At 38.1% G+C, this 123021-nt stretch overlaps 6 protein-coding genes across 7 annotated transcripts; 4 read left to right on the forward strand and 2 right to left on the reverse strand.

Moving 5' to 3' along the window:
* Positions 1–22101: 22101 nt before the first annotated feature.
* On the reverse strand, positions 22102–24653 carry LOC134303857 (uncharacterized). The gene is made up of 7 exons (XM_062989308.1): positions 24569–24653; positions 24137–24261; positions 23856–23992; positions 23673–23766; positions 22989–23104; positions 22522–22597; positions 22102–22425 (listed from the first exon to the last, which is right to left on the reverse strand). The coding sequence occupies exons 1-7, from the start codon at positions 24651–24653 to the stop codon at positions 22102–22104; spliced, it is 957 nt and encodes a 318-aa protein (XP_062845378.1).
* A 1982-nt stretch (positions 24654–26635) lies between these two features.
* gucy1b2 (guanylate cyclase 1, soluble, beta 2) lies at positions 26636–53098 on the forward strand. The gene is made up of 15 exons (XM_062989309.1): positions 26636–26799; positions 29564–29651; positions 38442–38515; positions 38602–38696; positions 41585–41745; positions 42560–42659; positions 42800–43006; positions 43727–43830; positions 43944–44160; positions 44292–44612; positions 48796–48944; positions 49030–49176; positions 49259–49413; positions 52306–52503; positions 52855–53098. The coding sequence occupies exons 1-15, from the start codon at positions 26636–26638 to the stop codon at positions 53096–53098; spliced, it is 2424 nt and encodes an 807-aa protein (XP_062845379.1).
* Positions 53099–58190: 5092 nt separating this feature from the next.
* plekha3 (pleckstrin homology domain containing, family A (phosphoinositide binding specific) member 3) lies at positions 58191–67300 on the reverse strand. Of its 2 annotated transcripts, none has more exons than XM_062989663.1 (8): positions 67130–67300; positions 66177–66293; positions 65901–66056; positions 64104–64228; positions 62265–62447; positions 62136–62179; positions 61937–62010; positions 58191–58830 (listed from the first exon to the last, which is right to left on the reverse strand). In XM_062989663.1, the coding sequence occupies exons 1-8, from the start codon at positions 67167–67169 to the stop codon at positions 58706–58708; spliced, it is 864 nt and encodes a 287-aa protein (XP_062845733.1). In that variant the 5' UTR covers positions 67170–67300; the 3' UTR covers positions 58191–58705. The 2 variants fall into 2 exon arrangements, with proteins under 2 accessions (XP_062845733.1, XP_062845732.1); XM_062989662.1 differs by having other exon boundaries at positions 61937–62046.
* Positions 67301–67675: 375 nt separating this feature from the next.
* Positions 67676–87956, forward strand: rpgrb (retinitis pigmentosa GTPase regulator b). The gene is made up of 14 exons (XM_062989781.1): positions 67676–67728; positions 69154–69279; positions 69366–69458; positions 72744–72806; positions 73661–73819; positions 75339–75488; positions 78355–78513; positions 78602–78757; positions 79338–79462; positions 79959–80150; positions 81132–81312; positions 81399–81502; positions 81927–81986; positions 84668–87956. Exons 1-14 carry the CDS (start codon positions 67698–67700, stop codon positions 87380–87382), a joined length of 4314 nt encoding a protein of 1437 aa, XP_062845851.1. The 5' UTR covers positions 67676–67697; the 3' UTR covers positions 87383–87956.
* A 3720-nt stretch (positions 87957–91676) lies between these two features.
* On the forward strand, positions 91677–95690 carry LOC134304196 (mitotic apparatus protein p62-like). The gene is made up of 4 exons (XM_062989782.1): positions 91677–91890; positions 93582–93630; positions 93764–93870; positions 94952–95690. The coding sequence occupies exons 1-4, from the start codon at positions 91699–91701 to the stop codon at positions 95141–95143; spliced, it is 540 nt and encodes a 179-aa protein (XP_062845852.1). The 5' UTR covers positions 91677–91698; the 3' UTR covers positions 95144–95690.
* A 10207-nt stretch (positions 95691–105897) lies between these two features.
* Positions 105898–117024, forward strand: dynlt3 (dynein light chain Tctex-type 3). Its single transcript, XM_062989827.1, has 5 exons — positions 105898–106007; positions 107642–107683; positions 112343–112466; positions 113774–113851; positions 115945–117024. Exons 1-5 carry the CDS (start codon positions 105978–105980, stop codon positions 116019–116021), a joined length of 351 nt encoding a protein of 116 aa, XP_062845897.1. The 5' UTR covers positions 105898–105977; the 3' UTR covers positions 116022–117024.
* The last annotated feature ends 5997 nt before the right edge of the window (positions 117025–123021 follow it).

Consider the following 123021-nt stretch of genomic DNA (forward strand, 5'->3'; position numbering starts at 1 on the left):
GCCATTAGCGAAATAACTTTTTATATACATATGTTTTAAACGTTAATCTTTCGCGCGTAGTTGATATAGAGTGTTATTTTGTCTATCGTAAAAAAGCGCTTGTGTTTACGCTTGTGTTTACTAACGTAAATCCGTGCTTGTGAAAACTTCTGCTACCGGCAGAAGCACATAAACATCTTTTTCATCCAGAATTAAAACCGCTTTCTGTCCGCACGAAGCATGTTTGTGTTTGGATGTTTTTGTATTTTAGCGCTTAAAAACCTTTGTTTTGTGGAGAGTTAAAACTGTTTTCTGCTCGTAGCAAGCGCGTTCTATTTATTTGTTTTGTACACCAGCGCATAAACACCGTTTTCCTTTGGAATTACAGCTGTTTTGTCCGAACGAAGCGCGTTTGTGTTGTTTAGTTGTTGGTTTTTATATTCCAGCTCATCATCGCCTGTTTCGTCCGGAATTAAAGCCGTTTTTCTGTGACTACCAGCAGAAGCGCCGGTGAAACCAACATAAACATCAACTTCAACTCATCTTCTAAAGCTAAGTACTTTTCTCTATTATTATAATGGCCCCAGCAGGAGCTTTATATCCCTGTTCCGAGTGCAACATGTTCAGTTATTCCTTCTCCGTGTTTAGTGATAACTTTATATGTGATAAGTGTAGATTAGTTGTTAGTCTGACGGAGAAGATCTCAGTGTTAGAGTGGCGCATTCGGGCATTAGAACAGACTACTAGTAGTGAGTGCTTAGATTTAGCTGTAGCAGTCCCGAATGCCAGCAGTTCAGGTACAGAACCCCAGACTCCAGCATTAGAGCCCTCACAGCGGGGCGACTGGGTGACGTCTCGGCGACATAGTCGTAGGGCAAAGCACCGACCATCTCAGTTGCACGTGTCCAACAGGTTTTCCCCACTCAGTGACCCACCCGCTGAGAAGCCTGTTAATGTAAGTGCTCTGGTTATAGGAGATTCTCAGCTCCGACACGTGCGTATTGCAACCCCCATAGAGACATCAGCAACCATAGTCACTTGTATTCCGGGGGCCAGGGCGCCTGACATCAGAGCAAATCTGAAAGTGCTGGCTAATGCTAATCGTAGATTTTCGAAGATTGTTATCCACGTCGGCACTAATGATGTTCGTTTACGGCAGTCTGAGGTTACTAAGAATAATGTTAAAGAGGTGTGTGAGTTAGCTAGGTCGATGTCCGAGGCAGTAGTGTGCTCTGGCCCCTTACCGATTCGACCCAGTGGCGAAACCTACAGCAGGTTGTTGTCGCTGAACCGCTGGATGTCTAAATGGTGCTCAGAAAACTGCATTGATTTTGTAGATAACTGGTCCACCTTTGAGGGAAGGCCTGGTCTTTTAAAGCGGGATGGTGTCCACCCCACGTGGGAGGGTGCTGCTCGCATTTCTTGCAGCATAGGTGACAGACTTTACCACCGCGTTAGTGTAGCGGCAGATCGAGGTAAATGACTACCCAGAGCCAAGACCAGGCAGCAGACAAACAGGCCTAACCGACTGTCTGCGAGTCGCCATCGGACGTCACCCGGAGTCCTTAGGTCACAAACCATTGAGACTGTGTCTGTTTACCGTGGCAGGTGTAAGCCAAAACAATATCAAAATGTATGTCATAATAACTTAATTAAAATTAATCTAAATGAGCATCATGAAAACCATAGTAGGACTAAACTAAAGTTAGGACTTTTAAATATCAGGTCACTTGCATGCAAAACAGTAATTGTAAATGAAATAATTACAGATAATTGTCTTAGTGCACTTTGTTTAACCGAGACCTGGGCTAGACCTGATGAGTATCTAGGTTTAAATGAAGCATCTCCTCCGGGTTACAGTTACTTACTGTAAAATCATCTCCCACAACAAACTCGTTTGAGGTTCTTATCTCTGACATAACCAATAAATGTTCATCTGATAAAACTAGTATGTTTAAGCTGGTTACTGTTTATCGACCCCCGGTCCTTACTCAGAATTTCTTAACGAATTTGCCGATTTTCTTTCTAAATTAGTCTTATCAACTAAAAAAGCTTTAATTGTTGGTGACTTTAATATTCATTATGAGGATAAGTGTAACCACTCAAAATTGCATTTGATTCTATTTTAGAATCCTTAGGCGTCACCCAAAATGTAACAGGACCCACTCACCGCTGTAAACATAGATTTAATACTTACTTATGGTATAAACATAGACACCCTGGAAATTGTACCACAGAATGACTTAATTTCTGATCACTCCCTACTAATTTATGAAGTGTCCCTGTCCAATAATATACAGCAACCACATCGTTTTAAATGTAAGCGCACTATTACATCTGCAACTGCAGCAGCGTTTATAAACTGCCTACCAGAATTACCAAATATATTAGCATCAGAACCTAAAGAACTAGATCAGGCAACTTAAAACCTAGAGATCGTACTGCGCACAACCTTAGATAACGTAGCCCCACTCAAAACTAAATTGATTAGGGAGAAAAAAACTTGCTCCTTGGTACAATGACCACACATGCGCACTTAAACAAGCAGCACGGAAATTAGAACGCAAGTGGCGTCACACTACACTGGAGGTGTACAAGATTGCTTGGAAAGATGCTCTAACTGAGTAAACATGCACTTATAAAAGCTAAATCTTTATATTATTCGTCCCTAATAGAGAAAAATAAAAACAATTCAAATTAACTAAAAACGTCAATGAAACTGAATCTAATATACCACCTGACTGTACCAGTGAGGATTTTTTTAAATTCTTTAACAATAAGATAGAAAAAATACGACTTCAGAGTCAAAGTGTGTCACTTGCCAATGTTAAGTATGGACTCACTGTGAGCAGCAGTGGTGATAATAGTAACGAGTTAATCCAACTAAATTTCTTTAATCCAATCTCCCAAAATAAACTAACTAATAAACTTGATTAAATCATCGAAGTCATCATCGTGTATACTCGATCCTGTTCCAACTCGTTTACTTAAAGATTTACTCCCAGCTATTGTAGAGCCCCTGCTTACATTAATCAATGCATCCCTTAGCCTTGGGTATGTACCTAAATTGTTTAAAAGTGCCGTTATTAAACCCCTGATTAAAAAACCTAATCTTGATCCACATGTTTTATCTAATTATAGGCCAATTTCAAACCTTCCTTTTGTCTCTAAGATATTAGAAAAAGTCGTTTCCAAACAATTATGTTCTTATTTGAATGAAAATTGTATTCATGAAAAATTTCAATCAGGATTTAGACCCAACCATAGTACCAAAACCGCATTAATTAGAGTAGTTAACGAGTTGTTAATGTCTTCTGGTAATGGATGTGTCTCTTTTCTTGTTCTATTAGATCTTAGTGCAGCATTTGATACGGTCGATCATAACATTTTACTGGATAGGCTAGAAAATACAGTAGGTGTTAAAGGACTCGCACTCTCTTGATTTCAATCATATCTGACTGACCGCTCGCAATTTGTTTATGTAAATAATAAATGCTCGGAAACTACAAAAGTAAAGTGTGGTGTTCCACAGGGGTCGGTACTGGGACCGCTATTATTTACACTCTATATGCTTCCACTAGGTGAAATTATTCATAAACATGGCATAAAATTTCACTGCTATGCAGATGACACACAGCTGTATATATCAGCCAAACCAAATGATACTGACACAATCAGTAAGATAGAAAATTGTGTAAACGACATAAAAAACTGGATGTCAGGTAATTTTCTTTTACTTAATTCAGATAAAACTGAGGTTTTACTTGTTGGCTCTAAAGCTGCAAGAGACAAGTCTAACCTGGTGCTAAACCTAAACACTTTCTCTGTTCCCAGCTCAGATGTAAAAAACTTAGGTGTCACAATAGATTCAGATCTTTCCTTTGATACACACGTTAATAATATTACTAGAGTTGCTTTCTATCATTTGCGTAATATTTCTAAAATAAGAAATATACTATCTGTTAATGACGCCGAAAAACTGATCCATGCGTTTATAACTTCTCAGTTAGATTATTGTAATGCTCTTCTAACTGGATGCTCTGGTAGATCCATAAACAAACTCCAGTTAGTTCAAAATGCAGCAGCTGGAGTGTTAACTAGAACTAAAAAATTTGATCATATTACTCCTATCATCTATCATCTCTACACTGGCTGCCAGTTAAATTCCGCATTGATTACAAAATACTTTTACTAACCTATAAAGCGATACATGGTCTGGCTCCACAGTATCTGAGTGAGCTTATTAATTACTACAACCCAGCACGTCCACTTCGTTCACAAGATGCAGGGTTACTTATAGTTCCTAAAATTAAAAAGACCACAGCTGGTGGAAGAGCATTTTCTTACAAAGCTCCACAACTTTGGAATAATCTTCCTGCCTCTGGTATAGACAAAGGCGCAGAGCTTGGGGGTTCTTGGTCATAGAAACTTGTGGTGATCAGGGATGTTGGGTTGCTGTCGTTCTGCCTCTCTTGTCCGATCACTCCGGTTTGGGTAGGAGAGGTGGGCGCTGATGTCCTGTGAAAGCCTTCATGACCTTGTTACCTGCTTGCTCTCCCTTTTAGTTATGCTGTAATATTTAGGGCTGCCGGAGTCTAAAACTCTCTGTAAAACTGTTTCACTCAACTAGCATTGTACATTATTAACTACATTCTTTGTTGTTTTACTCTAAAGGCATTCTGATGGAAACCTGTTTACCTGCCGAGGTTAAGGATTAAAAGTCGAGACTGCCGTGACAACGATGCTGCTCCTGCCAGATGTGACGGATCTGGAGTAATTGCACCAAGAATGACAAGAAATCACTACAGACTTTATTGAAGACTAGAGCGAATAACAACTCTATTATTATTTATCTATTTATTACCAGTTATAACTTTTAGATCATTTAATTCTGTGTTTGTATGCTTTGTGTAAATCGTGTATTTATTTAAAGTATCCTCCAGGCCACCCAAGAAGGATGGGCCCTACTGAGTCTGGTTCCTCTCAAGGTTTCTTCCTGTAATTTTCAGAGAGTTTTTACTTGCCACAGTCGCCCTCGGCTTGCTCAATAGGGGTTTTTGTATCTGTTGGTCCTGGATTTTGTAAAGTTGCTTTGAGACAATGTCTATTGTAAAAAGCGCTATATAAATAAAGTTGACTTAAAAAAAGTTGACTATTTTAGGTTTTTATATTTTCTCCTTTCCTTTTCTTTAAAAACATGGTTGTGGATGTTGTTTAATGTTTTTCAAGCATAAGACAAACTCATTACAGCGTTTCAAGTGCATGATTTGAGCATTTTAGGCATTACAATACACATGAAACTTGTGTTGAGATATTAGATGTTTAGATGTTAGATAATCTGAATGACGAATTTCAGGCGAATAAAATATGTACTTTTTGTTTTTATATAACAAACTTGGTTTGTAAGGTTGTTTTTGAGTTTTCTGCAATTTAAAAAGCTCAATAAAGAATTTAGAGTATATGATGTGTATTTTAGTTTTTGTTATCTTCATTACTTTTCCTTAAAAACATGGTTGTGGATATTGTTTAATGCTTGTACAGGAAAAGAGAAGCTCAATACAGTGTTTTAAGTGCATGATTTGAGCTTTTTAAACCACTACAATACACATTAAACTTGTGTTGAAATGTTAGATGTTCAGATGTTAGATAATCTGAATGACGAATTTAAGCCGAATTAAATATTTACTTTTTGTTTTTATATACGAAACTGGGTTTGTAGGGATTTTTTTGTCTCCTTTTCTTTTCCTTTAAAACATGGTTGTGGATATTGTTTAATGCTTTTCAAGCATGAGAGCAGCTAAATACAGCCTTTCAAGTGCATGATTTGAGAATTTCAAGCACTACAATAAACAATGTTTAGATGTTAGATAATCTGAATGACGAATTTTATCCGAATGAAATTAGTCATTTTTGTTTTTATATAAGAAACTTGGTTTGCAACGTTGTTTTTGCTTTTTCTGCAATTATAAATCTCAATAAGCTCGTTTTTAGGCTTTTATATTGTCTTCTTTACTTTTCTTTAAAAACATGGTTGTGTATGTTGTTTAATGCTTGTCCAGCATAAGAGAAGCTCAATACAGCGTTTCAAGTGCATGATTTGAGCATGTCAAGCACTACAATACACAGGAAACAGGATGTTGGATAATCTGAATGACAAATTTCGTTCGAATGAAATATGTATTTTTTGTTTTTATATAACAAACTTGGTTTGCAACATTGTTTTTGCTTTTTCTGCAATTAAAAATGCTCAATACAGAATTTAGAGTGCATGATAAGTGTATTTTAAGTTTTTATGTTATCTTCATTACTTTTCTTTACAAACATGATTGTGGATGTTTTTTTTAAATGTTTTTCCAGCAGAAGAGAAGCTCAATACTGCTTTTTAATTGCATGATTTATGTATTTTAAGCACTAGGAATTGTCGAGAAAGATGTCTAAACAAATGGAACCCGTTTAATGTGCTTTTGCAAATTCATAAAACTTTAAATGAGAAACTTTTTTTTACATGTTGTTTATTGCTTTTTTAGAGATAGTGAGGCTCAGGAATATAACATAATAATTGTACCTTATATGTGTCTTCATTTGTAATATAAAAATATAAAATATAAAAATTTAATATAAATTTAATGTAATTAAAAATTTATATATTTTATATTACATTAAATAATATATAATTTATATATTACATTAAATAAATTTAATGTAATATAAAAATATATAAAAATATGTGTCTTTATTTCTTTAAAAACATGGTTGTGAACGTTTTTAAATGCTTTTTCAGCATTGAAGAAGCTCAATCAAGTACATGATAAGTTTATTTTAGGTTTTTATATTGTCTCCTTTCCTATTCTTTAAAAATATGGTTGTGGATGTTGTTTAATGTTTGTCCAAGAAAAGAAAAGCTCATTACAGCGTTTCAAGTGCATGATTTAAGCTTTTTAAGCACTACAATATGTTACGAGTATGCAGAGAGAGAGGACCCAAGATGCAGAGAATTACAAACAAAGTCTTTATTTGACAAAAGGTAAACAGAAACGAACAGAGAACTAAAGGCAATGAACCAAAAACAATCCGGGAATCCCGAACGAAGCCGAAGGCGTCTTGGCTAACTGAAAAATAAACAGAGAAAACAAAAACACAAAAAACTGAAAACGCGAGTCGCGAACCCTGGTCGCACACCCTGGTCGCACACCCGCGAGCGCCGCACCGACGCAGCTCGCTACAGCGAAGCTTAGAGGGGGAGAGGACTCGGGCGCCTATAAGGAGGCGCCGAGCGCAAACGGGCTCGGGAAATAAAACACTGAGGCTTAGCGGAAAGCGCGAGAACAAGAGGCGGGCTAACGGAAAACAGCGAAGCCCGGTATCGAACCCCGGTCGCGCCAGGGAGAGCGCTGCTCGCTAGACGGGAGCCAATAGCGCTACTGAAAACCCAGGGAGCCGATAGTGCTCAAAACGCTGCTGGGCGAGTGCTGCAGCGCTAGCACTTAGCCGGCCGCTAACCGGCTGAAAACGAGAAAGCGCTGGTTAAATGAACAGCAGCGCGAGGGCTGCACGAAAGTCGCACCAGATTTAAAATGCTAGGTCTAATTACCTCGGCCTTACGACCTACCCATCCTGCCACCGTACGGCGCCAGGAGAACCACCTAGGCTAAGAAAAGGCTGGTGCGAGGCAGCCATAAACCAGGTAAGAGAACAAACGGTGCGACGCCGGTAAGTGGGCAACGCCCACTTATATAGTGAGCGTGCAGGTGCCGGTCGTTCGCACTAATCAGCGGGCTTCTCTATTAGAAGCCACGCTGCTCTTTGTTCTGTAAGATCTGCGACGCTGAGGACAGGTGGTAAGTCCATCAGACGCCGCAGACCCCCTAACAGGACCCCCCCCTCTAGGGACAGCACCCGAGGTCCCAAGATCCGCAGACCGGTTCCTACGGAACTCGCGGATCAGTTCGGGGTCCAGGATCTGTCGAGCCGGTACCCACGAACGTTCCTCGGGGCCGTAACCCTCCCAATCCACCAGGTATTGGGTGCTACCCTGCACTCTCCTGCTATCCAGGAGGCGGCGGACCGTAAATGCAGGGGCACCCTGGATGATACGAGGGGCGGGAGGTTGCGGGGGGGGTAAAGCTCGCGAACGGGCGCAGTTGGGAGACATGAAAGGTTGGGTGGGCCTTCATCCTGGGAGGCAACTCCAACCTATATGTTACCGAGTTGATCCGTCTGACTACCTTAAACGGGCCAATGTACCTCGGTGCCAACTTGTGTGTGGTACCTTTGACGGGGAGATCCCTCGTCGATAAGAGGACACGTTGGCCTGGCCGGAACGTCAGAGCCGGCTGTCGCCTGCGGTCGGCATTGCGCTTCATGGAGCGCTGAGAGGCCAAAAGGGCCTGTCTTGCCTTCCGCCAGGCGGCGCGGCAGCGACGGACGTGTTGCTGCACAGACGGCACCGCGACCTCTTGTTCCTGATCAGGAAATAGTGGAGGGGGATAGCCGTACTGTGCCTCAAATGGTGACATACCCAATGCGGCATGGTGCAGGGTATTGTGGGCGAATTCAGCCCACAATAATTTATCCGCCCAAGTGGCTGGATTCCCTGCTGTTAGGCACCGAAGCATCTTGCCTAGGTCTTGGATAACCCGCTCCGATTGCCCGTTGGACTCGGGGTGATACCCCGAGGATAAGCTGGCTGTCGCACCCAGGAGTTGGCAAAAGGCTCGCCAACACTGGCTGATGAACTGCGGACCCCGATCCGAGACAATGTCGGACGGGACCCCATGTGCTCTCACCACATGTTGCAGAACAGCCTGTGCTGTGCCCATGGCCGACGGGAGCTTGGGCAATGGAACGAAGAGGCAAGATTTGGTGAACCGGTCTACGATTACCAGTACCACCGTAAATCCCCTTGACTTGGGCAACCCTGTGACAAAGTCCAGTGCCAGGTGGGACCACGGTCTCGAAGGGACTGGCAATGGATGGAGGAGCCCGCGAGGACGCTCTCTTGTGCTCTTGTTAGTAGCACAGACTGCGCAGGTTCGGACTAGGTCCTTGACCTGCCCCTCCATCCCCGGCCACCAGAATTTTCGGCGCAATAGAATCAGGGTCTTAGAGACTCCTGGATGTGCCGCAAACGAGGACGCGTGAGCCCACTCAAACACCTGACGACGAACTGTCGATGGTACGAACAGTCGGTCAGGCGGACCCACACCTGGGTCGGGCTCAGCTGCTTGGGCATCCCGAACAGTCTTAAATATGCCCCAAGTTACAGGGGCTGCTATTTGGCTCGGGGGAATAATGGGAGCAGGCTCCGCTTCGGGTCTGGTCAGGTCCCACTGCCTGGACAAAGCATCCGGCTTAGTGTTCTTCGACCCTGGTCTGTAGGACAGGGTGAAGTGGAACCGACTGAAAAAAAGAGACCAGCGGGCCTGACGAGAGTTCATCCGCTTCGCTTGCTGGATAAACGACAGATTTTTGTGGTCTGTCCAAACAAGGAAGGGATGTTTAACCCCCTCGAGCCAGTGTCGCCATTCGTCAAGTGCCAACTTGATGGCTAAAAGCTCCTTATCTCCTACCGGGTAATTACGCTCGGCAGGAGTCAAACGGTGGGAGAAGAAGGCGCAGGGGTGGAGCTTCTTCTCTGGGCCCACTCTCTGGGACAATACTGCCCCTACTCCGACGTCCGAGGCGTCCACTTCAACTACGAAGGGTTCCTCGGGGTCAGGTAACTGCAAGACCGGAGCAGTCGTTAAGAGAGATTTAAGCCTGTTAAAGGCTTGTTGGCTTGTTGCCGTCAGGGCCGTCAAAGGAGCGGCGACAGTGCTAAAGTTCCGAATGAACCGCCTAAAAAAGTTTGCAAAGCCCAGAAATCTTTGCACTTGGCGTACGGAACTGGGAGTTGGCCAATCCTCCACTGCTTTAGTTTTAGCCGGGTCCATCTGCAGGGCGCCCTGAGAAATTATAAACCCCAAAAAGGAGATTGATGGGGCGTGAAACACGGATTTCTCCAGCTTGACGAACAAATGGTGATCGAGCAGAAGCTGGAGAACCCGACGGACGTGCCTGACATGTTCTTCGATGGATCGGCTAAAGATCAGGATATCGTCTAGGTAGACATAGACGTATCGGTCAAGGGCCTCCCGTAAGGCCTCATTGATAAAGCGTTGGAAGACCGCGGGGGCATTCATTAGCCCAAATGGCATCACCCGATATTCATAGTGTCCCGTGGGCGTAATGAACGCAGTCTTCCACTCATCCCCTCGCCGGATACGGATCAAGTTATACGCGCTGCGTAGATCCAGCTTCGTAAAAATGGAAGCCCGCTGAAGAGCTTCAAAAGCTGTGGCCATGAGCGGCAGCGGATAACGATCCTTAACCGTTATAGCGTTAAGACCTCGATAATCGATACAGGGGCGCAGGGTCCCATCCTTCTTTCCCACAAAGAAGAATCCCGCCCCAGCTGGGGAGGTCGAGGGTCGGATGAACCCCTGATCGAGCGCCCCCCTGACATACTCCTCCATGGCGATCCTCTCCGGTCCAGACAGGGAGAAGAGGCGCCCCCTAGGAGGAGAAGTGCCAGGAAGTAGATTGATGGCGCAATCAAAAGGTCTGTGTGGGGGTAAGTCCTGCGCCCGGGACTTACTAAATACCTCCTGTAGGTCATGGTACACAGGGGGCACCCGGGTCAAATCAGGGGCCGCCTCTAAGGACGCTGTTGGGGCCGATGACAAGCTTGCTGGCAACAGGCAAGCATCTTGGCACCGCGTACCCCATGCAAAGATTGACCCGGTTTGCCAGTCGATCTGGGGGTTGTGCTTCTTAAGCCATGAGTGCCCCAGTACCACTAAGAGCTGGGGAACATGGGTCACTAAAAAGGTGACCCGTTCCTCATGACCCCCCAAACGCATCGTGAGAGGACACGTTTGATGCGTGATTGGACTCCCGGCCACCGCCCGGTCGTCCACGGTGTGAACCGCAATGGGGAAGCCGAAGCTCAATCCCCCACCTGTGTACCAGGTTGTGGTCACAGACTTTGAGATCGGTGGACCCGGACTCCCAACGTAGCGATGCGCTGAGAAATAGGCCTTGCCCAGGGATGGCGGAGTGGCACGCCCTCGACTCCCTGCCACGAGAGCGGCCTACTCGTTTAACCGAGGGCGAGCTCTCGTGGAGGGGTCGGATGGATGTTGGGCGCCCCCCCGGGTTGACCCAAGTTGCATGGGCTCCGGGCCCTGATCTCCCGAAACGGCCCGGGGCGGACCTTGAGGCCGGAAAAAGGGTTGGTGGGACCCTCGCTCTCGGACGCGTTGTCGGAGTCGGTTGTCAATTGAGGTTGTTAGGAGGTAGAAGGCTTTGAGAGAGGTGGGAAAATCTCGAGTAGCCAGCTCGTCTTTAATTCTTTCTCCTAGCCCGCGGTGGAAAATGGCGACTAATGCTCCCTCGTCCCATCCGCACTCAGCCGCCAGAGTGCGGAACTCGATGACATATTCGGCGACTGAGCGTCCCCCCTGGGACAGTTCGAGCAGTCGCGGACCCGCCTCTCTACCCCCGGTGGGGTGAAAGAAGGTATCCTTCAGGGCCTCCCTGAAGGCAGCCTCAGAAGCGCACTCGGGGGCGTTCTGCTCCCAGAGAGCTGTCGTCCATTCTAAAGCCTTACCGGTTAGCAAAGATATTATGAATGCCACCTTGGAGGGGAAGCGGGACGGCTGAAGCTCGAACGTGAGGGAGCACTGTAGGAGGAAGCCTCGACATTTCTTCGCCTCCCCTGAAAAACGCTCGGGGGGCGGAATGGAGGTTTCCACTCCTACAGGGGGAGCTGGAGGAGGCAAAGAAACGGAGGGGGGGGGGGGGGCTGGGGGGCGCCGGGGTGGCCACCAGGTTCGACAGCAGTTGGGTGAGTTCGGCAACCCGCTGCGTTAGTTCAGTGAGGGCCATCTCGTGCCGCCCCAAAGCGACCCCCTGATGTCGGAGGACATCGGCCATGGGTGGCGTCTCTGCTGGGTCCATGGTGGTCGCACCGTACTGTTACGAGTATGCAGAGAGAGAGGACCCAAGATGCAGAGAATTACAAACAAAGTCTTTATTTGACAAAAGGTAAACAGAAACGAACAGAGAACTAAAGGCAATGAACCAAAAACAATCCGGGAATCCCGAACGAAGCCGAAGGCGTCTTGGCTAACTGAAAAATAAACAGAGAAAACAAAAACACAAAAAACTGAAAACGCGAGTCGCGAACCCTGGTCGCACACCCGCGAGCTACGCACCGACGCAGCTCGCTACAGCGAAGCTTAGAGGGGGAGAGGACTCGGGCGCCTATAAGGAGGCGCCGAGCGCAAACGGGCTCGGGAAATAAAACACCGAGGCTTAGCGGAAAGCGCGAGAACAAGAGGCGGGCTAACGGAAAGCCCGGACGGCCCTGTTACCAGCGGAGCGCTGGGAAGAGGCCGGTAACCGGAGTAATAAAAAATAGCGAAGCCCGGTATCGAACCCGGGTCGCTCCAGGGAGAGCGCGGCTCGCTAGACGGGAGCCAATAGCGCTACTGAAAACCCGGGGAGCCGATAGTGCTCAAAACGCTGCTGGGCGAGTGCTGCAGCGCTAGCACTTAGCCGGCCGCTAACCGGCTGAAAACGAGAAAGCGCTGGTTAAATGAACAGCAGCACGAGGGCTGCACGAAAGTCGCACCAGATTTAAAATGCTAGGTCTAATTACCTCGGCCTTACGACCTACCCATCCTGCCACCGTACGGCGCCAGGAGAACCACCTAGGCTAAGAAAAGGAAAAGGCTGGTGCGAGGCAGCCATAAACAAGGTAAGAGAACAAACGGTGCGACGCCGGTAAGTGGGCAACGCCCACTTATATAGTGAGCGTGCAGGTGCCGGTCGTTCGCACTAATCAGCGGGCTTCTCTATTAGAAGCCACGCTGCTCTTTGTTCTGTAAGATCTGCGACGCTGAGGACAGGTGGTAAGTCCATCAGACGCCGCAGACCCCCTAACACAATACACATGAAACTTGTGTTGAAATGTTAGATGTTAGATAATCTGAATGACGAATTTTAGCCGAATTAAATATGAACTTTTTGTTTTTATATAAGAAACTGGATTTGTAGGGATGTTTTTGCATTTTCGGCAATTAAAAAAGCTCAACGATTGGTTGTGGATGTTGTTTAATGCTTTTCAAGCATGAGAGAAGCTCAATACAGCGTTTCAAGTGCATGATTTGAGCATTTCAAGCACTACTGTACAATAAACGATGTTTAGATGTTGGATAATCTGAATGACGAATTTTGGCAAATTAAAATAAGTAATTTTTGTTTTTATATAATAAACTTGGTTTGTAAGGTTGTTTTTGCATTTTCTGAAATATAAAAAGCTCAATAAAGAATTTAGAGTATATGATAAGTGTATTAAGGGTTTTTGTTATCTTCATTACTTTTCCTTAAAAACATGGTTGTGGATGTTGTTTAATGCTTGTCCAGGAAAGGAGAAGCTCAATACAGCGTTTCAAGTGCATGATTTGAGCTTTTTAAGCACTACAATACACATGAAACTTGTGTTGAAATGTTAGATGTTTAGATGTTAGATAATCTGAATGACGAATTTCAGCCGAATTAAATATGAACTTTTTGTGTTTATATAACAAACTGGGTTTGTAGGGATGTTTTTGCATTTTCGGCAATTAAAAAAGCTAATCGATTCATTTAGAGTACATGATAAGTGTATTTTAGATTTTTATATTGTCTCCTTTCCTTTTCTTTAAAAACATGGTTGTGGATGTTGTTTAATGTTTTTCAAGCATGAGAGAAGCTCAATACAGCGTTTCAAGTGCATGATTTGAGCATTTCAAGCACTACTGTACAATAAACGATGTTTAGATGTTAGATAATCTGAATGACAAATTTCAGCTGAATGAAATAAGTAATTTTTGTTTTTATATAATAAACTTGGTTTGTAAGGTTGTTTTTGCATTTTCTGCAATTTAAAAAGCTCAATGAAAAATTTAGAGTATATGATAAGTGTATTTTAGTTTTTGTTATCTTCATTACTTTTCTTTAAAAACATGGTTGTGGATGTTGTTTAATGCTTGTCCAGCATAAGAGAAGCTCAATACAGCGTTTCAAGTGCATTATTTGAGCTTTTTAAGCACTACAATACACATGAAGCTTGTGTTGAGATATTAAATGTTTAGATGTTAGATAATCTGAATGACGAATTCCAGCTGAATGAAATATGTACTTTTTGTTTTTATATAACAAACTGGGTTTGCAACGTTGTTTTTGCTTTTTCTGCGATTTTAACAGCTCAAATAGCTCGTTTTTAGGCTTTTATATTCTCTTCATTTCTTTGAAATTTTAGATGTTTAGATGTTAGATAATCTGAATGACGAATTTCAGCCGAATAAAATATGTACTTTTTGTTTTTATATAAGAAACTGGGTTTGTAGGGATGTTTTTGCATTTCTGGCAATTAAAAAAGCTCAACAATGCATTTAGAGTACATGATGAGTGTATTTTAGCTTTTTATATTGTCTCATTTCCTTTTCTTTAAAAACATGGTTGTGGATGTTGTTTAACGCTTGTCCAGCATTAGCGAAGCTCAATACAGCGTTTCAAGTGCATGATTTGAGCATTTTAAGCACTACAATACACATGAAACTTGTGTTGAGAAATTAGATGTTTAGTTGTTAGATAATCTGAATGACGAATTTCAGGCGAATAAAATATGTACTTTTTTTCTCCATTTTCTGCCATTTAAAAAGCTCAATAATTTTGAGTGCATGATGTGTATTTTAAGTTTTTATGTTATCTTTTTTAGTTTTCTTTAAAAACATGATTGTGGATTTTTTTTAACAAAAGAGAAGCCCAATACTGCGATTCAATTGCATGATTTATGTATTTTAAGCACTAGGAATTCTTGAGAAAGATGTCTAAACAAATGGAACGCGTTTAATGTGCTTTTGCAAATTCTTAAAACTTTAAATGAGAAACTTTTTTTTACACGTTGTTCATTGCTTTTTAAGAGATAGTGAACAATCAAGCTTTTCAGGCACATGAAAAATGTATTTTAGACCTTTGTATGTTTGCATTACTTTTATTTAAACAAAACATAGTTAATTAAAACTATTGAAGCTCAAAAAAGAAATTTTTGCACATAAGAAGTGTTCTTTGTGTTTTTTGCATCCTCAGTTACAAAACACAGGAAACTTGTGTATTCATTACTTTTCTTTAAAAACATGGTTGTTGATGTTGTTTAATGCTAGTCCTGCATAACAGAAGCACAATACAGCATTTCAAGTGCATGATTTGAGCATTTTAAGCATTACAATACACATGAAACTTGTGTTGAGATATTAGATGTTTAGATGTTAGATAATCTGAATGACGAATTTCAGGCAAATCAAATATGTACTTCTTGTTTTTATATAACAAACTTGGTTTGTAATGTTGTTTTTGCATTTTCTGCAATTTAAAAAGCTCAAAAAAGAATTAAGAGTATATGATAAGTGTATTTTAGTTTTTGTTATCTTCATTACTTTTCCTTAAAAACATGGTTGTGGATGTTGTTTAATGCTTGTCCAGGAAAAGAGCATCTCAATACAACGTTTCAAGTGCATGATTTGAGCTTTTTAAGCACTACAATACACATTAAACTTGTGTTGAAATGTTAGATGTTTAGATGTTAGATAATCTGAATGACGAATTTAAGCCGAATGAAATATTTACTTTTTGTTTTTATATACGAAACTGGGTTTGTAGGGATTTTTTTGCATTTTTGGCAATTAAAAAAGCTCAACCATGCATTTAGAGAACATGATAAGTGTATTTTAGGTTTTTATATTGTCTCCTTTTCTTTTCTTTTAAAACATGGTTGTGGATATTGTTTAATGCTTTTCAAGCATAAGAGCAGCTAAATACAGCCTTTCAAGTGCATAATTTGAGAATGTTAGGCACTACAATAAACAATGTTTAGATGTTAGATAATCTGAATGACGAATTTTATCCGAATGAAATAAGTCATTTTTGTTTGGTTTGCAACGTTGTTTTTGCTTTTTCTGCAATTATAAATCTCAATAAGCTCGTTTTTAGGCTTTTATATTGTCTTCTTTACTTTTCTTTAAAAACATGGTTGTGTATGTTGTTTATACTTGTCCAGCATAAGAGAAGCTCAATACAGCATTTCAAGTGCATGATTTGAGCATGTCAAGCACTACAATACACAGGAAACAGGATGTTGGATAATCTGAATGACAAATTTCGTCCGAATGAAATATGTATTTTTTGTTTTTATATAACAAACTTGGTTTGCAACGTTGTTTTTGTTTTTTCTGCAATTAAAAATGCTCAATACAGAATTTAGAGTGCATGATAAGTGGTTTTTAAGTTTTTATGTTATCTTCATTACTTTTCTTTACAAACATGATTGTGGATGTTTTTTTTAATGTTTTTCCAGCAGAAGAGAAGCTCAATACCGCTTTTTAATTACATGATTTATGTATTTTAAGCACTAGGAATTGTCGAGAAAGATGTCTAAACAAATGGAACCCGTTTAATGTGCAAATTCTTAAAACTTTAAATGAGAAACTTTTTTTTACACGTTGTTTATTGCTTTTTTAGAGATAGTGAGGCTCAGGAATATAACATAATAATTGTACTTCATATGTGTCTTCATTTGTACTTTATACAGTAGGTGTTAAAGGACTCGCACTCTCTTGGTTTCAATCATATCTGACTGACCGCTCGCAATTTGTTTATGTAAATAATAAATGCTCGGAAACTACAAAAGTAAAGTGTGGTGTTCCACAGGGGTCGGTACTTGGACCGCTATTATTTACACTCTATATGCTTCCACTAGGTGAAATTATTCATAAACATGGCATAAAATTTCACTGCTATGCAGATGACACACAGCTGTATATATCAGCCAAACCAAATGATACTGACACAATCAGTAAGATAGAAGATTGTGTAAACGACATAAAAGACTGGATGTCGTGTAATTTTCTTTTACTTAATTCAGATAAAACTGAGGTTTTACTTGTTGGCTCTAAAGCTGCAAGAGACAAGTTGTCTAACCTGGTGCTAAACCTAAACACTTTCTCTGTTACTCCCAGCCCAGATGTAAAAAACTTAGGTGTCACAATAGATTCAGATCTTTCCTTTGATACACACATTAATAATATTACTAGAGTTGCTTTCTATCATTTGCGTAATATCTCTAAAATAAGAAATATACTATCTGTTAATGACGCTGAAAAACTGCATGTGTTTATAACTTCTTGGTTAGATTATTGAAATGCTCTTCTAACTGGATGCTCTGGTAGATCCATAAACAAACTCCAGTTAGTTCAAAATGCAGCAGCTCGAGTGCTAACTAGAACTAAAAAATTTGATCATATCAGTCCTGTTCTATCATCTCTACACTGGCTGCCAGTTAAATTCCGCATTGATTACAAAATACTTTTACTAACCTATAAAGCGCTACATGGTCTGGCTCCACAGTATCTGAGTGAGCTTATTAATCACTACAACCCAGCTTCGTTCACAAGATGCAGGGTTACTTACAGTTCCTAAAATTAAAAAGACCACAGCTGGTGGAAGAACATTTTCTTACAAAGCTCCACAACTCTGGAATAATCTTCCTGCCTCTATTCGGGATTCGGACACAGTCTCAATGTTTAAGTCTATTTTTATTTTCTCAGGCTTTTGATTAGTATAGACAAAGGCACAGAGCTTGGGGGTTCTTGGTCATAGAAACTTGTGGTGATCAGGGATGTTGTGTTGCTGTCGTTCTGCCTCTCTTGTCCGATCACTCCGGTTTGGGTAGGAGAGGTGGGCGCTGATGTCCTGTGAAAGCCTTCATGACCTTGTTACCTGCTTGCTCTCCCTTTTAGTTATGCTGTAATAACTAGGGCTGCCGGAGTCTAAAACTCTCTGTAAAACTGTTTTACTCAACTAGCATTGTACATTATTAACTACATTCTTTGTTGTTTTACTCCAAAGGCGTTCTGATGGAAACCTGTTTACCCGCCGAGGTTAAGGATTAAAGTCGAGACTGCCGTGACAACTATGCTGCTCCTGCCGGATGTGACTGGTCTGGAGTAATTGCACCAAGAATGACAAGAAATCACTACAGACTTTATTGAAGACTAGAGCGAATAACAACTCTATTATTATTTATTTATTTATCTATTTATTACCAGTTATAACTTTTAGATCATTTAATTCTGTGTTCGTATGCTCTGTGTAAATCGTGTATCCTCCTGGCCACCCAAGAAGGATGGGCCCTGCTGAGTCTGGTTCCTCTCAAGGTTTCTACCTGTAATTTTCAGGGAGTTTTTCCTTGCCACAGTCGCCCTCGGCTTGCTCAACCGGGGTTTTTTGTATCTGTTGGTCCTGGATTTTGTAAAGTTGCTTTGAGACAATGTCTATTGTAAAAAGCGCTATATAAATAAAGTTGACTTGACTTGACTTGACTACTTTATATGTGTCTTTATTTCTTTAAAAACATGGTTGTGAACGTTTTTAAATGCTTTTTCAGCATTGGAGAAGCTCAATCAAGCGTTTCAGGCACATGAAAAATTTATTTTAGACATTTGTATGTTTGCATTACTTTTATTTAAACAAAACTTAGTTAATTGAAACTATTGAAGCTCAAAAAAGAATTTTTAGCACATAAGAAGTGTTCTTTGTGTTTTTTGCATCCTCTGATTACAATACACAGGAAACATGTGTGGGCGCGAGCGGCGGCACTACTCCACAATTATTAGCCCCAAATTTCCGACAACACAACCTATAAGTAAGAAATATATACACCAAAGAACTGTTAAAGACCAATAGCATTTTTTTTTTTTTTTTTTTTTTTGTCTGTTCAAATAAATGAACGTCAGAGGACGTCTTCATATTGTCTTCATTAATTTTCTTTAAAAACATGGTTGTTGATGTTGTTTAATGCTTGTCCAGCATAAGAGAAGCTCAATACAGCGTTTCAAGTGCATGATTTGAGCATTTAAAGCACTACAATACACATGAAACTTGTGTTGAGATTTTAGATGTTTAGATGTTAGATAATCTGAATGACGAATTTCAGCCGAATGAAAACTCCCAGTGAGTTAAAATCAACTCAATTTGAGTGTACATGTGAGACCATCGATTTGACTCTGTGGCAGAGTTAAAATAACTCTTTTCTCTGAGTTAATTTTTTTAACTACTTTCAGGAGTTAAAACTGAACTCTTGTGGGAGTTAAAACTAAATCCCATGTAGAGTACAATACAACTTTTACTCTGAGTAAATACAATTGTGAACTCTTTGATAGTGTTAACAGTTGAAACTTAAATGTGTTAAATTTAACACTCACAGAGTTAATATTTTAAAACACCAAAATGTCAGGGCTATAAATGACTACAAAAACACCATATTAATTACAACAAGTTTTATTTGAACAAAATCCATGTATTAAACAATACATGCTGCATGGATACATACAAGTAACATGTTAAACCAAACATTTACATTTAAAACATACTGCCAAAATGGTAGAAAAAAGTACACTTTAAAAAGTGTGTAAACAAGGGAATGTGGATTTCAAAATGTTGTTTCTATCACATTCATGTTTACTGTAAGCACCATACATGAACAAAGTCCTGCATAACGGAGAAGTTTGGGATTTGAACAAAATTGTTGAGACTATGTTTGCTCAGCAAAGCAAACATAGTCTCAACAACCATAAGATCCCAAACTTCTCTGTTATGCAGGTCTTTGTTCATGTATGCTGCTTACAGTACATAAAAATTAAAACAAGGGTCCATATACACTGATCAGCCAGAACATTAAAACCACCTCCTTGTATACACTTACTGTCCATTTTATCAGCTCCACTTACCATATAGAAGCACTTTGTAGTTCTACAATTACTGCCTGTAGTCCAACTTTACCAACATGCAAAATAATATAGATTATTTTGCTGAACACTGGCATGTTTTCATTAGTGCCTGTGCAAACAAAGAGGGCAACACGTTATTCAACTCCACACTGTACCCAGTTTGTGACGTGGACAGTGGCTTGTGAATCAATGTGAAGATGTGCAGATATATCTTCAGCATATGTTAATGTTTCAAGCAAACACAGTTTGACTGGACCAGATTCAACTGCTTTAGAAGTCAAGCATTCCCAGTGATAAGCTACTGCAAACTGGTGTTTCTTTGCAAGTGATACTGTCAAATTCTTAAAGTTCTTTACACAGTCTTTGAAAAATTTGTGTTTCGCTTCAAATCTCATAGTCCAGATATGAATGAGTGGTCCAATTTTTCGAATGCACCTTGGATAGTGCACCATAAAATTATGCTTTGGAATCAAGCAGTTTGATGGGTACAGTTCTTTGAAGAGCTGGTGATGTTCAACGATAAGGTGCTTTAAATACACAGTCATCCCTTCTGTGATAGAGTATGAGAACACAATATTTATAATGTTCAGCAACAAGAGAAACAAGCACCAGTGCAAATCATCCTCTGGTACCAGGTCACCAAATATCAAAGGTATGTTTGTAATCAAACACAGGGTTTGTGATGCATTTAACCCAATTCCATGTCCTCCACAGTCAAGGTTAATATTTGTTGGCTTGTTTCTCTCAGATAGCCATAATTAAAAGCATACACCCTATTTAATAAGCTTTCTTTAGAAATAAAATGCTTCATTAAGTATACAAATAGCAATCTGACCTCATATTGACCAACCTCTTCCAAAATATCAAGCATGATGTCAACTGCATAATTAAGTATGCTATTTCGTTTAATGCCAAATGAGGAAGTTAATGTCGGATCATCTACCAAACTAGTATAATGTTGATCATTAAGAGCTGGTGATCTTAATGTCAAACGTTGGTCATCTTCTGAGAAAACTGACTGAGCTGAAGATTTATCAATTAAGCAAAATCTACAGAAATAATTTGCATTAAATGACTCCAGGAACCCAAGAATGCTATGCATACCCAAGTTATCACCAGTAATTTGTGCGAGAGTGCCACGTACAGAAACATCAGCAAATGGAACAGTAACTCCAGTGGTCTCTAATATTTTTAAGTCCTTTACTAAGGGTTGGAGTATTTCATCAATTCCATATTTCTTTGCATCTTGTGCATGAAACAGTGATACCAGGTGAATGTTCATTAGGGCAGAATTTACAATGGGGGGAAGATGAAATAAATGCAGCCAATTTTATGTATACCTTTTTTTGAACCTAGAAGATTCGCACACTCAAATTCATCATAGTACATTTGGATTTGAAGGGCAAACTTATTCGATGAAAATAAAGGATGACTTTTAAAGTAGCTTCCATCACAGAAGTCCTCATATCTATCACTCTGAGTACAACTTTGTATCATCTCACAAATACTTTTTTTTTTTTTTAATGAACTGGAGTGTTTTCAGTATGGGAATGTATATGAACTTATCATTGATTGGAACTTCAGTTTTGCCATTTCGTCTGGTATCATACTGTACTCCTAGGCGCAACTCAACTGGCTGTACTATATCCCATTTTTCACTAAAATATTTTTTCCATTTGCTATCAGAATTCAATTGGCTAAAAGGATTGTCCATACTTTTAAAGAACTCTTCTATGGCTGATCTGGAGGTATTGTCAACTGGGAGCAAATTCATTACTTGGTTCTGAATATTTGACTGCAAATCTCCAACAAATTCCTGTAAATTCTCAATAGTAGAAAGAACTACAGTATTTGGTACACCGCTTCCCAGAAGTTCTATTATAGAGGCACACATGTCTTTGCTGTGAGTTGAAAATGAAGGGGCAGCTTCAACATTTAGGCACTGAGATGAAGTAACGGGTGGTTCATAGTTTAAGCAATGAGAATAGTTGTGCTGTTGGGTGCCAATATTTGAAGGGGTCTCATGAGGCGCACAAGTGCTGTCAATAGGAGCATGTACATTAATTAGATGTCTTCTAAACCCTGAATAACTTGAAAACTGCAAGCAACAACCTATTTGACCACATTTCAGTCTTAAATTTTTCCCAGGATACATTCCATGAATTAGTTTGAGGTGCCTGAACAAATGTAATGCTGTATCAAAGGATGAAGCACAAAGAAAACATCTCAACATTGTTGCTGCAAAAGCTAATTACTGCTTGTTCAATAGCTTTGCTCTCAACTCTTTGACTTTTGGTGTTTCTTCTGTTGTGCCAATATCAATATTGTACAAAGTAGTCTGCAAAAATGTGTATAGGCTGGATAGAGCATCGTCATATTTCACACTGAAAACAAAGTGGGACTTGAACAGCTCAACAAATGCACCCAAGGATGTACTTGACTGACATGGAAGAAGCTTTCTGTCCAACACTATGTAGAAGCTGAAAACCTGTGCTTTTGAAGTCCCTGTGGCCAGAAAATACGGCTGGGGGTTTCCTTCAATGGTCATGAGGTGATCTTCCAAACTCTGGCAGGACTAAAACACAAAAAAAACACTTCTATATAAACTATTAGTTTTAAAAATGTTGCATAAACACAATATTTGAAACTGGATCACACGGTCTTAACAAACCTTGTGAAATTTCACCAGATGATCTGTTGCAGAAGATGCAGCAAGACAAAGAGAGAGGCCATGTCGCTGTCCCAATCTGCAGAGTGTAATTAGCAAAATTTACTTAAGAATGTCTATACATAACGTCCTAAAACTCGCTGTTTAAAATGGGCTGGTCAATACAAACTTCGTCTAAAATATTTCCAAAACAGTGCAGCCATAAAATCAAATCTTGAGTTAGAATATTTCAGGAAGTAAAAACATCACAGCATTAGTGTATGGGCTCACATTAAGATCACAAAGTTTTGCAATGACACAAAATGATTGTCACTGAAGTTTACTGGGGAAACGGCAGAAGTCGGCAGGCTATTGAGATTTTTAGACAACTCATTACTACCCTAATGAAGTATAACTTGTAATACCAGGCTCATCAGCAGTGTTCTGATTCGTCATTCAGGGCAGATTTCAGTAATTTTCTTGAGAGTGACGTCTCCCTGAGGGTCCTGGCCTCTTGGATGACCTTGTCTTTAAAACTGGTGTTCCATTTTTCCAGGAACCGGGAAGCAGTCTCTGCTCCAAACATCAACAAGAAGTCTTGCAAAATCTAAAAAAAAGGACTACCATTACAATCACAAAGTGAATTAATTAATTATTTTTATAAATGTTTACCAAGTTCACATTTATAATTGACCAGTCCCTTAATGTCCAAAAAACGTGGAAACATTTGAATTAAGTCTGATGATTGCTGTGGGTCATGGAGCATCTTTTGACGATAATGGAATGTTTCTCTCATCTTTTGGAAAACTAGGTCATGGTCTGTGGTGTGGTGAAGTAAAGACATGGCCTCCATACATGCATCTCCTGTTTGCTGATCTATGGAACCAAATGTTCTTGATGATGTGGGGCCTCCCTTTAGCTCCACTCTGTTATGGGATGTAGATACAGCTTTGGATTGACGTTGCACAGTCTTCACATGCCACTCAAGAAAGCCTTTGTTGCTCTGAATGTCATAGAAATGTTCCTAAAAATAAGAGTGCACTTGTTTGGAATAAAGACAACATCAAGTTTTTTGATTGACCTAATGAATGTATGCTGCTTATACATAAATAATCAACAAGCCAAAATGTAGCTGAAAATCTTTAATTCACATCATGACTATAATGTAAACTCACATATCCCTTTTTTGAATATGGATCCTTCAAGGATGGGAAGAGTGACACAATCCCAAGGGCATGAAACTCTTTTGTTGCTTTACTTACAGCTCTCCTGTAAAGAAGAAAAATAAATGTTTTCTGATAACATTTTTGCCTTGTTTACAAATGAGAGACTCATGTCATGAACATCAAGCCTCTTACCCTTCCTTTTCATGCATGTGGGCTACAATGATGTTCACCATTAATCGCCTGGTGGAATCTTTCAAACTCCCAGTCTCTTCATACTCCTTGATCACAGTCATTCCTGCTGGCTTGGAAGTGAGAATTTGCTCTACTGTCTAAATACAATTATTAAAAATACAACAAAAAAAAATTAACCATTTAATTCAATTTCTTAACCCCAATTCATTTGTTTTTAACAACAAAGTGTAAAACTATGTAAATAATAAAATTACATTTCTTGCGCTAGTGCTGTCCAATACCGGTTGAATTATTTGGCATCCAGCATCACTTGTGTCGCTTTGACTGCTTGAGGTTGAGATAGACAATGTATCTGTAAGACTTGGGGAGGAGGGTCCTTCACTGCCTTGGTGCAGAAAAGTAAACTCTGAAAATCAGAAATAACAAACATATTTAAACATTTTAAATGCTGATTGTATTTTAGAAAACTTCTCTAGTAAAACATTAAATATATTTTATACAATCAGTGGTTCATGACAAAATATTTTTTGACCAGGCGGCCATTTTGTATTTCATTATGCCTATCACAAGGTGTGAGTGTCACATATTCAGTTAGCGCAGAGCAGTCAGTTATGTTCTTGAGTAATTCTGCTGGTGAGGTGTTTAAATACAGAAGAGTTAAATGACTAACTTTATGATTGTTGATTTTGAACTGAAATTCACAGTCAGCCTACCATCATCAGTGTAGATGACAAAACAAACTTCTTGGACTTTTGCAAGTTCTGGAAATACGTCCTCATCCACCTCATACGTCCTCATCTGTGACTTTTAATGTGGTATTTTCTGGTATAATAAACTTTAGCTATTTTACTAGCTCTTGTGTTTAGCTCTCATTACTAGCTTTGTTACTAGCTCTTGTGTTTAGCTCTTGTTATTAGCTATGTTAGTAGCTCTTGTGTTTAGCTCTCGTTATTAGCTATGTTATATAGCTCTTGTGTTTAGCTCTCGTTACTAGCTATGTTTCTATTTCTTGTGATTAGCATTTGTTACTAATAAATTCTTACTTTGTTTGCATCTCTGCGTGTGTGTCCGCCCCCTCTGTCTCGTCCGTTAGCCCTGCTCGTTACAGGTGATCACTTAAATGTTTGGTGAAATCAAATTGTTTGCCGTAATCAAAGCTAAAGGTGGTCAAACGAAATTTTCGAGTGTGTATAAAAAGTTATAACTAGCTATATATATATATATATATTAGGGCTGTCAAACGATTAAAATTTTTAATCGCGATTAATCTCAGAATTTCATATAGTAATTAATCGCATTAAAAAAAATCTGTGTAAATGTTATAGAAAACAAGGATTTTTAAGTGAAATGTTACAATTAAAATGGTGAACACATTTTATGCTAAATGTACTTATGTTAAAAACTGCTGGGACAAGAGAAAACTGTAAGGGAGTTTTATTCACTCACATACTAGGCAGTAAATGTCAGATTGTAGGTTAGAATTTCTCCATCAGCAAACATTGTAGATCAGCGGTGCTTTAGGTGGGATAAGGCATAGTTATTGTATCAGACTTGTCTGTGGTTGTATCGTGACGATGGTTTGATGGACGTTTCTACACGAAGTGAGTGTGTTTTGACCCTTTGGGGCTTCCATAGTTCATGAACTAACGTGCTCGACTCAGCTTTCCGGTATTCGGTACAGAAGAAGAAGTTAATTAAGTGTAATAAAGTGTTCTGCTCCCGACAACTTGTGAATATAGCGTGTATTTATTTCTTTATTATGCAAGTGCATCACTACCACGATCGGTTACATTATGTTAACAAACCGCAAATGAAAAACGGTGGCAAGTCCGACATTAAAACGTTTGTTCTACCAGTCAAGTGTCAACATGAACTAGAATTTGCGTTAATGGCACTAATTTTTTTAATCGAGTTAAATTGAGGTCGCGTTAATATTAGGGCTGTCGAAGTTAACGCGATAATAACGCATTAACGCGATTTCAATTTAACGCGATTAAAAATAATAGTGCCGTTAACGCAAGTTCTAGTTCATGTTGATACTTGACTGGTAGAACAAACGTTTTAATGTCGGACTTGCCACCGTTTTTCATTTGCGGTTTGTTAACATAATGTAACCGAGCGTTGTAGTGATGCACTTATAAAGAAATAAATACACGCTATATTCACAAGTTGTCGGGAGCAGAACACGTGAACGGATGCAAACAGTTGGCAGGAAAATTTCGCTCTTAGCTCATTTTCATTATGAATTTATTTAACATTAATTACGCCCGAATGTAAGCGTAAAACAAGATGGACCCTGCAACAAAAAAAAAAAAAAAAAAAAGATTAGAAAGAAAGAAAGAAAAAACGTGAATATCGCGGTGATGCGGTTGCTTGGCATGCCCTGCGGTTGGCTGGTCTATACCGCGATATCTCAAAATTGCGGTTAGCGCGACAGCCCTAGCTAGAACTAAACATACACGAACTAAGCTAAATGTTAAACTAGATGTTAATGCTAATCACTAATCTAAACTAAACACACACAGGCTAAACAACAAGGCTAAACAGGAACTAACAAGACTAGAGCAGGACTAAATGGGATTAAACAGAACTAAACAGAGCTAAACAAAAGTAAACAGGACTAAAGCTAAAAGAAAGGCTAAACAGGACAAAACAGGACTAAAAGACAAAGGCAAAAGACAAGGCAAAACCAGATCAAAATACAAGCAGAGTTCAAAAGCAAAAGTCATATAAAAAACCAAACCGACAGAGTTACAGGCAAATAGTCTGGACACAGCGAGATGTTTTTTGTTAGTGAATTCCCTGAATTTGGCTCCATGAGGTTTCCTCAGACTATCCCGCTCAGTAGGCCAGCTCCTTATGATGGAAGTAACCATAGTGTCGAAGGCTTCCTTCTTCAAAACCAGCTCTACCTGCAGAACCTTCTAGATCTGAAACACAAAAGGTACTGTTCATGATGTCTAGACTGAGGGGTGCTGCTCGTGAAGTGAATGGGTTAGGCTCTGAAGAAGGTTGCCTTCGACGCCTGAGTCGCTTCCATCATATGGAGCTGGCCTACTAAGCGGGAAGGTATAATTTACTTTGATAGAAGTAAAAGTCACCTTTTAGAATACCACTTGAGTAAAAGTCTAAAAGTATCTGATGTTTAATGTTTAATGTACTTAAGTATCAAAAGTAATTTTCTGATATTAAATGTACTTAAGTATTAAAAGTAAAAGTACAAGTAAATGCTGTTAGTATAAACGGAAGCGGTCAGAATTTCAAAAAAATATGAAAATCTTTTAAGCCTGTAAACCACCTTAACAAATAACCTATTTTCTTCCTTCCATCTTAACATGATTTGTGCCAATTCATGATTATAATCAGCTGTTCACCTGTTTGAAATCACTTTTTTTTTTTTTTTTTTTTTTTTTTTTTTTTTACTTTATTACTAGCCCTAAATTGCTCTGTTCCATTTTTTTAGAATGTGTTGTAGGCTTAAAATGCATGTATGTCTATGTTAAGAACTAAAATGAAGATAACCAGACAAAACATGAAATATATTGGATTCAAATAAGATTAAATAAGAGTCAATGTAAATGTAAGAAACCCTGCATCTATTTTATTTGCATTGTATATACTGTCCCAATTTTTTGATTTGGATAGCACATTTAAGTCATAGATATATCCAAATAACAAAACAAAATAAGAGTTTAACAAAACGTGTGGCACTTTGAACCCTTTAATGGTCTGTTCAACCATTAGTTTAAATCGAAATATATGGGTAAAAATAAACTGTATTTAAATAATATTTTTGGGGCCTTATCTACTCCCTGATTGGCATGTGTAAAACTCAAAAATACTGGTATTCTTATTTCAAGAAAACACAATTTCTAACTTATGTCAACCTGAAACCAGCAGCTAAAAAAATCATTCAAAGTTGGAAAAGCTATGAAAAGCAAAGAAATAATCTTTTTAAAATTATTTTCTTGTTGAGACCATTAAAGGGTTAAAGACGTGTATTTTCCTCCGCACCATGAATGTTTCCTCTGCCGGTGTAATACAGAAGTTAGTTAAAGAAATATTTGTCGGCAGGTGAGTTTTTGAAAATGATGGACACATCCTCATGAGTTTTGCACTGAATTAATTCCAAACAAATGTAGTGAAACGTTATATCTGTGGTTCGAATGCAATCGAAAATGGTAGCTGGATATGTGAACAATGTTAATGCTAATAATAAGAAATAAAAAACAATGATGGTGCAGCTTACTTTGTTCATCATTCTTAACTTACATCAGTGTGTTGGACAGGGAGGTTCTGAAATGGCCATATTTCCATGTCTTGGGATGACTCACTTCCATGAATCACTTCACTGATCGCGAACTTTTGTTTGAACATTCTGATGAGCAAAGATGGCCAGAGGATCTCCAGTTTGTCAGCAAATGCTTGAGAAAGTTATTGAAATGTTTAAAAGCAATGTACCTCAAAGAAAGATTGGAAGGGTTTGTATGTTTCTCCCTCTACAGTGCATAATATCATTAAACAATTCAAAGAATCGGGAGGTATTTCAGTGCGTAAAGGCCAAGGGTGCAAGCTTAGGCTGAGTTTTGAGATGTTCTTATTCCATTGATTTGGATTTTCAGATCTAGAGAAGTAAAAAAAAAAGCATTTTTAGTGCTTGAGAAGTATGCTTTGTGTTTTTGAATGTGTAATAGTACTTTATGTTTTTGTTTGTTCTCATTACTTTATTTGCAAAACTTGGATGTGGACATTGGTAAATGCTTTTTCAGCAGTAGAGAATTACAAAAAAAGCTTTTTATTGCACAAGAAGTTCGTTGTAAGTTATGGTTCTATTCCTTTGACTCAGAAACTTGGTTTTTGACATTGTGAAATGCATTTTTAGCACAAGATGAAGTTAATAATGTATTTTAGAAGTGCACAAGAAGTGCATTTTGTGTTTTTGTATGTTTACATTACTTACAAAATCTGATTTTGGATGTTGATGAATGCAGTTTGAAAAAGAGAGTAACACAGAACGAGAAGAAGCAGAAGAGAAAGAAATAAAATCCTAACAAAAACAATGGGGTTCCAGCTCTTTGTACCCTAATGTATGGTGGCTTGATAGTGGGTGCCACACAGCAACATGGTTCCTGGGATGTGGGTATTTTGATTTCCTTTCACTTCCCAAACACATGCAAAAGGTAGACTGGTTAGTATAAATTGCCCCTTGGTATAAAAAGGTGAGTAACTGTGTGTGATGCTTTGGCTTGTATTTGTGTCCTGTTTCCTGGCTCACTGTGAAAAACAAGAGGTTGGTAAAAAAGAAAGAATAGATTTAATAGCTAATAAAAAGCATTGATAATTGGTAATTAAGTACTAAAATTGCACATTAAAATGGGCAATAAAAACTTATAAGTGGTTACATTGTCAAAAAACATAGATAGATAACATAGAACATAAAAAGATATTCTAAAGATTGGAACTTGGTATGAAACTTGGCTCACTGTCATATTTACATATTACTGTTTAATAAACTATATATTTTACTTATTTTATTTTTTTTAATCTATTTATTGTTGGGTTGCATTTTTGTAATAACAACAGCCAAAACATGTTCCTCTAGTGATGATTTTGATTTAGGTGTTAGAGTTGTATTTACATATGTGTAAAATACAACTCTGTCTCAGTATTCTCTGTAGACCCTGTTAACTGTGTATGTGTGTGTGTAGAGAACAAGCAGGAGGAGTCCATCTGCAGTCTCAACAATCTTGTTCAGGTGAGAGTAGCTGCTACACACCAAGCGGAACTGCAGGAATGGTATGTAAACACACTTTATGAGAGAGTTCTGTTTAAAAGAGCTGAATAATGTGCATGCATGACTTTTCTTTTCTATGAACAAATCAACAAATTATATATGTATGTATGTATGTATATATATTAGGGCTGTCAAACGATAAAATTTTTTAATCGCGATTAATCTCAGAATTTCATATAGTTAATCGCGATTAATCGCATTAAATAAAATCTGTGTAAATGTTATAGAAAACAAGGTTTTTTAAGTGAAATGTTACCATTAAAATGGTGAACACATTTTATGCTAAATGTACTTATGTTAAAAACTGCTGGGACAAGAGAAAACTGTAAGGGAGTTTTATTCACTCACATACTAGGCAGTAATACTATCCAGCAGAGACCCTACACTATCCAGCAGAGAATTTCTCCATCAGCAAACATTGTAGATCAGCGGTGCTTTAGGTGGGATAAGGTGTAGTTATTGTAACAGACTGTGACAATGGTTTGATGGACGTTTCTACACGAAGTGAGTGTGTTTTGACCCTTTGGGGCTTCCATAGTTCATGAACTAGCGTGCTTGACTCCGGTATTCAGTGCCGTAACAGATTAAGTTAATAAAGTGTTTTGCTCCCGACAACTTGTGAATATACTGTGTATTTATTTCTTTATTATGCAAGTGCATCCCTACGACGCTCAGTTATATTATTTTAACAAACCGCAAATGAACAACGGTGGCAAGTCTGACATTAAAACGTTGGTTCTACCGGTCAAGTCTCAACATGAACTAGAATTTGCGTTAACGGCACTATTTTTTTTAATCGCGTTAAATTGAGATCGCGTTAATGCGTTATTATCGCGTTAACTTCGACAGCCCTAATATATATACAGTGTATCACAAAAGTGAGTACACCCCTCAAATTTCTGCAAATGTTTCATTATATCTTTTCATGGGACAACACTATAGACATGAAACTTGGATATAATTTAGAGTAGTCAGTGTACAGCTTGTATAGCAGTGTAGATTTACTGTCTTCTGAAAATAACTCAACACACAGCCATTAATGTCTAAATAGCTGGCAACATAAGTGAGTACACCCCACAGTGAACATGTCCAAATTGTGCCCAAATGTGTCGTTGTCCCTCCCTGGTGTCATGTGTCAAGGTCCCAGGTGTAAATGGGGAGCAGGGCTGTTAAATTTGGTGTTTTGGGTACAATTCTCTCATACTGGCCACTGGATATTCAACATGGCACCTCATGGCAAAGAACTCTCTGAGGATGTGAGAAATAGAATTGTTGCTCTCCACAAAGATGGCCTGGGCTATAAGAAGATTGCTAACACCCTGAAACTGAGCTACAGCATGGTGGCCAAGGTCATACAGCGGTTTTGCAGGACAGGTTCCACTCGGAACAGGCTTCGCCAGGGTCGACCAAAGAAGTTGAGTCCACATGTTCGGCGTCATATCCAGAGGTTGGCTTTAAAAAATAGACACATGAGTGCTGCCAGCATTGCTGCAGAGGTTGAAGACGTGGGAGGTCAGCCTGTCAGTGCTCAGACCATACGCCACACACTGCATCAACTCGGTCTGCATGGTCGTCATCCCAGAAGGAAGCTGACGCACAAGAAAGCCCGCAAACAGTTTGCTGAAGACAAGCAGTCCAAGAACATGGATTACTGGAATGCCCTGTGGTCTGACGAGAACAAGATAAACTTGTTTGGCTCAGATGGTGTCCAGCATGTGTGGCGGCGCCCTGGTGAGAAGTACCAAGACAACTGTATCTTGCCTACAGTCAAGCATGGTGGTGGTAGCATCATGGTCTTGGGCTGCATGAGTGTTGCTGGCACTGGGGAGCTGCAGTTCATTGAGGGAAACATGAATTCCAACATGTACTGTGACATTCTGAAACAGAGCATGATCCCCTCCCTTCGAAAACTGGGCCTCATGGCAGTTTTCCAACAGGATAACGACCCCAAACACAACCTCCAAGATGACAACTGCCTTGCTGAGGAAGCTGAAGGTAAAGGTGATGGACTAAACCCAATTGAGCACCTGTGGCGCATGGAGGAGTGGAGGAGGTGGAGGAGTTCAAGGTGTCTAACATCCACCAGCTCCGTGATGTCATCATGGAGGAGTGGAAGAGGATTCCAGTAGCAACCTGTGCAGCTCTGGTGAATTCCATGCCCAGGAGGGTTAAGGCAGTGCTGGATAATAATGGTGGTCACACAAAATATTGACACTTTGGGCACAATTTGGACATGTTCACTGTGGGGTGTACTCACTTATGTTGCCAGCCATTTAGACATTAATGGCTGTGTGTTGAGTTATTTTCAGAAGACAGTAAATCTACACTGCTATACAAGTTGTACACTGACTACTCTAAGTTATATCCAAGTTTTAGTTCTATAGTGTTGTCCCATTAAAAGATATAATAAAATATTTGCAGAAATGTGAGGGGTGTACTCACTTTTGTGATACACTGTATATATATATATAAACACCTGTCATTTTAGTGTGGGAGGTTTCATGGCTAAATTGGACCAATCTGGTGGCCAATCTTCATTAATTGCACATTGCACCAGTAAGAGCAGAGTGTGAAGGTTCAATTAGCAGGGTAAGAGCACAGTTTTGCTCAAAATATTGCAATGCACACAACATTATGGGTGACATACCAGAGTTCAAAAGAGGACAAATTGTTGGTGCACGTCTTGCTGGCGCATCTGTGACCAAGACAGCAAGTCTTTGTGATGTATCAAGAGCCACGGTATCCAGGGTAATGTCAGCATGCCACCAAGAAGGACAAACCACATCCAACAGGATTAACTGTGGACGCAAGAGGAAGCTGTCTGAAAGGGATGTTCGGGTGCTAACCCGGATTGTATCCAAAAAACATAAAACCACGGCTGCCCAAATCACGGCAGAATTAAATGTGCACCTCAACTCTCCTGTTTCCACCAGAACTGTCCGTCGGGAGCTCCACAGGGTCAATATACACGGCCGGGCTGCTATAGCCAAACCTTTGGTCACTCGTGCCAATGCCAAACGTCGGTTTCAATGGTGCAAGGAGCGCAAATCTTGGGCTGTGGACAATGTGAAACATGTATTGTTCTCTGATGAGTCCACCTTTACTGTTTTCCCCACATCCGGGAGAGTTACAGTGTGGAGAAGCCCCAAAGAAGCGTACCACCCAGACTGTTGCATGCCCAGAGTGAAGCATGGCATTCCCTTGGCCCAATACTTGTGCTAGATGGGCGCGTCACTGCCAAGGACTACCGAACCATTCTGGAGGACCATGTGCATCCAATGGTTCAAACATTGTATCCTGAAGGCGGTGCCGTGTATCAGGATGACAATGCACCAATACACACAGCAAGACTGGTGAAAGATTGGTTTGATGAACATGAAAGTGAAGTTGAACATCTCCCATGGCCTGCACAGTCACCAGATCAAAATATTATTGAGCCACTTTGGGGTGTTTTGGAGAAGCGAGTCAGGAAACGTTTTCCTCCACCAGCATCACGTAGTGACCTGGCCACTATCCTGCAAGAAGAATGGCTTAAAATCCCTCTGACCACTGTGCAGGACTTGTATATGTCATTTCCAAGACGAATTGACGCTGTATTGGCCGCAAAAGGAGGCCCTACACCATACTAATAAATTATTGTGGTCTAAAACCAGGTGTTTCAGTTTCATTGCCAACCCCTGTATATATATATATATATATATACAGTGTATCACAAAAGTGAGTACACCCCTCAACAACAGAATTGATTATTGCAATAGCATCCTTTATGGTACATCTAACAAAATCCTAAAAAAACTTCAGTATATCCAGAATTCAGCTGCTCGCCTCCTTACTCATACTCGCTCCCGTGATCATATTACACCTGTTCTACAAAAACTTCATTGGCTTCCCGTTGCTCAACGCATTCAATTCAAAATTCTTCTATTCACTCACAAAGCTCTCCATAATCAGGCCCCATCCTACCTCACCGACCTGCTCCATCAGCACATTCCCTCCCGTAGCCTTCGCTCTTCTGAGGCTAACCTACTGTCCATACCCTCTAGGACCAAGCACCGGACCTGGGGTGACAGGGCCTTTTCCATAGCTGCTCCATCTTTATGGAATGCTCTCCCCAAACACCTACGAGATTGTCCTGACCTGTCCAAATTCAAGTCACTTCTCAAAACTCATCTATTCAGAGTGGCATTTAACTTGTAACAACACAAAATAAATGCTTTTATTTTTGCTATTCTTTTTAATAGTTTTTATACTTAGATCACGACAGAAATGTGAAGTCCTAGATCCTAAAACTTGTAAAGTTTTCAGTTTCCTGATTGCATGTAAATCTGTCCTGTTTCTGTCTAATTTTAAGAAATTGTTCTATATTTGTTGTTCTCTCTCATAATTTAGCTAATTTTTAATGAACTGTCTTATGCTGCTCTCTTTGTTTTTATCTTAATTATTCTTGATGTTGATGTACTATTTTGATTTTGTACTATGATTTGTATGGTGTATGTACGTATTTGTTTTGATTATTTGTCTTATGTAAAGCGTCTTTGAGTATCTTGAAAAGCGCTATATAAATAAAATGTATTATTATTATTATTTCTGCAGATATTTAAGTATATCTTTTCATGGGACAACACTGACAAAATGACACTTTGACACAATGAAAAGTAGTCTGTGTGCAGCTTATATAACAGTGTAAATTTATTCTTCCCTCAAAATAACTCAATATACAGCCATTAATGTCTAAACCACCGGCAACAAAAGTCAGTACACCCCTAAGAGACTACACCCCTAAATGTCCAAATTGAGCACTGCTTGTCATTTTCCCTCCAAAATGTCATGTGATTTGTTAGTGTTACTAGGTCTCAGGTGTGCATAGGGAGCAGGTGTGTTCAATTTAGTAGTACAGCTCTCACACTCTCTCATACTGGTCACTGAAAGTTCCAACATGGCACCTCATGGCAAAGAACTCTCTGAGGATCTTAAAAGACGAATTGTTGCGCTACATGAAGATGGCCAAGGCTACAAGAAGATTGCCAACACCCTGAAACTGAGCTGCAGCACAGTGGCCAAGATCATCCAGCGTTTTAAAAGAGCAGGGTCCACTCAGAACAGACCTCGCGTTGGTCGTCCAAAGAAGCTGAGTGCACGTGCTCAGCGTCACATCCAACTGCTGTCTTTGAAAGATAGGCACAGGAGTGCTGTCAGCATTGCTGCAGAGATTGAAAAGGTGGGGGGTCAGCCTGTCAGTGCTCAGACCATACGCCGCACACTACATCAAATTGGTCTGCATGGCTGTCACCCCAGAAAGAAGCCTCTTCTGAAGTCTCTACACAAGAAAGCCCGCAAACAGTTTGCTGAAGACATGTCAACAAAGGACATGGATTACTGGAACCATGTCCTATGGTCTGATGAGACCAAGATTAATTTGTTTGGTTCAGATGGTCTCAAGCATGTGTGGCGGCAATCAGGTGAGGAGTACAAAGATAAGTGTGTCATGCCTACAGTCAAGCATGGTGGTGGGAATGCCATGGTCTGGGGCTGCATGAGTGCAGCAGGTGTTGGGGAGTTACATTTCATTGAGGGACACATGAACTCCAATAAGTACTGTGAAATACTGAAGCAGAGCATGATCCCCTCCCTCCGGAAAATGGGTCGCAAGGCAGTGTTCCAGCATGATAATGACCCCAAACACACCTCTAAGACGACCACTGCTTTATTGAAGAGGCTGAGGGTAAAGGTGATGGACTGGCCAAGCATGTCTCCAGACCTAAACCCAATAGAACATCTTTGGGGCATCCTCAAGCGGAAGGTGGAGGAGCGCAAAGTCTCGAATATCCGCCAGCTCCGTGATGTCGTCATGGAGGAGTGGAAAAGCATTCCAGTGGCAACCTGTGAAGCTCTGGTAAACTCCATGCACAGGAGAGTTAAGGCAGTTCTGGGAAATAATGGTGGCCACACTAAATATTGACACTTCAGGAACTTTCACTAAGGGGTGTACTCACTTTTGTTGCCGGTGGTTTAGACATTAATGGCTGTATATTGAGTTATTTTGAGGGAAGAATAAATTTACACTGTTATATAAGCTGCACACAGACTACTTTTCATTGTGTCAAAGTGTCATTTTGTCAGTGTTGTCCCATGAAAAGATATACTTAAAAATCTGCAGAAATGTGAGGGGTGTACTCACTTTTGTGATACATTGTATATATATATATATATATATATATATATACTGTATATATATATATATATATATATATATACATGTACGTATATTAATTCACTGTTGTATTAAAATGAGTTATTTGGATCCATTTATATCCGCACGTCGGGAGGAGTAGTAATCTATCTATCTATCTATCTATCTATCTATCTATCTATCTATCTATCTATCTATCTATCTATCTATCTATCTATCTATCTATCTATCTATCTATCTATACACACACAATTTATACAAATATACAAATATATACTGTACAAGCAGGCACGTGCACAGATATTTTTGGGGGCAGGTGCTCAAGCCAAAAAAAGGGCACAGCCAAAATTATTAATAAAATAAAAAAAAATTAAAAAAACAGTAGAATATTTAACTTATATATTTATTTTGTTAACACAATCAATACACATCTAATCAAATAACACAAATTATCAAATTGCATAAATAAATGAAAAACAGGCAAAAACAAGGCCATATTGTGCACGCTTTTTAATAACCAAACAACTGATACTGATACATCTCCCTCATTTGCTTTACTGGTGGATGGCCTAATCCAGGATAAAGGAAAGCTGCTACCCTGAGCTGCTTGCTGTAGTTCTTTTTCTTTCTGCTTTTGTAACATTTCTTTTCTTGGCATTATGCTGCAACATTTGTAAATGAGATAAATCAATGTTGTGCATAATAATCAAGAGTGACTTACTGAATCTCCATAAAGGGGAGAACACAGTATACATCATTTTACTGTTTTCTGACAGAGCTGACGCATTACACTAATGGTATACCATTACTAGTATCAATTTACCTCACCAGACTGTCATGTAGCTCAACTTAAGACCTACCTTTGATTTCAAATCAGAAACCCACTTTGGGTAGTTAATGTTAACAATGGACCTATTATTATGCCAATAAAATCAAATAGACAGCTAAATAACATTTTCCTATTTATTCATCATTTTTTGTATGCTGTTCTATATAATAGAGCATTACATTTAGCCTTCTACATAGTTTGTAATGTTAAAAGCAAAATTATTCCTCATTTGTAAACCTCAACTGTTGAAGTATAAATGCTTGCATGAAAATAACTCCTTGACTAAAGGTGACTTTTCCTACACTGCTTTTTGGCCAGGATGCTGTAATTATAAAATACTGTGTGTTTTTATCTATTTTGAACACTTTACTGTGAGAGCTACTTGACATTCTCCTGCAAAATGTTTGTGCTCATGCTTTTTTTTCTTCAGGCTTTCACATAAAAATAAGTCAGATTTCAAATGAAACAAAACTAGTGAACTTATCTAATTTGTAAAACAGTAAAACTGTCTTTAAATTTTCTGTCTGTCTGTCTGCTGCAGTTTGTCCCCCTCCCCCTTCATTAAACATGACAAACGTCAGTAAACAGCTGGACAAGGCTTTGAAATCACGTATGTCATGATTGCTGAGTGCTAAATGTGTAGGCTATGTGTTATGCATGGATGCTCTTTTTATGAAACACTGTCATTACCTGTCTGTCTGATGCTGCGAGTCAGAGGAGAAGTGTGTAGCAGTGGTTTGGCCTGGCGCTCAGCACTGCACGAGTGCTAACTGCAGGAGGAGGAGGGAGGGGCAAGGCTCCTCAAATAAATGCCCCTCAGATATCAAAACACTTTTGGGGGGAATTGATGACAGAGAGGGTAATTTTTATTTTTAAATATTAATGAATGTAAAAAATAATTGGGCTCCAGCAAAAAGGGCACTTTTCTCATCCATGGCAAAAGGGCAGGTGCTTGAGCACCACTAGGGGTCTATCTGTGCACGTGCCTGTATACAAGTAACAAAGAATTGATTAAGTACTCACACTGTGGAGATTTTTTACAAATTTCATTCTCAGATTTTACATTTACATTTACATTTTCAGCATTTAGCAGACGCTTTTATCCAAAGCGACTTACACACAATGAGCGGAACACAATGAGCAATTGAGGGTGAAGGGCCTTGCTCAGGGACCCAACAGTGGCAACTTGGTGGTGGCGGGGCTTGAACCGGCAATCTTCTGTTTACTAGTCCAGTACCTTAACCACTGAGCTATCACTGTCATTTTACATTTAAAATCTTTTTTTTTCTTTTCACGTGGTCTATAAAACAGTGCAATATAGCAAATCAAAGATAAAAAATTAAAGACACACACACACACACACACATGCACTCACTGAGTGCACAAAGTGAGATCTATAACTGGTTTGATGAGTATGGTAAGGAAGAACTCCAGTGGTCTTTACCGAGCCCTTTGGGATCAACTGGACAGTAATTGCTTATAATCTTATGAATTACTGGACAGTGACTTATAATCCAATACCTGGGCCTGACCTTACACAAACTCTTTTCACTTAATGGACACAAATTACAACAAAGACACACTTTATGCTTCTGGATACAGTGTTGCTGGACCAGGACGGGGCCTTTCCTAACCAGCTGCCACAAATTTTGAATTATTATTATTATTCTTATTTCATATAATTGATTTGTATACACTTTTAATGACTGTGATAAATATACATCCTAGGGTTAGAATGTGTGCATACATTACTTGTGTTTTCTTTCTGAACAGTACGGCTTTATTAATACGTGCTTGAGGACTCTAGTGGTTGAGAAGTTTGGAGAAGAGACATGGGAAAAACTAAGGTTGTGACTAAACCCTTGGTGCAAACGTCAGTCCTTAAGTTAGGAACATCTGATCAGCTTTCTTGACTACAGCTTTATTTCCTCAGGTTATCAGCAGAAGTTCAAGACACCTTTATGACATATGAAATTTACGATGATCTCATCACGAGTCGTTTAGTGGAGCAGGCATGCAAAATGCTGGGTGAGCACACAAACAGATTTAAAAACCATGCACCTTGTTCACTTGGCTTTCTGTTATTCAAACACTCACTGGCAAGGATGAGGTTTAGGAGTGTAGAGGATGCTTTGTGTCTGTAGACGTGATAACAGCTCTGCTTTTCTGTTTTTCCAGTTAGTTATACACTTCTTCTAAATCTTTTTCACTGATTTCAATTTTACCTTTGTCTGCTCACATACATTACCTGATTCCATTCCTTTTGAAACTTGTTCATTATAATGGTCAAATACAGTGGTGTAAAAAAGTACTTTGTTAAAGTACTTAAGTATTTTTTTGGAGTATCTGTACTTTACTTAAGTTTAAAATCTTTTGACAACTTTTACTTTTACTCCACTACATCTTCTAAAGACAACACCATGAATGAAAATGTATACTTTTGTATACAAAATGTAAAGCTTTTGCCATATGCAAATTCATTACTTAAATAAAATGGCAAGAAATTTGAAAATTTGATGTGATATGTGTGATAGACTGCAAACAAGCAGGTGTAGCGAAGCTCAATGGATCAATGGTTAAGTTTATTTGTATTGGATGAAGTGCCTCCTATGTTTACCCAAAGATATGGAAATATCGGCTTTTTGAACTCAACCTCAAGAAACACACTGATGTAAGTAAAGAATGATTCACAAAGTAAAGCTGCAGCATCATAGTTTTTTATTTCCAATAATTAGTTAACATCAGAATCAGAATCAGCTTTATTCGCCAAGTATGTTTACACACACAAGGAATTGGTTTCCGGCTGTTGTTAGCTCTCTACAATATACAAACAATACAATATACAGACAAGACTATATGAAGACAATGTACAAAATTACATGTTCAGCAGAATTTGCATATGTACAGAAAATATAAAAATAGCATAAGATAAATAGTAAAGTAAGGTAAGTTGCAGTTACAGTATTATACAGCATGTATAAAGTGCAGTGTGGCATGTAAACAGCAACAGTAAACAGTACTTCAGTTTTAGTTATTAATGAGTTTGATGGCATTTGGAAAAAAACTGTTAGAGTGTCTGTTTGATTTTGTGTGCAGGGCTCTGTAGCGCCTGCCAGCGGGTAGGAGGGTAAAAAGGTCGTGTCCAGGGTGTGAGTAGTCTGTGATCATTTTTTCTGCCTGGGTTCTGATCCTTGTTTTGTATAAGTCTTTAAGTCTTTAAGACCACTTTTTGCAATCTGCATCTGTCTTGTTTTGTGGTTGAACCGAACCACACTGTGATGGATGTGCACAGGACAGGCTGTTCCAACAGCTCCTGTGGCAAACCGTGTTTCCTCAGTTGACGCAGAAAGTACATCCTTTGCTGGGCCTTTTTGAGGATGGAGTTGGTGTTGGCCTTCCACTTTAGGTCATTGGAAATAGTAGTTCCCAAGAACCTGAAGGTCTCCACGGTAGACACAGTGCTGTTAAATATGGTGATGGGGAGCAATGTCAAAGGTTTCCTTTTAAAATCCACTGTCATCTCTGCAGTCTTTAGTGTATTCAGCTCTAGGTTGTTCTGACTGCACCAGAGCACCAGCCGATCAATCTCCTGCCGATATGCAGACTCATCTCCATCCTGGATTAGTCCAATGATTGTAGTGTCATCTGCAAACTATTATATCTAATATATCTAGCTAACATTTTCAAATACATTCAAATCACAGATTTAACGTCGGTTTCTTCTGGGTACTGTGGGAGAAAACCGTTTCTCCCACAGTCCAAAGACATGCAGTCAGGATAACTAGAGATAAAAAAATTGCCCTGTGTGTGCCTGTGTTTGCCCTGTGATGGACTGGCGACCTGTACAGGGTGTTTTCTACCTTTTCCCCAGTGAATTGCACCAACCGACCAGGCTAAGTATAGATCAGACAAACAAACGTGAAATGTGGTTGCAGTAATCCTTTGTGGCTGAGAAAATGAACACTTTGCTTCAAAATAATCCAACTTTTCATGAATGATTTTTCAGCTTCAAGTTGACATGTAAGTTTTTAAGTTTTTTTTAACAGTGTCACCTACCAATAATTTTGAGTTTAACACGTCATACAAAAAGTAGATATGGCCCAAACAAGATTATTTAAACACAGCTTACTTTACCTAAGTATTTAGACTCACAGTAAGCTCAACCAAATGATTGAGCAGATCATTAAAGGGCTAAAATCACCATACGTTTTGTTTAACTCTCCTGATTTTTGCTTTAAATTAATTCTTCCAAAATTCAGTGGTTATAGATTATTGGGATATTTCTATAACTTGAATGTACAACCCAAATCTGAAAAAAGGTGGGACAGTATAGAAAATATTTTTTTTATTAACAGCATATACTTGTACTTCTACTTTCAATACTTAATTTAATTTAATATCAGAAATTTACTTTTGATATTAAACATTAAACATTAGATACTTTAAGACATTCACTCAAGTAATATTCTAAGAGGTAATTTTAACTTATATCAAAGTAAATGTCTGGTAAGATATTTGTACTTTTACTCAAGTATGGCTTTCAGGTTTATCTACCACTGGTCAAATATGAGCTGATAAATAAAAACCAGGATGTAAAAGAACAACAAAAATAAATAAATAAATAAATAAAATAACAATAGTGTAAGGCCTTTAACTGTCTTTGTATGTGTGATGGCCTTGGGGACTTATTTTGTGCTGGGTAGAGACTGAGACCATGAGAGGTGTTAACAATGTCCCTCCTGAAGGTTGCCCATTGAGAGCGGTGTGTCACAGAGGATGCTGGTCTGAGTGTGTGGACAAGAACAGGTGTGAAACTTAGAACAGGTCACACACCTGAGCTCCTTATACTGTTGCACGATAGGAGCAGCACAGGAACTGAAAATTAAAGGTGATGCTCCTTTGTGTTTGCCTTCCAGATGTCTCTTCTGAGGTGGTGTTGAAGCTCTTTGGAGAATACTTCTTTAGCTTCTGTAAAATGTCTGGCTATGACACCATGCTGCGCACTCTTGGTGGTAATTTGGTGGAATTCATTGAAAACCTTGATGCTCTCCATAGTTACCTTGCATTATCTTATAAGGTATGATTTTATACTGCTGTATCTGCAACCATGTGGGGTAACATATTACCTTTCCTGGCAATTCATTAAATGGTTTTTGAGTTTTTATAAACATACTTACAATTATTATTCTAATAAGGTGTATTTATTTTTTCTATGTAAAACATGATTCCATGTCTTTTATCTGGTTATTCAATTATTATAGCCTTGGTTGTCCTTGTGTCTGTGGTGAAACTGTTTTTTTTTTTTTTTTTAGGTGAGACATTTCAGAAAGTTTGTAATTTACATTTCACATCATAAGCAGAAGGAATGTAGGAAATGCATCATCACAAACTAACTGTGATGTAAGAAAATCTGTGAAATCAGCTTATTTCATATTGCTTTAAAGAACTGTTCTTTTTTCTTATCCTAACTGCCATACAGCTAGATGTATGTGAATGACTGACATTAAGTTCCACTGCTTTGACAACAGATGACACCAGAGCAATAAGCTACTATATAAATTTGCACCATCTGTGAAAAAATCAAAGGAACTGCATTTCCCATTAAATTCCAATACATTTGTGTCGAAAATCTCTATGAAAAAATCTGCTAATGAATATGTGTATTGCTGGTAAAGAAGATCATTAAGCAGACATTTATGCAAAGTGATTTAGAATTGTGAACAAATACAATCCAAGCAATCGTAGGTTAAGAGGCTTTCTGAAGTGGCAACCTGGCAGTGGGGGAACTTGAACCATGACCCTCTGATTACTAGTCCAGCACATCAACCACTGAGCTACCTGAAAAAAACTAAATTGGCAACCACTGTAACCTGCTGTGTCTATTATGTCAGGAGATGAATGCTCCATCTTTCCGTGTGGAGCGAACAAAAGATGGCAGAACTCTGCTCCACTATTACTCAGACAGGAAAGGACTCCACCACATTGTACCTGGTACAGTAAATAAATCAATTTAATAGCTAGTTAGCGATAACTGTTTTGTAATCTCAAGACCAGCCATAAAGGACAATTCAAAAGACTTAAAAAGACCTTTATTCTAAATCTTTTGTGGTGTTTCCATGACTACACAACAGGCATAATTGAAGCAGTGGCAAAGGACTTTTTCGGCAGCAAAGTGACTATGAGCATCTTTGAGCAGCCGGAGGAAGAAGAGCGAACAGGAAAGAAGGAACATGTAATTTTCCTCATGACACAGATAAGTGAAGGGGTGAGGATTGAAACTCAAGTAAATGAAGGAAACAGGAAAGATGAAAGTCAGGTTGAAGACATGGCTGTGTCAGGTATGACAACATCTTACAGTAATCAGTAGTATCATCTGTCTTTATTTGTTATGTTTTACATTCACCTCATACATTTACAAACGTCCTTATCACAAAAGACTGTTCTTTAAAAATAACCATCATAACTTTTTATGTGACCACCTAAATATTGTAAAATTAATTGCCTTGGGAGATGCAATGAGCTGGCTAGAGTGGCTTTTTAAAATGATTTATGATCTACAAAGCTACATGTACAAAGCTACATTATGAAGTTGTAAGTAAAAAACTGTCTATAATTAAAACCAGTAAGTGAAAGAGTAAAAGTAAAAGGTCTCTTTTACAGGTAACATAAGCATTAAATGTGTTGGAGCTAGCCTGACTCTGTATCATCAACAGGTGTTTATTTATGATAACGATTCCTGAATTGCCTTCTCACCATCTAGATAAATTCTGTCAATAATGTAAAACAATGTTTTTTTTCTAATCTGTCAAAAGACAACTGATCCAGATACTTTTAGATGGGTGCAGTCAAACTACCTTTACTTGAGCAAACTGTTTTAAGAAACAGTTATGAAAGAACATAAATTAGAATTTTGTTGTTGTTTGCTGTATGGAAGAAGTGTGTTAATTTGAACTGTGTGAATAATTTCTTAACAGAAAATCCCAAGACTGTCATGACATACAAGTCTACAAGTATGTATAAACGTTTGACAGTAAAGCCATTTATTCTTTTCATTTCAGGCACCATCCTACACTCATTCTGCCCCAGCTACCCAAAAAGATTGTGGATTGATGAACAAGCTTTCTGCAATGCCTTTCCATTTCATATTGTCTTCGACCAACACGTAAAAGCTTTTTGACCTATGGCATTTAGCAGCTGTTTTGCTACTGTGCTTGTTTCACAAAGCTTTGTTATTAAAAGTGGAAATAGTATATGTATTTATGTGTCTCTCTCTAGCTGATTGTAAAACAAACTGGTGTAAACATCCAGAAGTTTGTACCAGGGCTGCAGAAGAAAGGTATCCACCTGGATGAATACTTCAGCGTGGTCCACCCTGAAGTAACATTTAACATCCGCAGCATCAAGAAGTTTATCAACAGCCAATTTGTCCTGAAGACCAAAAGAGAGATGCTTCCTGAATGCTTTCAAAGCCAGTCCATGCTTAAACTACGAGGTAACGATTGCTGTTAAAAAATTATCATTGGGTATTGTGACCAATTAAGGTCTTATAGGGTGTAAAGAGCTCTGTTATGTAATTTTTGATCCCAATCTTCATGTACATTGTGATGTGTGGTTTTATTTTAGGTCAGATGGTATGGATGGAATCTCTACAGTGCATGGTGTATCTCTGTTCTCCTAAACTGCGCAGTCTGCAGGAGTTGGAGGAGCGTGGCTTGCACCTGGCTGACATTGCTCAGCATGACACAACACGCGACCTCATCCTGCTCAATCAGCAGCGACTAGCTGAGATTGAGCTTTCCAACCAGCTGGAGCGCAAGAAAGAGGAACTGCGTATCCTCTCAAGACACCTAGAAATTGAGAAGAAAAAGACAGAGACACTACTGTATGCCATGTTGCCACATCATGTTGCCAACCAGCTTAAAGAGGGCAAGAAAGTGGAGGCAGGTAAAAGAAAAAAAAATCATATTATTACCTTTTTTTAACCAGGAAATAATCTCACTGAGATTTACAGTCTCATATATATATATATATATATATATATATATATATATATATATATATATATATATATATATATGTGTGTGTGTGTGTGTGTGTGTGTGTATATCACATATATGTATATCACATGTGAAATGTGGGTTTACATGTGAAAGTTCACTCTATGAATATGTAAATGAAATGTTGTTTTCATTAACATTATTTCACACATTTTATGGTTTAAAGATTTTTTTATGGACAAATGTCAGTGGCCTGCACAGACTTCAAACCTGCATCAGTGCCAAATTGTTTTAAATTGGGATATCCAAAAAGCTCATGATCAAATACCTTAGACTTAAAATGAACTCTTAGTATTGACATAGACTACCTTGTTGTTTTAGCACAAAATGACTTAATATTAGATAATTTTTTCATAATATATTACCTGTGTTTTAACTGCTCTTTCTTTGTCACCCAGCTCAGTTGTAAAACATGGGTCTCACAACGGATTTAAACATCTTTTTTGACATCTTTCTTTTTCACATTAGTAATATTACTCATTAACAGATTAACGTTTCTTTCTTTTATTTGCTTAATACCTCTAAAATAAGAAATATAATTTTGTTAATGATGCTGACTAACTGATTTATGTCAAAGTTAAGTCTAATGTATTTGTATAGTGCTTTTTACATTAGACATTGTCTCATTGTCTCAACTTTACAGCATCCAGGACCGGAAAACCAAAAACCTCCTGCTGAGCAAACCAAGGGCAACACTGGCAAGGACAATTAAAAGAAAGAAACCTTGAAAAAAAACAAGACTCAACAGGGAACCGTACATTAAATAAATTAGATTTAAACAAATCATACATGCACAAAAATAATTTTAAACAAAATTAACTAGTGAAAAGCATAAAGAATTTAAGTTCATCTTTCATTCTATTCTATGGTAAAATCTATTAGTGTGTTCTGGACATTTTGAGTGCACACGGCAGATTTCCGTAGTATCTAACAGGATAGGCATTGTTGGCATGGCAGTCTCAAACCTGCAAGCTTCAGCTCAGGTGGGTAAACAGCTTCCCAACACAAACCACCTCGGGGTAAAAAACAAAAGATGTAGTTAATATATGATATGAACTAAGATGCAGAGAGTAGCATGAGACACCAGCACCCCTAAGTATTACAGCAACACTAAAAGGCAAAATCCATGCCTTTAAAACTAGCTCTGCTAGAACAATAAACAAACTCTAGTTGGTTTAAATTCTATTCTAACATCTTTGCACTTACTGCCAATTCTGCAATATTTACAAAATACATTTACCAACATGTAAAGCTCTATGTGGCCTTGCACAGAATTTCAGTAAACTTATTGTGCAATACATCCCAGCACATTTACTTTGTTGACCAGGCTACTTTTGGTTACTTTAGGTTCTTAGAATTAAAAAGCCACAACATGGGCATGAATGTTCTCATATATGACCTTAAAATGTATTAACATTAGGATTAAAAATCTTGCCACCTCTGTTTGGGATTGAGACACAATCTTTAATTCCAGATCAAAAACCTGCCTATTTACCTAACTTTTGATTATTTTTTTGTAAAACAGGAGCATGTGTCTCCGGTCCTGGGAGTCTGGTGACCCCTACTCACCCGTTTTTTTAATAATATAACTTAATGTACTGTATATTAAGGCACATAACTTGAGTTACAGTTCAGTTTGCCACTACTAATAGCAAGGTAAAATAATGAATTCAGTTGATTTTTGATCTATCAATTAAAAATGAATTCATTCATTGAATGGTGGACCTTAACAGAAAAGTTAAAAAAGGTTTGCCCAAATGAAAGACTGACGAGCATTATTTTTTTAAGCAAATCACTGGTGGGTCTGTTTTGCAATATTACAAGTCATATTATTTTGGCTGTAGGTTAAGGCTCAGAAAGCAATGAGTTCTGATAAGCTTTGAGATGCTGCTTTAGATGTGTTATTACAGACCATGATGATCCTATACTGCTTGACAACTTTGGAGTTGTAATGTTATGTTGTTATTGGTGGTCACTCATAATTTGGTCTCCACTTCTGCTAACTCATGCTTTACGTTAATGTGCACATTTGTGACATCATTGTTTGCGTTTGGAATTATTAAGCAAGTAGGTTTGTGTGTATGTTTCACTGACATTTTTGCTTGATACAAGACTTCAGATGTTCAGTAGTTTGTGGACACCTTTGTCTGATTCTTCTCTTTATAATGCGCTCATACATTTTCCATAGATAGATCTAAACTGCAGGGAGGCTAGTCAAACACATGTATGCAAACTGTGTATATTAAGCCACACTGTTGTAGTATGTGCAGAATAAGGCCTGGCATTATCTTGCTGACATAAACATGGGCTTCCCAGGAAATATGTCACCTTGATGGCAGCATGTGTCTCTCTAAAATCTTAAAATATGGTACCAATGGTACCTTCACGACAAATGTAGGCTTTGGTACAAACTTTTGCACTAAGAACTGTTTCTGGAAACATGCTGAACCCTGGACTTATCTGACCACAGCACATGTTTCTACTGTCTGTCTTTTTGTTTATTTAAAAAAAATTTCAGGCTCAGAGAGCTTAGCTGTGTTTCTATGTATTTGTTGTGCATTTCTTAATGCAGCAACAGGTTGTGTTAAATGGCAATGGTTTTCAACAGTGGTTTCTAGCTGTGCGTGACATGAAATTTTAGAGTTTTTAAAAACACATGGTTCAAGTTTTTCATGACAAGACATATGCTAGGATATTGTTAAGTCAGCTTCCGCGCTGTCAAGAGATTTGGATGCTCGGTTAGAGAAGATTCAGAGATGCTAAGCTAAACATCAGATTTTCTGTGGAATGTTCAGGGTCTCAATTTAGCTGACAAGTTTGTCAGTACCTGGCAATTGTAGAGCCTAAATATCTGCATTAGTGGTTTGTTTTAGACTAAGGGGTGATGGAGAGGGATTGAAAAAAGGACATTGAAAAAGAAAGCCACTGTTAAAAACTCAGAAATAACAAATTCAAGAAGCAATTCCAAGTGGAGGTTGCCAACAAAGGAACCACACACAACAGACAGACTTTGTGGTGCCATAAAGTATGCAAAAAGCACCTAGAACAGATGACAGATGGTGAAGAGAACTTTTACAATCTGCATAAGATTGGCAGAAAGGTGTGGGAGATGGGGATCTCGCCAGAAGAATGAACACAATTAGTCTTTAATCAACAGTCTAAGAACAGTGGTGAAAGATGGTAAAAAATGCATGCGTTCATTTTTTTTTCAGAAAGCATGTGGCTTTATGTGTATATGTTTATGTGCACAAAGATGTATTCAATCAATAATGAGAAGGCCATGCAACGAAGAAAATAAATAATAAGCGGTTTGAATTTAAGCGGTGCTACCGGTCTGTACTAATTAGCAAATGCTTTAGGGAGGGGTGGCTGAAACTGCCTAGCAATTGGGAGTTGCACCTGTTACTGCACTTTCAGTGTCGATCCCAAGCCTGGATAAAAATATGAGGGTTATGTCACGAGGGGCATCTGTAAAAACTGAATAAAGGAGCAACAAAAAAAATATTAAGAATGGTAATTTTGGCAAATTCATTTAACAAATTTTATCTGTATGTAATAAAGTGTAAACTGGCAAGTCTATAGAGACCAATTAAATAATTAAATAAATCACTTAATTAATTAATGAGATAAGTGATAACCTATTTACAAATACCACCCTTATGGTGGTATTTGTAAATAGGTTATCACTTATCTCATTAATTAATTAAGTGATTTATTTAATTATTAATTATAATTAAATATTAATTATTATAATTATTATTATTATAATTAATATTACAATAACCATAAATACCATAACCAAAGTAAGGTAACCAAAGTAAATAAAAATAAAATAATACTAGGTCAAAAGACAAAAATATCTTTTTAGGTTAGGACATAGCTAACTAAATGCTTAGCGTGTCTCCCTGCAACAGCTCCACTGGCAGTCTAGGCTCCATCAACTAAACTATCAATTAGCTGTTGGAAACAATATGTTTTTTAAACAACAGCATTGCTATAAAAACAGTAGTAATTTAAACAAACCTTGATAATCTGTATTCGTTTTTCTATCTGTTCTGTACTAACTTTAGGTGAGTTCAAGGTCTGCACTATTCTCTTCAGTGATGTCGTCACCTTCACAAATATCTGTGCAGCCTGTGAACCCATCCAGATAGTGAACATGCTTAACGCCATGTACTCAAAGTTTGACCACCTCACAAATGTCCATGATGTTTACAAGGTTAGAAAAGTCCAGACAAGTCACATCTATTGCAGGCAATATTTTATTGCTTTTCTGTTTTCATTAACCTATTTGCGTGATGCAGGTGGAAACGATTGGTGATGCATATATGGTCGTTGGTGGTGTGCCCATTCCCAAGGAGACCCATGCTGAGCGTGTGGCAAACTTTGCCTTGGGAATGAGAATTGCAGCCAGGGAGGTGAACAGTCCTATCACAGGGCAGCCAATACAGGTGCTTTTGCTGTTTTTTGTGTGTTTAACTATGTACCCAACTTTAAATATACATGTTTAACTGAGTGTTTATAACATGCCAGATAAGAGTGGGTCTACACACAGGACCTGTGCTGGCTGGTGTAGTAGGTGAGAAAATGCCTCGTTACTGTCTGTTTGGAGACACAGTTAACACAGCTTCACGTATGGAGAGTCATGGAGTTCCTGACCACATACACCTGAGCCCTTCTACATTCAGGTATCATGCAGGTTTACTGTACATTTACTTAGAGAAAACATGAATTTAAGCACTTTTGTTTTTGTTATTAAACATACCTTTATACACTTCTACTTTTACTAAATGAAAGTTTTTACAAACACCCCAGACAAGTGTGTCACAAAAAGTCACTTTTTAGTAGTTTTAGACTCATTACTTGAAAAGGTGCACACACATTTATAGAAATCAGAAATTATTTGCCTGATTAAATTAAAATAGAAATAGTCTTGCAATAATATGTTTAAAGAATGCTTTAAAGCTGTGTTTAAATTGTTTTTTTTTTAAAGGCATCATGTACCAAGTTGCAAAAACAGTTGTTTTTTGCTTATGTTGCACCCACTGTTGGGTTCTATAGTTGCTTTGAAATTTCAAATTTGATATATAAGCAACTATAGAACCCAACAACCATTTTTGCAACTTGGTACATGGTGTCTTTGAAAAAATAAACTATTAACTAGAGCATATTTCTATAGCTACTACATGTCAATATTTAGCAATTAGCCATTATGTGGGCCATTCCGCCGAATCAAGCCGTTTCCGTCCCCAGGACATTATATTTGTAAATGTATATGAAAATTTACTTTAAATTGCATCTTTAACTGAGCAAAGTGTCCTGCACAATAATATAATTGCAAATTTAGGATATATAATTTAAAACGTTAATAAAAACTTCCTATAACACTGAAAACATTTTGTTTTTTTCATGTGCGCACTCTCTAACACTACACTTTACAGTGAAACATAATGAGTAAAATATTTCAAAAATCTTTTTTCCTTGCATTGTTTGATGACTCCATATCCCATCTATGTTTTTAATATATATTCATCATTAAAAAATTATAAAAATGTGTTTAAAATACATGTTTTAGTCATGTCCCAAGGTTTACGCTAACATATTTATTCTTCTGAAAATTTTTGAAATATTCTACATTTTCAACCAAAATTTACTTTACCTGGCAATAAGTTCTCTCTTTTTCCCCCTGTTTGATAATATTGTACCTCATTTTGTAAATTCATCTCAAAGTACATTCCTGTTAGTTAAATATTTTTAGTTGTTATTTGTTTATTTTAAAGATATGTTTTTGATCAACCACTACACTGTAATCCAGTGTTCTTATGCTTTAAGCGTGAACTCCATGCTGCTATATTTCATGTATTTGCTAATTCTATGTTAAAAACTTAGTCCTGTTAATCATATAAAGCCATCCTCCACTTAAAAACCTTGTAAAAATTAAACAAAGTTGCCTGAGATTGACAAATACACATTCTGACTAGTTAAGAATGTGTGTTACTAGGTTCATTGTTGAACAAAGATAAAAAATAAAAAAAAGTTTTATCAAGTTACTACATGCAAATAGCACCCATTTGGTGAAATGTGTCTTACCTGTGCAGATGTGCCTGTATATGCTTTACACATTTGAAGTTTAAGCTATTTTTTTATGTAACATTTGTCCAACTGCATGTCAGAGATCATCACTGTGAAAAATATAAGAACCTTCAACCCCAAATCAGAAAGAGATGAGACAGTATGTAAAACGCAACTAAAACAGTTTTTACATTAACTTTTTATGTTGAATTGTATTTGTTATACATTAATTGCTGCATTTCAGGCGTGCTACACATTCCAAATGGGACAGGACTAATTTAGGACTATTAACAAGGTAAAAAATTTTATTTTTCCAGTTCTACTAACTTACAAGTCTTTAGACTGTGGGAGAAAACCGAAGCTTTCAGAGGAAACATATGCAGACACAGAGAAAACATGCAAACTCCACACAGGAAAGACCTGACCGCTCCATCTGAGCATTGCCACTAGGACCTTCATAGGACGTTCATCAGTAGCTGATAAGAAGGATTACTACAATTCTACAATTCTACAATACAGAGTTACATTTACAAATGCCACTTAAAACTTTGCTGTGCAGAAAAAAAGCCTTATGTTAATCATGTTAAAAGGCGGTGTCAAGTTCTCTGGGCTCTGAGGCATCTGTGATGGACCATCACACTGTGGACATGTGTATTGTGGTCATAAAAATTTATATTTCAGAACTTTTTGGATGAAATGGATGTTGTGTGCTCCAGACAAAAGACAAAAGGGACCATCTAAAGTGTTATCAGCAACCAGTCAGAAAGCCAGAGTCATGGTATGAGGTTGTGTTAGTGCCCTTGGCAAAGGCAATTTACATTTCTGTGATGGCAGCAGTAATGCAGAAAATTGAGATTTTAAAGCAACATATTATGCATTTTTAGAAAACCCTTGCTGCACACATTTCAAAGGCATGGCTGTGGAAGAAAAGGGAACAGGTACTGGACTGACCTGCCTGCAGTCCTGACCTGCCCCTGACAGAGAATGTGTGTTGAACTTTGGAACAAAAGTGTACAACAACCCTCTGCTGTTGCACACTTTAATACATGTTTGCAGGAAAAATGGGACAAAACCCTTAAAACATCTTACTGCTTGGTTTTCTTGGTTCCAAAATGTCTTTAAAGCAATGTGAGAAGGAATAGCAGCATTACAATGTGGGAAATGTTTTTTAAATGTGTTGCAGGCCTGAAATGCAAGAATTGACATGTATTAACAAATAAAATGAAGCTGACTAGACAATACATTAAATATCTTGGTTCATACTATGTACTATGAAATAAAAAGTCAAAGTAAATGTAAAGAGCAATGTGTTTAAATGCATTTTTCATACAGTCCCAATTTGTTTTCTGATTTGGGGTTGAAAAATTATATAGTCAAATGTAATCGTTTGTCCTTTAAATAATATGATTGTCACTGTGACCTGCATCTACTAAAGACCCACTATAGTGAATTATCGATCTTTGTTATATCACATGTAACCACGAATGTTGGCTTATCATTCTATGAAGTGTTCTTAGGGCTAAACAGTTTGAGATCCGTGAAAGGGGCGAAATACAGGTGAAGGGAAAAGGCCTAATGACCACCTACTTCCTACTTCAAAACCTTGAGCTCTCTGAAGACCAGATCATGGGCAACCAGGACAAGACTACCTGTCTTTACAGAGATGACCAGCAGGAGGTGGCACAAACTGGAAATGGTAGGGAACTGTTTTCATGTACATTATATTCAGTAATGATTTGGGGATATGCAATTACTTACTGTACTTGTACTCCCACCTGTACTCCATTTATCAACAGAACGGCTTAAAAATCCTAAGAACACTATCTGGTATCTGGTATAATATTTCTACCAGAAAACACAAAGTAACATTATTACTAAATCACCATGGTGTACAAACTAATACAATTTGGTCAATGTGGGACCTGTGGGTTCCTTTCAATTGATAAATGGGTACCAAGGTTGACAATGTGTACAGAGAAATATCAGCCATTAACAGCCCCATCAGATGGTCCAAATTCTGCATTTCCATTAGGTAAAGCAAAGATGTGGCAGAAGAGCTATAAAGAAGTTGAAGAAAAAAGGCGATCATCTGCTAAAGAACGAAGTAGCAGTTCCTCACCCCTTCCTTTAGCTGAAGACCCTTCACCTCTGCCTTCACACAATCCTTCACCCTGCCCTCCTAATGCTGATGTTGCCTCTAGACCTCATGATGTACTTTATTATGTGCCAGATTACTCAGCACCCATGGAGAATGGCATTTCTTCTGTAAACATGAACACCCGTCTCTGCACTCTGCTTTAAATCTCCTATTACTCAGAACCTCTAAATTCATTAGGAACAACTCTCAAAAACCCCTTTCAACTAAACACAAATGTCATTTTATTGCATTACAAGGAATATCCCAAGTGATGTGGTGCAGTGATAACATTACAAATATTGATAATGTTTTTTTTTTTTTTTTACTGTCAGGTATATAACCACAGGAAAATTATGCTCAGTGAAATACTATAAACTTTTTACTTTGTAGTATTTAAAAACTTTATATATTTTATAGTATAATTTATATATTTTATAGTATAATACTGTGTAGCCTATTGACTTTATTGTGTATGTACTTTCTAGTGAGGGTTACCCTGTATTGGCTGTATCAATTTCCTGAAATGGATTATTAACCTCACATGACATTTAATCCTGAACTGCATAATATAGGTTGACTTGACAACAATATTTTAGTCGGATTTTTGGTCATGTACTTAATGTATATAAAAGTTTATATCTGGAATAACTAAATAAAAATCTATACAAAAATCATTTGCATTTTCAATGCATTTACTGCAAGTATTCTGGATAATTACAAAAATTTACCAGAATTAATGAATTCATTATTCAAGTTTAAACAAAACAAACATTTGTTTCATTTTCAAGAGTTCAAGTTCAAGAGTTCAAGAGAGGCTTTATTGTCATTTCAGCTATATACAAGTACATACTGAAATTAAACAACGTTTCTCGGATGGACCAGGGTGCAACAGAGCAAAATTACAAGACAATACAATATACACAGTGCAGATAAAAAAACAGTACAACAAATACAAAAAAAGCCTACAATAAATACAACAAACATTCTAATCTAAAAGTAATTTAGGGAGACACGACTTCATTTCAAATATCATCAACCGCTTTAACCTGGTCGAGTTGAGGTTTCACCCAGAATCACTGAGACATGAACACACCGTAGACAGGGTGCAAATCTATCACAAGGCTTTCCCCACTTCCTGGACATAGCCAATCATTAGTCAGCCAATAGCACCTCTGATAACTGAAACCTGATCAGAGGTAGGCTAGTGTAACAGACAGTTGTGCACCCCAAGCAACCTTACTATACAATCAATTTAAATTAATTAATACTACATTAAAAACCTATTAACCCAGGAGTTCTCAAACTGTTAAGTGAGCCAAATGACATCAAAATATTTGTTGGTTGCATTAAAAATTTATTTAGAATTAATGTATAAATTTGACCTGTAAGGAGCATTTTGCACAGCAAAATGGTTGCAGCATATTTCTGGGAGAAAAAAACAGACCTTGCCAAATATGAAAAGGAGCATCCAGACTGTTATCAACAAAAGGTTTAAAACATTCAAAACATCTGTCATGGTATGGGTATGGTGCATCAGCGCCCACAGCAAAGGTAAGCTGCATGTGTGAAGGTACTGTTGACACAGTGGCATATATTGAGATTTTATACTTGCTGCCATCAAGACGTCGAGCAGCCTATCCTTTGAGAGCTGTACTGGCCAGTGCCTCTATCAAGCCTGTATAAAAATAAAGTTGCATCACTAATGGCATCCAGCATAAAAAACTGTGACAAATCAGGGGCGCTAGCGAGCAGGTATAGAGTATTTATTTTTTTTGTAATAAAGTCTATTTTGGCTACCCCTCAAAATTGTATGCCCACCACTGATTGCTGTTTTTCTAGACTGCTGTTGTTCAGAAACGTAGGAAGTTTTTTTATCTTTTGAAAAAAAAAAAAAAACTCACAAAGCGAGGGATTTCACATAGTTGTGATTTCCTGCAAAGCTTCAAATTAACACTGGAGAGTGCTCTGAAACCAAAAATGAAGCGGAGAAGACAAGGCGTTTTTTTTTGCATGCAGCAGCACTAAATAGCAGGAGGTACACCTCGTCAACTGGAATAATTTCTTAAAGCCCTCAAAACCACCTCCTACTCTTTCTTCATTGCAGGTACTAAATGTAGATCTCTCAAAAAAAAAATTTCCCAAGCAGAAATACTACTGGCGTTTTAATCCTTACTTACTCACTGACCCAAAATTCGCAACATACATAAATTCAAAGCTAGATGACTTTATAGCTTTAAACGACACAGGTGAGGCGTCAGACTCTACACTTTGGGAAACACTTGAAAGTGGTTTTGCGAGGTGATTTTCTGGCATTCGAATCTTACAAAAAAAGGAAATGAATAAACAGGTAAAAGAAATAAAAAACATTTCCATTACTTTAGCAAGTATACAGAATCTCTTTTTCTACAGTCAGATTACAATAAAATTGTAAATATTTGTATAATTCCATTTTCAGCAAACGGGCAAAATCGTTACTGCTCAAACTAAAACAGAAACACTTTGAGCTATGTGACAAGCCTGAACGTTTATTAGCTAGACAGTTGAGAGGTGATTTAGCAAAACAAGCAATTCATAAAATAAAATCAAGAACTGGCAGCCATATTACAGATCCGAAATAAATAAATACTCGATTATGAAATTCTACTTGGACTTGTACTCTACCAAATATACCACCTTACAAATATGACACAGATGCGGATTCAGACAGTTTCCAGGAGTTTCCAGACCAATTAATTCCCTATTTACAATGCCGGATGTTCTTCACACAATTCAGTCTTTTCTATTTGCTTGCCTTGATGGTTTTGGTAGCGAATTTTACAAAATCTCCTCCTCCAAACTCCCCTGATACTGAGAATGCTAACTGATTCTTGGAAAAATAGTAAAAAAAAACTTACTAATTCACTGTACAAGGTGAATATATTGTAGCGTCGGCACAGGCTTTACCCAGAAAGCCTTGCGGCAGTGGTGTCTAAGCTCACCGTAGCCGTGTATCCCGTTGTTGGGAGAGGGGTGGCTGCGGTGAGGGTGGGGTAAGAAGCTTATATGTTTGTCTGTTGTATGAATGTATGTGTGTATGTGTGTATGAATGGGTGTCTGTCCCTAAACCACTGAATGAACTGCCAAAGGCAGCTCACTTGCGGCCCTGACGCTATCCTTCCTGCTCGCCGGTGCCACAATATTTTATATCTTAAATAAGGGGAAGGAAGCTAGTGACCCTGCTTTATTTAGGCCTCTCTTCCTACTGAATATACTGTTGTTTTACATCTCGGATTAAGCTATGGTATTGTATTAATGCAATTAAAATGGTCATTTTACCAAGAATCATGTATCTCTTTCAGAATCTTCCCATTTTCATACCTGCCACTTATTTTAAGAAAGTGTACTCCATTATTTTATCCTTCATGTGGGCTTATAGAACAGCACACATCTCGAAAGTTCAGTACACCCTGATCCAACTATAGCCATTTAAGAGTGAATTCTACCAGCTTTTCAAAATGTTAACACTTTTTTAAAGGACAATAAATAATACATTATAATTTTTTTAATTAACAATTTGTCAATGTAGCAAATTTACACAATTATATTATTATTTCAAATTTACCACTGAAGCAGCCTGGCATGTATCATGAAATTTCATAATTCGTATAATAAACAAAAAATAAAGTTTGGCATAGGTCAATATTTGTAACTTGTCATCCTCGTATTTTCACTGGAAAATCCATAGCCACCATAATCTAGCAGTCAAGTATGTGTGCATTAATTAAAGAAAACAAAAAAAATGTACAGTAAGCACAGGAAAGTATTTATTTATTCTAAATAAATATGCTGTAGGCCAAAATTTTACAAACTATGGCAAAACTGCCATTAATGCATGAGGTAATGTTTTACATAAATTTTTAAAATTGATCTTATTTATATGTTAACACTTGATTTTAAAAGTGTCCTAGTTGGACACTGAAAAAGTCTGAATTTCTGTGTGAAATGTTGCAAACTGAAAGCATATTATTTATTGTTAGCTACATCTGTTAGCTATGGATGTGGATACAAAATCCAGACTTTCTTATTTAAAGTCAATCAGTATAATTTCTGCCTTATAATGGATGTAGTTCATAAAAAGTCATTTAAAGATTTGTCCTGTCTAGCTTCAATTTACAGATTCATATCTTCAGTGTTTTCCACTGTACCCCTGTTGTACAACTTTGCATGTTGCAGGATTAGACTCTATAGTTAGACTGTGGTACTCACACTTTCAAATTGTAGTGTCTTTAATTGATGGTGATTTCACTTGATTTCACATGAAAGTCTGTATAGTAGAATTTTAATATCTACAAAATGCAATGCTGAAATCACCCTTATGCCCTCCAGCAGGCAGCAACTGAAAGCATCCACCAGTTTGACAGTGTCCAAGAATGCAATTACAACTGTACTAAATAACATGCCAAGTAAAGCACCACCAAAGGCTCAATTAGTACTGATTTAGTGTGTAGCACACAGAATGCATATAATTTTGCAACTTGCAAGTGCTTGGCAGTCTTACGTTACATTATTAAATTATCAGCATTAAATTGTCAGAAGTGTTACCGGTTTTATATGATGGTAACTACAACTGTCAGCATGGGGACACAACATAGCAAAGTATCACCATAAGCCTGTAACTTTTACATTTACAGACTGGATGTGTTGGGTGTGATTGATTCATTATTTTTCTTTTTTCCATTTTTTTTTTTTTGCTGTGTTTACACTTTTATGTGTTTTTATTTTATTTTCAAATTCCAACTTTCTGACTGTAACTGTTCCACTTTATGACGAGAGCTGCAGACTATTACTTACCCCTACCGACATGAGTGTAGTCTCACAGATTATTCCATGATTTTCCACCACTCTTACAGACACCTGTAAGAGTTTCTGCAATCTAATGATTTCTTTGGCAAAGAAAAAATAAATTAAACAAGTAAACCTACTACACTTAAAATTTTTGGGCTTTTAGCCATGTGCTTACTTAAAAGAAAACATTTAGAAACAGCTGAAAAAACTCATGATCCCAGTGTACAAGACAGGAAAAATCTGGCTGTCAGTAGTGTGAAATGTATGAAGATCATTTCTATCATTTGAATAGGTCACACAGAAGATCTTCAGACATTATTCCCTGTGCATCTACTAATAAACTTTTTAATACAAGTTGTCAATTTAGGTCACCTCCTTAAAAAAGGCTATATGTAAATATGAAATATTTGTGGAAATATTTGTGAACTTAACTGAAGATTGTATTAAAGTTTAGTCCATGGTTTTTATCACAATCATTGTAAGCTTTGTACATTTTAAGTTTGTCTGCAGTGAGACATTTTCCACATACAAGGTCTGAATGACCGTTAACTTAAAATAATAAAACTATTATGCACATCTTTTACAAATTCAGCAGAATCCCACTATCAGTACACTTACAGTTCATTTGTCAAAATTTTTCACTAAAAACAAAGTAGACTACACATCACATGTAAAATCCAAACTGAATTTTCGTTACTAAATGGCTCAAATAGGCCTTTCTCAATCCAAAATCTACCACTATCTTGGCAAATAAAGCAGGTAAAAAGGCCTGGAGAAATACAAACATTCAAATGGACACACTTTTTCTGCTATTATCTCATTAAAGTGCAACAAAAGGCTTCATTAAGGGCAATAATACTTCCTAAACACCATTAATGTGAGACTGGGAACATCAGTTGCACATTATTATGTTTCCTTCACATAAGGTGCCCCCGAAAAATCAGAGCTTAAAGTGAAAGGTCCGATTCTGGAGTGTCAGTTTCCAACATGAGTCCCATTCCTGTTCCAGTTTCTTCAGGAATCACAGGTGCTGTGTCACCATTCAGACTGGCTTTGGGGAAAAACACGAGACCTTTAGGGGACAAAAACAAAAATGAGAAAAGGTGGGAATAATGCCAACCTCAAAGAGTCCTTGTGAACATAAAGATTCTGTATATTATTACAATAATTCATAACAGTCTTTTAAATCCCAATTTTGTTTTTCAAAATACGTCCAGTACAAAAATGTACTTCGAATAAACACATATATTGTCGTATTTTGTAATGGTAGGAGCCACGCAGCTGGTAAAAGCAGTGCCCTAGCTCTGGGTGTTCGAATCCCGGGCTGGGCTCACAAATACAGAAAGTGCATGACATTGCATGAACCTAGCCATTGGGGGCACACATGTCAGTGCCCTAAAAAAAAATCGTAAATCTGGACAAATAGGAGGGTTGCGGCAGAAAGGGCATCCCACCTAGAATCTGTGGACAAATAATCTGCTGTGGTGACCCCTAAATTAAGGAGTAGCCAACAGAAAAAATCCTCTCCTGACATTTTATCCTGGTATCTAGTTGCAATGTCATTATAAACAGAGAAAGTTATGGTATGAAATAATATTTTTCAAGTGTTGCAGGGTAACTTTGGCCCATCAAACCTTGTCTTTATGAATCTTGCATAATCCTAAACACCACATGAATACGATCATGCTGGAATAGGAAATGCCTTTTCCCAAATAGTTGTCACAAAGTTAGATGTCTGTTTGTTTGTTTATTAGGATTTTAACATCATGTTTTACACTTTGGTTACATTCATGACAGGAATGGTAGTTACTTCTACACACAAGGTTCATCGATTCACAAGGTTATATCAAACACAGTCATAGACAATTTAGTGTCTCCAGTTCACCTCCCTTGCATGTCTTTGGACTGTGGGAGGAAACCAGAGCACCCGGAGTAAACCCACGCAGACATGGGAAGAGCATGCAAACTCCACACAGAAAGGACCCAGATTGCCCCACCAGGGGATTGAACCCAGGACCTTCTTGCTGCGACAGTGCTACCCACTTAGCCACCGTGCCGCCCACCACAAAGTTAGAAGAATAAAACTATATCATATAATCTGTTTACACAATCCAAAACACAAACTCAGTGTTACAACAGTGGCTAAACACTTGCTACCCTCACTGTATATTTGTAAGTAACTATAAAAATTTCACCTAATAAAGTGTTTATTGAACATTTAGAGTAAAAGTAACTGGAATGGTGTTTCAGCTAATCAGATTAAGTGTTGGAAAAGTGCGCTGTTTCATTAAACTATATATTAACTACTCCATGCCCTGATCAAGACTAGAAACACCCATTCTAATTATTGAATGAATGTGTTTATGCCACAACTGCTAGCAGGTGTAATATATTTATTATAAAAAAAGAAATTATATACTTCCAACTTTGCAGCAACAAAAAAGCTTGGTTAAAAAAAAAAACTTAATTGGCCAGCACAAAGCTGTGAAATGAACCGGAACATTAGTTTAGTCTTTCTTGACCAACGTCAAAGCCCAGCCATACAAATGTTTCTTTTTTTTTTTTTTTTACTGAATTGGCACAGACATACTTTAAATTCTTTTGAGAAACCTTATCAGAAGAGTGGCTGTTGATAAAGTTAAAAAAATAGATGTCACTCTTTTTTTTACCATTTGTTTTTGAAAGGGGATACCAACAAGCTTATGGTCAGATGTCCCAATACTTTAGGCCACATAGTGTACATTTCTAAAAATAAATGGTTAATCCATAATCATACAAACTGTCTATAAATAAAAGACTTTCAGAGGTTTGAACATCAGCAATGCTATTGGTAGGTCAGACGTCTACACAGGCATGATTGGCTATTTTAAGGAAAATTTAATCAAGAAGGGCATCTGATATGCAGACCAGAAAGATTTGTACAGGTGAAATATAAAAAAAGGGAAAAGCCAAAAGGTAAAAAGTATTGCAGCTACTTTCATTTGTTGATGCTCTGCAAGGATTTATCTTGTGTAAAAAGCAGCTATTTGCTCTATCAAAGCCCTGCAGAAGTTTCAAGAACTATGGGACAGTGGTAGCCTAGCGGGTAGGGCTTTGGGCTATTAACTGAAAGGTTGAGCGTTCGAATCCCAGCTCTGCCATGCCGCCACTGTTGGGCCCTTGGGCAAGTCCCTTAATCCTGTCTGCTCCAGGGTACAATGGCTGACCCTGCGCTCTGAGACCAGCTTCCAAACAAGCTGGGATATGCAAAGAAAGAATTTAATTGTACTGTACACCTGTATATGTATATATGACAAATAAAGGCATTCTAACTTGCAAAAGTCTCTGCATATCACTTTACTGTAAGAAAAAACAGGATAATGGAGTGACAGCTCAAATTTGCAAAAGACCTTTTGGATGTTTCTCAAACCTTTTGAGACAACAGTTAATGAACAGATCAGACAAAAGTTAGCATTGCTATGTTTGGCCAGCTGTGAAGCATGGTGAGGGCAGCATCATGGTTTAGGGCTAGTTTTCTATCTTAGCATTTGAGCAGCATGCAATCATTGAGAATGTCTGAGTTGCAGTCTATCCATTGAACCTAATAGATATTGAATGTAGTCCAAAGCCCATTTCTTACCTGCCAATTGGAAGTGCTCAAAATGTGATTTTGATAGTAAATCTAAGGTGGATATTTTTTTTAAAAGCAGTTTTTACACAATTACTTAAAGCGAACAATTAGATTTAGCATGTTTTGTCTTTTATTACAAGATTGTTCAGAAATGTAAGCAAACCATGTGTCATATTTTTTGTCAGCCCAAAAAGAACAACCCATTAAACAGTGCTTTTTTGTCCCCCTTCTGTTTGATATCTGATTTTCAGGCTTCATAGATTTATTGTAAATTCATAGGTTAAATGTGTGGAGCACAAGCTTTAAAATGTCCAAAAAAAGATGCTCTGGAATTCTCTTAGAATGCTCTTAGAATTCCTAAGGATTATGACATTATGACTAGTATAGTGTCCAAACTTTTTGTGCATAACCCAATTTTCTTCTACTGTTAATTGGATCACATATGAGGTAACTTTGCATTAACATATATATGATATATTTTTAAAATCGGTTTACTACAAATGTTGTCTCTACTATTTTATAAATTGTAAAAATCAGCAAAAAATATTATTTGGTCACGGTGACTTACGTTCCATCTCATCTGCTCCACCGTCACTAAGAGCTTCGATATCTGAGCATGTCCGTGTGCGTCTCTGTGACGTCCTGGACACAGTAACACACTCTTTCGGCATACTAGACCTTAAGGGACAGTACATGACTTGATTGAATGTCCTTGGCCAGGCCACACTGTGATGCATAATAAAAAAACAGGTGGCAGCAGATTGTACCTGTCATAGGTGTAGGTACCCGGATGGCTGATGGAGCGTTTTATCTACACAGAAAACACAAAAGAATGGTCTCCAAAGTTTCTGAAGTAACCACAGTAATTAAATTACAATAAAATTTAAATTCTTTACTCTGGCAATTTGGATGGGTGAAGGGGAGATGGGCGACATAAGTGGATCTGAAGGACTCGAGTGCAACATGTCTGTCTGGAATTTCAAATTGGCAATCTTCATACATTCCTCCAGGGTGTGAATGAAGGTATTACATGTAGCACTCAGCAAAGAAGACGCCTCGTTTCTTGTCTGCAAACATACCTGAACCAAAAAGAACAAAAGCAAAATGATGGTTTTACTTTTTATTTAATATACAGTGGAAAAATTAGACCAAGATAAATCATTTCAGAACTTTTTCTTACAAAGAAAAACATCCAAGCCCGGCTAAATTTTGCAAAAACGCATTTGAACTCCCCTAAAAGCATTTGGGAAAATGTGTTATGGTCTGATGAAACCAAGGTTGAACATTTCGGCCATAATTCCAAAAGGTATGTTTGGCGCAAAAACAACACTGCACATCACCAAAAGAACACCATACCCACAGTGAAGCATGGTGGTGGCAGCATCGTGCTGTGGGACTGTTTTTCTTCAGCTGGTACTGGGGCCTTAGTCAAGGTGGAGGGAATTATGAACAGTTCCAAATACCAGTCGATGTTGGCACAAAACCTTCAGGTTTCTGCATCTTTCAGCACGACAACGACCCAAAGCATATATCCAATGGCCCAGCCAGAGTCCAGATCTGAATCCGATTGAAAATCTGTGGGGTGATCTGAAGAGGGCTGTACACAGGAGATGCCCCCGCAATCTGACAGATTTGGAGCGTTTTTGCAAAGAAGAGTGGGCAAATATTGCTAAGTCAAGATGTGCCATGCTGATAGGCTCCTACCCAAAAAGACTGAGTGCTGTAATAACATCAAAAGGTGCTTCAACAAAGTATTAGTTTAAGGGTGTGCACACTTATGCAACCACATTATTTTATTTTTGTATTTTTTACTTCTTCCCCCTAAAGATTTCAGTTTGTTTTTCAATTGAGATGTACAGGTTATAGGTCACATTAAAGGTGGTAAAAGTTCTGAAATGATTTATCTTGGTCTAATTTTTTACATCACTAAACCTGGCATTTTAACAGGGGTGTACACTTTTTATATCCACTGTATTTAGCTATTTCAGCCACATCCACTGCTTACAGAGTCAAAAAAAAAAAAACATACAACCCTGCAATCTCCACAGACAAACATTTTTTTGGTCACACCAGGAATGCAAAAGCCTAAAAGCAACAACAGCATTGATAAGCACAATCCAAACTGCTTCTGGAAAAAATATAGCACAGTAACTGTCTGTCAGGGCCTTGGACTAGGTTTGGACTAGGCTTCCATATCTGAAGAACACACAAAATTTGGATCAGCATGTACAATGACAAGCAGCAGCTGAAGTGGTGTAAAAGACACCGCCACTGGACTCTTGAGCAGTGGGAACACATTCAGCAAAGTGATGAACCACACTCTTGACAGTTTGCTGAACGAATCATGGTTCGTTAGATGCCAGCACAATGCTACAACTGGCTACCACATGGCTACCTGATAAAAAAGTAAAGTCTGGAGCTTACACATTTTGGTCATATACACTTTATGGGCAAAAGTACCTGGACAATTCTCCTTATTATTGAGTTCAGGTGTTTAAGTCACACCAATTGCAAACAGTTACATTATATGCATTAACCTAGTGGTATCAGTTTGGGGAAGGCCATTTCTGTTTGAGATGAATATCAATTGCGAGCAAGGTCTTCTTGTCCAACATCTGCACCTTTAACTCACAAACACAATTTCCACTACAGTCACACAATGGTAATCATCATTCTCAAAACTAGTTACAGTTGTTTTTATTTGAGTGCAGTAACATGCCAGATGTTGTGCTAACCTCAGCATGGTCTCCTTCCAGCTCCACAGATTCCTGAATGGTGTGAACCTGCTGCATTAGTAAGTCACAGTACAGGCGCAGTTCAGACATTTTGGTTTTCAGGGATTCTGTGGTTTCTGTTAATTCTGAAAGACATGAGAATTGAATCTCAAACCTTGTTGGTTTCACATGTTTGTCAAACCTAATGATAACCAGTATTAACACTAGAGCTTTTTGGAACAACTCATAAACAATACTTGTTCTCTTTACATCAATATTTTTATTAGGATGAACTAGTTACCTGCACAGACTGCAGTATCAGATGGTTTATATTTTTATGCACCTCTAGCCTTTGTACATTGGTTCATTTCAAGTATATACTACTGTCAAAAGTTTTTCCTTTGCCGATGTTGCCCCACGCTTGCTAGCTAATGGTCTAGATTTTTAAAAGCTGTAAAGAGGGATGGGACCCTATTGTGTCTGGTTCCTCTGAAGTTTTCTACCTTGCCACTGCCACACTAGGCATTTTCATTGGCGTTTTTTAGACCTGGATTCTGTAAAGTAGCTTTAAGACAATGTTTATTTTAACGGAGTGTCTATTTGCACCCGGGTACACATAGCATTCCCCACACAGTACAGCTATTCGTACCCCAAAAAGAAAAAGAGCAAACAAACTCAACTGCGCATGTCTACCAACGACTGCTCTGCTGTAGGGCGGAGTTGCAGAAAAAGCACCACTTTGAAAGTTTGAACACTTCCAACAAAAGCTCTTTGGAATTATCAGTGTCACCACTGCTAATTTAAATGTACTTTTTTTCATGTGTGACAAGCCTTATTGTCACAAAGCAGCTTAACAGAAATAAGGGTTCAAGCAAAAGGATAGCTAAAAAGCTTAGTCTTATTATTAGACAGTTACACAAAGGTGTGAATGGTATATATTTCTCTTTATATTAGGGTACAAACAAATACATCACTTTTTACACATGGATGTATAAATTGCTGTTTGCTTCAGGTTGTATATTTTTCAGTTTCACACCAGTATATAAACACTATACATGGACATGCTAAAGGTCAAGAGATAGCAGTAAATTGATCATGAAGTGGCGTTACCTGGGGATGACTTGGGAATGCCCAAGTTGTGAGGTATTATCTTGTAAGTAAGGCTGACCACTGGCCAGTGTGCTCATGGCAAGGCGATGCGAATTAATGGAGTTTGAGTGAGGCAAGATTGTGGGTACCAGACGGGTGGTAGGTCCCAGTGTCACATGTACTGGGAATATGTCATAGAGGGACCAGAGATCCTGCACCTACAAATACTGACCTGTGGGTGGCTATCCAGATGGCACGGGTCAACACCCCTCCAGATATTTCCGTCCATTTGTGGAACCAATGCCTGCTGCACTTAGCCAGGCTAAAGGAGTACCTAACATGATACTAGTTCCTGTACCAAGACTTTTTTTACATTTACATTTACACTTTTGGCATGTCAGTATATATTGCTATTTTACACCTGAGTGTAGATAATGTATAATGTAAATAATACAATCTGAAAATATTACACAATCTGAAAATAATATAAAAAATAGCGAAATTATTTGTAATCTTGTGATATTTACACCTGGGTGTAAATAGTATAAATTGCTGTTTACACCAGGGTGCAAATTGTACACTTTGCTGCTTACACCAGGGGTGCAAATAGCATCTGCCTTATTTTAAACAGTGCAATACAAATAATTTTGATTTCACTAAAGCTGCTTTGTGACAGTGTGCAATATACAAATAAAAATTTATTAAACAGAATTGAACTTAATGGCACACCTCTTTCTTTTTTGGTTCTTGTGTCGACAAGCCCAGCCTTTGAGCTCCCCAGTGCTACCAGCCATTTCTGTCTCTCAGCTGCATTTACAGCTTTCACATAGAAATGCTGCTCTCCTGGTATGATCAGCTCTAGTCTGGTACTGTCAGTTGGGTGAACTGGTTTACAAGAATGTAAAAAAATAAAAAACAAATAATTAGGAAATGTGGAGCTGACTGATTCTGACTAATAAGTGTTGTTTAGAGTAGCAAAATGTATAAATCTAAAAAATATCCTACCTTTAATTTCACACACTGACATCTTTATGCTACCTTTACTGCCTTTACAGACATTATCCTGCGAGTCATAATATGAAATGATCCCATTGTTTAACACAAACCAGCGTGGCTGCCAACCTAAAAAGACACACAGTACCATACAATACTGTTATTTTAGCAAAGACTCAGTCTTTGCAAACAAAGATAGGTCGTAGCCACTTTGTGAAAAATTGTAAATCAGTTCAAAGAACAAATGTTAATGCAAGACGGCAAACTAGAAAATCTTAAAAAATCTCAGTCTGTGTAGGGCCAGGCTGGAAACCACTGTTAAGTGTTTATGACTGCATAAAAACTATGCTACTGTAATGCTACCATGAAAAATACAGTATAGCTACATGGGCTTAGGAATACTTGTGAAAACATTGTCACTTAAACACAGACCACCACTGCTTCAAAACATACAACCTGAAACTTGTTACATCAAGAAAGTGCTACATCAATTCTAGGCAGAAAAGCAGTGGAGTTTACTGTGAAGTCTATAGATATTTGTGTGTGTGTGTGTGTGTGTGTGTGTGTGTGTGTGCTTGACTGGCCTGTCTGCAGTCCAGATCTGTGTCCTGTTAAAAATGTGTGGCATATCATGAAGAAAAGAATCTTAAAATGTTTAATTTGATTACTTTATTATTTTTTTACATATACATTTAAGTTGGTCAGTTGGTCTTTTCACAGTTGAATAAAGTTTAAAGAGAATTAACAAATCATACATTCTTCATTTCATTGCATTGCATGTCCTAAATGTCCTAACTATTCTTAACATTTTCTAAATATATTCTGCGTTCGTTAAACCCGGAATATACAAATCATTATTATCATTGCCATATTCACGCCTGTTACCATAAACACATATTTGAATTGTATATGTATTGGCTTTTATCTGTTCACGGAACACAGTGATAATACTGTAATGAGGTTACCTGTCATGTAATTAGTCCACTTGTACAGAACTCCTTCCATTATGCTCAGTGCAGAAACAGGACTTTGGTATAGTGTTAAGGACAATTTGAGGCATCCTGACGCTGCATGGCTACAAATTGGCGCATTTCAGGTTTGACAAACACGCGTTATAAAAGTAAATCGATTTTATTTTTGATGTTATCCAGTAAAAGCAATCATAACATAAGAGGTTCTTTCTCGCTGAACTGAGGACGGAAGCTGTGTGAGAACCGGTGCTATCCGGAATCACACCATGTTTGCTACATAGTACACTATTTAGGCAGATATGTGGTTTGCGGCTGCAACTCACTTTGTAGTATGTAGGGAGTATATGCTGCTGTTTAGTACTGCAGCGAATTTACTAAGCGACTGAAGGAGATGATAAAAAACTAAGATAAAACGTGTCGTCGGAATACTTTAATAATAATAATAATAATAACAATAATAATAACAGTTTTGTATTACGATTGCCGTAAACAGGAAGTGACGTGTTTGGCTCTAGTTACATTTAAAAGCTAGTCCTAGGTTTGTAAGCTGATTACAGTTAAAATGGCCGGAGACGTACAGGATGAAATACCCGGTAGGAAAATTTGCTTTTTAAATTTATTATAAAACTTTAATTATACTGCATTTACTGTTACAGTCAAATAACGCCAATCATTTACTCCAGTTTATTTTTCATTTACATCTGATTATATAGTTAATAGGACAGCCCTGCTTTAAGAGGTAAAATAAAATCATGTATTTAATGGAAAAACAAACAAATACGGCTGTATGAAAAAAAGTAATTATATTTATGTCAGTTTTACGCCCTGAATGAAATTTATCTTTAGCAGACGGGAAGTAGCTTCTGTCTGTTGTCATGGACAACCAAACCACGCCTCCTTGCTCCACTAGATTCGTACTTTCATTCTGCGTAGTACGCGCTAGTTCATAAAGTGTATTGCGTACTACTCCGTGTAGTACGCAGCATAGTATGCAATTCGCATGAATCACCATTTAATATACAGACAATAATCAAACAACAGAAACGCTGCACGAAAATGGAGCTCAACTACTTCTAATTGGTTTTTAGCTATAAAGCTATAAAAGGGCTCTGACAAAAATCACTGTTATATGTAAATTGTAATGCAACAAGAGGCGACTGTATTTTGTATTTATTAAATTGTATTGTATTTCATTGATAGTATTTACTTAAATTGCAGATGCAAGTCATTAAAATAAAAATAAATTTATTTGTGAAGCAACCCTTACATTAACCAAGTAACATTTGCCAGCAATAACCTCATAGGGAAAATATATGTATCTCCTACCAATATTTTTGTATTGATTTTTTTTTTTTAAAGGCCATACTTATTTCTTCATGACAATATTACCAAGCCACATTTTTTAGTGCATGTGCCAGACTGGCAGTTTCAGCCATTCTAATAAAAATGTGTCACACACTATGAAGCAAACAATATATCATAAACAGCCAAGTACGGTTGGGCAAGACTATATAAATGGATCAAATAAAGAGAAAGTAAAACATCAGATATTGTGTTGTTAAACTGTTTTTAATCAAATGCAAATTAAATGCTAATCAAATGTTATGTTAATGTTAAATTAAATGTGTTCTCTGTTTTTATTTGCATTTCTGTCTTAACTAGAAACAAGGTCTGTACTTTCTAACATGGGGGCAAAAAGTAATTTGAGATAAATACCACTACAGTGGTTTTAAATCGTATTGATTCAAAGCTTACTTTACAAATGCTTGTTTAACATCTTTATCTTTATTATTTAATAGGTTTCAGTGAACATGTTTCCTATTGAAAATTCAATAATTTAATAATTGCAAAATTATTGTTGTTATATGCACACCAATGCAGTTGTTTAATTGAGTTATCAAGTTTTTTTTTTTTTGCAAAATCAGGGGCTGCCTATTCAAAGAAATGTTGCAAAATTATATGCTCAGCAATGCAGTTGGTTTATTTTATTGTTTTATTGAATTATCACCTTTTTGCAGAGTCAGGGGCTGCCTTCACTTTTGGCAAGAGTAAATTTGCAGACAACATTCCCAGCAAGTTTTGGTTAAAAAATGATGTTCCATGGAAGGTAGCATGTGGAGACGAACACACTGCACTCATAACAGGTATCATAACTAAGAACATATAAAGAAAGTTGTATGCTAGTCAAAATTATTATTTTGTTAACTACTTTTTTTTAAATCCCATGTAGAGAATGGAAAGTTATTTGTGTTTGGTAGTAATAACTGGGGGCAGCTAGGACTGGGAGAAAAGGCCAGTGTGAACAGACCTACTTGTGTGAAAGGTATTTATTTATTTACTTATTTTTTCAAAAATAGCATTCAAAACAGTTTCACTACTGGCTTGCTGTTTGTTTTTACAGCTGCTAAATCCCACACTACATGCAAACTACACATGCAAACAACCTGAAACTCAACACATTTCTAGGTTATAAAACGAATTACTTGCTGTTATAATGGTGGTAGGAACCAACAATTAATTCAACAATTAAAATTTCCACTTCTTCAGAGTCAAGTGGCAGCATGCTTTATTTAAATGCTTTATCCATTCGATGGTTGGCATTGTGCTTGGTGATGTAAGGCTTGCATGCACCTGCTCGGCCATGAAGCTCCCAGAGCACAGTTTTTGTGCTGATGTTTATGCCAGAGGTGGTATGGTACTCTGTGGTTATAGATTCAACAGAGTGTCGGCAAATCTTATGCACTATTTGCCTCAGCACTTGGTGACCCCTCTCTGTAACTTTACATGGTGTGCCACTTTGTGCCTGGATTGCTGTGGCCCCTAAAAGCTTTTATTTACAGTGCAGATTTTAATCAAAGCTACTTATGGTTGTGACCGTCTACAATGCAGACAATTGAGGATTAAAGGTTCTTGTTTAGGAACTCTAAACTACATTTGAAAATATTGGAAAATGTTTTTATAGATTATTTTTTTATTGCATTTTACAAAATGTCCCAACATGAAATGGGGTTTGTAGAGTAGTTAGCTCTCCTCCCTGTGCTGGGTTGTGGCTCATCTTTTTCAGAATGTTCTCACTAAATTAGATGTTTGTTGAATGTGCATGGCCTTTGAGCCCTCAGACAGTGTTGCAAGGAAAACCATCATGCTTCTGTTATGAAAATGGATAAATGGGCTCAGGAGTACTTTGAAAAACTGATATCACAAAAGACTGTTGCACCAAGAAATGCAACCTTAAACTCTATTATGTAAGGCAAAAAAAAAAATCAACCCCAAGTTCTCTGGGCCAGTCATAATCTTAGATGGATCAAAAGAAAGTGAAAATATGTGTTGTGGTCAGATATAGTGCCTTGCAAAAGTATTCAGCCCCCTTGAACTTTTCAACCTTTTGCCACATTTCAGGCTTCAAACATAACGATATGAAATTGTAATTTTTTGTGAAGAATCAACAACAAGTGGGACACAATCGTGAAGTGGAACGAAATTTATTGGATATTTTAAACTTTTTTTAGAAATAAAAAACTGAAAAGTGGGGCGTGCAATATTATTCAGCCCCCTTGCGTTAATACTTTGTAGCGCCACCTTTTGCTGCGATTACAGCTGCAAGTCGCTTGGGGTATGTCTCTATTAGTTTTGCACATCGAGATACTGAAATTTTTGCCCATTCTTCCTTGCAAAACAGCTCGAGCTCAGTGAGGTTGGATGGAGAGCGTTTGTGAACAGCAGTTTTCAGCTCTTTCCACAGATTCTCGATGGGATTCAGGTCTGGACTTTGACTTGGCCATTCTAACACCTGGATACGTTTATTTGTGAACCATTCCATTGTAGATTTTGCTTTATGTTTTGCATCATTGTCTTGTTGGAAGATAAATCACCGTCCCAGTCTCAGGTCTTTTGCAGACTGCAACAGGTTTTCTTCCAGAATGGTCCTGTATTTGGCTCCATCCATCTTCCCATCAATTTTAACCATCTTCCCTGTCCCTGCTGAAGAAAAGCAGGCCCAAACCATGATGCTGCCACCACCATGTTTGACAGTGCGGATGGTGTGTTCAGGGTGATGAGCTGTGTTGCTTTTATGCCAAACATAACGTTTTGCGTTGTGGCCAAAAAGTTCGATTTTGGTTTCATCTGACCAGAGCACCTTCTTCCACATGTTTGGTGTGTCTCCCAGGTGACTTTTTATAGATATCTTTGAGAAATGGCTTTCTTCTTGCCACTCTTCCATAAAGGCCAGATTTGTGCAGTGTACGACTGATTGTTGTCCTATGGACAGATTCTCCCACCTCAGCTGTAGATCTCTGCAGTTCATTCAGAGTGATCATGGGCCTCTTGGCTGCATCTCTGATCAGTCTTCTCCTTGTTTGAGCTGAAAGTTTAGAGGGACGGCCGGGTCTTGGTAGATTTGCAGTGGTCTGATACTCCCTTCATTTCAATATGATCGCTTGCACAGTGCTCCTTGAGATGTTTAAAGCTTGGGAAATCTTTTTGTATCCAAATTCGGCTTTAAACTTCTCCACAACAGTATCTCGGACCTGCCTGGTGTGTTTCTTGGTCTTCATGATGCTCTCTGCGCTTTAAACAGAACTCTGAGACTATCACAGAGCAGGTGCATTTATACGGAGACTTGATTACACACAGGTGGATTCTATTTATCACCATCAGTCATTTAGGTCAACATTGGATCATTCAGAGATCCTCACTGAACTTCTGGAGTGAGTTTGCTGCACTGAAAGTAAAGGGGCTGAATAATATTGCACGCCCCACTTTTCAGGTTTTTATTTCTAAAAAAAGTTTAAAATATCCAATAAATTTCGTTCCACTTCACAATTGTGTCGCACTTGTTATTGATTCTTCACAAAAAATTACAATTTCATATCTTTATGTTTAAAGCCTGAAATGTGGCAAAAGGTTGAAAAGTTCAAGGGGGCTGAATACTTTTGCAAGGCACTGTAAGTCCTTGTTTTAGCATGTTTTCTGTAAATTGTAAACTAGGATTGCTTGTATGCAGGTGCTAAAATCTATGGTAGAAATGGTAAAAAAATAAAGAGCATTGCATGACCCATGGTAAGCAGTACTGCTCCATGTGAGCTTCTCTGGCAGGTAAAAAGAAGTGGTTGTCAACTGCACATGTGCTGGAGGGTGTGTGTGTTAAATAAGTCATTCCTAGGTCAAGTTAGCAGTCTATGCTATGGTGGAGTAAAGATGCAATTCGGTAATTGGATACAACTATTTTGTGAGGAAAGACAAAAAAATACATGAATCGAATCTAAAAAAGGTGATCAACAAGTGTAACATTGCATTTTCAGTGTATTTTATTTAATGTAGACGTAAACATTACCTTTATGGTACAATATTGTGGTCACCACACATGGCTAGATGTTGACACTAAATTTAATACTGATTGTTGACAGTGCATTTAAACTTAACTTGTACATACATAATCTTAAGGAAAAGCTTGCATAGCACTGTGTGTTCAGTTCTGTGTTAAGTCTATATATTTTAAACACTAATGTAAACAGAAACATCATACTACACATACTTTTACGTTATTTAAGTTTCATAGTGTTTTCTATTTTTCCAACATCACACCAAATTATGTGTTTTGTTTAAGCCTTAAAATCTGAAAAGGTGAGGCTAGTTGCTTGTGGAAGAACACATACACTTGTCTACACATGTAAGTATTTAAAGATTAATTTTATGTTTATAAAATAAACTTCTATTCACAAAGGGGCACAACATTGTATAACATCATGTCTACACTGTTTCTAACAAAAATATTGTTATATACATTTTAAATGTTATTTATGAAAAGCATATATAGTGGTAAACAAATGTTTGGGTACCTCTGAACAAATTAGACCTTTTGCTTAAGTTTTAACTCCAAAGCAAACTAAAACATGCAAATGTTAATGCAAGTTTCACTATCCCCTTCAATTGTAAAGTCTTAGTTCCTAAATGATTTGTAAGATTGAGTATTGTCAAATTATTAATTCCAGAGTGCAATTCAGACTCTCTAAATGTTGTCCTGTTTATATAGCATGCATCAGTAAACTTTATTTTTAAAGTGCAAAAGCTTGCAATTTCCACTGTTTAAAATGTCATTAAGAAACTCTGAATGTCAAGACAAGATTTGGAATACCATGAAAACTGTAGAGTAGAATTGCTGGTTTGCTGGTCAGAAAGGCTTAGCAAAACCCACATGATGTTTTACTGTGATTTACTGTACTGCAAAGCTTACACAAACATTATCTGTATAAAAGAATGATAAAAAAAATCTAGATAAACAATAGGCATTTTGAAAACCAATGCTATGGACTGAGGAAGTAAAATGGAACTACTAGCTGGCAACAAAAATATTTGCATTTGCCAGTCTGCCAACGGGATGTGTATTAACATATGCAGATTTTTTCCACACAATTTGCTTTAAACAAAATATGTAATTTTTCCAGGGGTGCCCAAATCTTTGAATTCAACTGTATGGTATTTTGCCAGTGTCAAAAAATGTGACAGTCTCACTTGTGTTGGCAGCACAAGGTAATTTGTATGCAACAGGTGGGAATAATGAAGGCCAGCTTGGCCTTGGAGATTTTAAGGACAGAACGTCATTCCAACTGGTCGACTTCTTCAGCAAACGCAGACCAATCAAAATGCTTGCTGCTGGATCTAACACATCTGCTGCTCTTACATGTAAGAGTTCTTCTACCTAACTATTGTACTTAGCAGTAATGTTGTTGGGTCACCTCGAATCCAGGTTGCATTCTGTAATTTTCAAGATTCTGAAAATGTTTCATTAAAACAGATATTTATAAGGGTGCCTGAATGGCGCAGATATCTGATGTACTAGCTCACAGCCGTTGAGAGCTGGAACTGTCCAGTTTGAATTTCAATGGTGCTTTCCACCTATCCAAGTTTGATCTAATGTGAACTCTGCTGGCTGGTTAATGTCTAGTTCACACTACACGATTTTTGCCCTGATTTTCGCTCGGCGACTGGTCAGCGCTAGATTTGCCGGCTCGGGAGCAACTCAGTGTTTGCTTGGTGATCGAAACTCGGCTCTCAATCGCTATGTGTGAACTACTCAACAACTCGATCGGGAATATGTATCTAGCTTGTTAAATATCTGGATCTGAGTTGCATGACTGGCAATGAGTGCTATGTTGAACAGCCAATAAGAATGCAAGATACAGGGTCAGGGGAAACGCAGGGGAGGAGTTGTAAAAAGGTGGGACAGGGGCATAACATAGTTTATGTCAGAATACATTGGCACACACACAAGTTTTACAGTATTTCTGACCTTATTGTTCTCTACAAAACATAACACCAACGTTGCATTGCAAAAAATATTTATTAACCTTCATCTCACTATAGGACAATCCAAGCCAAATCCACTCAGATTCATGTATTTTTTTTCCCCTGGATTTTACGCTGCACAAACTTTGATCGCTCGCTACTTGTTAATGTGCATTTTTGGACGTGGTATCATTAAACCATTTATCACTTCTTGTGTTTGTTTTCGTGACAAAACGTAGTTTGGGAGACCAGAGAAGCTCGCCTGCGATTCTAGTTGGTGATAGTTCGTGTAGTGTGAAAGCCACATTGACCTGAAAGACTCCCAATTACAAAAGATCCAGTTGTGTAGTGTGAACTGTACAGCGACCTGATGACTTGGAAAGTCGTGTAGTGTGAACTTGGCATAAGGCACCTGCATGAGTAATGGGTGATTCATGAATGAGGTAGCATAGCTCTCTGTGAAAATACACCTCTGGCAGGTTAAAAGAGGGGGATGTTGGAGGAGGTATGTGGTAGTCATCATTTGCTGCAGCATTGATTTTTCTAATTGAAAAAAAATAAACAAAAAACAGTCCAAATCATCAAAAATGGCACAAACATATTACTCTTATTCCACCACTCTGTGATAGCAATTTTAACATTGTTTCTTACAATTTTGCTGCTGAGCTCCAGTGACCTGCACAAAGCTCTGTTACAACCCAATTCAACAGCTTTTTGATTAATTAAAATGTCATCACCAAGTTTAATATTGGTGGAGACTGTTATAGCCGCAGGGGGTGTAGCTTCATGTTAACGCCCATTCTTTGGAGTAAGATGTCTAAGAAGCCTATGATCTGATGTCAGCACATTTTTTAAGCACTAATGATTGTGCGGTACTTGAGTTTTGTTATTTTTTGTAACTTTTGCTGTTTCTTAGATAAGGGGAAACTTTATGTGTGGGGCGATAACTCGGAAGGGCAGATAGGTCTGGGGAAGGAGGAGAACACTTGGACTCCGCAAGAAATCTCTGTGGGGAGACGAGTGGCCTGGATTTCTTGTGGCTACTACCACTCTGCCTTTGTAACAGGTACAAAGTACTCATCCTAACATAATAATATGTTTTCATTTCATTTTCATGTTTTACCACTGCTATATCCTGGTCGGGTTCACAGTGGGTCAGGTTTCCCTGGAATCACTGGGCGCAGTGCAATAACACAGGAAGCCAAGACAGACGGCAATAATGAACCAAAGGCCAATCCATCGCAGGGCTTTTGCCATACCCCTCCCCCCTTTCCCACCAGATATAGCCAATCATGTCTGTATGTAGATGCCCGACCGGCCAATAGCACTGCTGGGTAAACTGGATTCTATTGGTAGTGGACTACTGTAATAGGCTACTGCGCCACCCAAACACCTTCAGTTTATAAATATTATTATTATTATTGTCTTCATGTCTTCATTGCGCTCGGGTGGTGCAGTGGTAAACTGCGGTAGCCCACCACCTCTTGGGTCCAGGGTTTCAAACCATGGCAGTGCTTTTGGCCGATCATTGTGTCTGTGGGTGGAGAGGGAGTGACCGATGCTCTGCGAAGGATTGCTACCATATCCAGGGTATTCCTATCTTGCGGTCAGTGTTTTCCAGTGGAACCGGACCCTCTGCAACCTTGACCAAGATAAAGCAGTAGATAAAAAGAAATGAAAAAAATATGCAAGAAGCAAGCTAGTTTCCAGTCTTAATGTGAGAAATTGCTACCTGTAAAACAATATTTGGTTCCTGAGGTAAATAGTTTATTCATTTTCTTTGGATAAAAAAAAAATTAAATACAGAGTTAAAAGCATTGGACCAAATAAAAAACAAGATGAACAATAAGTATTGCAATTATTTCACTGAGACCAAGAAACAACAGAACAAAAGGACATTGCTACAAGACTGTATACCTATAATGGGGTGGAGGTTAGGACTTTTGTCAATTCATTTATTCAATCATTATTTCGTTTTGTGCACACTGGCACAGTCATGCTAAAGAAATGAACCTTCCCTAAACTGTTACCACAAAGTTGAGCGCATGTATTTTATTTCATATAATAATGTTGACTAACAGTGTCACTAATTGTCTAATGGGAATATGGCTTTCTCATTTTTTATGGCTTTTTATTTAAAAAAACATTGCAGTTTGCTGCTGTTTTACCAAATTCAAAAAAGTTAATGCACCAATTACATTCATCTGTAAAACAGTCTACAGATGTCCAAATACAGTGTATCACAAAAGTGAGTACACCCCTCACATTTCTGCAAATATTTTATTATATCTTTTCATGGGACGACACTATAGACATGAAACTTGGATATAATTTAGAGTAGTCAGTGTACAACTTGTGTAGCAGTGTAGATTTACTGTCTTCTGAAAATAACTCAACACACAGCCATTAATGTCTAAATGGCTGGCAACATAAGTGAGTACACCCCACAGTGAACATGTCCAAATTGTGCCCAAAGTGTCAATATTTTGTGTGACCACCATTATTATCACTGCCTTAACCCTCCTGGGCATGGAATTCACCAGAGCTGCACAGGTTGCTACTGGAATCCTCTTCCACTCCTCCATGATGACATCACGGAGCTGGTGGATGTTAGACACCTTGAACTCCTCCACCTTCCACTTGAGGATGTGCCACAGGTGCTCAATTGGGTTTAGTCCATCACCTTTACCTTCAGCTTCCTCAGCAAGGCAGTTGTCATCTTGGAGGTTGTGTTTGGGGTCGTTATCCTGTTGGAAAACTGCCATGAGGCCCAGTTTTCGAAGGGAGGGGATCATGCTCTGTTTCAGAATGTCACAGTACATGTTGGAATTCATGTTTCCCTCAATGAACCGCAGCTCCCCAGGGCCAGCAACACTCATGCAGCCCAAGACCATGATGCTACCACCACCATGCTTGACTGTAGGCAAGATACAGTTGTCTTGGTACTTCTCACCAGGGCGCCGCCACACATGCTGGACACCATCTGAGCCAAACAAGTTTATCTTGGTCTCGTCAGACCACAGGGCATTCCAGTAATCCATGTTCTTGGACTGCTTGTCTTCAGCAAACTGTTTGCTGGCTTTCTTGTGCGTCAGCTTCCTTCTGGGATGACGACCATGCAGACCAAGTTGATGCAGTGTGCGGCGTATGGTCTGAGCACTGACAGGCTGACCTCCCACGTCTTCAACCTCTGCAGCAATGCTGGCAGCACTCATGTGTCTATTTTTTAAAGCCAACCTCTGGATATGACGCCAAACACGTGGACTCAACTTCTTTGGTCGACCCTGGCGAAGCCTGTTCCGAGTGGAACCTGTCCTGGAAAACTGCTGTATGACCTTGGCCACCATGCTGTAGCTCAGTTTCAGGGTGTTAGCAATCTTCTTAAAGCCCAGGCCATCTTTGTGGAGAGCAACAATTCTATTTCTCACATCCTCAGAGAGTTCTTAGCCATGAGGTGCCATGTTGAATATCCAGTGGCCAGTATGAGAGAATTGTACCCAAAACACCAAATTTAACAGCCCTGCTCCCCATTTACACCTGGGATTTTGACACATGACACCAGGGAGGGACAACGACACATTTGGGCACAATTTGGACATGTTCACTGTGGGGTGTACTCACTTATGTTGCCAGCCATTTAGACAATAATGGCTGTGTGTTGAGTTATTTTCAGAAGACAGTAAATCTACACTGCTATACAAGCTGTACACTGACTACTCTAAATTATATCCAAGTTTCATGTCTATAGTGTTGTCCCATGAAAAGATATAATGAAATATTTGCAGAAATGTGAGGGGTGTACTCACTTTTGTGATACACTGTATATCAATAGACTGTATTCTATTAAATAATAGTCTAGTAAATATAGATTTACCCATTACTGATCTTCACACAACTAACTGCTGAGGTAACACTTGTGTTGTATGTTCCAGAGGATGGAGCTTTATTCACATTCGGAGAGAGGGACAGTGGAAAGCTGGGACTGTCTCAAGCACAACTGCCCAATCACAAAGTGCCTCAGCAAGTACAAAACATTTCTAAACACGTGCTGCAGGTGGCATGTGGTGGAGGGCACACTGTCGCACTCACAGGTATATGGGCTGTCTGCATGGTCTTGTCTCAATAACTGTCATTTTGTGGCAATCTGATGTGTGTCTGTGTGTTTGTAATCTGACTCAGAGGATTGTCTTTATTCATTTGGCCTGGGTCAATTTGGCCAGCTGGGTCATGGCACCTTCACCTTCGAGTCCGATTTGCCCAAAGTAGTGGAACACTTCCGTAAGAGCAGAGTAAAACACATAGCATGTGGAGAGAATCACACTGCCGTTCTCACAGGTAATTTTTTTTCCCCTGTATCTATAGTATATGGTTAAAAACATACAGTTTGTCAGATATTTACTTCTATCTAATGCATCCTACACAAAACCATTTTAGGCTGTTTTAAACATGAAAATAACCTGTGTACAGTTCAAACCTCTATGGTTGCAAGGGTTTTTTTTGGTGTGGAGTGTCAAAAAATAGTTTGTTTCTTAAAATATGTGTTCTTACGACCAGTAAAAAAAAATCTAAAAAAAAAAAAAAAGGTGAAATATGTACAACTTTATTCATTTAAGATTTTTAAGATTTTCACTTGCTTTGGTCATTATTTTTGCTTTTTAATAATTAATCATTATTCATCAGCATATTTTGTTTTACATATTTATTGTTTAGTTGTTAGTTACTTGTAAAAACACACTGTAAATCAATAGTATGTGGGCACCTGACTTCCCAATCCAAAGCCATTGGAGTTAATATGAAATTGTTGAAAAAGCCTTTCTGAGGTCAGGCAGGCACTGATGTTAGATTTGAATGCAATCAATGTTCTGATAATTTATTTATTTGTTTATTTTTATTATTTAAATTGATAATTTTATAGAGAGTGGTCTCCTGTACACCTTTGGTGATGGTCGTCATGGAAAGCTGGCTCTAGGAGACGAGAACTTTGTCAACCACTTCAAGCCAACATTTTGTCCACGATTCCTCCGATATAATGTGTACTATGTAGGTGTTTTGTTTCTTTTTTTCTTTTTACTCTTAATTTAGTCATATCCAATTACTCGATTGCATTATGCTTCCTCTCTACTGATGCTGATCTCCGCCCTGGTTGAGAAGAGCCGACACTCTCCCTGTCCGACATGTGTGCAGTAGCCGACTGCATTTTTTCACCTGCAGGAGGTGAGTTCATATGCGGATCAGCTTTTGTGTACGGAGAGCCACACCCTGATCAATGCATTATCCCTCAAACTCCAGACCCCAGACATCATCAATCAGCCAGCAGAGGTCATAATTGCATCAGTTATGAGAAATCCCTGTCCGGCTTCCACCCTGTATGAACAACAGCCAATCGTTGTTCATGTAGGCTCTCAGCCTGCCGGATGGCAGTAATTATGCTATTTTGTAGTCATTTCAGTTTCATAGCTCAACCTTCCTTTTTTTGTCCTTTTGTCCTTCTTTTCTTTGTTGGTGTTGATTGTATGCTATTTATTTATCACGGTAGGTTTCATGTGGTGGATGTCACATGTTGGTGTTAGCCAAGCCTAGACTCAAAGACTCAGATGATGTGATTCTAGAGGATGATGATGCCACTGAAGTCTATCTGGAGAGGTCCTACACAGAGTTGCTCAGGGTGGCAGATACTAAGCCAAATCTAAATAGAAGCCTCTCGGCACGGGACAGACGTAGAGAAAGGGTAGGTCAACATATTTATTATAACATTATATATGGTGTATTATAAATTACCATTACAAATTAATTAAATATGTAAATGTGATGCTGTTAGGAAACAGAGCAAGCGTATTTATTTTAATTTAATTTTCATCTTCAACTTGATCCTGGTCAGTGTAACACTGGTTCCGGTTTTACTGGAAAAAACTGGGTGCAAATGGACAGGACACCATTTCGTTGCAGGGCCACGCCCAGTCCCCTCTGTCCTCAGACATAGACAAACATGTCCCATCCTCCCTTGGTGGCCTAAAAGTTCATTTGGATAGTTGATAATTTGCCTAAATAAACAGATAGGTAAAAAAAAAAAAGCATTAATTTGAACAAAAGTTTTTAAAAAAAGCATAAAGAACATAATTAAGGTTCATCATTCTTAGCTTGTCTGTAGAAGAATAAGGTCTGATAGTGATTTTCTGGACAGTGAGTGTAGTCTCTACAGATTCCCATCACATCCAGCAGTCCAGCAAGAACAGCATTGTTGGCATGGCAGCCTCAAACTTACAGACAGGCTGATTACTTTACACTGTGTTTTCCCCAAAATGGCTTACAAGCAAGTTGGTATTAGCTGAGCTAGCACTTTATTTATCACACGTTTAGGATCAGAGTTTTCATTTCAATTAATTTCAACAATTAATGTCATGCTATTTTTGAATTTTTTGCTCTTTCAAAAGTTGCGGAGTTAGCGGTGTTACTTTCCAGTTGAAACATCATTTTTATTTTACCCCCCTCCCAACCTCATTAGACTAACGCTCCAATTTACTGACAAAGATCTTTGCTTTTTGATTTTAATTTTAATTTTTATTATTATTATTATTATTATTATTATTATTTTTTTTTTTTTTTTTTTTAAGAGTTGATTTAAATCTTGACTTAAATTGCATTCATGTACTAAACAGTTGTTTAAAGAAAAGTACAAAAACCACACGAATCCTGTTTTACTGATATCTAGGAGCATTCTCCTGAGCAGTTTGGGATGATGTTCCGGACTCTTCCATCTCTTAGTTCGGGTTACAATGGTGCCTCTCAACCTGTGTCTAGTAAGACTTTGCCTTTGCGATTGGCCCCCACAGAAATGCACAGTAAAAGAGCAACAAACAGCCTTCAGAGAAATCATCTTCCCGACAGCACTGGTAATAAGCAGTTTTTAATGCATTAATAAGTTACCACTTACTTTTTTCTGATTTGCATAATAATGTATTTATGTTCATGGGCAAAGTGATGGAAGTACCTGAAATAGACTGGAAATGTTCTGCAGTCCAAGACTATGAAGACAATGAAAGTGTGAAGGATTTGGGAAAAACCACAGATTTATTAAATTTAGTAAGTACACAAAGCAATAAAAAAAGGTAATTTAACATGCTTCTTTCCCAACTCCTGATAAACTGATATTGTTCTGAAGCTGCTTAGCTGCATAGTTTCATACTTTTGTAGTGAGAGCTTGAGCAAGAATAAGCCTTTTTTGGATTATAATCTCTCTGAGCTTTACTTTGAAGTAGTGGCACTTATTTTTGACTGTGACAGCAATGAGATTAATGAGCAAATGAGTGTCACACTGTGATGGATAAAGGCACTGTACATTTCTACTTTGCATTTCGTGATTCCAGGTGGGTTTGGACCCTGCCAGCCTGATCAAGATAAAGTGTTTACTGAAAGTCAATGATACATGGAATATTAATGAATACATGGAATGTTGATTATTATTATTAATAATAATAGTGTAATGGCATTTTGTCTGCATTAACAGACCCATGTAATGAAGCTTGATGCTGGTGAGAAGACTCTTGCATTGTCTCCAGTTCAGAAGGTAAACATTGAACTTATTCTTAGAGGTTGTCATGAGTTCCAATCAACAATACCAAAAAGTGGACAAGTGGTTCTGACTTTTGTGTTTGTATATATGACATGCATATATTTGCTCTATCTGCAAAACATTAAACAATATGGGGAAGCGATTCCCGTACTGGACGTTGTACACCACCTGGTAGTTTTACACTGGATGATTGCCTGACGTGCGAGTTTTTTACGTCTTGTTCTCGGCCAATAAACATCCAAAAATGAATAAAATTGCACAAACTGACTCTGCAGTAAACAAGGAGCAAACAACAATCAAAGATATTTCAAAAAGTTGTTTTATTAATTTTTAGTTAAAGCTATTTCTTAAATGCGAGGTTCATCTGCGATACCAAACTAAAGGAGTGTCTAAAAATGCAAGAACGCTGTTTAAAATGCATTAAATGTTGTAATAGGTACACAGTGAACTATTAATTATACCTGTATTACAGAATATAGTCCTACACAGTTAAAAAAAATGATTAATGTACTGTAAATGTTAATATTGTTCTTTTTCTTAGCAGAATATCCCTTTTATTTAGGAAAAATTGTTTTTGTGTGAATTACAAGGGCATGGAAAAAGTATGGCAGATCCCTCCCACTTATTAAACAAGTAAAAATGAACACATAGAACACATACAGTAGGTCACTATGTACAACACACTAAACGAAAATGGTGAAATCGAATTTTCGAAAATGAACACACAACACATAGGTCACTATGTACAACACACTAAATGAAAATGGTGAAATTGAATTTTCAACTCGAACACAAAATGCCATTAATCCCATTTTTACCCTTATTACTGTTTCGGCCGTGGGCACGCTGCATAGTGGTATACAATGCTCCCATGGTTGGTGATGCAAGCAGGCAGGACATGCCGACAGAACCCAAGATGGCCACCTGTTTACCTCTCCATGACGGCAAGCCGGCCGCTCGCCACAATATATTAAACGTTGTAGTAGGTACCTAGTGACAGGCACCCAGTTACTCACCATACAGGACATCCATTGCTTGGGTAGAGCAAGAAACATCAAAGATGTTTCTCATCCTAACTACAGACTTTTCACTCTCTGGCAGGCTGTAGACTGTAACTCTGCTCAACTCCACCCCATCACTTTAAACAAATCACTGCTCACTCTGTACTGCACTGAACTTTACTTTTTATAATTGTAAAATATCATCTGCACATCTAAATTTTCTATTTTTTATTTGCTCTGTTTTTTTTTGCACATGAATATTTGAACACTTCACTATTGCACTGTTTACACCAGTAAACAATACTGTGTATATTGTATATATCTGTTATATACTTATTATATACATATCTGTTTTATATTAGTTACTCATTCTTTACCATAATATTTTTGTGCATTTTAGTCACTTTATCAACAATCACCCTGTAAATATATACTACTCAAATACACTGCACAATCAGCAATATCTGTTTATTATTCTGTACATATTTATCCTAAAATTCACTTTTTTTTTTACTCACTGTTACTCATGCACTGTAATATATGTAAATAATATCTATCTTGCACTTTGATTGACTCTGTACTTCAATAAGTGGGCCTCTTTTTCAACACCATTATAATTCATACAAGAGCAATTCCTATGGGACTATATGCTGTATGCTGTATTCATATACAGTGAATCGTACATGTCACTGTGTACCTATTACATTGCATTTTAAGCAGGGTACAAGTTAGCAAGTAAAGAATAAAAAAATAAATAAATACATTTATTAAACTGATGTGAATAAAGACAGCAAAAGATAAGGGTGGACCAGGTGTTAAAACTTTAATAGGAACCTCACTAGCTACTGTAGCCACTGAACCCTTAGATTAGGCACTACATTGACTTGACTTGTGTCCCAACTAACTTACTCACATTTATCAGACAGACGTTTAGAATGGGAGTTATTGACATGGGAGCTATTGACAAAGGGTGGGCATTATGAAAATGCTTCTCAATATATAATTCCTATTAGCCTATTACAACTGATACTAGCATGATTCTAGCATAAATCAGTTGTAAATCATTGCAGTTGTGTTGCTGAGTGCAAATTCTAGGTCACCAAATTGTTTATTTATTTAGTGTTGTATTGAATGATTGCTCACAGATTATGATTTGGGTGTTTTACATCAATTCCTTTAATTCTATATTAAAATAAACCACTAGACATGCAAAGAACAGTGTATTTATGGTAACAACGTGGTCTTCATATTCTTGTAGTATTACTGATTTTAAAACTATTAAGTAACATGATGCACAATTTCCCTGATGAGCTAATAGTTTAATAGCTGAAGTGCTAATGCTAGACACAATAGTAACTAGGGCAGTTTGAGCAGGTTTAATTGGCAGCTTGTGAACATCATACATCCAGCCCTATTTGTTCTTATTGTTTTTATTTCAAACAGATACTCAGATGTGTTGTCTTTATGTCTTTTCTATTCTACTTTTACCATTATTTTATTTTGCTTTTATTTATCTTACTTATTAGTATGGCTCTTTTGTTTTCTTGTCTTTGCCACTGACTTTTTATATTATCTGTTTTTTATTGTGCACTTATCTGTCTGCACAGCATGTTCACTCATTTTCCTTTTTATGCTTTACCAATTTTTATCCTCTGCTTTCGGTTGTTTGGATAGAAGAAAGTTAAGGCTGGAAAAAAGCGTGGTAAAGATGTGGCATATCCTGTACAAGACCCTGCTTTTTCGAATGGGTGGGCTGAACTTATGTCTAGAAAGCCAATGCCCAGTGAGTTAATGAGAAGTCAAAGCGCCAAATTACAGTTTGGAAAACCTTCACATGCTGGGATTCCCTATAAAATTTCAGGCAGTAATAAAGAGATTTCTGTAAAGGAAAGAAGTCGTGCAAATCACAAAGCATGGAGTAGTACACATAAAACAGTGACCCAGCCACAGAGCCTGACTGTGTCAAAGCACAGCAGAAGTGAGGCTAAGACTGGCCTAGCCACAAATGCACCTGGACAAAGCCGATTAATAGATGTTGTAGGTAGAACTCAAGAAGACAATAAACAGCATAGAGAAAAGACACAGTCAAGTCAAGTAAACAAGGTAGAAGTTCGAACACATTCAATTAAAGTGAGCAGGTCTGAGCCAGACACTGAAGTGCATATTTCAAAAGTAAAAGCTAAGTTTTTAGTCTTAGAGGATTTAGGAAAAGGCAGATCCAAATCACACCAGAGGTCAGAGACCGAAATGCCCCAGCAACAAACAAGTAAGAAGAAAGGAAACAGGAAAAATATTAAGTCTAAAGAAAATCATCTTCAACAGCCTATAGATAATTTTTTTTCAGATAAAAATGTATTGGTGCAATACATACCTGGCGAGGCTAAAAGCGTAGTGGCAAGAGTAAGAAGTAAACCAATAGTTGTCCAAAACAAATTACCAGATGATACACTTGAATTAGATGAAAAGTCACTTTCCAAAGCAGATATAAGGGCAGATAATACTTCCATTAGTGTAAAACAGAACAATCAGTTCCCAGCAGCAACCAAAAAAACCACTTCTGCTAAATCTATGCACAGCATAAGAGCACAAAAGACAACTAAGGGATTTCTCAAGGATTCAATAGACTGTATGAGATCAAATTCAGATGTACAAAACACACAGCCAATGTCTTTGAAGATGGTAACCTCAGTAATCGAGGATCCTGGAATGGTTAGTCCTGTGCATCTACTAAAGAAGCCCACCAAACAGTTCTTGTCTCAAGTAGCAGCTAGCAACTCCTCCCAAACTAGTTCACCTAGGCAGAGTTTTGATGAACAGACTCTTTCAGATATAAGCGTTATAAGCGAGGCTCCAAAGGATCCAGAGAATGCAAGCAAAAAAACAGCAGTTACTATTGATGTATTGCCTGGAGCTGGACTTTCAGATGAGGAATCGGATAAAAGCTTCTTCCATTATCGATCTAAGGCTAAAAACAAAGACATTGCAGACAATGTAGAAATGGTCCAGCAGGATAAGAATAAGGAGGTTTCTGAACAGGAGGAAGAGGATGACGAAAGTAGAGGAATGACAGAAAGTGAGGGACTGGTAAAAGCAAAGCAGACAAGCAGTAGTGTGGAATCCAGTGAAGAAAGTAAGGCCCTTGTGAAGGTGTCTAATAATAACCATGATAAACAAGATGATTTGACTGGAGAGTCAAGTGAAGAGGACTGTAATGAGCAGAAAAAAACTGAGACACAACAAAGTGAGCAGAGTGAGGCAAAAGGTGAAAAGGAGAGTAGTAATATAGTGGATGATGGAGTGAAAGGAAAAATAAGTGAGATTAGAAGAAAAGATAAATCAACTTCAGATTATAATGAAATTAAAAGAATAGGCAATATAAAAAAAAAAGGGAGCAGCAAAGAGTCAAGTCAGAAGACAGAGACCCAGAGTGGGAAATCAGAAACAGAGTCTGAAGTTGAGGGAAGCACAGATGAGAAAATTGACAGTGAAGAAGAGGTAGAAGGTCTTAAATCTCAAAGTGATAGTGAGGATGAGCAGGCCAGCACAAAGGAGAGTGCAACCAAAGAAGCAGGGGTCAAAAATACATCTGAAGAGGAGGAGTCAGAGAGTAAATTAGCAGAAGAGGAAGAGGGGGAAGAATGGGAGAGCGGAAATGAAAGTCAAGATGAAGAACGTAGTGGTGATGCAGCAGAAGATGACAGTGAAAAAGAAGGAGAGGAGAGTGAGGCAGATCAGGAGAGTGATGCAGAAGAGGCAGAGAGCAAGGCAAAAGAAAAGGAAAGTGGGACAGATGAGGAGGAAAGTGGAGAAGAGGAGAGTGAGGCAGAAGAAAGTGAGACAGATAAGGAGGAGAGTGAGGCTGAAGAAGAGCATGAGACAGATGATGAGGAGAGTGAAGGAGAAGAGGAAGAGTGTAGCAAAGCAGAGGAAGAGAGTGATGCGGAAAAAGAAAGTGAGAATGAGGCAGAAGTGGAGGAAAGTGAGAAGGAAGAGGAGGAGTGTGAGGAAGAAAATGAAGAGAATGTGATGGAGGAATGTGATGAAGAAGATGAGTATTGTAATGAAGAGGTAAAGGAAGAAGAGAATGATACTGAAGATGAAAATGAGCATGAACAAGAGGAAGAGGATGGTGAAGAGAATGAAGAAGATGAAGGTAAAGAAAGTGAAGAAGCAAATGAAGAGGAGGAGGAGGAAGAAGAAAAAAAAACTACAAAAAAACTAAAAGGAAAGGACAAGGCACCTATGACTTCTAAATCAAAGCAAATGGATACAAAGGCTAAACAGGCAAGCAAGCCAAAAAAAGCTAGAAAAGGACACTTAAACTCTGATTTCCAGGAGCCTCTGCAGTTCTGGGACAATGTGCTTCCTCACTACCTCAACTTAAAATAGATCAGCACACAAAGATCACACCAGATATTTTGTGAAACCTATTTGGTGAAATTTGAAAGTGACTTAACTTGACACTCAGTAAAAAGAACAAAAGTTAAATTCAGGTTGCATGCACATGATGCATGCCAAAAACATGTGTAAGGTAAATCGACTGCTTTAAAGGAGTGAGTAAATGTGGACATGTGTGTTGCCCTGCAATAGACTGATGCCCTGTCCAGGTTGCAGGTCTTCCTTGCACCCATTGTTTCCAGATGGGTGACCAGTTCCATAAAACTGACCAGACTGCAACTTAGGCTGTGTTTATTTCTCAATAGGCAGTCTAAGAGTTTTGCTATTTTTTAGCAACAGAAGGTTACCAGATCAGAGAATTTACACTTCATGCAATTCATTTTTCCCAAAAATAGAGACTAATGCTACAACTATAATACCCAAGCAACACAAATTTAATTAGCATTAATATATTTAACTATTGTTATCAGTTTTACTCTGTCCCACTGTTTTCTTTATCTTCCTAATGTCCCCATACTCTTGACCATATGATGTACATTAAACAATGGATAAAAAAACAAAGCTTATGCAAAATGTTATAACTTATAAAGAAATTACATTTTCTGTGGTTGTTTATTCCATGCTTCTTGCTTAATTATTGCTCATGCAACAACTTAACAGTTTCTTATTGTTAAACCACAATTCATTTGGGATGTTTTTTTTATAATTCATTTAATTCCTTGTTTGTTTTTGCTGCCTGTCGTGATGGTTAAGGTCTTTATATTTATGTTCTTGAAAAAAAAATAAACATTTGGTTCCAGCAGACAACAAATAGCTTTTGCCTTATATTTCATTGTATGTTAGATGATTTATTTATTAATCCAAAAATTACCTCAACCAATCACATTAGTAGATTCCTGTATGTATACAATTGCAGAATACTAAGCTTGTAATGACCCTATTGGGGGTGGGGGGTTTGGGGGCTAAAAACTAGAAAAACTCACTTAAATAGCCTGTAAGATTAATTCCTGAAAAAACGGGGATGTTTCATTCATTTTCTAAAAGTCAATCTCACATGGCATTTTTTAAAATACAACACAAATCAGAAAAAGTTGGGACAGCATGGAAAATGCAAATAAATAAAAAAACAGAGTTTCTTACATTTACTTTGACTTTTATTTTATTGCAGACAGTATGAACCTGAGGTATTTCATGTTTTGTCTGGTAAATTTAATTTCATTTATGAATAAACATCCATTCCTGCATTTCAGGATTGCAACACATTCCAAAAAAAGTTGGGACAGTAAAGCATTTACCACTTTGTAATGCTGCCATTCCTTTTCACCACACTTAAAAGACGTTTTGGCACTGAGGATACCAAGTGATTTAGTGTTGCAGGTTTAATTTTCCCATTCTTCCCATTCTGTCCCATTCTTCCTGCAAACACATTTTAAGATGTGCAACAGTACAGGGTCAACGTTGTTGCATTTTTTGTTTCAAAATTCTCCACACATTCTCTATTGGGGACAGGTCAGGACTGCAGGCAGGCCAGTTCAGTACCCGTACCCTCTTTTTTCACAGCCATGCCTTTACAATGTGTGCAGCATGTGATTTTGCATTGTCTTGTTGAAAAATGCATGGACGTCCCAAAAGATGACGTCTTGAAGGCATCATATGTTGCTCTAAGATCTTAATGTACTTTTCTGCATTAATGCTTTCATCACAGAAGTGTAAATGACCTTTGCCAAGGGCACTGACACAGCCCCATACCATGACAGACCCTGGCTTTTGGACTTGTTGCTGGATGGCCACAGTCTAGATGGTCTGGATGGTCCTTTTCGTCTTTGGTCCGGAGCACACGGCGTCCATAAAAAAAACAGAATGCTGATTCATCTGAACACAATATACGTTTTCACTGTGTGATGGTCCAGCCTAGATGCCTCCAAGCCGAAAGAAGTCGACATGCCGCTTCTGGACATGGTTAACATAAGGCTTCTTTTTTGCACAGTAAAGTTTTAAGTGGCATTTGTTCATGTATTGTAGTGCTTTTTTTTTGTCAGAGTTTGCCAAAGTAATCCCTTGCCCAGTTGGTTATATCAGCCATTGTTGAGCTTGCACCATTGGCCTTTACACAGTGAAATTCCTCCCGATTTCTTGAATTATTTAATTATATTCTGCACTGTAGAGGGAGAAATATACAAATCCCCTCCCATCTTTCTTTGTTGTTGTTTTTAAACATTTCAATAATTTTCTCATGCATTTGTTGACAAACTGGAGATCCTCTGGCCATCTTTGCTCATAAAAGACTCCTGGATGCTGCTTTTGTACCTGTACAATCACCTGTTGACATCACCTGTTTGGAATCACATTATTATTTAGTTTTTTCAGCTTATTACTGGCCCTAAATTGCTCAACTTTTTTGGAATGTGTTGCAGGCCTGAAATGCAGGAATGGAGATATATTAACAAATGAAATGAAGTTGAGAAGACAAAACATGAAATATCTTAGGTTCAAATTGTCTGCAATCAAATAAAAGTCAAAGTAAATGTAAGGAACACTGCATTTTTATTTTATTCGCATTTTCTATACTGTCCCAACTTTTTCTGATTTGGGGTTGTATCTTCTGGCTTGTTTTTCCCCCTTAAAATATTAGTCTTTACTTGATTATCTGCCACACCTGATGCAACCCATCACAAGCTTGAAAAATAGACTTCCAAAAATAAACCAGTGAACTATCTTCAGCTAGTGATCTACTTGTGAGTCTTAAGGTGACATCTGCTCCAAAAAAGTGCAATATCCCACAGGGGTTGCTGTCAGAAACTATATAGCTGTTAATACTATACAGCTATTAAGACTAGGTCAACAGGTGATGTTACCAGAAATAAAAATTCGAAGGACCCAAGGCCTTTTCAATCCGAGAAGAGCACCTGTTGCAATTTGGTTTTCCAACACAAAAAGCCTTTAAATCTGTCAGCAATATTTAAGACACCAGCTATTTAGACTTTTTCGAAAAGAACAGAGACTTTAAAAGCCATTGCTATTTAAAAGAAACATCAATGACAGAATTAAGTTTTTGGCAGAATAGACAGTGGACAGATAAATAATAACTAGAGTTGCATGAAATGGTCTAGAGGGGTGTTTAAATATCTGGTGAGAAATACAACAGTGAATGCAACATTGAACGATTATCATGGATTTAGAGGTGTCATTGTGTGGAAGCCTTTCTGCTGCTGGTACTGAACTGCTTCACTGTGCAAAGTATTAATTAATTATTTGGTTAATGTTTTGGAGTGCAGAAGATATCACAGAAATGCTTGCTTTTCACAGAATATTATGTAGAAAAGAACAATCAAATTTGCTCCTGCCACAAAGTGGCTATTGGGCTCATGTTTTGGCCTGGTTAAAGTCCTGATATGAACCCTATAATTAATATTTTTTCTCACATTAAACTAACAGGAAACCATTTTCAACTACCAACTACTCATCAGCTGTTCGAAGCCATGAAGTGGAAAAACTCTTCTTTTTATAAAAAGCTGTCTTAAACATATAAGGCATTCAAAGGAAAAGGCTATCCTATACTAAGTTACTTTATATATTGTTCAATTCCTAACCTATTATTTGCTATTGAGACTGGTAAAAGCTTTATCATTTGCAATTTGGCCAATTACTCATTGTGAGTATATGATTACTGACAGTAGCTTATCTGTTCCTTTTTACACTATTCTACTCCTTTTTATCCCATCTATAAATGTAAATCGATAAACTTTCTATAAACTTTCAAATAACATTTGGTGGTGTTGAACTTATTTTTGGTTTGGTGTTTTATTCTCCATCCATCATTCACACTAAGGTTTTTTTTTTTAAAACACTGCTGTACCCGATATGTATATACCAGTACAACACTGTCATATTAATCAAGTTAATGTGATTACAGTGCTCACCAACTAAATAATATTTTAGTTTTGAAAGGGGTTATTGCTGGAGATGAGTGACAAAGTGAACAACATATGGGTTTTATTAAATATTTAATAATAATAATAATATTAAATTAAGATCAACAACAGCATTCTTAAATGTTGAAGCTAAATAGATTTCATTCAGGGTAAGTATTCTTTAATATGCCCAGTCATAGCACTTAGAAACCTTCCTGAATTCCCATCTTTGTCCCTGTATGTGTATGCATGTGTATGTTAGCATTAGAGCAACAAAAAGATGCCTGATTATTCTTTAATACCTTCGTTCCCTAGTACCTTTCTATAACTCTTTGTTTATTTATGTATGTATTTATTTATTTTTTGTTAGAAATGACTTTTGCATCAACTGCTCTCATGCAGGACTATAGCCATAGAAATACAGAGTTTAGTGATGATGAAACAAGTGGGGAGGAAAAGCAAACAGACGATGATGAGGAGGAGGAGTCTGATCAAGAAGCAAAACAACATGAAAAGAAAGAAGATATAAAAAAGCTGAATGAAAGAGCAGAAAAGCAAGATACCAATATAATTCAACCACTGAGTCAGGTGATCTGAAAACTTAAAAATATGTATATAATGTAAAATAATGTAGTTATTATACTTAACACTTGTTTTTCTTTAGTTTCACGCTTCATCTTAATTAGGAATGCAGTGGGTCTGATGCCTAACTAAAAACAATGAACACAAGACGGAATTACACCCTGGACAAGCACCAAATTGCAGTGCAACACTTACACTCCCTCACCCATAGTGGCAATTTGGGGGATGGTAGGAAACCAAAATAGCTTGGCATTCACAGCTACCCTACCCATATTAAACAAGGGTTCCTTGTCCAACATCAGTGCGTGAAATTACAAATGATTGTTTGGACCAAACTGGTACAGCTTCCTACAAACACCATTATAAAATCTTGTGCCTTCTCATAAAAGTGGAAGCTTTTATTACCACAAAGTGAGTGATTTTGGAATAGGATGTCTAATAGCAGAGTGACTTGCTGAGTAGCACTGTTGCCTAATAGAAAGAAGGTCCTTGGTTCAATTCCTAGGTGGAAGGGTCTTGGTTATTTTCTGTGTGGAGTTTGCATGTTCTTACCTTTTGGCTGGTAATTTGTACCCACCATAACCCTGAATAGGATAAAATGGTGGTAAAACAGACTTAATTAATTAAATTAAATGAAATTAAATTAGACTGAATTAATGAATGAATGTCTAATGCACTTATGGGCAGATGTCCACATACTTTTGGCCACATAGTGTACATTTTTGTAAATTGAAATAAAATATTATGTATTCAACCGCAAGAAGTATGATGAACCAAAAAAATCGAAAAATACTGGATCCGGAACTAATTTGAAAATATTCATAATATTTACACTGATTAGGCATAACATTATGTTTGTTTCTACATTCACTGTCCATTTTATCAGATCCACTTACCATATAGAAGCACTTTGTGGTTCTACAATTACTGTTTCTCTACATACTAACACACAACCCCCATGTCAGTGTCACTGCAGTGCTGAGAATGACCCACCACCCAAATAATACCTACTCTGAAGTGGTCCTGACCATTGAAGAACAGCATGAAAGCAGACTAAAAAAGTATGTAGAGAAACAGATGGACTACAGTCAGTAATTGTAGAACTACAAAGTGCTTCTATATGGTAAGTGGAGCTGATAAAATAAACAGTGAGTGTAGAAACAAGGAGGTGGTCATAATGTTATGCCTGATCGGTGTATGTGCTGCAGTAGAGCAGTAGGTGAATGATGCATATCTTAGCCCTCACCCTCAGGAGTTGGTAGCTGGCATGTGATCAGGTCTTTTAGTAGGTGGGAACATACAGACAGGTCACAAATGAAACCTAAATAAATGAGTGGGCAAACATATTGAGTGCATATGCTAGAAAATAATTTTGCTGCAAAGGTTTTTACCTTCATTTATTTAAGAAACAGCCAAAATAATAAAAGAACATGTAGAAAATAAAGCATAAATGGGCATGCTGTTTTAGGAAACCAACTGACAATGTGGTGGTATGACTTGCACCACCCTCAGCCTGAAGTAAGATGAAAGTGTGTACATGTAGGGTTGAGGATGCCTAGTATATTTATAGATTCTGTATTAGGTTCAGATATTAGGTTTAGAAAAATGTGTCTTGTTTAAATCAATATAGACTTTAAAACAGTTGTTGGGTGGCTTTACCGTATTTACAATATTACTTAAAGATCTGTTTGATGCAGGAAAATAAAGACACTAAAGAAGGAACTGAAGTTGTTGGTCCAATTGAAGGTAGGTTTAAAGTTTACCTTCTTCATTTACTTCTATACTCTTATAATCTACTGTACAGTATAAACAGAACATATAGCTTAATTTTATTTAATACAAATTTTAAAAAGATTAAGAAATCTTTTGATATTTACAGATTCTGAGGAAAAGAACACTACTTGTCCACTTACAGAAAAAAAGCCACAACACCAAAGTGAAACCAGGGAAGAGAAACCAAAGCGTCTCTTTGGATCCAACAGCAGGGTATACATTTAAAATGGTTCCTTACCACAGACACTGCTGACTGCTGCTTTTGTCACATACTTTTTGTTTAGAGTGTAACTACAGTCACTAGGCCAAAGGCTCACTTCATCTAATACAATTGGACAGACTTGTTGGGCCACACTAACATGGATGAAATACCTAGGCTCATCTAATTGCTTACTTGAAAGAAGAAATCCTTATTCACACATATATGTACAGCTCTAATGCAAGAAAATTTGAAAATAATCATTTAGCATTTAGGACTGTTATGGTGCTCTGTAGCACTGGACTAGCACCTTTTCTGTGAATCCTGTTGATTTTTGGCCAGCCTATCAATTTAGATTTTCATTAGGGGGTAAAACACACTTAATTAAAACATGCCTTACAATCTGATTTCTTATAATCGGACTATGTTAGTAAGATTGTGGTCAGAGCTTTGTGCAGGCCACTAAAGTTCCTCCATGCCTAAATTTTCAAATCAAGTTTTTTTGGACCCCATTTTGTACACAGGGCCATAGTCATGCTAGTTTGAATCAGCTCATGAAAAAGTACAAGGCACAGTGGTCTCTTGCCAAGGTCAGACGAAAAAACAAACTGTCACCTCATCAAAAGATCTGGTGTACATTGTCACTGCATCTTGCTTCAAATCCCTATTAACATCATCAGTTAATAATCCTCCATAATTGTTGCTGGATTGATTGCATTACTAAGCAGCACCCCTAAGCGAGCCAATTCTGCTTATAACAAATATTACTGTAGTTTTGCTGTAAAGGTTTGGTCACAAAATTTTACCGCTCAACAGGCTTGCCTTGAGAATCACAGAAAACCTTTTGGTTTGTTATACATTGATGGAAATGTAAATACAATACTATGAAGGTGGTTATCTACCCACTGATGTTCCATGAGCTGCAGTTCAAAAGATTGTGGTGGGTGGCTTTATGTTCTCAAGGGAAGCATGTTAGTCCTCCCTTTCTTGGGTGGGACTGGGTAAAGCAGACTGGGTAAATACTGAACTGGTTGTTTTTAAAAAGTTAAAAAGTTGTTAAAAAGACTAGAATGTTACTCTTTTTTATTTGTATAGATCTCTCTTTTCAAGTGGAGATCTTCCACCAAAGAGAAGCAAGAGAAAGATAAAGAAGAAGCCTCAGTGGTGAGTGATGCAGCAGAGAAACCTTCTAGCTTGGACAGTGAAGATCTGGACAACAGCAACAGCATTAAAGCCACTGGTCTTCAGCCACTCCGATCCCATTCAGCCACTTGTACTTTGCTTTGATAAACATGATCAATCAAGTGTAGTGTTTTCTTGCTTCAACACACTCTGATTGATCAGATGTAAGTCTTTGCAGTTGGTGGTAAGAACAACAAAACAAAACATTCAGGGATGGTTTAGGTCTGGACCAAGACGATCTTAAGACATCTTGATCTTCATCATGAAAGGTAGGACGATGGCAGAACCCTTTTTAACAAGACAACTTTTAGTAACATTGTCTTAATTAACACTAACAGCCGTAACGTGCCTCGTAAAGCAAACTACACAAAAACACAGGTTTCAGTTACAGAAGATCTAAGAGGAGTATATCAATTATGGTTCTTAAATGTTTTTTGTCAAAAAATGCAGTTTTGTGATAGCAAGTGATTTACTTGTGTAGCATGTGTATCATAAAATGTAAATGTTATTAATGTTTATTAATTTCTTTTTAATGCACCCTTGCACTTTTGACCATTTCCAAATGAACTGGTTTTCTGCTGTAACATTTCTTTGTCAGTGGTCATAAGACTTTTCTTATATTCTTTCCCACTTTATTAAATGTGTAAATGAATATACTGGACCTAATTTGTTGTATTTATTAATTTATTAATTTATTGAATTGCATTTGCACTATTGCTGTTTAAACTGTTTTGATTTACATATTGTATACTGTCAACTTTAAGTCAAGTCAACTTTATTTATATAGCGCTTTTTACAATAGACATTGTCTCAAAGCAACTTTACAAAATCCAGGACCAACAGATACAAAAACCCCTGTTGAGCAAGCCGAGGGCGACTGTGGCAAGGAAAAACTCCCTGAAAATTACAGGAAGAAACCTTGAGAGGAACCAGACTCAGCAGGGCCCATCCTTCTTGGGTGGCCTGGAGGATACTTTAAATAAATACACGATTTACACAAATCATACAAACACAGAATTAAATGATCTAAAAGTCATAACTGGTAATAAATAGATAAATAAACAATTAAATAATAATAGAGTTGTTATCCGCTCTAGTCTTCAATAAAGTCTGTAGTGATTTCTTGTCGTTGCAATTACTCCATACCCGTCACATCTGACAGGAGCAGCATCGTTGTCCCGGCAGTCTCGACTTTAATCCTTAACCTCGGCGGGTAAACAGGTTTCCATCAGAATGCCCTCGGGGTAAAACAACAGAGAATGTAGTTAATAATGTACAATGCTAGTTGACAAACAGTCAAACCGTCACCAAACCTGAGTGATCGGACAAGAGAGGCAGAACGACAGCAACCCAACATCCCTGATCACCACAAGTTTCTATGACCAAGAACCCCCAAGCTCTGCGCCTTTGTCTATACTAATCAAAAGCCTGAGAAAATAAATATGTTTTCAGTCTAGACTTAAACATTGAGACTGTGTCCGAATCCCGAATAGAGGCAGGAAGATTATTCCAGAGTTGTGGAGCTTTGTAAGAAAACGCTCTTCCACCAGCCGTGATCTTTTTAATTTTAGGAACTATAAGTAACCCTGCATCTTGTGAACGAAGTGGACGCGCTGGGCTGTAGTGATTAATAAGTTCACTCAGATACTGTGGAGCCAGACCATGTAGCGCTTTATAAGTTAGTAAAAGTATTTTGTAATCAATGCGAAATTTAACTGGCAGCCAGTGTAGAGATGATAGAACAGGAGTAATATGGTCAAATTTTTTAGTTCTAGTTAGCACTCGAGCTGCTGCATTTTGAACTAATTGGAGTTTGTTTAAGGATCTACCAGAGCATCCAGTTAGAAGAGCATTACAATAATCTAACCGAGAAGTTATAAACGCATGGATCAGTTTTTCGGCGTCATTAACAGATAGTATATTTCTTATTTTAGAAATGTTACGCAAATGATAGAAAGCAACTCTAGTAATATTATTAACGTGTGTATCAAATGAGAGATCTGAATCTATTGTGACACCTAAGTTTTTTACATCTGGGCTGGGAGTAACAGAGAACGTGTTTAAGTTTAGCACCAGGTTAGACAACTTGTCTCTCGCAGCTTTAGAGCCAACAAGTAAAACCTCTGTTTTATCTGAATTAAGTAAAAGAAAATTACATGACATCCAGTTTTTTATGTCGTTTACACAATCTTCTATCTTACTGATTGTGTCAGTATCATTTGGTTTGGCTGATATATACAGCTGTGTGTCATCTGCATAGCAGTGAAAGTTTATGCCATGTTTATGAATAATTTCACCTAGTGGAAGCATATAGAGTGTAAATAATAGCGGTCCCAGTACCGACCCCTGTGGAACACCATACTTTACTTTTGTAGTTTCCGAGCATTTATTATTTACATAAACGAATTGAGAGCGGTCAGTCAGATATGATTTAAACCAAGAGAGTGCGAGTCCTTTAACATCTACTGTATTTTCTAGCCTCTCCAGTAAAATGTTATGATCGACCGTATCAAACGCTGCGCTAAGATCTAATAGAACAAGAAAAGAGACACATCCATTATCAGAAGACATTAACAACTCGTTAACTACTCTAATTAATGCGGTTTCGGTACTATGGTTGGGTCTAAATCCTGATTGAAATTTTTCATGAATACAATTTTCATTCAAATAAGAACATAACTGTTTGGAAACTACTTTTTCTAATATCTTAGAGACAAAAGGAAGGTTTGAAATTGGCCTATAATTAGCTAGTACATGTGGATCAAGATTAGGTTTTTTAATCAGGGGTTTAATAACAGCACTTTTAAACAATTTAGGTACATATCCAAGGCTAAGGGATGCATTGATTAATGTAAGCAGGGGCTCTACAATAGCTGGGAGTAAATCTTTAAGTAAACGAGTTGGAACAGGATCGAGTATACACGATGATGACTTCGATGATTTAATCAACACAGTTAGTTCATTTTGGGAGATTGGATTAAAGGAATTTAGTTGGATTAACTCGTTACTATTATCACCAATGCTGCTCGGAGTGAGTCCATACTTAACATTGGCAAGTGACACACTCTGACTCTGAAGTCGTATTTTTTCTATCTTGTCATTAAAGAATTTTAAAAAATCATCGCTGGTACAGTCAGGCGGTATATTAGATTCAGTTTCATTAAAGTTTTTAGTTAATTTGGACACTGTCTCAAAAAGGAATCTGGGATTGTTTTTATTTTTCTCTATTAGGGACGAATAATATAAAGATTTAGCTTTTATAAGTGCATGTTTATACTCAGTTAGAGCATCTTTCCAAGCAATCTTATACACTTCCAGTGTAGTGTGACGCCACTTGCGTTCTAATTTCCGTGCTGCTTGTTTAAGTGCGCATGTGTGGTCATTGTACCAAGGAGCAAGTTTTTTCTCCCTAATCAGTTTAGTTTTGAGTGGGGCTACGTTATCTAAGGTTGTGCGCAATACAGTCTCTAGGTTTTGAGTTGCCTGATCTAGTTCTTTAGGTTCTGATGCTGGTATATTTGGTCATTCTGGTAGGCAGTTTATGAACGCTGCTGCAGTTGCAGATGTAATAGTGCGCTTATATTTAAAACGATGCGGTTGCTGTATATTATTGGACAGGGACACTTCATAAATTAGTAGAGAGTGATCAGAGATTAAGTCATTCTGTGGTACAATTTCCAGGTTGTCTATGTTTATACCATAAGTAAGTATTAAATCTAAGGTATGTTTACAGCGGTGAGTGGGTCCTGTTACATTTTGGGTGATGCCTAAGGATTCTAAAATAGAATCAAACGCAGTTTTGAGTGGATTACATTTATCCTCATAATGGATATTAAAGTCACCAACAATTAAAGCTTTCTTAGTTGATAAAACTAATTTAGAAAGAAAATCGGCAAATTCGTTAAGAAATTCTGAGTAAGGACCAGGGGGTCGATAAACAGTAACCAGCTTAAACATACTAGTTTTATCAGATGAACATTTATTGGTTATGTCAGAGATAAGAACTTCAAACGAGTTTGTTATGGGAGTTGATTTTACAGTAAGACCTATGTCCTTGTCATAAATTGCGGCTATTCCTCCGCCACGACCACTAAGACGTGGTGATGAGATGCTTCATTTAAACCTAGATACTCATCAGGTCTAGCCCAGGTCTCAGTTAAACAAAGTGCACTAAGACTATTATCTGTAATTATTTCATTTACAATTACTGTTTTGCATGCAAGTGACCTGATGTTTAGAAGTCCTAACTTTAGTTTAGCTTTACTATGGTTTTCATGATGCTCATTTAGATTAATTTTAATTAAGTTATTATGACATACTTTTTGATTTAGTTTTGGCTTACACCTGCCACGGTAAACAGACACAGTCTCAATGGTTTGTGACCTAAGGATTCCGGGTGACGTCCGATGGCGACTCGCAGACAGTCGGTTAGGCCTGTTAGTCTGCTGCCTGGTCTTGGCTCTGGATAGTCATTTACCACTATCTGCCGCTACACTAACGCGGTGGTAAAGCCTGTCACCTATGCTGCAAGAAATGCGAGCAGCACCCTCCCACGTGGGGTGGACACCATCCCGCTTCAAAAGACCAGGCCTTCCCTCAAAGGTGGACCAGTTATCTACAAAATCAATGCAGTTTTCTGAGCACCATTTAGACATCCAGCGGTTCAGCAACAACAACCTGCTGTAGGTTTCGCCACTGGGTCGAATCGGTAAGGGGCCAGAGCACACTACTGCCTCAGACATCGACCTAGCTAACTCACACACCTCTTTAACATTACTCTTAGTAACCTCAGACTGCCTTAAACGAACATCATTAGTGCCGACGTGGATAACAATCTTCGAAAATCTACGATTAGCATTAGCCAGCACTTTCAGGTTTGCTCTGATGTCAGGCGCCCTGGCCCCCGGAATACAAGTGACTATGGTTGCTGGTGTCTCTATGGGGGTTGCAATACGCACGTGTCGGAGCTGAGAATCTCCTATAACCAGAGCACTTACATTAACAGGCTGCTCAGCGGGTGGCTCACTGAGTGGGGAAAACCTGTTGGACACGTGCAACTGAGATGGTCGGTGCTTTGCCCTACGACTATGTCGCCGAGATGTCACCCAGTCGCCCCGCTGTGAGGGCTCTAATGCCGGAGTCTGGGGTTCTATACCTGAACTGCTGGCATTCGGGGCTGCTACAGCTGAATCTAAGCACTCACTAGTAGTAGTCTGTTCTAATGCCCGAATGCGCCCTTCTAACACTGAGATCTTCTCCGTCAGACTAACAACTAATCTACACTTATCACATATAAAGTTATCACTAAACACGGAGAAGGAATAACTGAACATGTTACACTCGGAACATGGATATAATGCTAATGCTGGGGCCATAATAACAAAGAAATGTACTTAGCTTTACAAGATGAGTTGGAGATGATGTTTATGTTGGATTCACCGGCGCTTCTGCTGGTAGTCACAGAAGAACGGCTTTAATTCCGGATGAAACAGGCGATGATAAGCTGGAATACAAAAACCACCAACCAAACCAACACAAACGCGCTTCGTTCGGACAAAAGCGGCTGTAATTCTAAAGGAGAACGGTGTCGTCCATTGTTGATTCACTTTAACCATGCTCCAACACAAACCCAAAATATTTCACATACAATTTTGTGAAAACAGTTTTCCCCTCACCCATGTTTCAGATCTTCCAACTAATTGTAATATAAGATAAAGAGCAAAATTTATGGTTTTGTCAATTATGACAAGTCACCCAGGTACAGTGTTTGATTCATACATCCTTCACAAAAGCAAATCTGCATGATTCTGTCCTTGCTGCACCCCCAAAACATCACTAATCCTAATTATTACAAGATTTAAAAGTGAATGTGAAACCTCAGCTTAGAAGGATTTTATATGGTTTTTTTTTGTTGAATAAGATTTGGTTCAGGTGATAATTTAAACACTACCCTATTAAGTATAATCCCAAATCAGAAAAAGTTGGAACAGTATGAAAAATGCAAATAAAATAAAAATGCAGTGTTCTTCACATTTACTTCGACTTTTATTTGATTGCAGACAGTTTGAACCCAAGATATTTCATGTTTTGTCTGCTCAACTTCATTTCTTTTGTTAATATACCTTCATTCCTGCATCCTGCAACACATTCCAATAAAAGTTGGGACGGGGGCAATTTAGGGCTAGAAATGAGGTGAAAACACTAAATAATGATGTGATTCCAAACAGGTGATGTCAACAGATGATTGTAATCATGGTTTGGTATGAAAGCAGCATCCAGGAAAGGCTGTCTTTGATGAGCAAAGATGGCCAGAGGATCTCCAGTTTATTGAAAACAATGTACCTTAAAGAATTGGAAGGGATTTGTATATTTCTCCCTCTACAGTAATTTTTCTTACCAACAGACCTCAGCATGTTAGGTGAGGCCACACCTACTCCATCACCATCTCACTCAATACAGGCGTACCACAGGGCTGTGTGCTGAGCCCATTCCTCTATTCCCTTTTCACCCACGACTGCAGGCCTGTGCATGGATCCAACTCCATCATTAAGTTTGCTGACGACACCACGGTGATTGGACTCATCAGTAACAACGATGAGACAGCCTACAGGGAGGAGGTACAGCATCTGGCCACATGGTGTGAGGACAACAATCTGCTCCTCAACAACAACACAACTAAAGAGCTCATCGTGGACTTCAGGAGGGAAGGAGGAGGCACGCATGACCCCATCGACATAGACGGAATAGCTGTTGAACGTGTCTCCAGCTTCAAGTTTTTGGGGACCCACATTTCGGAGGACCTGTCCTAGACCACCAACACCTCCAGCTTGGCCAAGAAGGCTCACCAGCGCCTCTTCTTCCTGAGGACACTCAGGAAACACCACCTGTCTTCGACCATCCTGGTGAACTTTTACCACTGTGCAATAGAAAGTATCCTGACCAGCTGTATCACAGTCTGGTATGGGAACTGCACTGTTGCGAACCGCAAGGCACTGCAACGAGTGGTGAAAACGGCCCAGCGCATCACAGGGACTCCACTTCCACCCATTGAGGACGTCCAGAGGAAACGCTGTCTGCGTCAAGCTCGCAGCATTCTTAAGGACTCCTCCCACCCTGCACACAGACTATTTGCCCTACTGCCCTCTGGCAGGCGCTTCAGGAGCCTCCGGACAAGGACTACTAGATTGAGGAACAGCTTTTTCCCCAGAGCTGTCTCCATATTGAACTCTGTCCCCTGTTAATCCCCCCCCCCCCATCTCTCCTCCTGGCAAGGTTGCACTACAAACATTTTTATCCTTTTTCCGCTTTGTATTTCATCGGTACATACCTCATTTGTACATAAATCCCATATGTACTGTATACATCTGTTTACCATGTTTTTACGTACTCATTCCTTTATCATGTCCATAGCACCTTAATCACTTTAACCTGCATAGCACCTTAATATTAATCTGCACCTTAATATGTATATTGTTTTTAGCTACATATCTTGTTTATAGTATAGTTTATAGATCCTGTTCATACTACTGCTATTTACCCACTGTAAATAATGTATATCATAAATACTGTATATCCTGCACTTCTGGTTAGATGCTAAACTGCATTTCGTTGCCTTGTACTTGTACATGTGTAATGACAATAAAGTTGAATCTAATCTAATCTAATCTAATAATATAATTAAATGATTCAAGAAATTGGGAGGAATTTCAGTGCGTAAAGGCCAAGGGTGCAAACTTAGACTGAACGCCTGTGATCTTCAATCCCTCAGACAGCACTGTGTCAAGAACTGCCACTCAACAATAGCTGATATAACCACATGGGCAAGAGATTACTTTGGCAAACCTTTGTCAAGCACTACAATACAGAGTTACATGCACAAATGCCACTTAAAACTTTACTGTGCAAAAAAGAAGCCTTATGTAACCATGTCTAGAAGCGGCATCGACTTTTCTGGGCCAGGAAGCATCTAGGATGGACCATCACACAGTGGAAACGTGTATTGTGGTCAGATGATTCAGCATTCCAGGTCTTTTTTGGAAAAAATATATGCCTTGTGCTCTGGACCAAAGATGAAAAGGACCATCCAGACTGTTATCAGCAACAAGTTTAAAAGTCAGGGTCTGTCATGGTATGGGGCTGTGCCAGTGCCCTTGGAAAAGGTAATTTACATTTTGTGATGGCAGCATTAATGCAGAAAAGTACATTGAGATCTTAGAGCAACATATGCTGCCTTCAAGATGTCATCTTTTCCAGGGACGTTCATGCATTTTTCAACATTACAATGCAAAACCACATGCTGCACACAATACAAAGGCATGGCTGTGGAAGAAGAGGGTATGGCCTGGCCTGCCTGCAGTCCTGACCTGTCCCTAACAGAGAATGTGTGGAGAATTTTTAAACAAAAAATGCGACAACGACGACCCCGTACTGTTGCACATCTTAAAATGTGTTTGCAGGAAGAATGGGACAAAATAAAACCTGAAACACTAAATCACTTGGTATCCTCAAGGCCAAAATATCTTTTAAGTGTGGGAAAAAAGAATGGCAACATTACAGTGGTAAATGCTTTACTGTCCCAACTTTGTTTGGAATGTGTTGCAGGCTTGAAATGCAGGAATGGATGTTTATTCATAAATGAAATGAAGTTTACCAGACAAAACATGAAATACCTCAGGTCCATACTGTCTGCAATGAAATAAAAGTCAAAATAAATGTAAGAAAATCTGTGTTTTTTTATTATTTGCATTTTCCATGCTGTCCCAACTTTTTCTGATTTCGGGTTGTAGAATTAGGTTTAGCTGAGTTGCAATTCAGCAACCACTGAAATAGAATGGCTACCATACATGTAGAGCTGCTAATTAAAAAAAAATTTAAGTGTCTTTTTTCCACAGCTGAATATTAACCTTAAGTCTTCTAGACCACCAAAGAAGGATAGCTACCATTGATTTTGGCTGCTTTTAAGGAATTGTGAGGAGTTTTTTGCCCTTGCCATTGTTAACCTAGGCTAAACGTTTAAAAAAAATCATAATCATAAATACAAATAAATTTGACTTGACCAAACTCATCGTGAACCTGACCAGAATGTAGGGGTAGTTAAATATGTAAACACAAAAAATGAAAAAAGAGATTCATGGGTATAGTGTACAGGTCCTTCTCAAAAAATTAGCATATTGTGATAAAGTTCATTATTTTCCATAATGTAATGATAAAAATTAAACTTTCATATATTTTAGATTTATTGCACACCAACTGAAATATTTCAGGTCTTTTATTGTTTTAATACTGATGATTTTGGCATACAGCTCATGAAAACCCAAAATTCCTATCTCAAAAAATTAGCATATCATGAAAAGGTTCTCTAAACGAGCTATTAACCTAATCATCTGAATCAACGAATTAACTCTAAACACCTGCAAAAGATTCCTGAGGCTTTTAAAAACTTCCAGCCTGGTTCATTACTCAAAACTGCAATCATGGGTAAGACTGCCGACCTGACTGCTGTCCAGAAGGCCATCATTGACACCCTCAAGCAAGAGGGTAAGACACAGAAAGAAATTTCTGAACGAATAGGCTGTTCCCAGAGTGCTGTATCAAGGCACCTCAGTGGGAAGTCTGTGGGAAGGAAAAAGTGTGGCAGAAAACGCTGCACAACGAGAAGAGGTGACCGGACCCTGAGGAAGATTGTGGAGAAGGGCCGATTCCAGACCTTGGGGGACCTGCGGAAGCAGTGGACTGAGTCTGGAGTAGAAACATCCAGAGCCACCGTGCACAGGCGTGTGCAGGAAATGGGCTACAGGTGCCGCATTCCCCAGGTCAAGCCACTTTTGAACCAGAAACAGCGGCAGAAGCGCCTGACCTGGGCTACAGAGAAGCAGCACTGGACTGTTGCTCAGTGGTCCAAAGTACTGTTTTCGGAAATCAAGGTGCCAGAGTCTGGAGGAAGACTGGGGAGAAGGAAATGCCAAAATGCCTGAAGTCCAGTGTCAAGTACCCACAGTCAGTGATGGTCTGGGGTGCCATGTCAGCTGCTGGTGTTGGTCCACTGTGTTTTATCAAGGGCAGGGTCAATGCAGCTAGCTATCAGGAGATTTTGGAGCACTTCATGCTTCCATCTGCTGAAAAGCTTTATGGAGATGAAGATTTCATTTTTCAGCACGACCTGGCACCTGCTCACAGTGCCAAAACCACTGGTGAATGGTTTACTGACCATGGTATTACTGTGCTCAATTGGCCTGCCAACTCTCCTGACCTGAACCCCATAGAGAATCTGTGGGATATTGTGAAGAGAAAGTTGAGAGACACAAGACCCAACACTCTGGATGAGCTTAAGGCCGCTATCGAAGCATCCTGGGCCTCCATAACACCTCAGCAGTGCCACAGGCTGATTGCCTCCATGCCACGCCGCATTGAAGCAGTCATTTCTGCAAAAGGATTCCCGACCAAGTATTGAGTGCATAACTGAACATAATTATTTGAAGGTTGACTTTTTTTGTATTAAAAACACTTTTCTTTTATTGGTCGGATGAAATATGCTAATTTTTTGAGATAGGAATTTTGGGTTTTCATGAGCTGTATGCCAAAATCATCAGTATTAAAACAATAAAAGACCTGAAATATTTCAGTTGGTGTGCAATGAATCTAAAATATATGAAAGTTTAATTTTTATCATTACATTATGGAAAATAATGAACTTTATCACAATATGCTAATTTTTTGAGAAGGACCTGTATATATGGATTAGTGAGCGTCACTCATGAATTATTATAGATGAACGCCGCTAGATGGAGGTGCAAGAAGAAGTCTTGTAAACACTGCCATCAACCAAGCAAGAGCACCAGATTTACGCATGCGTAGTTGTAGGTCGTCACGGGAACCGTTGAATCGATAGTGATCTGAGAGGTTTTGTTGTTTTTGTACGTTTTATACCGTTGATTGTTGAATGATGGAAGAGTATAATACCGGAGACGAGGTACATTTATTACAGCTTTTTAATATATGGAAAAAATAGTAATATGGAGGATATTTTAATTACTTGGTTGTGCTTTTAAACACTAGGCGTTGGCCCGTTGAAATAATGTGTTTCTGTAATAATAAACAAGTTTAGGGCACTGAAACCGTTTCAGTTGTTTTCAGTTAAATATAACTGTTACCATCCAATTAACTTTTTTTTTATTTCTAAGATAGTAAAATTGGGGATACGATGGGTACAACTGACAATTAAATTTAATTGATCAGTCAAATAAAGTAGATTATGAGAAATTATGTTATGTACGTCACCACTGGAGCAGTCGAAACATGTTCTTTTCTATCTGGCAGTCTGATAAACAAGTCTGGGTTTGGCGAATGCCAAGAGAACGTTACCTGTCTGCATTGTGTAAAGTTTGGTAGAGGCTATAGGGCTGTTTTTTGCGATTGGCTTAGTCCCCATAGTTCCAGTGAAGGAAAATCTTAGTATGCCTCAGTATATCAAGTCATTTTGTTAGAACAGTTTGGGGGAAGCCCTTTTCTGGTCCAGCATGTCTGTGCTACAGTGCACAAAGCAAGGTCCATAATGGCATGGTTGGGTGAGTTTGGTGCCGAAGAACTTGACTGCCCCGCACAGAACCCTGATCTCAACCTCACCAAACAACTTCGGGATTAAGTAGAACGAGATTGTGAGCCAGGCCCTTTAGTCCAACATCAGTGTCTGACCTCACAAATACTCTTCTGGATGAATGGACAAAAAATACCAATAGACACACTCCAAAATCTTCCAAAAAAGTTGCTGCAATGGGACGACCAACTCCATATTACTGCGTATGGATTTAGTATTTAGTATGGGATGTTAAAAAGGCTCCTGTTAGTGTTGTATATGGGTGGGGTTGTATGCATGTATATAAACACTATGTACTATGTAATATTTCTATACATACATACCAAATCCTCTCATGGGTGTTTAGTTGGTGGGTTCATCTATTAAAATGTTTATTAATTTTTTGTCCCCTGCTGTATACGTGTAAGTAAACCACTGTGCATATTCAGCAAACACAACAATGTGGTGTCAACATTTTGACAACTGCTACATGTGTGTGGATGTAATTAAAAAGTCGAAACAAAACACTTTTCGGGCATGTAACTACATTGCTCTGCAAGTAGCCATTTAAAAACTGTTTTGCAGCTTTCTTAGCACAATAGTGTCAAAACCTTAAAATTTATTTTAAGGTAAATTCTTTTAAAGATAACTTTTAACATTAGAACCATACAAACAAGTCTGTTAACAGCTAATTAAATAGAAGTAACAAAGAATATGTAGCCATATTCTTTCATAGGAATAAAGTTAACTAAACTTCATTTTTTAAATGATCTAAAAAATGAATGTTCTTTTGGTGGAATGTGGAGTTGGGGATGACATTTCCACAGACATACTGAAGTCATGTGAATTTCTTGAAGATTTGAAGGCTTTTAAAACTAAAAAAGGGAGCCCAACTCCATATTAATGAACATGATTTTGGAATAAACTGTCCCAAATTTTTAAGCGATCCAAACTTTTTTTTCAGAGATTTAAGGAATAAACTAATTGCCTTATAATTTCTTATTTTATCTCTTATGCTTTCTTCCATCTAGGTGGCCTTTAGTCCTGATGATGCAAGTAATGCTGTTAAAGAGGTAACTAAACAAATAAGTAGATAAATACAACTATTTACAGCTATCCTATTAGAGGTTATTTTAGTGTATTGGTCTTAAATAATTGTTTTTTTAAACTACGTAAAATTACTGGCTACTCTACTGTTCAACCTTTTTGTCTAAATAACTTTGTCAGCACCATGTATTCTTTTATGTTTAATGAATGTAATTGGAAAAATAACAGACTAAGATGGCAATGGTAAAAACTAGATAGTGCTCATACAATCAATTTTGTGTGGATTTAAACATAATTTGTATGCAAAAGTTAATGCACAGATAGCACAGATAATAGATAAGATTGTAAAGTCAAGTTCTCATTGGGTCTTAACCCATTAGGTAAGCCAGGTTAAACTTAGAAGTAGAACTGTAAACTTAGAAATTGTCACATGATGACAGTTCCAAGGCCTAATATATTCATAAAATCTCATGAAATCTTGTTCTTACACTGTGCAACTACAGGATTCTTTAAGCAACTTTCCAAAGGATCTGAATATCAACCCAATTCATGCTGATAAAGCGAGATAATTTTTTAGAAATCAGCTTCCAATTTTTCTTGAGGTGGAAGTGTAAGAAATATATGTTAAGCAGAACTGTGTAAGTCAGGGCAAGATCTGGAAGGCTAGAATGATAAATATGTGTGCTGTTCGGTGGCAAAGCAAAACCCCCATATGACAGCAACGATCATGCAGGAAGTTTTAGCTGATACAAATGAGTAATCAGACGAAAACCTCATTTGTGACATTACAAACATCAGCCGTGGAAGTATGCAAAACAGAAACAAATAAAAACTCAGGATTAGAGCTGCTAAATAATAAAAAGTAAAACGCATTCTAATTCATTTAGAGGCAGCCAGGTGGCCCAGCAAGTCTACTACTAAAATTCAAGAATTCAAACAGAATTTGGGGGAAGATGAAGCAAGCCACCCATAGAGTTTCTTTAGCACAGAGATTAAGTCTAATTGTAGAAAATCTTTTTTTTGCTTTTGCAAATTTTTGCCTTCCTGACCAACCCCCCTCACCATACATGGGGGCAAAATCCACTTTTATTATTATTATTGCTAGGGCTGTCACCGATTCGATACTCGGTATCGGTCCAATATTGGCCCAAATCACTGGATCGGAAAGGAAGGAAAAAAAACGTGTAATCCGATCCGATACTCTTGCTTAATAATAATAACACTTAATGTAAATAAGGCCATTGTTTGTGTGTAAAGCAAATAACAAACCAAGATAGGTTCCAACACAATGTTGTAAAATAATTCAATGTCCAAGCATTCGAGTGGGGTTTCATGAGAACGCTACTTTAATGTCACACACGCTCAGTGCAAACACAGAACAACATAGCACAGCTGAAGACTATCATTTTCTATTTTCTTCCCTACACACTCGCTCCCTATACCCTACCATTGTACACTTAACATTCTTAAAAAGCCAGACAATATATATATATATATATATATATACAGTATATATACACATACATACATACATACATACATACATATATACATATATACAGTGTATCACAAAAGTGAGTACACCCCTCACATTTCTGCAAATATTTCATTATATCTTTTCATGGGACAACACTATAGACATGAAACTTGGATATAACTTAGAGTAGTCAGTGTACAACTTGTATAGCAGTGTAGATTTACTGTCTTCTGAAAATAACTCAACACACAGCCATTAATGTCTAAATGGCTGGCAACATAAGTGAGTACACCCCACAGTGAACATGTCCAAATTGTGCCCAAAGTGTCAATATTTTGTGTGACCACCATTATTATCCAGCACTGCCTTAACCCTCCTGGGCATGGAATTCACCAGAGCTGCACAGGTTGCTACTGGAATCCTCTTCCACTCCTCCATGATGACATCACGGAGCTGGTGGATGTTAGACACCTTGAACTCCTCCACCTTCCACTTGAGGATGTGCCACAGGTGCTCAATTGGGTTTAGTCCATCACCTTTACCTTCAGCTTCCTCAGCAAGGCAGTTGTCATCTTGGAGGTTGTGTTTGGGGTTGTTATCCTGTTGGTTTTTCGAAGGGAGGGGATCATGCTCTGTTTCAGAATGTCACAGTACATGTTGGAATTCATGTTTCCCTCAATGAATTGCAGCTCCCCAGTGCCAGCAACACTCATGCAGCCCAAGACCATGATGCTACCACCACCATGCTTGACTGTAGGCAAGATACAGTTGTCTTGGTACTTCTCACCAGGGCGCCACCACACATGCTGGACACCATCTGAGCCAAACAAGTTTATCTTGGTCTCGTCAGACCACAGGGCATTCCAGTAATCCATGTTCTTGGACTGCTTGTCTTCAGCAAACTGTTTGCGGGCTTTCTTGTGCGTCAGCTTCCTTCTGGGATGACGACCATGCAGACCGAGTTGATGCAGTGTGCGGCGTATGGTCTGAGCACTGACAGGCTGACCTCCCACGTCTTCAACCTCTGCAGCAATGCTGGCAGCACTCATGTGTCTATTTTTTAAAGCCAACCTCTGGATATGACGCCGAACACGTGGACTCAACTTCTTTGGTCGACCATGGCGAAGCCTGTTCCGAGTGGAACCTGTCCTGGAAAACCGCTGTATGACCTTGGCCACCATGCTGTAGCTCAGTTTCAGGGTGTTAGCAATCTTCTTATAGCCCAGGCCATCTTTGTGGAGAGCAACAATTCTATTTCTCACATCCTCAGAGAGTTCTTTGCCATGAGGTGCCATGTTGAATATCCAGTGGCCAGTATGAGAGAATTGTACCCAAAACACCAAATTTAACAGCCCTGCTCCCCATTTACACCTGGGACCTTGACACATGACACCAGGGAGGGACAACGACACATTTGGGCACAATTTGGACATGTTCACTGTGGGGTGTACTCACTTATGTTGCCAGACATTAATGGCTGTGTGTTGAGTTATTTTCGGAAGACAGTAAATCTACACTGCTATACAAGCTGTACACTGACTACTCTAAGTTATATCCAAGTTCCATGTCTATAGTGTTGTCCCATGAAAAGATATAATGAAATATTTGCAGAAATGTGAGGGGTGTACTCACTTTTGTGATACACTGTATATATATATTGTCTGGCTCTTTAAGAATGTTAAGTGTACAATGCTAGGGTATAGGGAGCGAGTGTCAACTCTGGAACGCCCTCTTTGCTTTCGAGCGGAAGAAGGAATCTCACCATGGCTATGCTGTCATGTCTTGCGCTACTTTATCATTTCAGCGCCTCCAAGCGGGAATATGAGCGGTCAGGAGACGCAAGCACCTGCTATTTTATAACTAGATTATATATATAGTTATGCTTTAATTCTCCAAACAATTGTGTTAAATATGATAATAATGTTAGTGATAGTATTGTTGGGGTAAAATTATTTTGCCATTTATAAGTTCACCAATCACACATTACTTTCTTTAAAAAGACTGTGCCCAAATCTGCACTAACACCTTATGAGGAAACCTAATCTCATATTTTACTGAAAATGATGTAGGACCCTACATTTGTAAGGTGTTTCCTCTATTCTCCTTTCCTAGCTGCACTTCCGTGGAGTGTCGTGGTTGAGTGGTGCTCTTGTGTTCACTCGCTGTTGGAGGGTTTTATAGTCCACTCCCCCTCCTTCCTAATTACTTTGGGACAGCCCTTAGTGTGGCGAGCCACGTGAACGCGCAAACGGAGGCGGAGTGGAGAGGTGGAGTAAGTAGGGAGCGGGTTGAGATTGAGGGGACAAGTGTCCTTTATTGCCACTCACACTTGATGACATCATTAACATGTGCCACTGATCTACAACTCATCGGCAACAGCTATTCAGAAATTAAAACACACTGATCTACCGGTCTTGTCCCGGCTTGGAGATCACATCCTCAACGAATCAATCCATTAGTGTTAACAAACAAACTACACCATTACCCGTTTTCCTCTTCAAAATCCAGCAGGGTTTTTTTAATAAGCGTGCTTGGTTTTTAATCATCTAAAATATGACAGAACTTTAACAAAAAAACTCAACACTGTGTGAATTCTAATTGGTCCATCGCGTTTGTTTGACATCCACATCTTCCAATTGTAGACACTTTTGTTAAACAAGCCAAAAATGCTGCTAAATGTTCTGTGTGTAAAAGTTAAAATAAAAACAGCAGTTTTGCATAAGTGTAATGTTGTAGGTTTTGTATTTATTCCTTTAGAATGTTTGTTTCACAGTCTGAGCATTGTTATTTAGATTTAGCTAGTTTAACCATGGTGCATTGAGACGTATTATTATTGCTTAGTTGTTTGAGAGGAGAAATGACGATATCGGATTACTTAATTCGGATTACTTAATTTGCAGTATTGGTATTGGACATAAAAAAGATGTATCGAGTCAGCCCTAATTATTACTATTTCTGTAAGATTAGCCACCTTTACCTAATGTCCCAGTTATTCTGAAGCTGACTTATGTAAATGTTACTGTTCTGTTGGTGTTTTTTATTTATTTAACATTAGTAGTTTATTATTTGCATTTGACTGTATGATGCCCGTTTTCTGATGTGAATAAGTAACTTTGTTGTGAAAGCAATCCCATGACTGTTGTGTGTGTTGTGTGTGTGTGTGTGTTGTGTGTGTGTGTGTTGTGTGTGTGTGTTGTGTGTGTGTCAGTGTATTGAGGGTGTTATTGGAGGTGTGGATTACAGCCAGAACAAAGTGAACCAGTGGACAGCTAGCATTGTGGAGCACTCGCTCACTCATCTGGTCAAACAAGGAAAACCATTTAAGTACATTGGTAATGTACATTATTATACATTATTATGCAAATTTTGGAACACCTTGGTCAGTTTCTATGTTTTGTTGATTTTTTAAATGAGTGTAAAGATAAGTTTACTAGGAACAAATTTCAATTTACATTAACTGTTTATTTGCTGAATTTAACTCAAAACCATAACAGTAATGTAACATTAGCGTTATATTTTATGTTTCCAATACGTTGAATTTTACAGGATGATAAAATTATGCATCAGCATTTGCAGAAAGTAAATGTTGTTTACATTTCTTTCACGTAGAACATAGACAGGTATGTCATAGTGCATAGACACTGCGTTGCAGCCATGTAAGCATCTCATGCATCAATATGGAATACCATACAACTTTGTCATGTTTTGTTCCTTATTCTGGTCCCATATTGACATGCTGATACAGTACTGAGCCAAAGTTTTAGGCAGGTCTGGAAAAAAAATCTGCAAGTAAGAATCCTTTCAAAAATAGAATAGTTAATTGTTTATTTTTGTCAATTAACAAAATGCAATGTGATTGAACAAACGTACAAGCTAAATCAAATAAATATTTCGTGTAACCACACTTCTTTCAATACAGCATCAATTCTTCTAGGTACACCTGCACAAGTCAGGGATGTTGTAGGATTATAGTCAGTTGTATGATTAACCAGTTATACCAAACAGGTAATAATGATCATTGTTTTCATATGTGTGAGCATTTTATATGTTTCATACGTTAAAATACAGTCATTAACTGAAACAGAAACGTAAGATTGTGAAAGCCACAGACCATACACCATGGCAAGACTGAGCACAGCAACAAGACACAAAGTAAAGATTTCAAAGCAGACTGGCTCACTCTTTTGAAGAAGCACACATTTATTGAAATTTATTATTTACAACAGGGAAAGACAAATCTTAACAGCAAATACCATAAAAGAATACCAAGGCAGAGAAACTACAAACATTTTTCACTATTAACCTGAAATCACACATCTAACCAATATTACAGACGCAAGCACAACAGAACTGCAATAGACTTTTATTGATAAATGTAATCTTTGAACACTAGAGATTACCCCCTTCCCCCAAGAATTAGTTGATTAAGATAAGGGGAAGCTCCTGCATCCTCCTCCTTTCTCTGAAAGCTCATATTGCTGCTCTATTTCTTTGTGGGCAAGTGTGATTACCACTGGTGTAGAGGATCAATAAAACATGAATGCTTGCCAGGGGTGTCCAAACTTTTGTATTAGAGTGTATGTTTACTGTGTGTGTGTGTGTGTGTGTGTGTGTGTGTGTGTGTGTGTGTGTGTTTTAGTAAATTGTGCTATAATGCAGAAGAGTGGAGCAGGACTTCACACAGCCAACTCCTGTTATTGGGATACCACCACTGATGGTAAGTGATGAATCAAAATATGTGTTTGTGTCATAAACATAATTGTGTAGCTTCTTGCAGCTTAATGTCCTAAAGTATGTGGACGCCCACTCTAAGTGGTTTGGTTTTAGGTGCGTCAGGCACACTCACTGCTAACAGGTGTATAAAATTAAGTAAAAAAAGAAAAAGAAAAATGTTTTCTTTTGTCTATGTGGTAACAGTTTGGGAAAGGCCCTTTCCTCTAACAACTTTACTCCAGGGTGCAAAGCGAGGTACATAAGGTCCCCTGCATAAAGACCTTACCGCAACCTCATTGTCATTCCCATATAGGCCTGACAAGCCACAACCGATGCTGCAAAAATTGAACAGTGCACAACTCCATAGTCTCCCGAGACTGATGGATGCCTATTATTAACCTCATTGAACACCTTAAAGATTAATTGGAATTCAAGCCAGGCCTTCTAATCAAAAATTCGTGACTGACTTCTGACTTCACAAATGCCCTTTAGGAGAAATTGGCTCAAATTTCCTTAAAATTTTGTTGAAAGCCTTCCAAGAGGAGTGATGGCTGTTCTAGCTGCAAAGTCTTAGGCAGGAAGGAAGGGGATGTTTATTGCAGTACACATTATTTTGGAATTGGATGTCCAACAAGCTCATGGTCAGATTTTCATATAGTTTAACCCTTAAGAGGTCCTTTAACATTCTGATGCATTTGTCCCTAAGGACAAAAAATGGCATTTTTAAGCATTTTAAGCATTAAGCATGGCATTAAAGAAAAACTCAGTCGTGGTCCTATGGACAAAAAATGGCCTCTTCCCCAAAACTGCTGTAAAAATATCATACATTAATATTTTTTTCCACTTTAAATGAGTCAAACTTTTAAATCTACTTCTGCCTGAAACATACATAGTGACACACTTATCAAGGCACCCTTTTAGAAAACAGTAAAAATTGTGAAATTTTGCTGCATGCTTTAAAAGGGAAAAAAGTAGTGCCAACTGTTAGAAAAATATATAAATTAAAAGTTGAAACCCAGTAGTTCAAAATGAAATCTTAACCTAAATGAAAGCATTAGTTGATGTTCAGATAAAGGTGGGTTAAAAAAATAGCGTTTTCAATGGGACATTTTTTGTCCTTAGGAACAAATGTGTCAGTTTTTGTGTAGCTTAGCCATTTTAGGCTAATTTAAGGAATTGACATAATAATTCTAAAGTTGTTAAAAATGAATATCCTCTGGCAAATATGAGCTGTATTTATTCAACACAGCCAAAATGGTTTGAAAATAAAAAAAGCAAATGGCACAAAATGTCCCTAGGATCTCTTAAGGGTTAAGCTATAAAGTGAAATGAGCACTAGCTTGTACGTATATATGTGGGCAAAACAGCAACGAAACCAAGCAGACCTCCTGTCTTTTTGATTAAATGGCCACAAGGTGCCACAGACACACCTTTGCAGGTCCAGGGCACAGAGTGCACATGGGTCAACTGGTCACATACTTTATACATAAATCCACAGCCTCCACTTTACTGGGGAGGTTTTAATTTGATTTTGGTTTCACAGACCTTGTTTTTTAAAAATCACAGATTTCACGGATTTTTTAAGAAAAGTGCCACATTTGATGAAATAAATTAAATGATAGAATTAATGGAAGCTACAAAACACTGCACAGCCTAGCCTTGCCATAAGATTGGTAGGACCGCCTAGTGCAGATTAACAAGTACACGTGAGACACTTGTTAAATCAGCTCATTTAGTGGTCTGTGACGCGATTTTCACGATTGTGAATAAGGTATAAGGACTATAAGCTTGTAGCACATCCCGTTCCAAAACCATTGACATTAAAATGCAGGCTTTCTACAACATTTTGGAATGTGTCTGAGGGAATCTATACCTGTTTAGTCAAAAGAGCATTTGTGAGGTCCTACACTGGTGACACTGGTGTAGGACAAAAAGACCTGTCTCTCAATCACTGTCTATGACTTTGCCTCTATGCACAACTTAAGATCCATGAAAAGTCATGCTGGATAAGGATGTGAGCGTAATGAAATCGGAAAGATAGGAATGTAAGCGTAATTAAATCAATTTTTAAATTTTGGTTTTGTGTGTGTTCTGTAGGAAGCTGCACGGTCAGATGGGAGAACCGCACCATGTACTGCATTGTTAGTGTGTTTGCAGTTGCCATGTCTCTTTAAGTCGAAAGTGGCGTCATAACGTGACCAAGACACACTTTTAAACTCCAGGTGGCGCCACCAGCTTATCTCGTGAACTGTCTAGTGCACGGGTGTGTGGTGTTATGCCCTCTGCCCTTTGGCTTGTGAGTGGGTGACAGTTCACTAGTGTCTGCAGTATACCTTTAATTTCTGAATATATTTAAATCTTGTCATAACTGTGCTTATTTAGACTTGTAATATTTAGTGTAACACTTGAGTTTTATTGTTGTACAGCATTCATAATGGTTAGTAGACATCTGAATAAATGATGAAAACCCATGAAATAATCAGTTATCAGCCTGTAGTGTTGATTAAAAAAAAAAAAAAAACTGTATAATGGAAACCCATTGAATCAGTGGTTCTCAACCATAAAGTCAGAATCTGGGGTCTCTTGAGATGCAGATAGGGTCACAGGAGATTTTTAGCTAAACATTAATACAGTATAAGGTTATTGGTCCGTGTACCTTTGGTAATTCGTTTTTCATCTCAAAACCCAAAGTTGAAAAACAAGAAAACGGGTCGTTTTTCATTTCAAAAACCAATAATGAAAAGCGGGAAAACGGGGCGTTATTCGTTTTTCGTTTTAAGATCAAAAGTCAAATAACAAATAAGCAGAAATTGAAAAACGGGTCGTATTTAAATTTTCCAAAATCAAATTTTTTTATCAGTTCAACCAGAAATAAAAGTGCGAGCGCGTGCAAAAAGTCATAATAGGGTCATTCCTAGCATTCGGTGCCATTTGAGTCCCCATGACGTAATATGGTATATTTTGTGTAAAAATAGACTAATACTTATTTCTATAAGCTTGTCTTACATGATTAACCCCCCTCCACCATAGAAAACAATGAAGTGTTCCCAGGATTATTTAATTTTTTAAAAAATCCACTCTGATTTTAGTGCAAGTAGGCTTAACTGCCATGTCCCCAATCATGTTTTCTCAAATTCATTTACAAATATAAGTAATAAAAATCAAACAAATTCTACATTTTTCATTATTGTTGTATAGCCTTATTTATAATATCTCTCACCAAATGTTATATTTTGTTATTAATACATTTTTAATATTTAAAGTCTTTAAAATAAGTTGTGTCCCTGAGTCAACTGTCCCCCCTGTTACTGTGATGGAAAATTTGTCTGGACATGCCCCCTTACTCTTCCTCTAGTCACATGACTACCAGGAAGTAGCATACATTTTTGGAGGGAAATCATCCACAAAAAACAGAGTAGGTATCATACTTTATTCATTCTTTTTTCAATGTTTTAGAAAGGTTTACTGATGCGGTAAAGCATAACATGTCCACTCTGTTATGCTAATTTATAATGGAAAGTTATAAATTTTTGTAATTTTAAAAATATGGTTAATAAACAGGTTAAAAATCTTTGTCTGTGGTCGCCATGAACTAGCTTGCTGTATATCACATGAGCAGTAATGCTAACTTTAGCATAAAATGTCCCTCCTGTTACTGTCCACCCTGTTACTGTTTTGCACAGTAACAGGGTGGACACATAGTAATAGGGTGGAAGTAAGATGAAGTATTGGTATTTATTATTAATTTAATATGAATTTATTTGTTATATATGTTGAAAAAGATTAGTTAAATGGGATGCATATATTTGTCAGGGAATGGCACCATTGTCTGCTGCAGAAAAGCAGAGGCGCTACAGGGCACATCGTGATGCAGACCCTGAAAAAAGGCAGAGATACCTTAGTAAAGAGAAGGAGAGGTGGAGAAAGGACAGAGATGAAGGTAGAAAAAAAAAAGTGTCAGACCTCAGTGAAAGAGAGAAGAGAGCACAGAGAAAGAAATGGCGAGAAAGGAAGAGAAAGCAGAGTATATACAGTGCCTTGCAAAAGTATTCAGCCCCCTTGAACTTTTCAACCTTTTGCCACATTTCAGGCTTCAAACATAACGATATGAAATTGTAATTTTTTGTGAAGAATCAACAACAAGTGGGACACAATCGTGAAGTAGAACGAAATTTATTGGATATTTTAAACTTTTTTTAGAAATAAAAAACTAAAAAGTGGGGCGTGCAATATTATTCAGCCCCTTTACTTTCAGTGCAGCAAACTCACTCCAGAAGTTCAGTGAGGATCTCTGAATGATCCAATGTTGACCTAAATGACTGATGGTGATAAATAGAATCCACCTGTGTGTAATCAAGTCTCCGTATAAATGCACCTGCTCTGTGACAGTCTCAGAGTTCTGTTTAAAGCGCAGAGAGCATCATGAAGACCAAGGAACACACCAGGCAGGTCCGAGATACTGTTGTGGAGAAGTTTAAAGCCGGATTTGGATACAGAAAGATTTCCCAAGCTTTAAACATCTCAAGGAGCACTGTGCAAGCGATCATATTGAAATGGAAGGAGTATCAGACCACTGCAAATCTACCAAGACCCGGCCGTCCCTCTAAACTTTCAGCTCAAACAAGGAGAAGACTGATCAGAGATGCAGCCAAGAGGCCCATGATCACTCTGAATGAACTGCAGAGATCTACAGCTGAGGTGGGAGACTCTGTCCATAGGACACGATCAGTCGTACACTGCACAAATCTGGCCTTTATGGAAGAGTGGCAAGAAGAAAGCCATTTCTCAAAGATATCTATAAAAAGTCACCTGGTAGACACACCAAACATGTGGAAGAAGGTGCTCTGGTCAGATGAAACCAAAATCGAACTTTTTGGCCACAATGCAAAACGTTATGTTTGGCGTAAAAGCAACACAGCTCATCACCCTGAACACACCATCCCCACTGTCAAACATGGTGGTGGCAGCATCATGGTTTGGGCCTGCTTTTCTTCAGCAGGGACAGGGAAGATGGTTAAAATTGATGGGAAGATGGATGGAGCCAAATACAGGACCATTCTGGAAGAAAACCTGTTGCAGTCTGCAAAAGACCTGAGACTGGAACGGAGATTTATCTTCCAACAAGACAATGATCCAAAACATAAAGCAAAATCTACAATGGAATGGTTCACAAATAAACGTATCCAGGTGTTAGAATGGCCAAGTCAAAGTCCAGACCTGAATCCCATCGAGAATCTGTGGAAAGAGCTGAAAACTGCTGTTCACAAACGCTCTCCATCCAACCTCACTGAGCTCGAGCTGTTTTGCAAGGAAGAATGGGCAAAAATTTCTGTCTCTCGATGTGCAAAACTGATAGAGACATACCCCAAGCGACTTGCAGCTGTAATCGCAGCAAAAGGTGGCGCTACAAAGTATTAACGCAAGGGGGCTGAATAATATTGCACGCCCCACTTTTCAGTTTTTTATTTCTAAAAAAAGTTTAAAATATCCAATAAATTTCGTTCCACTTCACGATTGTGTCCCACTTGTTGTTGATTCTTCACAAAAAATTACAATTTCATATCGTTATGTTTGAAGCCTGAAATGTGGCAAAAGGTTGAAAAGTTCAAGGGGGCTGAATACTTTTGCAAGGCACTGTAAGTATTTGATCCCCTACCAACCAGCAATAATTCTGACCCCCACAGACCGGTTATGTGCCCATGAGGCACACAAATTATTCCTGTCCCTGTATAAAAGACACCTGTCACAGAATCAGTTTCTTCTGTTCAAATCTCTCGACCACCATGGGCAAGACCAAAGAGCTATCAAAGGACGTCAGGGACAAGATTGTAGACCTGCACAAGGCTGAAATGGGCTACAATACCATCAGCAAGAAGCTTGGTGAGAAAGAGACCACTGTTGGTGCGATAATTCGAAAATGGAAGAAATACAAGATCATAGTTAATTGCCCTCGCTCTGGAGCTCCATGCAAGATCTCACCTCGTGGGATAAGAATGATTCTGAGAAAGGTGAGGTCAGCCCAGAATTACACGGGAGGAGCTTGTCAATGATTTCAAGGGAGCTGGGAGCAGAGAAATGCTGGATATGACCCCAAGAACACCATCCCCACTGGGCATTCTCTGCCTCCAAACACGGCGAGTGGAGTTGATGCCAAAGAGCTCAATTTTGGTCTCATCTGACCATATCACATTCTCCCAAGCTTTCTCTGAATCATTCAGGTGTTCATTGGCAAACTTCAGATGGACCTGTACATGAGCCTTCTTCAGCAAAGGGACTTTGCGGGCACTGCAGGATCTCAATCCATTACGGCGAAGTGTGTTACTAATAGTTTTCTTGGTGACTGTGCTCCCAGCTCCCTTGAGATCATTGACAAGCTCCTCCTGTGTAATTCTCGGCTGACCTCACCTTTATCAGAATCATTCTTACCCCACCAGGTGAGATCTTGCATGGAGCTCCAGAGTGAGGGCGATTGACTGTGATCTTGTATTTCTTCCATTTTCAAATTATCGCGCCAACAGTGGTCTCTTTCTCACCAAGCGTCTTGCTGATGGTCTTGTAGCCCATTCCAGCCTTGTGCAGGTCTACAATCTTGTCCCTGACGTCCTTTGATAGATCTTTGGTCTTGCCCATGGTGGTCGAGAGATTTGAATGGAAGAAACGGATTCTGTGACAGGTGTCTTTTATACAGGGACAGGAATAATTTGTGTGCCTCATGGGCACATAACCGGTCTGTGGGGGTCAGAATTCTTGCTGGTTGGTAGGGGATCAAATACTTATTTCCCTTAATTAAATACAAATTAATTTATAACCTTTATTTAATGTTTTTTTTCTGGATTATTTTTTAGATTCTGTCTCACAGTTGAAGTGTACCTACGATAAAAATTACAGACTGTTCAAGTCTTTGTAAGGGGGTAAACTTACAAAATCAGCAGGGGATTAAATACTTATTTTCCCCCACTGTATATGAGAGCACTAGACTGAAAAATGTTCCTGATAATTACTTTAGGTGTTCAGTACATTTGATGGTTGAAGGTGGGGGATGAGGGTGGGGGACACAAGTTGCTTCTTTTTAATGAAATTTACTGTTGGTAACTGTATGATGTCCACCCCGTTACGTCCTGTCCACCCTGTTTCTCGTCTGTCCACCCTGTTACCTGTGTGTGTTTTTTTATATTAATTAAATAAAATCAACAATTATTATGCATATCTTTGTGGTTACCTGGAGGGAATGAATCTGTAAAATGAAATAATTTAAAAATGGAGCCAAATTCCATTGAAATTCCTTTTTATGCTAAAAGAAATGTATTCAAATTACATTGTGCCTTTAAAAACAACGTATCTTTTTTTTAGATAAAGCTTGTTTATAAAAACGTTCTTTAAAAAAAATTGCAGGATACATTGAGGGACATTTAAGCTTTTAGAAAATATAAATATTAAAATAACTGCATTTAAAACACTTATTAATAGAGAGTTACAGAGAATGTCCTGTAACGGGGGACATTTGTCCTACGTCACATGCAAAAAATTTGGTCAAAATTATTAAAGTATAATATCCTGAGCTGGACCAACATATATTTCTTAAACTTTAACAAGCCCTCCTTCAGATAAAATGATAAAACCATGAAAGGTTTTGCACTTTTTTATAGAAAGTTACCAACCTGAAATGGCACCGAATTGTAGGAATGACCCAATAACGTTACGCCGCGTCCCCTGTTCTGACTTTTGTGTCTGCTGTACTTTTTCCTGCCCTAGTAATTAACACAAGAACTATTTATCCTAAAAAAATAGGGGGCTATTCTAAGAAAAAAGAATGCTGCATTATTTTTTACATCATTATTATTATTACCGTATAGGACTCAATTCTGTAATACAGGCATAACTAATCGTACATGTCACATAGTGGTGGTAAATTCGGTTCTTTTTATGGACTCGGGTTAGTCACTCAGTGATGTGATTCGTTTCACTGGAGTCATTTGTACTGACCTCTTGATTGCGATTGATTTACTGCATAAAAATGCATCCAAATATCACTTGTCTTCCGTGCACTCAGAGCCAGTGCCAGTGCCAATCAGAGGACCTATAGGACCCGGGTTAATTGAGATCTCGGACTCGTGATTCCTGATTCAGTACGAAGATTCGAATCCTTAACCGAGGCGATTCAATATTTCTTGTTCTCGGCCAATAAACATCCAAAAAATTATAAAATTGCACGAACTAACTCAGTAAACAAGGAGCAACAACAATCAAATATATTTCAAAAAGTTATTTGGTAAATAATAAGCAGAACGCTGATTTAAAAAAGCATTAGATGTTGTAATAGTTTCACCGTGACATGTACGATTAGTTATGCCTGTAGTACAGAATTGAGTTCTATACGGTAATATAACAAAGGACGCGGCGTAACGTTATTATGGCTTTTTGCTCCGTCTTCTCAACACTTGTACCTGATTTACAGTTTATATGAAGCGTGTATACGCACGTCAGCGCGTGCACGCGCTCGCACTTTTATTTCTGGTTGAACTGATAAAAAATGTTGATTTTGGAAAATTAAAATACGACCCGTTTTTCAATTTCTGCTTATTTGTTATTTGATTTTTGATCTTAAAACGAAGCACGAATAACGCCCCGTTTTCCCGTTTTTCATTATTGGTTTTTGAAACGAAAAACGACCCGTTTTCTTGTTTTTCAACTTTGGGATTTAAAGTGAAAAACGAATTACCAAAGGTACACAGACCGTTATTCATACTTTATTATGTTCATAATACATTTCTAGCATTTCATAATCAAATTTTTCATGATATTATTTATTCAATACAAGATAAAGTTTTATTTCCTAAAACCTAAATATTGTGAAATATTAGTTTCCTTCCTGATATTGCTACCATTAATTAAGCTTTGTTGACCTGCATGTGCAGGAATTCAATATGTTATTAACATTATATAGAATGCACTAAAATAATACGTCAATTGGCAAAAGGAGTTTCACAAAAATCTTTTAAAATGTGATTACTGGCAAAAAGGTTGAAAACCACTGCTTTAAATTCTATAGGACACTGAATTATATAGGAGAAAATTGGTTAGAAGCAAAATTTGAGCCAATTCTAAACCAAGAAGGTTTACAATATGCTATATTGTACAAAATGTACCAGAGCAGAAATAAGATGACTAAAATGT

The sequence above is a fragment of the Trichomycterus rosablanca genome, chromosome 27, assembly GCF_030014385.1.
Source record: "Trichomycterus rosablanca isolate fTriRos1 chromosome 27, fTriRos1.hap1, whole genome shotgun sequence".
In the NCBI taxonomy this organism is placed as follows: Eukaryota; Metazoa; Chordata; class Actinopteri; order Siluriformes; family Trichomycteridae; genus Trichomycterus; species Trichomycterus rosablanca.

Excerpts from the sequence above, each read along its gene's own strand:
- LOC134303857 (XM_062989308.1), bottom strand. The coding sequence starts at position 24,653 with ATGAGGACGTATGAGGTGGATGAGGACGTATTTCCAGAACTTGCAAAA. Across the intron at positions 24,262-24,568 it reads TGTCATCTACACTGATGATG|AGTTTACTTTTCTGCACCAA; the intron begins GTAGGCTGACTG and ends TCTGATTTTCAG. Across the intron at positions 22,426-22,521 it reads ATCTGGTGAAATTTCACAAG|TCCTGCCAGAGTTTGGAAGA; the intron begins GTTTGTTAAGAC and ends TTTGTGTTTTAG.
- gucy1b2 (XM_062989309.1), top strand. The coding sequence starts at position 26,636 with ATGTTTTTTGTTAGTGAATTCCCTGAATTTGGCTCCATGAGGTTTCCT. Across the intron at positions 38,697-41,584 it reads GCAGGCATGCAAAATGCTGG|ATGTCTCTTCTGAGGTGGTG; the intron begins GTGAGCACACAA and ends TTTGCCTTCCAG. Across the intron at positions 44,161-44,291 it reads GTCCATGCTTAAACTACGAG|GTCAGATGGTATGGATGGAA; the intron begins GTAACGATTGCT and ends GTTTTATTTTAG.
- plekha3 (XM_062989662.1), bottom strand. The coding sequence starts at position 67,169 with ATGGAAGGAGTTCTGTACAAGTGGACTAATTACATGACAG. Across the intron at positions 62,180-62,264 it reads CACCCATCCAAATTGCCAGA|ATAAAACGCTCCATCAGCCA; the intron begins GTAAAGAATTTA and ends TTTTCTGTGTAG. Across the intron at positions 58,831-61,936 it reads TGGAGCAGATGAGATGGAAC|GTCTCGTGTTTTTCCCCAAA; the intron begins GTAAGTCACCGT and ends TGTCCCCTAAAG.
- rpgrb (XM_062989781.1), top strand. The coding sequence starts at position 67,698 with ATGGCCGGAGACGTACAGGATGAAATACCCG. Across the intron at positions 67,729-69,153 it reads CGTACAGGATGAAATACCCG|AGTCAGGGGCTGCCTTCACT; the intron begins GTAGGAAAATTT and ends ACCTTTTTGCAG. Across the intron at positions 69,280-69,365 it reads ACACACTGCACTCATAACAG|AGAATGGAAAGTTATTTGTG; the intron begins GTATCATAACTA and ends AATCCCATGTAG.
- LOC134304196 (XM_062989782.1), top strand. The coding sequence starts at position 91,699 with ATGCAGGACTATAGCCATAGAAATACAGAGTTTAGTGATGATGAAACA. Across the intron at positions 91,891-93,581 it reads TAATTCAACCACTGAGTCAG|GAAAATAAAGACACTAAAGA; the intron begins GTGATCTGAAAA and ends TGTTTGATGCAG. Across the intron at positions 93,871-94,951 it reads TCTTTGGATCCAACAGCAGG|ATCTCTCTTTTCAAGTGGAG; the intron begins GTATACATTTAA and ends TTATTTGTATAG.
- dynlt3 (XM_062989827.1), top strand. The coding sequence starts at position 105,978 with ATGATGGAAGAGTATAATACCGGAGACGAG. Across the intron at positions 106,008-107,641 it reads AGTATAATACCGGAGACGAG|GTGGCCTTTAGTCCTGATGA; the intron begins GTACATTTATTA and ends TCTTCCATCTAG. Across the intron at positions 107,684-112,342 it reads CAAGTAATGCTGTTAAAGAG|TGTATTGAGGGTGTTATTGG; the intron begins GTAACTAAACAA and ends TGTGTGTGTCAG.